Here is a 144,179-nt window from a genome sequence, read left to right as displayed (position 1 = left end):
TTTTAGAAAAAAATAAGTAAATAAATAAATCAATTTTAGATATGTGTTTAGTGATTAATTTCTTGATAACATTAATTGTTGGCGCAAATGCAATGTCATTTTTGACCGATGAATGGACAGAAAGTATGAAACAATTCTTTCAGCAAACACAACAAAAAATTGGTGAAAAATCTAATCAATTTTTGAATGGTTTGTTAATTTTTTATTTTTAATTATTTTATTTTGATAAAAAACATTTGAATTTTAATAATTCTAAAGAAAAAAAAACCAGCTAACTTTAATTAACAAAAATTATTTTTTTGACGTTAATTTTAATAATTGACGAATTTTTACAACGGATCATTTGTTATTTTAAGCTTTAAATTTTTTGATCATTTGCAATTACAATTTAACTTTATTTTGTAATTTAAATTATTATAAAATAACTTACCATCGGTAAAAATTTATAACTGATACGCTAATTGTTATTGTGACTTCCCAGTTGATAAGTTATTTGAATAATTCAAAGTTTTTTTTTCCCTAATCTTTAAAAAATTAATAAAACTATGTTACAGATATGCTCTGAGCTCTGAATTTAACAATTCTCAATATATAATTTTTTAAAATGAAAACGAAAGCAAACTTCAATTTTTGAAAAAAAAAAAAAATCAGAAAGAATTGATTATTGGAACTAAGAAAAGAAATTATATTCATAAAATTGAAGTTTCATATTTTTTCCGATATATGAAATATTAAAATGACACAAAAATTTGCTGAAATTAAGCAAATATAATCCAAATAATTTTCTTTTTCTTTATTTTAAAATGCATTGATTCATCATCATTTATCATTATTATTATTACTATTATTATTGTTATCATCAGTTTTACTACCAATATTATTATTATAATTACTATTGTCATTAATATTCTATCCGGATTGTACTTTAGTTTGTCATTAAAATAGCTTTTCTAAATTTGGAGAAAAATATGATTTTGATGAGGACAAAGTGTTACTAAATTTAAAAATCTCATTCGTTTACTTTAATTGAAAATGTGAATTCCAATATATTTTTATGTATAAGCTAAAACGACGAATTTTATTGCAGAAATTTTTGTTGAAAGAGCAATTTTCTTATACTTAAATTACTTAACAAATCATTTAGAAACATAATGAATTTTTTAGAATTCATTAATTCATTGTTAATTAGTAACATACGATAATTAGGTATTTAATTGATTGAATTGAACGGTTAAAAAAATAAAAGTTCAAATTTGTTTTTTTTTTTTTCAACGTCAAATTTAATTTCAATTTTACAATGTCAAAACTTTTTAGAAATTGGTAAAAAATTTGATAGCGCGCAGAATTTTGTTGAACAATCAAAGGATGTTTTTAGTATGGTAGCAAAAAATTTGAAAAGTAGTGGCGAAAAGTTGAAAGCTACGGTAATGAAAACAGCCGAAACAACATTACGTGGAGCTGGTGATGAAGTGATTTTGTCACTTTTGCATTCAAATTATTAACCATTCTTTTATTTTTTTTTTTTAAATAAAATGAAATAAATTAAATTTTTGAAAAATTAAGCTTTCAAATTTTAGTCATAATTTTTGACAATTATCATTTATAATAGATTTGCTTAAAAAAAGTTTCAAAAAAAAATTTTTTTTCAATTTTAATTAAATATTGTTAATTTATAAGTTTCATTGATGTGTTAAATGCAACAAAGACATATATATATTCATTTGTGATAATTGCAATGATAATGATTAAATTCATTTTACTGTATCAATTAAATAATTATATTATTTTAGCTGAATTAATTTTAGCATAGAAATGTTTTTTTTTTGGACACCTATAATTTGTAAAATATTTTTTAAAAAGAAAAAGAAAAATTCCACAAAAAAAATCTTTCAAATTTTAATTCAAATTTGATTTTTTTTTTTTTGGTTTTTATTTTTGATAATTTAGGTTGAAGGTTTTTTCTCTGAGGTACCAAATCGTGTTAGTGATGGTTTTGATGAAATTCTCATAAAACTTGGAGAAGTTTGCTCATGGATTTTTAGAAATATTATTGCACCAATATTATTCATTATTATTTTACTTGGTTTCATATATTTCTTTATCATATCAGGGTAAGAATTATTCCATCATTTCATATCATTTTCTTTTCTGATAATTTCAATTAATTGATAAGATATTGATTTCAAGAAAAAAGAAACGATTTATTATCTTATATGGGACAACTTTTAAAAATACCATAATGGCATCAATTAGTTTATCCTTAAATTTTTTTGTGACAAATTTTTTTGATATTTTTTATGACAAATTTTTGTAATATTGTAAATTTTGTGATAAATAGTTTTATTTATTTATTTATTTTTTTTTTTATAACGAATAGTATTCATAACAAATAGTATTTTATAAAAAGTAGTATGTATTTACTACATTCAGTCTAAATTCTTCGTTAATCAATTTTACATTGCTTAAATTTAAGTTTTAAAATAGAACATTTTAAGGTAATAATGCAATTTTATTTTTTCATTTTATTACTTAACTTATTAAAGTATAATATTGGTTAGAAAGGTTAGTGAGTTATGAATTTTGTAATATATTTATCTAATGTGAAATATAAAATTAATTTAGAATCAAAGATCATTCATTTAATTGACTGTAAACTCGAATAGTTGAAATATCATTCCAAGAATAAATAATTTTTTCAAGAGGCTAGCAAATATATCAAAAAAAATTTTTCGAAATTTTTTGAAGTAGAAATTGTTCAGTGTTCGTTCTTTTCCTCATAAATAAATAACATTTGCAAGCAAAATTGCTTTCTTTCATTTATCTCAGTTAATTATAATTTAAGAATTGAAAACAAAAATATAAAACAAAAAAAAAAAAAGTTATTTACTCTTTAATTAATCAAAATTTTTCACCAGAAAATTAATTTTTCACATTCTGATAAGTAATAATTCATTGCTAAACTATTTAATAAATTCTCTTCCATAAATTCTACCATAATATTATCATATAAAATTCATTAATTAACATACTGAAGATTTCAAAAAAAAGAAGAAAAAAAATTTTGCAATAAATAATTGTTAAAATATTCAAATAAAATCTAAACTTGATAACTATGATATAAATATATGATTATAATTATCATATACAAATAATTTTTATCATTAATAAAAATTATTTCTAAGAATTTCACTATTTCATGAATAAAATAATTAGCAGTTCAAATTTGCATAATTAATTATTCAATTATTCAGATTAGATATTAATTTCTATTTATTATTTAAGCTGTTGTGGTTGTTGCTGTAGCACATTACTGTCACATTTTGGTATTACATTAAGTAATACATTCAAACAATTAAAGAAGGATGAACATTTGCGCAGAAACGATCGAATTATTGTTCTAAGCAATTTGGAAAATTCCGCATTGTTACAACAAAATGAATCATTTAATGATAGGCAATTACTAAAAAATGTACGTATTTTGAGAATTTAATAAAAAATTTATTATCTAAATAATTCTTTTAAATATTTTAGAATCAATGCTAAATGTTTTGATGTAATTTTGATTTAATTTTATTTTATTGTATATATTTGTGCATAATTTATTCATTCCATTATTACAATCACATAAAATACTCATTTCTTTTCATTTTATTTATTCTTCTAATATTTTAGTTAATTACAAAAAAAAAAAAAGAAAACGAAAATCTTTTTTTTTTGTGTGTGAAAAAATTAAATAATAAATATTTTAAAGATTTCATTTCTAACTTATTGAATAATAATTTTTTTAAGTTCATAAATTTCAGAATTTAATAAGTGAATTTATTAATGAATTCTCGTATTAAATTATTTCTTGTCATTTCAGTTATACTTTAGATATATGCAAAGATTAAGAAAGAATTGTTCGGAAAGATCAAAAGCTTAATATTAGATACTAATAATAATAATATAATCTGTTTGTTTTTAATCCACTTAAATAGATACTTATAGTTTTTGTGGCGTAATTTATTCTAATAATTACTATTTTATCAATTGTGATGTTAATTTTTCAATATTAAACAAATCCAAATCTCAAATTTATTCCTTATTATTCGTAAATTAATAAATTGATAAAAAATATTGGTTACACACTGATTACGCTGATAAATAAGAAAATAAAAAAGTTGTTATATGCTGATAAAGAAGACAGAAAATAGTAATAATAATAACAATGATAACGATAATAATAATAGTGATAACAATAATAAATAATATCTTTTATACGATTACTAATGAATGGTAGTATTTAAACATTTAAATTTGCTTTTTTTTTTTTTCATTTCGTTAATGTACTTTTAGTGCATAATTCAATATCGAAATGTACAAACAGCATAGTATCTCTTATCAGATTTCGAGAAATTCAAAATTTACTAATTTTTTTTTAATGATAAAATAATAGAAAAAAAATTTATATATGATAGAGTATATACACCTACTTCCACAGCTATAAAAATGAGATAATTTTAAAAAATTTTTAAGATCCTACAGTATCAGGCAATAATTAATTAATTAATTAGCCTTTCTCAATATTTGCTTTATTTGCTAAAACAACTTCCCTCTCTTTAATCTCTTTATTGTTTATCTTATTCGATTTCCTCTTTTTTTTCTCTTTGATCTTAGCGCATATTTTCTTCCCTTTCATTTATAAATATTTCAAATTATCAATCACTTCGTTACTTGATGCTTGTTTCGATCAATTCCCGAACATTTTATCTTTTTAAATTTTTTGGTTTTAAATTTTTTTGGCTCTTCATTGAATACTGTCAAAATTTTAATGAATAATTTACAAACAAATGGAAAATGAATATATTTACATCAAATGAAACGTCAAAAGAGAAAAGAAAAAATTAATGATGATTAAGGTATTGTATGGAAATTTTATTTTTATCAATATGAGTACCATTTAATTGATCTTCAATTTCCGGTAAAACGCTAATGAAAACATTTTTTACCGATGTTACACCAATATTTGGATGTGATGGTGTAAGCAATATGATGGAAAATTCGACAGCAAGATCAGGACCACTGGAAAACAAACAAAAAAAAAAAATGAAAATGAAAATTGAAATATAAAATAAATAATTTTTTTTTAATTACTAAATAAAAGAATAACTTATTTTATGAAAAAAAAAATTTATTAAAAAATTTTTACCTATTATACAAATACCACACATAAACATTTTCCAGATATGGCCGTAAAGGCGTTTGCTTAAGTTGGTTGTATATCTGAAATAAAATTATTTGAAAATTTTATATCGCTATTATTTTATTTTTTGTATTCAATTATATCAGAAATCATATATGTGGGTGAAATTTTTACTAATGTTTAACTTAAATATAGCATTAGCAAAAAAATAAATTTCCAAATAACTTATGATAATTTGAGCTATTCAGAGGATTTAAACTGGAAAAGTAAAAAGTTTAATTTAAAAAAAAAAAATTCACTCCAAAAAAAAAAAAACGAAAATGATTAATTCTCGATTCGGATACATTTGTATTATTACTATAATATTATTGTTGATAATACTCATAATCATTTAAATAAAAGATTTCATAAAAGTAAAATTAAAACATAGTATTGGAATGGGAAATGCTAATCACTAATAAAATATTAGAATACATTTTTTGATAGTTTAAAATAATTTAATTTGCCCTAAGAGTATTATTCATATGATCATTGATAAGAAAATATTTGATAGTTATTATTTTGTAACAACTAAATAATAATGAAAAATTTGTACATTTTTAAAAAAAAAAAAAAATAAAACTATTTTAATTTTTATTTTTTGTAATAAAACATACCACATTCTGAATCATTTGTGATGTTTGTTGATATTCGAAACGATTATGATTTGCATAAATTTCATTAGCCTGATTTAAGAGAAATATTTGGCAGAGGAATGTTTGTTTTTGAAGATGATCTGTTGGAATTGGAAGTGTTGTGATGATTGGTGGCTTATATGGTGGTATTGGAGTGGGAAATAGTGGTGGAAATGGTTGAATGGTAAAATTTGGTGATAAGGTGGAAGTGATAAATGGATATGGTTGATGAGTTGTGGTTGATGATGGAAATTTGATAATAAGCACTGAAATGATGAAAAATTTTTTTCATTAAAAGTATTTTTTTTTTTTTAATTTAGATTTGGTCAAAGTTAATTAAATATTTAAGATTCTTATTTATTGTATTTTAATTATTAGGCATATTACGCTCACACAAATAATTTTCACGTTTAATTTGTTTGATTCTTAAAAGCCACCTGATTTAACACATAGCTATCAATTATGCTTTATATTTGTTAATTACATCTAACTAATGTCATTAAAATAAAAAAAAAAAAAAAAATTTGAATTGTATACAAAAATTGACGCAATTTCAAATTGACACTTAAATTTAGATTTAATTCATTTAAAATATCAATGCTAATCACTTACCATTCATTGCATATGCGATTATTATTGCAGTAATAAGTAAGAAAAGAAGTAAAGATACAGCAATAAGCATGCAAATTAGCCATCTTCTACCACTGCAATAATCAATTAATTAATTAATGAAAATGAATGAAAATTAAACAATCTATTTTGTAATATTTAAATTTAAAAAAATAAATAGATATACAAAGCTTACCTCATTTTTGTACAAAATATTATGATTAGTTACAGGGTTTAATATCAAAACTGGTCAATTGTATGTATAAATTGTGATACTATAAGAGATATTGAAGTGCCAACAAAAATAATTTCAAATAGAATTAAAATTTATTTTTATATTCACTTTTCGACTGACCCATCCAGTGATGCATATCATCACTTCTTCTAATCTCAATATTCATCTTTTTCCCTCCTCTTCAAATTCTGTATTCCTGAACTATTTTCATTATTGATCTATCTGATGCGGGAATTTTTATCAGGTTAATATCAATTTACATTTTTTTTTTTTTATCAAACTAATATCAATTTATACTTTTTTAATCAAATTAATATCAATTTACATTACATAAAAATAAAATCAATTTACATTGGAATGCTGTAAAAAGTAATAAAGTTTCACTTAAAATTACATTTATTACAATTATTATAAAATTAAACTCAAAAAAAAAAGAAAAAATTTTTCAGATGATTGATTCATACAAAAATTATGTAAATAAATTTAATTAACAAAATTAATTAATCATAATTAATCAGAGATAAAGTAAATTCATTATGTTATAATAATATTATAATAATAGCTTTAATGATAATCTGAAATGATAGAAAAAAATGTTGGAAAGGAAGGTTTAAAATAGGTTTAAAATGTGAGAAATGAATTACCTGCTTGTTACTTCAAATGTTATAGGATGTTCCGGTGAAGTATTTGATGTATTACTGCTTCTACTCCAATCAGATGACCATTTTGAACCATTTCGATATCCTGTTCCATATTTTGATTTTTGGTAATCATTTTTTGGATTAGTTGTTAAATTGGATTCTAAAAAAAAAAAAAAAAAAATTTAAAAACGAAAGGGATTTTCAACTATACTTTAAAATTTCACATTTTCTTCTATTGTATTAATATAACAAAAAGAAAAGTTGATAAGCAAAAATAACATTGTAAAATATAATTTACATTCAATAAAACTAAGATTAACACAAATTTGTTTTTTATAAAATCAATTTGCTTAAATCAATTCATTTGTTATTAATTCAAAAAATAAAAATTAAAAATAAATAAATAAATTGTTTATCTCTCTCTAATAAAATTTAATTATCATACTTTTACAAATGCAATATTAACAAAAATTTGAAAGAAAAACTAAAATATATGTCAGAAAAAAAGTGAAAAGAAATTTTCCATTTCTAAACTTTGAATAAAATATTTTTATTAAATGAACGATAAACCTTGTTCCAAATCAGACTCACGGCGACTTTGAAATTTTCCAGTTAATCCAAACATTACATAAAATGATTCAACTTTTTTTTTTTTTAAAGATTTCTGATTTGAGAAATGAAATCATTCATATAAGTTTGAAAGCCATCGATGAATATTTCCTTATTTGGATGACTTAATGAATTAATAGAAGATGGATAAATTCCAGAAGATTCCGGAAATAATGAAAAACTGAATAATCGCAGCTAGTTTAAAAGATTCCGGACATAATTGAATGACAGTTAGTATTATTTTGCTAGTAGTACCATTATTTTAGGAGAGTGCTATGGATGATAGCATGCAAATATTTCAATTCAATGACATTAATTCAGTTTACATTATAGCAGGTGTGACATTTTATGAATTAAATTTGTTTGTCACCTTGATTACTGATATTTCTCGAACATTTCAGCAATAGCTAAATAAATCTTTCACTAGCTGGATCTCTCTCTCTCTCTCTCTTTCTCTCCATTTTCCCTTTATTGATTCATTTTTATTTTCTACTACGAAGAAAATCAAAGTTGTAATGTAAAAATTGGCAGCAGTTACATGCAATGCATGCAATAACTTACTTACTAATGTTACATTTAAGTTTTAACTGATGAAGTTCCGAATTAGCTATCCATCCGTAATAGGCCAAGCTAATAAGCCAAGCCTTGTAGCTTTTGTCTTGGCTCAAATGACATTTGCGATTTGCATTGATTCGTGGCATTGTTAATTCGAAATTAATTGATAGTTGGTTCTGTTTCCTTTTTTTTCTTCACATCGTCATTTCTTCTAACTAAAAAAAATTTCACAAAATTTAATTAAACAAATATTTTTTGATTAATCTTCCAATTTTTTATCACATAGCATAACATACGTATAAGTAAATTTGTTTAAATTTTTTTCTTTTTTTTGTTTATTAAATTTTAAAATTTTATTTGTATAATTTGTGGTACTTTTCAAAAACATTTTTTTGACTAAATTTTAAACTATTCATTTTCTATAATACACAAATTAGTAATGGAATAAAATTCCTAAGAAAAAAAAAAAAAAATAAATAAACAGTTTAAGTAGCTGAACTTGCAGTTAGCGCATTTGCTACACTGGAATTTATAAAATAATTTAAAAATTAAATCTGCTTGAATTAAGCTAATTTTATCATTGAAATATACAACTACAGCAATCCCTCGTGTATACATGCAAAATATTATCAAATGTACCCTTTGCATATAATTTAAACTTAATTTCAGTAAAGATCAGGAATCATTTCTGAAGAGAAATTAAATTATCAATCAATTCCGATAACTCAGTAACTAATTTATGAATGAAACAAAATACACTAAATTATTTAATAAATCCATAAAATTTCATTTCATTTGACAAAATTATAGCTAATTGTTTCTGCTCCGTTTTGTGTGTGAATGAAAATATTGGAGGAGTAGAAATAATTTTATTTTTGTTTTTTTTTTTTTTTTTTCTTATCATCTAAACATAGCAAAAATGATAAATTGATAAAAAAAAAAATGAATTATTTCTTCAGCTAGATAAGCAATCATTATGTAATTGAATATTTCATTCATTTCAATAGAAATAAATTGTTGCAATTATTTTAAAACTAATCAAAGATTAGATTAAACAGCTATTACTTCTGTTTTTTGAAGATAAAAAATTATTGTAACTTATGAAATATTCCTCATAAATGTTTTCTTCGTTTAAATTTTAACAAAAATTTCTCAACTTTTTGCTGTTCATCAATTAATTAACACAATTAATGAAAGGTATCAATGTATTTGAAGTTTGAAAGTGATATAATAGTGAAAGATTAATTAACTAATTGTGTTAATTAAAATAGTAAGTGTTGTTCCGGCATGAATAAATGAAATATTAAAAGTTTAGCTTCCATTTGCATAATAAATTTCTGATATTAAATTTAACATTTCTTATTTTATTATATTGTTAAATACTGCTAAAATATATGAAGACAGATATTTTAAAATTTGACAAAATCCAAAAAAAAATCTATTTTGATATAATTAATAAGTTGCAAAGATTCGAAGCAGTTTGAATATAATTAATGCAAATTCACTTTCATTTGAAATGAATTATTTATTAATGAATTTACTATTGAAGTATTTTTTTTTTTTTTTTCAGAACAAAATAATATATTACTATGCTTTGATGTGAATTTCTAACTCATATTTTTTTCTTCATTTGAAAAGTGAATTACTAGTTAAATTAGATTTAATTTAGCTAATTAAGATTTTAGATTTAACTAAATGAAATTAATTCATTAATTACGTTTATCTTTTATGGGAAATGATTTACACTATCATTATTAGATCATATCAAATGATCAATGAATCCCTCTTGACCTATCTGATCACTTTGTCGGCATCATCATTAATTTGTTTCAATAACCACTTAAAGTGAGGAATTACCTATCTGAATAATATCAGATTCATGTCATTGCTTTCTCATAAATGCATGTTTCTATTTCAAGTATTTGTTTTTAAATTTATTCGAATATTTAATTTCAGATTTTAAATTTCAATAAAACTCGTACCTTAAGATTAATGCTAGGAAAGAGAGAGTTGTTGTGCATAGGTAGTATCCTTCTTTCTCTCCCCTCTTTTTCTTTCTCTCTCCCTCTCTCTCTTATTCCTTACTTCTTTATCAATTCATCAGCCTATAATCAAATCAACTTATATATAGGAGTAAGGGCATATAAGCCTAAACTAGCCAAAGTAATCAGGCCAGCTGCTTGACAACATAGGAAAAGCTATGACGAATAGATGTTGATGAGTTTGACTTTATCGGAGGGAAAAGAATAAGAGAGAGACAGAGAGAGAAGGAGGGAGAGAGAGGGAGAGGTGGAAAGAGGTGTGTAGATGATAGGGTAAGAGAGATACCGTATCCCGAAGTAAGAATAAATAGAGGCAAGTAAATCCAATAAAGCTATAATTCATGTTGTCAGCTGAGGTAGTTGCATGGCATGCAGCAAGCAGTTCGTCATTTTGATGACTGCAACCGGCGACAAAAGGAGATTGTAAGAAAGAAAAGGAGAAAGAAAGGGAGAAAGAAAGAGAGAAAAAAGAAGGAAGAAAAGAATGATAAATAGCTTGTAAAAGGCATAACAATCATTCACATAGGCTCTTTTTCCACCTTTCCCCGTATTCCAAACCAATCCTTTAACCAAGCCGTTCATCCGCCTATTTCTTAGTTGATAATAGCTTTTTAAGGCCATTTTTTCTTCTTTCTTCTCTCCCTCTTCTGTTTATTCCATACAAAGCCTAAAAAAGTATTTGCAGGAAGTGCAAAGTGGTGGTGCATATATGTGTCTAATGCATCAGCGGTGATCTCATTTTTCCAAGGCAGAAAACCAAGTTATCCACCGTTGTCTGTCACATCAATTCTACACTTGTCCCCAAATTTTATTTACTGTAATTATATAATATCATCAAATTATCATCACTTCTAATTCTCATTATCAAATTTATTTAACGTCACAACAGTTACGTCACCTATTTACAGTCATCCAAGCCAATCAATCACTCTACCAATCATCATCAACAACATCATTATCAAGCTAAGACAATATTAGCAACAAAAAAAGAAGCCGAAAAGCTAATAACAAACATTTTACAAATTAAATCTGTGGTCTCTTTACGAATCACTAACTAAGTAAAGTAAATAATTCACTAAGCTACTTGCCTCCTCCTTTTTTTTTCTTTTTTTTTTTTAAAAAAAACGGTATCCTTTTTGGTCGATGACTAGTGAAGGATTAAGTACCACAACTACTATTCTTAATGGTGCAAGCAGCACCGTTGCAGCTGTCACCGCAATCACACAGGTACCATTCACACCATTTCCCTTCATTTAAAATTAATCATTTAATAATCATTTATTAATCATTTTATTATTATATATAACATTTAATACATTTATATCTTAATGATTTTAATTTAATTCGCCAAATTAATTTATATGTTCAGTTTTTCTTTTTTTTTTTTTAATCTTATTTTCAATAAGCAAATCATCCTAATCAGATAGTATTATATGAGTGAACTTCATTATAACGCTTCTTTTAAAAAAAGAAGAAAAATTTAGAATCTATTGATAATGCAATGATAGGGACGAAAGAAAGGATGAAATGAAACCTTAATCACAAAAGTTTACTTTATTAAATTACAAATAACTTTGATAACATATCTTCATTCGTAATCTCATAAATAATCTTTTAATTATAAATAAAAAAATGATATTGTCTAATTGTAGTAATACCATACGCCTTCAAAATATGTATCAATAAATGTGTATAACTAAAAAGTATTTCATATCATAATATTAACTTATTGTATAAAAAATATTCTCCATATTTCAAAATGTTTCAGCCAAACTTAACCTTTAAAAATTAATGAATTTTAAACTAAACAACTTTAATAAGTTAAAAATTTTCAGCTTTTTTAATTGCTTATCTCAGAAATAGTAATTATTTAATAAAATATTTTCCTATCTATAAAATTGATTGATGTTTAAACAATGTTATATGACCAATTTTAAATTTTCTAATAAATGACACATATATAATAAATTGTAATCAAAATAGTTAACTATTTGTTTGCAATAAAAAAATGTCTATATTAAAATTCAAATTTCATAAATGAACATTTTAATTTTTCACAACAATCATTCTAATTTTATATGAGAAAGAATGATGATTAAGAAGGTGAAAAAAAAAAAGAAAACAAAAATAAAAGATAAAAGAAAAATGATATTATAATAGATAAATGATTCCATGTTAAGTTAAATCGTACGAGTTGCACTAAAATGCCGACAGATGTGATCAGTGAATGAATGAATGAATGAAATGTAATGAAATGAAATGAAATGAAATGAAATAAATTGGAATATTTGAAGCTATGTGAATAGCACTTACTAACAACTACCGCAAACAACAGGACGAATGCGCTAATTTATCATAATTTGTTTGAGCATTAATGCTTTAAGAGAAAGATGGGAACCTAATTGTTCATCTAGTAGTATTATCTTCTTTTTCCTACATATCTGTAATATCCTCTTCATTTTCAGTATTATGTCAAACTTTCTCTATATGTTTCGATTTTGTTTATTTCTAAAGTAATTATGGAAAATTTAATTTGGACGTACACCGTATGAGCCCTCCTCTATCTTTTTTACTTTATTATTTTTATTTATTTATTTATTTATTTCCTTCCTTTATCCCTTCACCTACCTGGCTATATTACTTGAATATAAATAGATTAGAATTGAAATTTATTTATTTTTTTATTGATTATCATTGTTATGTCATTATGATAATTTTATCTATAAGTTTGTAATATAAATGAAATAAGAATATAACTGATCATAGAAAATCAAATATTTTTTTTTAGTTTTGACATTTTTTTTTAGAAAAAAGCAATTTCTTTCTTAGTGGTAGTCGTGTTTAGTTTTTTTTTTTTTTTTTTAGTGAATTAAGCTTTATTGTCGAAAATTGATTTTTTTTCAATGTCATTTCAATCTTTGCAATTTGTAACTGTTAATAGATTAACTGATGAATGAGAGGAGAGGGAGAGACAGAGAGAGGAAGAGAGAGAGAGAGAGAGAGAGAGAGAAGATAATTGTTGATATATCATTCATCCTGAATCTACCAATTAGATGATTTTCTGTCTTATACGGAAAGCTTATTTCACTTAAATTAATTACTGATGAATATAAAACTTAATTTATTTAATTCAAATAGTTTCATTAATATGGTCGAACAGTATTTTTCAAGAAAAAAGTATTTTAAAAATTATTATTAATAATTTATAATCATATTTAAAAGATTTATAAATGATAATTATGTCGGTATGTAATCACATTTAGTTAGAAAGCTTAGTTCATTTTGAAATGATTATTGATCAATATAAATAGTATAATTTAATATGATCAAACAGTTTTTTTTTCAAAAAAAAAAAAAAATATTTAAGAAATAATTATTACTAATTTATAAAAGGTAATTATTTCGATCCGTAACACTTAGTTGTTAATTAATAATAAGAATTTTCTCTAAGTTATTTATTTCAGAATCTGTAAAAGCAATTTTGAAGTATGCTCTCAACAACTGCAACATACCTTGTTAGTTTGCAGTTTCAGGAGCAATTGAAGGGTAAAGATTTAGCGCATGCACTTACCGATTTCCCGTATTATCCACCGCTCGATGCATCTGTATCCAATAGTTTACGACCGATCGGTGATTCTTCTGGTAAAAAAAAACTACAAAACAAATAATTTTTTTTTAAAAAAACGATTTCTATTTTTTTTTTTATTTTTTTTCCCCTTCAGTTATTTCTTTGCTATCATTTTCTTTCTCGAGAGTTTTTTTTTTCTTTTTAATGATTTAATTTTTGAAAATTTTCAAAAATTTCAGTTTATTCAATGAGCTATTTTCAATTCACTATGTATTTATATTTGATTGAATGGTATTAAGTATGAATTGATAGAGTTAATCTTTTGTTGTTCATTGGGATGCTTTCCAGGGAGCTCAAAACATCTGCCCATTTAAAAATCACTAACCATTCATATTCGGTGTATTAATTCAATGCAAAATTGATTTTAAAAATTTCTATAGAAATTAAAAAAAAAATTTTTGCCAAATTTTAAAAAGTTGTTGTTGCTTTCTTTTCTCTTATACTTGATTAATTTTATAGATGGTGCATTTAAAAAAATTAAAGCAGAAAGCAGTAGTTGCAGTGCATCATCTGTTTTTGCAAGCGCTCTTTCAGCTGGTTCTCAAATACCTGCCAGGTAAATATTTTTTCCTTTCAATTCGTTGACCTTCAAATTTTAATATTTAAAAAAATTTTTTTAATATATTATAATATCTGATAAAAATAATAAGCAAAAAGATAATGGAAAGATTACGGTCATTTTAATCGAACATATTTGCAAAAAAAAAAAAAAAAAAAGTTTGATTTTAATAGAAGAAAACTAATTCTTTTTATGCAATATTTTTTTTTTTTTTTTTTATCTAATTTTTATACATTTTATTGATTTGATTTCTTTACTTTAGAATAAATAAAATAATTTTTTTCTTTGCTTAAAGCGTACGAAGACGACATCGTACGACATTCACGCAAGAACAGCTAGCAGAGCTTGATGCTGCATTTCAGAAATCACACTATCCTGATATTTATGTCCGTGAGGAACTTGCTAGGATTACAAAGTTAAATGAAGCACGAATTCAGGTAAAAATTTTTTTTTAACAATTTAAAATTATCAACCTATAATAATTCAATTACATTTCGAAAATAATATCAAAAAATCATAAAATATCATACAAAAGAATTTTTTCATATTTTTATTTAATATTATTTTAAAAACTAAAAAAATTGTTGAAAGTAATTTTGTTGCATTAAATGAAACTGTGCGAAAGATATTACTGTAAGTGGTTTGAATTTCCAATCTCATAGAAATTATTGGAAAGAAGCAGGGATAACAGAGAGAGAGAGAGAGAGAGAGAGAGAAGAGACAGGCAAAAATGCTATTTTGATTACTATCATTGATTCATATATCTAATTTTGGATCAAATTACAATTGAGTTATGATAGCACTGATTGTCTTATACGAATCATTGAATATAAAAAAGCTATCATTTTATTGCAATTTGATTATCAAATTTTAAAAATTTTTAATTAAAAAATCATCTGTAGATAAAAATATATAATTTTTTTTTTTTCAAATTGTGATATTATTATAATAATTATTAATAATTACTAATTTTATCGTTTAATCTATGGATAAGATTATATATAAATAAGTTAAAATTTTTCAAATTAACTATTTTTTTTTTTCTTCTTTTCTTCTCAAATCTCTTTTGCTAATTAACTCATAATCATTGCAGAAATGCAAAAAAAAAAGAGAGGAAAAAAAGAAAAGAAGGGTCATTAAAGGTCATCATCTAGCATTGCTATTGATGTAAAATTCTTTTATAAATACAACAACAAACTATTCAAAACATCTGTATACTTTATTTACTTTTTTGTTTACATTTTTTTTATTTTGTTGTTGTTGTTCTTTTGTTTATTTTCTATGATTTCATTTGAAAGAATGATAGAGAATAGAATGAAACAGATGTAAAAATGAAGAGAAAATGTTTGAAAAAAGAGAAAACAATTTTGGGTAAGAGATAATACAAAAGATGGATTTAACATTTTGTACCCACTTCAAACCCATAATTATCAGCTCTTCAGTAAGCTTATTTCATGCAATTAGCTGTAGCACTAAAGCTAACTTATACTCTCAGCAGGGTATTTTCTCCCTCTCTCTCTTCCTCTCCCTATTCTCTCTCTCTCTTCCATTTATCCTTATTTCACCTTTTCTCATAAGCCATGATGGCATCATATACCGATTATACCATCTGTACATCAAATTTATAAATAACAACAACTTTAACTACTGTTTCAATTCATTGGTTTCCTTTTTTACCGCATAAATTTATCTTAGAAATGAGGGAAAAAGCAAAAAATTTTTTGACAATTTTTTCTATTTTTTTTTTTTCCTTCTTAATTTATAATAAATTTAATATTTTTGAATAAATAATTTTTGGGAGAAATATTTATGACAGTAAAAAATTTTTTTGGTAATTTTTATCTTCTTTTCTCTCATAATTAATTAAAAAAAAAGTCAATATTTTTGAATAAATAATTTTTGGTGAAAGAAAAAAGAAATTATTCAAAAAATTTCAACAGTTTTTTTCCCACTCATTTAAGTGCTTTTCAATTATTTTACTACATTAAAATATTATAACAGTTAAAGTTTTTCTTTTTGTAGATTAAATTAATGAAATTTATTTTTTGATTTAAAGGAAAGAAACAAATAAATATACATTATAATAATAAAATAGTAACTGATTCATATTCATTTAAATTAAAATAATGATTAATTCATTTTCAATGACAGTGAAGTATGACTTTTTTCAGATATTGTTAGACTAAATTTATTCTCTTTTTTAAGGCACATTTGTTAGTTGTTATCAAAAAGATTATTTAATTAGTCGGTAATCTTTAAAATATTGAAATTAACTTTGAAAAGTACTCCAAGCAATTGTATAATTGACATATCTTACATATTTAAAAAATATTTGATACATTATGGAAACGAAGAAAAAAGTTTTTCAACCATTTTTCCATTTCCCTTTGGGACTATCTTTTATTCCCAGTCCTCTTGATCAAGTTATTGGCATTCAATAAATTAAATTATTTTCTTATTTCATTGCAGTTTTCTCCTTTCATTACGATTTCATTTTTTTTCATTGCTTTTTTATTCATTTCTAAATTTTTTATTTTCCAATAAACTACAAAAATTTAAATAAGCAAATACTTTAAATGGGGGAAAAGTAGCTTAGTTTAATATAAAAAAAAAATTAGAAAATTTTGAAAAGGAAAAAATTAATGTTATTGTATTCTTTATCAAAATAATATGTCTAAAAAACGATTTAAAAAATTTTTACTGTTAGCCTTTTCTTTTTGTCTATAAAAAAGCAATGTAATTGTGTAAAATTTATATCGAATTTATTTAACTAATTTTTTTTCCATTTCTGATACGATTAATACAATGTAAAAATTTTGAAATCATTCGATATTTTTATCTCAATTGCAATTTTCTATCATTATTTCATATATAATTATTTTTTTACATAATTATTTTACATTTAAAATTTCAGTTATTTTTAAAAGAAATATTTTTTTTTTTTTAAATTTATTAATGCTACAATTATTTGAATGAAAAATATCTAACAATTTTGATAAACACAATTATAATTTATTTTTGTTCAATAAAAAAGAAAAAAAAAATATGATAAAAGAATTTTTTTTCATTTGATAATTTTTTGATGCTATAATTATTAAATGAAAAATATGTAACACTTCTGATAAACATAAATTATAATTCATTTTTGTTTAATAATAATAATGAAAAGAAATATATGATAAAATATATTTTTTTGTGTTTGATAATTTTTTTAATGCTATATTGAATGGTCAATAATAATAATAATAGCAATAATAATAATAATAGAGGAAGGAAGAAAGAAATATATGACAATATTAGTGATTATAATTTAAAATAAGACCAAAGCTCGATATTGAAATTATTGCTTAAGCTTAGTTAGTTAGCTAGCTATTACCGTAATCTGTTTGAGGAAAAAGACGATGAACAAAGCTACACATCACATTTTGCTATGTATTCTCGTCATCGTCGTCATTCGTTGAATGCATATTAATTGTGACTTCGTTTTATTTTCTCTCCAATACAATTGAGCATTTTCCGTTTTCAAACAATTTTCTTTAGCTTTCTCTCTCTCTCTCTCTCTCTCTCTCTCTATGTTTTTATCTTTATCAAGAAAATTTCAATCAACCTAGTATGTAAGTAAGTAATATAAAGTAAAATAAATAAGAATGAATGATTTTAGGGAAAATGCTTTAGCTAGTAGATACTAGTAGAATAAGTAAGATTTTTAGATGATTGCTCTTGCTTATCTTTTACTTCACTTTCTTTCTCTCTCTCTCCCTCTCTCTCTCTCTCTCTCTCTCTGTGTGTCTGTGTGTCTATTTATAACTTTCTGTGTAACGAATGAATCGAAAATTAAATTAACTTCCACTTTCCTTTCTACCAGTGAAATTGTATGGCAATTCAAGAAAGTGTTATGCAGTAGTTTGATTAGAATTTTAAACTAGTATATACCATAAGGAAACAGTAAACGAAGCATTTATAACTATATTTTCCTAATTCGGATTTTGCTAATTCGGAAATAATCCGGAAAATTATCGTTGATTATTTTAGTATTATCATAATACAATTTATTAATTAGTTTTTTGCTTACCTCGATGAAATTAATTTTCTGACTGTTACTTATTGATTTTTTATTAATTGAGAAAAATTTTTTCGTTCAACTAAAATTATCAAACGATTAATTTTGATTTCATGATATCATATTGATAAAAAAAAAATCTATGTTCTACTTAATCGGATATATACCTTATCAGTATTTCACTTTTATTACCTTCTTTTGACGCAATCGGATAAGTTTTAATAAAACGAATTAAATTTAATACTATTTAATTTATATACCATAAACAATTAAATTTATTCCAATTAATCGTGATAAAATAATTCAAAAAAACAAAAAAAAAAAAAAAGCAAAAACAAAATTAAGAAATTTTATGAAAAGGAAAAAACTATATTATTATAAAAGAATTTGTTTAAAGATGAAAATAAAATTTAGAGGAAGTACTTCATATTATTATTATTATTATTAGGTATGGTTTCAAAATAGGCGTGCAAAGCATCGTAAACAAGAAAAGCAACTATCAAAAGCTTTGGTACCACAAACGGTATTTCCATCACAAAGTGCTACAGGTCAAATAATGCGAACACCAATGTATCCATCTACTGCCGCAATGTCTGCTAGAGCTGCTGCTGATCCTTTCTGGTAAATAAAATTTATAAAATTTAAAGTTGTATTTGGAAAAATATTTTAAATTCTGCAAAATGTTTGAAAATATTAACTTTGAAAATAAAAATTAATAAGCAATATTAATTTTAAAAGCATTTAATAGTTGAAATCATTTCATACATAGTTTAAGTTTGCATTTAAAAAAAAAAAATATTTTAAGTTTTGTAAATGTTTCAAAATATTATATTTGAAAATAAAAATTAACAAGTAATATTGATTTTGAAATCATTTCATATTATTTAACTTTTTACCAATTTAAAATTATTACTTACGATTTCTATCAATTAAAATGAAATCTATAAATTTCAAACTAAACAATCTTTTAATTGATTTATTTTTGAATTAATTCAAAAAAATTAATTTTTTAATTACTGATACGAATAATAACATTTTGTTGATAAATAATTTCAGGTATCAGCCATATCCTGTAGCTCATCCAATGACCTATCCAGCAGCTTCTGCTTATGGAGCTGTATCAAGTGCTCATACATTTGGCGCACCAATGACAACGTATTTTTCATTTCTTAATTTTTTTTTTTTTTTTTTTTAAATACTTTTTTTTTTGTTAACAAATTTTCCAATCAAAATTTGATTATTCTTTTCCAAAATTAACAATTTAGCAAATTTAGGACTGATCCAGCAGAGGATTTCTATCAAAAAAGTTTGGCACTACGGGTTAGCTGCCAACCACCAACGACAAATATTCAATATCAAAGTTAATTAATATTAATCAGGCATTAATTATTCATCAATTATTATTATTTCTATTGTATGACTAAATTTGAATAAAATGTTTGGTTCTGTTTTTTTCCTTTTTTTTTTTTTTTTTGAAAGTAAATAAATTTTTAGGCAAAAAATTTACAAATTTTAATTACTTTTATTTTTTTTTTAAAATTTTTCCTTCTGAAAAGAAAAAAAAATTTTTTCAATAGTTTACTTTGATGTACAATAACTGCTTCATTGTTAGCTAATAAATACTCTCTATTTTTTTTTTTGTGCTGATCTCATTTTTAGGTTATATTTTGTGAGTAAACAATTTTTCTTGCACATTTTGAAAAAGCAAAAAAAAAAAAAAGAATTAAAGAAAAGAAGAACATAAGTTATGTATTTATTTACATGTTTTTTCTTTTCTCTTTTTTTAGACCTTTTATATCAAATTGAAAGTTACTAAATTTCAACATTTATATGAATTTGAAAGATTAATTTTTTGCTAAAAAATATTTTGCCAAATTTATAAGAATATTTTGAAGTTCGAAAATAAAATTTCATTAAAACTGATTCTATTAAATTAAAAAAAAAAAACGAAAATTTCAATTAAAATTGGGTGAGATTGTATGGGTTGCAAATAATTATTTGTTATGAGTGACTTTCTCTAAAAACTTTAACATAATTGCTGATTTTTTAATTTAATGATGTAAATTTATATTTATTGAATAATAAAATTTGACGGTTTATTCTTATTAAAATTTATTCATTATTGTATTTTTCAAAATTTTCATTTTGACGATTTTTTTTTTGATGTAGCATTTTAGTTGAAATTTCATGTTTTAATATATTTTTTCACTTCTTTGTCTTGTTTTTGTTTTGCTCGAAATGGGTGTTATAAGAATAATTTATTTAATTTTTTTTTTCTTTTTTCAGTGTGTTTACAAATATTTAAATGCTATTTGGATGTAATTTGAAAAATTCATTTCGTTATTTTATCAAATAAATATAGAAAAAAAAAAAAAGAAAAACTAAATTTTGATGAATTTTTTTCTTGTATTATTTTATTCTAATTTTTTTATCCATCCAATCACAGTGTTATTATGCTCAAAATTTGATATATTTTTTCTAAACTCATATATTTTCTAAAATTTTATTAAAAATTGAATTTTTTCTTAGTGGTAAAAAAAAAATTCCCAAATTAGTGTAGCACAAAAGGAAAAGAAATTCGAAAAGTTGACGATTAATACAAAAAATTGAGAAAAAAAAAGCAAATTTCACTTTTTTTAAATAACAGAAAAAAGAAATAATTGAAATAGAGTTTATATTTATTGAATTCTAGAGTAATTCATTACTACTAACAAAGTAATTACTGATGAAAAAAATTGCTATAATTGCTTGAAAATTATTAATTGCTTAATTCAATAATTTCATATATTTTCAAAATTAAATTCTTTGAAGAGAAAAAAGAAAATGGTAAAATATTCGCTTTGAATTAATTGTTAATACAAAATGTGATTGCTTTTCTCTTAGTTTATGCAAAGATTTATTGGTTTATCAAATAATCACTAATCAGTGGACATTATAAAATAAAAATCAAAGTGATAAAATCATATGAAATAATTTAATAAAAATGTTAGCAATAATAGTGATAACATATTATTGTAATTGTTAACATTTCTCAGTTAATTAAAAAAAAATATTGTTTTCTTGGTTAAAAATTTGAATAAACATTTTATAAATTATTTTAATGTGATATAAATATATTTCATATATTAATATTTATTTATTCAGAATTCAATAATCGAAAAATCAATCTTTTTTTTTTCTCTTTTTTTCTCATTTATAAATGTTAAATATAAACTTTTGATTTTCTTTGCACAAAATTATTGAAATTAACAAAATTTTGGACTAATTATTGGTAAACTTTATAAAATTACAAATGATCAATTACAATTATATTTTGCATATTAATCAAATTTATTAATTAATTCATTTTTTAATTTTTTTTTTCTACATTCATCACATCTAATTAATATTGTTTATTAATAAAATTTGTACAAATACTTGACGATTTATTTCATTTTGCATTTCACTAATTGTTTATTTTATCTTAAAAATTCCAATTTGAAGAAAAAAAAGAAAAAAAAAAAACAAGAAACAAAATAGAAAACAAAAAAGAATAAAAAAACAAACAATAAATTATAGGTCGGAATAAATTTGAAATATTACTGATTAAAATAAATTATCGATATTTTAATGATTATTTAATCATTTTTTAATTTCACAACGTAATCCTCGATAGCCTGGCTTACAGATACATCGTGGTTCACCACGTGATGTCTTTATACATTCCGCATTATTATAGCATAAATTTAAACAAATATCTGAAATTAAAAAAAAAAATAAATAAACAAATTCTTTTTAGGAGCATATTAAAATATTTATTTTTGTAAATTTGGGTAAATGATAATATTGACATTATTATTTTAACGTATCTTAAAATAATTATAGCAATTCTTACGTCTGTACAGTATATTTTACTGAATTAAATGATGCCTTTTAGATTTCAGATTATTTGTAAAATTAAATAGATCAAAATTTATTGATCAACTGCCAATCAATAAGACAATTTACCAATAAAGTTTGAGTGACATTTTCAGCGGATATTGAATATTATTTGGTAAATGAAATTAATAGTTAAATTATTTTAATTAATTTGATCAATGAATAGTTTAATCTATTAACAAATATAATTATCTGATCTGACTGAGTCAAATAAAATGATATTAACCATTTAGCAATAAGTTTTACTATAAGTTGAATTATTTAATGCTAGACTAACCTGTACAGGTAAATCCATTTCCAACAAAACCTGGTTGACATCGACAGCTATATGCTGGCTTATTCTCGTTATCAGGTAAATCGATACATGCTGCTAACCAGTGACACCGATGCTCACCGCTTGCGCATTGATTGGTTGAAACACAAGTTTCAATTGATGTTGCACCTGAATAAATAAATATAGAAATCGATCAATAACTGAAGAAATAAATAAATAGATAAATAAGTGCAGGAAGAAATAAACAAATATGGAAAATCAATCAATAACTGAATAAATAAACAGGAAAATAGATAAATGAATATAGAAACCAATCAATAACTGAAGAAATAAATAAATAAACAAGCAAATTTGAAACTTAATTAATCTAGCCTTAGCTTGTTTTTTGATTGTATTTCAATCTCTTTCATTAGTAATGCATAAAAAAATAATTACCAAGAATCCTTGTTGTAGTACCGGATGGGCACTGTTTACAAGCATTAGAACCAATTTCATCCTGATAGTAACCATAGCTACAATTCAAGCATTGTTTGTAGTACCAATTTAAATAGTATCCTTGTTGACAGCTTGCTAGAATTATCAAATTAAGCAAATTTCAAAAATAATATTATATTATTTTATAATTATGATACATCAAATAATGAAAATGCACAAAAGTTTTGTAATAATCGTAATGAACTTTCTTATTAATAATTTCAATTATTAATTTGCTATCGTTTTATTAAACTAATATAATTGAAATTTTCTGTTATTAATCTTTTCAGTGTGACAATATACATTCTTTTTTAGTGCTAAATTAATTTTTCATTATGTTCGTTTAATGAATTATGAAAAAAAAAAAAAAAAAAAAAAAAGGAAATGAATGTATAATTAAGAACTAACGTAATATGCAAGATTTTTCGCTTACTGAACCAACCGATTCGGTGGTATATGTCGGATCACAGGGTCGGCATAACAGATCATTTGATTCTTTGAAGAAACCACGTTGACACGGTTTACAACCACCATCAGATGAATGTTCCTGTCCCGCTGGACAATTTTCTGAATTACAAGGAATAGCAGATCAGTTTATGATTGAAAATATAACAGATTTAATTGTTAATTATTGATTATAACTGGCAAAAAAAAACAAAAAGCATTTGTTTACTTTTTAATAAATACTTCGAAAATGAATGAATATTATACAATGATTTAAATAATTACTTATTAACATTATTATAGAAAAATTTTTACCAATACATTGATCAATTAAAGTTGAATTGATGCTTAATGTAACAGTATTTTGTGGACATGGTAAACAATATGTTGAGCCTGAATTTGGTTGATAAGCCAAATAACCGCATGGTTCACATTTATCAGTTATTTCGTTCAAGAAATAACCAGCAGAGCATTCTACTGCAATCTTTTGATCATTTTAAATGTAATCGATAAGATTTAAAAAATGAAAATAAATTTTGATATTTTGTTTTTTTTTTAAAAAGAATTAAGCAAACACAAACCAACACATGCGGTAACATTAAGTGATCCAATTGCTAATGTCGTATAGCCTTGGGGACATTTGTTGCAACGTGGTCGACCGGATCGATGCTGATAGTAGCCACGTGGACAGTGCTCGCATCGCTTTGATAAGAGACTATGATAATGACCAGGTTCGCAGAGTACTACAGATGAAAAATAATTAATAATCTGATAAATATTAAATAATTATGAAGGATGAACTGCAGATCTCCTTTAATATTATCTTATCAGTGCTTTATAACTAACAAAGCACTGATAAGAAGTTATATAAACAATAAGAGCGATATTTTACTTATATTAGAATATTATTTGCTTCGATTTTTATTTTTGTGAAAGTTCTTTTTTATATCAAAGATAGCACTGATAAGAATAGGACAGTTATCATTATCATAAATAATATGAGCGAAATTTTGAAAAAATGTTTGATATTTTATTTATTATGGCTATTGCAATATTACTTGCTTAAATTTTTATTTTATTTTGAATGTTCTGTTTTTATCAAAGATAGCACTGATAAGAACATGAAAATTATCATTATCGCAAACAATAAGTTTGATATTTTACTTATTATAGATATTGGAATATTATTTGTTTACATTTTTTATTTTATTTTGAGTCAAAAATTTGAATTTTTCTTGACCAATTTCTTCTAACTAATATTTTAACTATCAATTTTTTTTATCACTAAGTTAAAAATTTCAAAACTATTCCATAAGCCAATTCCATAACAGTTATCAGTTACTATCATCAGTACATTATCGATGATTGTTATAGTGATTTATCATCAGTAAGGCAATTGCTTGTATTATTATATCCCTGGTTATCATTATCACTATGTTAGTACAATTTTTATCATAGCAATTTATTACCACCATCTCATGCTTCATTTTTGTTAATTATAAATAATCGGTTAAAATATTTATAGCATTGTCATTTTTTTTATTGCTCTTTAGCAAAATGATTAATTTCTTATCACTACAGTATAATTTGATACTTTTCGTGCTGTTATCAGTAAGAGTTAATCAACTGCACTTTGTTTTCTTGAATGACAGATCAAATAACAAATGATATTATCATAAAGTTGAAAATCACTGTAATGTTGATTTTATTAAATGCTCTAAATCATTCATCAAGATATCCCAAATATATACTTCTGTGTGAACTAAAAACATATTATCATCGTTATCACCATTATCAAGTGATATCACAGCAGATACTTAATATGTAGCTTTCATATGCAAATGGTTGTTAAATATTTCTCTGATAATATTCAAAATTTATTTTTTCCATTTCAAGTGTTATTGCTAGTTGATAGATAAGTTAAAAGCAAACTTAGCAACATAATTTATTTTTTTAAATATTTTGTATATATTTTTTTATCAAATAAACAAATAGTTTTGCTATTTTTCACGATTATTTATGCGCAAATAAAATCTGTAATATTGGTTTAAACATTTTAATAAAATTGTTAGGATTAAAATTAGAAAAGATTTCTAATGAGGCAAAAAAAAAAAAAATACTTTCGATTGATTTGGGAAACGATTCGAACAATTTTCAAATTCGCAAATATTTGATATTTTATAATGAATTATAAAATTATTGTTAAAAAAATGTAATAAGTGATCTGTTTTGATTTTCTGTCATGCTTAATCGGTATAAATAAATGCTAATTTCATTAATTGATTATTGAAAAGCTAAACTAATTGTAAATTAATTAATCTCATCATTTAAAAATTTAAATTCACATTCATTCCAAATTGCATTTTCATATTAAGAAAAAATAAATCATTGTGATGCATGAATTATTCTTGAATATAAATTGGCAAATATTTTCATCGCATCATATCATATCACTTTGTTTTAATTTTAAATTAAATGATTGGCTAGCAATTCATCTAAATTATTATGCAATTTACACAAAAAGCAAAAAATTATGATAGCGTAAAAATGAATGATAGTGATTAAATTGATATCAAATTTTATAAATTCATTTTCAATTATGCATTTTAATTGATTTCAAATAAAATAAGCCAAAAAGAGGAAATAAATTTGTTGAATCTGATAAATTGCATAATGCTTTCCTGATTATTCGAATATATCTACCATATTGATCAACTGATTGATTAATTGATTGACTAATTAATTAAATCATCCATTCAAATTGATACATTTGTGATCAGCTATTTGTCTACCAAATTGTGCGAATGCAGACTGCTAATCACAATTAATTATTTGCATTTAATTAACTAATTAGGAAGGCAAATAAATGTGAGTGATGATAAAGTTTAGTTAAGTTAGTAAAAGTTGTGTTGTTGTTGTTGTTAAAAACAATAAATTATCAACCAGTATTGTTATTTCATGGCACTTCTTCGATAGCTTTTTATTATTTCATATGCAAAAAAAGATTATACAGTTAAAATGGAAAAAAAAAGGAAATAATTTTTATGAGTGATCAAAATTCTTATTTTTCTTTTTTTTTTTGTTAAATAATGATAAATTTCCTTTTCCTTTCCAAAAAAAAAAAAAAAAAAATGCAATTAAAATTATTTAAAATTAAATTGTTAAATTTGATTATCATGAAACAATAGCAATAGTTCATTTCAATGTAACATTTTCTTTCTTCTTTTTCCTTCTTTCCCTCTCTTTTTTTTTTTAAGTTTGAAAAAGAAATATTAGTGATCAGTGATAATCAGTGATCAAATAATATTATATATGAAAACATTTTTGCATTAGTAAATCCCATTATCAGTTGCATACAAATAATATTACAAAAATTATTGTTAATAAATTTATCAATTTGTTAAAAAAAATTTATCATCAATCATTTTTTTCTTCCTGCAAAAATTTTTATTTTTTACCATAAATTTTAAAAATAACAAAAAAAAGAACATTTTTTTTTTTGTCGGTATTTAATTTGTTACTTTTGTTTTTGCAGAAAAGAAAAAAAAAAAGTGATTAGATAAATAAATATTGTAAAGAAGTGAATGAGAAGTTGAGTTGATAATGAATCGATCAATAATGATCTGATGATAATAATTTGATCAATAATGATCTGATAATCATTTATGTCAAAAGAGGAGAAAAAAAATTTAATCCATTCTTCCTATTGCAATATTTTTCATACGATTATCATTTTTGCTATCAATAACAACGGTTGCTGATGTAATTGGTATAGCATTGGTAGTAGTAGTAGTAGTAGTGGTGGTGGTGGTGGTAAATTGTAATGCTGAAAATGATAATGAAAAAATTGATTTTGTAGTAAATGATAATTTTAATATTATCAGTTTTAATTGGATAATGATAATAATAATAAATAATAATAATTAGTTTTACTACCAATAGTATCAACAGTAAATGAAAGGTATTACTCAATCAATCAATCAATCTTACTGCATTTATCTTGATCGATTAATGTTGATCCACGATAGCAAAAGAATGCTTCATCAAATGTAAGTAATTGTGATGGCTTTCCAAGTATTTTTAATGCATTTGTATATTGAAAAATGCCACCACGTAAACCAATTTGTACAACAGCATAAACGGTTGATGTTGCATCAATTTTAACATTTCGAATTGGATCTCTAAAATTTTTAAAAAAGATTAATTTTTTTATTTTTCTTTTAAATTAAAGTAATGTCATCATATAGGTCATATTTGTACATAACATTATAAACTGCTGCTGATGTTATATTAAATTTGACATTTCAAATTGAACCTTTAAAAATTTTTTTTAAAAAAAAAGGAAATTAATTTCGTTTTAAAATTAAATTAATACCATCATGTAGAGCAAATTTCTATATAATAGCATAAACTATTGCTGTTGTTGCATTAATTTTAACATTTCCAATTTGTTCTTTAAAATTTTTGGAAAAGATTAATTTCGTTTCTTTACTAAATTTTTTCTTTCTTTTTTTTTTTTTTTTGTTTGATGAAATTTAAATTGTATAAGTATGCAATGAATAAATTTAATTTAAGTAATGCTTTCATTCGAACAAAATATTGCAAATTATTTTGTTTTGTATTAGCAAAAAATTTTTTATTACTGAAATTAATTAAGGTTGGATAATCATTTAAATAGAAAAAAAATTCCAATCGCAATCCAAAGAAAAAAAAGAAAAAAGATTCAAAATGAAATTCGGAAATGATTTAATTTATTTTCTCAAATTTGAAAATTGTTGTTAACCTTTCAGCAATGAATGTCGCATTGATTCGATAATATTTCGGCTGTACAATTTCTCCGGTCACTTGTACTTTACCGCAATCATTCATTTTCCTGAAATTAACAACTACTTTTTGACATTGATAATAAATGGATGAAATGACAAATTATTCATGTAATGCTTGATTAATTAGATTCATTCTTTTGAGGACAAAATGCTACCAATTAGTAATTAATATCAATCATATAAAGAAATTGGTTACCGTATGATATGCAAAAAGTTCACTTTTTGATTTGAAATTTTACATTTAAATTTTTTGTTTTGTAGTATATTTTTTTTTTAATGATTAATTAATTTGATTATTGTATGCATGTAATGTTGTCATCAAAAGAACAAAAGTAAGCGCTAAATAGCTGAAAAAAAAAAAGGTTTACATAAATATTTGTTACTTTTTCAAAAAAAAAAGGAGAGGAATAGTTTGTTAATATTAGATAAGTTTCTAATTAGTTCATAGAGTTATTAGTTGTAATTAGTTGAAAATTATAGAAATGATAATTACTTGCTTGATTTTTTTTTCTCAGATAAAGATTGATAATTTAACCTTAATTATTGCAAATCAAACATTGCACTAAATTAAAATGTCAGATAATTAACGATGTCATTGGGCTTTTTTTTTTTTCGAACAGAAGCGAAAAAAGAAAGAAAGAAAAAAATCTGAAGAAAAATAAATTTCGTCATTTGTTTTATTTTTAAAATTTGGGATATTTAGAGCTCAGCTGAAATATGTTGAATTTATTACACTGAACAGAGATTTTTTTTTTTTTTATATATAAGATTTTCATTTTATTTTTTTCTAACAAGGAGGACACAAGACATTGAGACGAATGCGAAAGTGCTTAAATTTTTGAAAACTCAAAAATCTAATTAAATTTAATTAAATTGATGCTATCGTATAAATGACATTAATTTATGTTGCAAAATAATGACGGTGACAGGCCATGTAAAAGATGTTGTGAAGTTTTTTTTTTTAATTAAATAAGACAATTTAAATCAATTTCAAACAAATTTTCAGCAATTTTAACATAAAAGTTTAACACCTATGCATTCATTTTAACATTTAATGTGAGACTGTGTGACGACACTGATATGGAAAAATATTTAAAAAAAAGGTGTTTACTCGACTTCCTATTTTTATGATTTTTTTTCAGTTTATGTTTCTTAAATATCATGAAATTTTGTAAACAATTAGATAACTATCTAATAGGTCATTAAATTAAAAAAAAAAAAAATAAATAATCTTCATATTTCTATTTTACACTTTAAAAAACAATTAAATTCATCATCCTTACTTTTGCATTTGCAAGCGTTTTGTTATTACATTGCCAAATGTTAATATATTTTGTGATTAACAAAATTTAACATGAATCGATATTTTAAATTAAGTAACTCATACTGGTTGTACTTTATAAATTAATATAAAAAGTTTATTTTTTAATAAAATAAATGAATTCATGAAGATATGAACGTATGCCAAAATATTTTCCACAGTTGGTTGAAAATTTAAATTTTGAAAAAAGGAATATCTGCATGAATGTTGAGAGGCCTCTAAATTAAAGTAAAATGAGTCATTAAGAAAGTCATTTCGTCATGATATTTAGGATAAAGGATCATTCAAAACAAAATAATAAATCCATTTAATGAGATTCTCTCGCTACAAATGCCAAAATGAAAAAGTGAAGAAAAAACAAAGAGAAAACAAAAAGACTTCATTCAACGAATTAAAAATATGGAAATTTTCTTTATAAAATCAAGTCCAAATTTCGGAAATATCTGAGTGCAAAAAGTTTCAATTTCATAAAATATATCAAGTATTTTTTATTAAAGAGAAATTATATTTCTTGGAGCTGATCATATTCACATATATGCTAAGTAATACGTTTATTTTGATCTTTTCAAAATGTGAATTAATTAATTAACTAGTTTATAACAATTACACAGTTCTGTTTCCATTAAATATAAATAGAATGACATATCTGGCATTCCTGAGGTTGTGTTCTTTTTTTCTCTCTCTAATAATTAATGGGATAATTCCTTTAGCATTATTAACCTTATCAGTACGAAACATTTTAAATATTGAATAAAAGTTTTGCTTTCAAAAATTTTAGCAAGTTGAAAAAGAGGATAACAAAATAAGATAATACAATTGGAAAAGCTTGTTGTACAGATTGTTTAAAAAAACCAAAAATTTAAAAAAGAGATTTTTTCTGATAACAGAGCTAAATTTAGCATCATTATTTAGAAAAGAAAGTGAAATTTGAAAATTAAGCATGCTAAATCATGTTCCATTTTATTTACCCGCACTTTTTTAAACTTTTTCGTTTCTTTTTCCAAAGCTAAAAGAAAATATTCCATTAAGATATATAAAATTTGAGATTGGTTGTGAAATATTCAATTTTCATTGCCAAATTTAAATGACGTACTTTTAAAAAGAGAATTCTCGTGAAAATCTTCCAATTTTTTAAATTTTATTTATTTTCTTTCCTTCCCTTTCCTTCTCTCGCTCTCTTAATTGTTTTGTGATAAAAGAAATTTTCTCAACTTTTCGTACATTCATCGTATTTCCCTTGAGTATCATTGTTTTGATCGTCATTAAGTGTTTTTGTGCTTTCTTTTTTTTTTCTTAGAAATTTTCAAAATCATTAGTTTAATTTCAAACAAATTTAAAAACCTACCCTCCAATTTGGGATTTAATCTACTTTCCTCCTTTCAATTCACTCCACTCTTACATCTCTCTGATAAATGATTAGTGATTAGTAATTTGCAATAATTTTTACTTTTATAAACTTATAATAGATAAAGAAAGAAAATTCGCACTTCGATATTGTTGATTGATAAAATATTTCTTCACAGCTACCAGTGGAAGATAGGAGGTAGCAACAGAATTATCATAGAAATACAAAAAAAGAAAACTACCATATACCATATAATTACTATTATATAATCATAAAATAATTTCTACGATTATGAATCTCAATTCATGACTATCAATGTAAAAAATTTTACGAATTATAACTTTGTTTACGTATAATCACTTAATACAGTAACCGCATAATCATACTGTAGTAACCGTATAATCACGTAATCACATTCATTTACAGTACAGTAATACAATTATAATCACGTGATATGAATATAACAGTACAATTATACTTACCTTAACCGTATAACCACACAATAAACTCATTTACGAAATAATCATAATCGCATAACTGTATAATTACAGTAATATTCTCTCAGGGTACTGCCATAGTAATACATCCGTACGATCATACAGTAGTTTTTGTCTTAACACAAAATAGAATAATTAAATTACTATCATACCATTTCAAAAGTTTTTCGTTTCAAATGAAAAAAAATGTTGAAAAAGCAAAGACAATAAATTTGTTTCTATAATATCGAATAATGACAGTGCCATTTGGTATGTGAAAACATTTTGATGCATATTTTTTTTTTGAAATCGACTTAGTATCAATACTAATTCTTTCTTTATTTTTCGTTTATTTTATTTTTTCTCTATTTCTCTCTTGCTCTACCTACCATTTTAATCTTTTATAAAATAAATTTAACAAAAAAAAGAGAAAATTTTTCGAGGAATTTCACGAAAATTTGATCATTATTTTAACAAAAATTTTGCATTGTTCATTCATTTTATTGTTGGTTCATTGTTACTACAATAATTGAGAATAGTTTAAAATTTCCTTCCCTCTTCCTTCTCTCCTTTTTCTTTCATACTATTTCTATCACAACAATAAAATTTTAACTAATTAATAAACTAAAAATTTTATTTTTACTCTTTGAATGTATAATTAATTAATGTATTTTCTTATTTATTTATAAAATTTTTCTCAAAGAAGTTTTTTTCTTCCTTTTTTTTTAAAAAAAAAAATGAATGGAAGAAAAACTAAACAAAAACTTCAATTTTTGAACATTTTGATCTATGGCAGTGTTAATAAACAATGTTAATGCATTAAATATTTTTGATAATGATACAGTTTAGAGATCAGATTGTGAAGGGAAGAAGCGAAAAATGGATGTCACTTTTGTGAAAACGATTTATTATCAAAAAAAGATGAAATTGTGAAGTAGGACTAAATAAATTAAGTAGTTCAAGTAAAAATTCAAGTACTTCAGTAGTATAATTATATTCTATCGAACTGATAATGGATAATATATCTTGGAAAGTAGCGTTAAATAATGGTTTTAATTGAGCTTTGGAGTCAAAATTAAATTTAAAATTGATTTCAAATTTTTATCTTTACTACCGTCAAAAGGATCTGCATTTGCATCATCCTATCCTATTGGACCTTGTAATGGATAGCATACTGAAAAAGTATTATTAAATATTTACAATACTAAGAGGGTAAAATTTTAATGTTTGTTATTAAAATTTGAAATATCGTATGCATAATTTAAAATTTTTTATCTTTGCTGTGAATGCAAGAATTTATTTATTATCTCAAAAATTTAGTAATCTCACTAATCGTTTGCAAAAAACGTATCATAAGGCAATAATATAGTTTGAAATGTATAAGAGAGAGAGAGAGAAAACTGGAAGGAGAATGAAGTTATTGCAGATAACAATTAGAAAAAAAAAAAAAACATTAATTTTAAATTTAGTCCTCTCTAAACTCTATTCGTAAACAATTTACTGAAATAAGCTGATGACATAACTTCCGGAAAATGATATGATCAGAATTTAAAGAGTAAATTTAATCACAACGATGAGTAACTAACCTAATCAGTTTAATGGAAAATGTTATGATAGCAAATGATGAAATATTTCTAACTCTTCCATATCACTTTCTCTATACTTCATTAATCCATTTATAGGATAAGCAGAAAAAACTAAGCTTATTTTAAAAATAGTTTAATCATTAGTAGACAATTTTAAAAATGCTAACTGTCAAATTGTATGATAAACATGCAAATTAAATGTATAAAATAACTAAGATGAAATAAAGGATGAATTGCTATGAAAATAGTTTCAAAAAAAAAAGTTCATTAAAACAATAACTTACTTTTCAGATTTTGAACCACCACAAATTAGCCAGTGCTTATTGATGAAGCGTAATGATGCAAGGACACTATTACGCATAATAGCATTCCATTTTGGTACCTTTTGAATACTTTCAAGTGATGCATTCGGATAATCCACCTGAAATCGTACCACTCGAACAGCTGGTACTGTTTCTTGAATTGCAGTACTTTCATGTATTGCAGTTAACAATACAAAGCAGCAAATAATATTAGCCAAAAAATATCGTCGTTTATAGGTGATGAATATATGATGATGATGATGATATATTATCATTGTTATTATTGTTGATGCACTTGTTTATCAAGTCTACTACTCTTGAATACTGTTATTATTACTTTCACAACAATAATAATAATAACAATAACAATAACAACTACAGCAACAACAACAACAACCAAAACAACAATAATAACAATAACAATAAATAGGAATTGTATTAGTAGTTTTAGTAGTATTATCACCTTTGATAATATATTATGTAACAATAACTCCACCCCATCTTCACATCCTTTTCAGAAATGAAAGATAAATTTTCGAAATTGAAAAAGATTAACAGCTGACAGAAGAGAGAATGACAATTAAAGAAAAATTTTTATTTTCCACATTTTCCTGTCTCACCAATTTTCCTGAATTCATTTCATTGATTCATTATTGTCTATTATTCTTTGTCATGGATATCGTTGACCTAAATATTACTTTTTATCTTCTTTTTCACCCTCTTATTATTTTTCCTAATTCTTATTTTCATTCCTATTCTTATCCTTTCTCTTATTTTTTATTTATTTTTTTTTTATTCTTATTTCTATTTTCATTCTTATCCTTTTTTTATCCTTATTATTTTTATTCTTACTTTCATTCTTATTCCTAGCTTTCTGCATATTTCTTTATTTTTAATCTTATTATTAATCTCATTCTTATTCTCATTAATCTCTTCCTACTCTGTTAAAACATAAAATTTAACAAATTCAAAACTGGAAAAGAACGGCGAAAAAAATCGTTGAATAATTTGAATTTTTATTGTATCTAAATAGATTGTTTTCTTAACAAATCTAATTATTTTTTCATTCCTTTTTTTTTTTTTTCTCTCTTTATTGTATTAAAATGATTTCTATTCAATGATTAATTAATCAATTTATCTTTTTGAAATTTGATCTAATCTTCTTTGTCTCTTTCTTTCTTCCTCTTCCTCAATCTTTTCCAAACATATTTATTTTATAATTATTCAGACATATTTATTTATATAATTATTCAAACGATTTAAAATAAATGAAAAAAAAAAACAAAAACAAAACAAAACTAATCGCTTATAATTCAGTCAAAAATTTAGTTAATATTTTATGTATTGTATTGTTCTAATTAATTCATTATTGAAATAATTCTTTTATTTATTTCTTTTCTATGAAATGAATAAATAATTTTAAAATATTCTCTGCCACAAACTAAAATGATAAAATGCAAAATATCTTGGAGAAGAGAAAAAAGAAAAGAAATGAAAGTAACAATAATAATTACATCAGCAATTAACGATCATTTTAAAAAACCGACTTACGAAGACTGGAATTTAACAAATTTAATAAAATAAATAATTCAATGGAATGCAGAAGAAAATAAAATAATCTCCAAATTTGAGATCATTTTTTAGAAATCAAAAAGAAAAAAAAAAATGTGTCGAATTTTTTGAATTATGTACAATTTTTAAACTATTTTCAGCATGATTTTTTTTTCTTGAGAAACTAATTTATTGATATTTTTAATCATTTTTTTTTCTCACAAAAATGTTGCTAAAATTGTTTAAATTAAAATGCAAAATTTTTGAATTATTTTGATATAGATATGATAAATGAATTCAGCAATATTGTTTATAATAATCAAATTTTTCTTTGAGAATTTAATCGTTCTTAACAAATTGTTCAATATATTGAATTAATCATAAAAGTTTTGATTTTTTTTTCTTCTCTCAAATAATTTGAAAAATTAATGCAACAAAATTTTTTGTACGAAGATATTTTGAAATTTTTATAAATTTAATTAAATATTTCATTTTCACACCCAAAAAAAAAAGTGGAAAAAACGAAAAGTGAATGTTCAATTTGTAAAAAAATAATTCTTTTTTCTAAAAAATTTAAAAATTTCTAAAAAATAATTTCTGACCTTTTTTTTTCTTTTCCCTCCTAAACAGCTTTAAAATTGTACCTTAAAAATAATTAATACTGTTATAAAGCAAATAACAATCATTTTTTTTTTTTCAACAAATGCTAATTTTATCACTAATTAAAATATGAAAAGTTATTTCTTTTAAAACTGTTAGAGTAATTGAATAAACATTAAAATTAAAGTTTAAGTTAAATTATAATATCATCATTAGAATTGTTAACTTATTAATTAATAATAATTGAAATAATATTATGGCTGCAATTAAGCTTAGCTATTGATTAAAGTTAAAATATTAAAAGCAATAAATGATCTCAATGATAAATAAATATTATAAAGTATTTATTGATAATTTGTTCAATTGAGATTAAAATTAAAGAATTTCGTAGTTTTGACGTTTCATCTTTTTTTTTTTTTTTTTGTTTTTTTTATCATAAAATTGTTAGAATTATTCAATTTACAATCTTTTATTTTTTTTTCTCTTTCTATAACTTGTTTTCTTCAAAATTAATATTCTATCTCTATCGTAACCGAAATATTTTATGAAATTTCTCAAATCTCAAGGGAAATTGAGAGGGAGAGAGAGAGGGAGAAAGAGGGAAAGAGAGAGGTAAGATAAGAAAAAAATAAGCTCTCAAATAATGACTTTATAGCAAACAGATGGATAACGTAAGTTGAAGTAAGTTTGAAATTAAATAAGTTACACAAGTTTTTTCTTTCCTTTTTTCTTCTTTTTTTCGATTCCTTTTTCTTTAGAGAATTTGAATTGACCTATGAGAAAGTTATAGTTTTGATAAATTGTAGACATAATTTATAATTTTAGGACTAAACGTTCCGTTTTAATTGTACAAAAATATAATTGTATATAACTAAAGTTTTTTTTAATATGATGTTTTTGATATGATAATTTGCAAAAAGTTTAGTTTAAATATTTATTTTAGAAAAAAAAAATCGGTTGAAAATATTTATTTAACTAATACAACTACAAATTTATTTTTCATTCTTTGTTGATTTTTTTTTAAATTCCTTATTTGTTTGTTTCTTTTTGAAATATTTTGCCAAATTTGCACATTGTCGAAAATTTGAAAACTTTAAGCATATTTTTTAAAGATATTAAAAATTTAAACGCAGTACTCGTTTTTTAGTATAAAATATATGCAAATTTAGGGATTACAAGAATGTTTGCATACTGCTTTTATATCATCTTAAAATTTCATTTAAAATAAATTCATAATTCTTTTTTTTTTTTTTTTTAATAAAAAATGATTTGAGCAGAATACTTTCAATTTCTTTTCAATATTTTAGCATTTTAAAATAACAAATATATCAAGAATTATCAAAAAAAAAAAGGATCAAAAATTAGTCACTAAATGGTGTGTAAATAATAAATCTATCTTTCATCAATTGCAAATACTAAAAATATTTCTAATAAATTGAAGAATTGAATAAACTGCGAAAAAATCTCAGATTTAATGTCACATCAAAAAATTGATGCATTAATTTGAATAAAATATTTAATTGGACGATATTTTGCTGTGTGACATTTTTAACAACAAATATATTTGATGTAACATAATTGCATGTTTAAAATGAATGTTAAAAATTTATTATCAGTGATGTGAAAATGTGTGATATTTAAAAGATTTTAATGATCTCAATTTTTCGCCTATCTATTAAATCTCTCACATTTTCAAACTCTTTTATTTCTTATTTCATTCGTTTTATTTTAGCCAAATGACCGTTATATATTGCACTTTTGTGATTTAAATTTTACTAAAATTTCAATAATTCAATTCTACAATCAGATAAGCTCATCGAATTGTCCATTTTCGCTATATTTGCCCCGAAATTTTAACATTGAGTGAAAAAATTTTTGACTGAAAATACATTTTAAAATAGTAATAAAAGGAAAATGAATAAAATATCAAAAAATGAAATAAATTTTTTCAGTTAATAAAAATTGTTAAATATTAAGCAATTATAATTATCTTTTCTTTTCTTTTTCCCAAAAAAAAAAAAAAAAAAAAAAGATTATATTGATTTTTTGATAACAAATTTTAAGTTTTTATAATTTTCACAAATGATTTCCTCAAATGTTTTTGCTCTTTTAAATTAAATGAAGCATTTAATTTTCTTGCGTTTTTTATTTTTTTATAAATGTAAAAAAAATAAAAATTCATATTAATTTTTCTTGCAATGATGAAAAGGAGAAGCGATAAATTAATTTTTACAAATGGATTGAATTTTTTTTATCAAATTGCTATTAATTGCTATAATTAAAATTACTCAGATAACTTTTTGAAAGAAATTGCGAGTAATATTTAAATTAAAATTATTGATATCCTGTTAGAGATATTTTTTAAAAGAAAGTTTGTAAGTGCTGCTATTTTTTTTTAAATTTCTAAATCATTTTAAATAGTTCATTTTCATTGGTTAAATATAAACTGGGTAATGACATAAAATATTTGAATATTTGAAATAGATTTTGGTTTCATAGCAAATAGTTGCACTAACAGATAACATACAATAATCATGCGTAATATTTGTAATTATCATATGAGAATTCATTAAAAACACTGAAATTCAATTTTAATTTAAATATTTTCAATAAGTTATTTTGTTTGTTTTCTATCTAAACATTTAGACAAAATTTTTTAGCAATTTTGTTAATTATTATTTTTAGCATAAGGTATTCAGTATTCAGTATTGAAAACAAAGCTTGCAAGCTTACTTGAAAAATTAATCTTATTTGATTTGCACAGTAATTTTTCCTCTTATCAGAATTAAATTCAAATGAAATTATCCATCCATTTTTTAAAGTAAATTAATAAAATGATTTTATTTTTCCTTATCATTAAGATTAAATTATTATTATTTATTTTTCCAGCATATTTTGGTACAATTTATTGTACAACGATAAACTTTGAATGATTGTTGCTGCTCGATTTACTAGCAAAGCTAAACAAAGCATTGCTGGTGATAAGGTAAACAAATTTTAATGTGAATTATTCACCAAAAAAAAAAAAAATATAATTATTATTATTTTTATTATTATAAAGAAAATGATATTTCAGTATTTCAAAATGAAACATTATTGAAATTATTTCTGAAATTATTAATGATTTTTTTAAAACATATTTGAATTTGCTTGACTAAAAAAATTTTTTTACTTAATTATTTATTATTTTTGATTGCTTAATATTTGATTATTTATAAAATTTAAAATTCTACAAAATTTTTGCAATTTTACTGCGAAAAAAACAACAAGAAAAAGATGTCATACTTAAAAAAATAAAATATCTGTTTGTATTTTTTGAAATTTTTAACTAATAACTTTTAATTACTATCAAAAAAAAAAAAACAAAGAATTCTTTTACGTCTGTAATTTACAGAAAAAAACCAACAAATCCCAACGAAACCGAAAAAAGAATTCGGCACCATCCCATCAAACATTTACATCCGTTACACCGATTAATAATAGGCTCCTGTCACAGTCATCATTGAATGAAGAAAACGGTCATCAAAATTCCGTTTCCGCATTTCAAGCAATCCATTACGGATCCATATCCAATCTTCGTTATATCGGTGTATGCATGCAATTATATTTGTCATTTTTCATTTCTTTTTATTAACAAATAAAATATATATATATATTTTTTAGGAAAATGAAATATTTTAGTTTTTTTCAACCAAACAAACCCTTTCATAAAAAAAAAAAAAAAAAAATATTTTCTAAAACTTAGTATATGTTTAATCATTTTAAATTTTCTCTATTACAATATTTTTTTTCAAAAGTTTCTTTTTTTTTTTTTTAAACTTTCTCTTACATATATATATTTGATAAATTTGATTGATATTCAAATAGATATTCAATTTTTGGTTATTCCAAATTTTTATTTTCTAATATTTCAGACAAATAAATGGGGTTTAATTTATCAACAAACACTTGCTTTAAAAGTGACATGGAATAGATTATGTAAAACACCACATTCAGCATGTCGTGGTATCAGTGCTATCATGGGAGAAGTTTTTAATCGTTTAAATGAGGCATTCATAAAATATTAATGCTTTTTTTTTTTTTTTATTATTATCTTTCTTTTCTTCTTTTTTTTTTTCAACAAAATTTGATGAAATTTTTTATTTAAAATTATTAAAATTTTTTATCGTTTTTTTTATTCATTAATATAGTACAATAAATATATTTAAAGTATTGTTTTTAATATATTTTTTTAAAAGTTTTTTTTAAATTTATAGAAAAATAAAATACTTCGCGATATCTTTTACAATGCAGCATTTGTTAATGGTATCACAGAAGGTCGTACAATTGCAACATTGCATGATCATTCACATTTTTTCACATCATTAATTAGTCAAATAATTCAATCATTGGATACAGATTCGGATGATATTCTCAAACATATTAAGAAAATTGGTTATATATACATATTTCTTTTTAATTTAATTTAATAAAATTTATAATTGAAAAAAAAAAAAGTACTAAAAATATTAGTTTTATTACAAATAATTATATAATTGAGAAAAATTGTATATAGTTTATTATATTGCATTACATTAAATTTAAACATTTAGGTTTGTGTCATTTTGATTTGACAAAATATGGTTTTCAACGGAAACTTTGGGATCATTTGGGTGAAGAATTAGTGGATGTTTTAGTTGTACAGGTTGTTTTTTTTTTTTTTTTTTTCAAGTTCTTTTATTTTTTATTAAATTTTAATTAAAGAATTAAATCTATTTTAAAAAAGAAAGAAAGAAAAAAATGTTGTTAGGTTTTAAATCTGATTGAAATCTTTTTTTTTTTTTTTTGATAAATCAAAAAAAAAAAAATAAAATTAACTTAAATTTATTGTTGATATAAAACATAGTGTAAAAGAAATATTATTATTTCTTTTATGTGCAATTTATCCACCATTACTAAATAGTACTTACATTTCTCGTAATTTAAAATGAATTATTATTTTTTATTTGCATTTCTTTTATGTCTTATTTATATAATTGATATGTTTTATTTATACATAATTTATTATATAATAAAATTCGTATTTTAATAATTTAACAAATTAAATTCAATTATTCTTGCATTTTTTTTTTTTTTACTTAAAAACGAAAACAATTGATTCATTTTTATCCTTTTTATTTATCATTCATTTGATAAGAATTAAAATTATAAAATCAGTTTTTGTGATAAATTTTTGTTTAAAATTTTAGAATTGCGTACGCAGTTTTCCTGGTTCATGTCGTGCATGGACAATATTAATTGCTAATCTTATCGATCATTTGTGTGCAGCTACAATAAGCTCATATTCTACAAGTAATACTATGAAATTACAGTATCGATCAAAGTTAACTTCAGCTACAATCTCAAATCAATATCAAATTTACAACAGATGTAACAAATTGAATTGAAATGATCATCTTACATTCATTATTATCAAATTGTAAATTCATTATAAATAAACTTTAAAAAAAAAAAAAAAAAACAAAAAAACAAAAAATGAGCAAGGAGAGAATAATTTCAAGTTATATAGCCAAACAAATAAGATAAATATATTAAAAATTTGTGAAATTCAATCAAATAAACTTTAATTATTTTATGAGTAATGAATGATAACATTTGACTGTAAACACTGATCATTTTATGAACAATGGATGACATTCGATTGTAGGTTGTGATCAATCTGAATGATCATATTTTAATCACTTTATAAGCAGTGATCGATCGATCGTAAACTTTGATCATTTTAAATGATCATATTTTGATCAGTTCATAAGCATTTGATAACACTTGACCGTAAACTTTAATCATTTTATAATTTAAAGATAAAGAAGTAAGTTATGATTGAATTTTAAAAATGTAAAGATTGTAATTTAATGATTCTCAGAATTTCGTATTCATTTCAAACTTTTTAATATGAAAAAAAACAGAACTCACATTGATAAGCAATCATAGAAGATGTAAATTTAGCCTAAATTTGGTAACTTTTTTTTTTTAAATTATCTATTTAAATCATAAATGAATTTTAATTCGTCCTTAATTTGATAAATTTTTTTTCTTCCTAATTTTAATTTTATTTCATTTAAATTCAATCTTTTAATACTTATATTAAATTGGAAATAGTTCAACTTTGATTATTATATTAGATGTAATTTCAATTTGCTTACTTCTTCGTGTAATGAAAAAAAAAAAAAAAAAAAAAAAAAACAACTAAAACTATTTTATTATTCTTAAATTGTTTAACAAAACAAAAATTATGTCAGTTAAATTGTTATAACGCTTGATATTTATTAGAAAATGCATTATTTGTTTTACTTTGTATAAATACTTATCATTACGATAAGGTAACGATTGCTTTTTTTTTCTTTTTTTGATGAAAAGTTATTATGACATATCAAAGGTCATTTGTATATATCAAAAGGTCATTTGTATATATATATATCAAAGGTCATTCTAAGATTGTACAAAAAAAAGAAAAGAAAAAAAAAAGATTGTGATAATATACAATATTGCAAAACAAAATGACTAGAAAAAAAAAGAGAAATAATTATTAAACAAATGATTATTTTTATCTGATAATTATCATTTTTTAATCATAATATAAATTATTGCTAAAAAAGATGCATCAAAAAGGAAAAAAGTTTCTTTTTTTTTTAAAAAAAAAAACACCTGCTATCATTTTCCAATAAATATGAGAAGATAATATGATAAATATATCATTATCATATTGTATGAGCAGGCAAAAGCGCATTTGAGCAATTGCACCAAAAGAAAAAAAAAAAAAAACGATTTATTAATTGCAAAATTTTTTGTAATTACCTAATAAAACTTGTTTGTTCTGAAGAAAAGCAAAAAAAAAGAGATTTATTTTTTTTTATTATAAATATCAAAATTTGAAATACATATTGAAATTAAAAATTATTTTTATAAATAGATTTTCAGCTTATATTTTAATTCGTTGAACGATAAACAATATGGAAAGATTATTTGATGTTAAGGAGACAAAACCTGTATAATCATTCCATATAAGAATATTAATATTAGATAAATCCGGAATTCCTGAAAAAATATTGTTTAATCATTAGGAAAATATACTATTACATTAAATTTTTCAATAATTAACGAATAATAATCAAACACAAGATCATTTAAATACCTTTAAAGAAAAAAAAAAAAAAAAAAAAAAAGAAAAGAAATTTTATACATATAACCGGAAAAGGCAAACACAGCTGATATTTGAACATTAATATAAAATTTCGAATATAAGAAATTGCATAACTATCGAATTAAATTTTCAAGACTGCATTGCTGTACGTGGTGGTGATGGTGTTAATCCAAGAAATTGATACCTTTTCCGTCTAAAATATATTATTATGTTTATTAATGAGTAAACAATTAGAAATAATAAATATAAAAAATGAATTTTTTAAAATTCTAATATTTTATTTAAGTGATAAATGAAGAATATCCTTTAGTTAACCTTTGAGATAAGGTATGTTTAGTAATAAATTATTTTTAAAATTTATCTAAATGATTAGCAATAATTTATTTGGGTCATTAAAGAGGACAATTAATGTAAAATATGCAACAATGTAAACTTTTTCAAGTAAACAATATAAATTTGCTAAATTGAATAAATAAAAATTATCTTAATCAAAAATTAAATAACACTAAGTTAAGTATATATCACTTAGCATCTTCCATTACTTTATTTGTGGCAAAAAAAAAAAAAAAAAAAAACAATTTGAAGTAACCTTAAGTTAAGTATATGCCATTTAGCATCTTCCATAACTTGATTTCTCCCATCTGATGATGATGTCACTTCGATACCATTATTAAAAAGATGTTTTTCACTAATACTTTTCTTAACTGATCTTGTTGCTCCATCAGTATTTCCGGTTTGTCCACCTATTTCAGGATCACGTATTGAATTTTTCCATATTGACTAAACAAGTCATTCATCAATAAAAGATGCTGCATGGTATTCACAGAAGTAAAACATTACTCATATCAAATGCCTTTTTTTTTTCTTTAAAAAATACAATTTAAAAATGATTATTAACCTCATTAACTGGAAATGTTTCCTGACATACAGATCGTCTTCGTAAACGTCGTTGTCTTCGTAATTCTTTTTCCTGATCAGTATTACTGTTACTATTATTTTTAGCACTTATCTGAAATAGTATAAATTCAAAGATAATGAATAATTTCATCAAGACTTCTTAATTTCTTATCATTTTATAATTTAAAAAAAAAAAAAAAGAATTTAGGAATAAACTGAAAGTAATGCTTAAATGAAATATGCTATAAAATTTTATTACTTATAATAAAATGCTAACCTTAGAATCATTTTTGATATTTGCAGCAGTTTCATTATTTTTATCATTATAATCAGTGCTGAATTGTGTGGAGGAATTTTGAAATTGTAATGAAATTGCATTATTATCCAATGAAAAACGTTTTGATGTATTATCATGGCGATTTGAAGTATTATTAGATGGCGGACATGTGCCAGTAGCGCCATTACCATTTGCAAATGAATTGAATGACTGCAAAATTAATTGCATAATGAAATTGGATGAAATGAATAAATATTTCAATTGATCGAATTATTTGAGAAAAAAGTGAATATATCATTTAATTATTATAAGATAAAATGATTGTAATGTTGATAAAAACAGAAATGTAACATTTTATTATCTTCATCCGTTTATTTCGGGATAATGCTAATTGTGGATCCGTATGAGTTGTACCATCCGTTGCTTCCGGATGAAACTAAATATAGATCCGTTAAGATGTATTATAGTTGCTTCCGGATGATACTAGTTGTGGATCCGTGTAAGATACATCATCCGCTATTTCTGAATGATACTAATTGTGGATCCGTATGAAAATGCATCAACTGTTGCTTCCGGATAATACTGATTGTGGATCTGTACGAGATGTATCATCCGTTATCATGATAAACTTACATTTACAAGATTTTTGAAATGCATCATTAACGAAGCAGATGCTGATTGAACAGTTGAAGTAGTCGGTGCCATTGCATGTAATAATGGTTGAAAAGTTGTTTTTGTTGGCGCAATTGTCTGAGGAGTGGTAAATAACGCCCGTGCAACAGGAGGTGTTACAGCTATTTTTGGTGATACTGAAGGTATTACCGACGGTAATGATGAAATTAAAGCTTGTTCTGGAGTTGATACTGTGGTAAATAAACGAACATTGTAGGGCGATAAATTGGAATTTGTGGTGACCAATGTTTGCTTATCATTTTTTGCATCAGTATTATGTACAGTTGTAGATCGAGCTATAATTGGAAAATAATGAAAATTTTAAATTTATATGTAGGAAAAGAAAAAAAAAAACACAACAATGCTATGTATGTTAAAAAATTTTAAACTAAAAGTTAAAGTAAATTGAAAGAGAAAAAAACATGTCGGTGACAATTTTTCTCTTCGTTTGTTTTTTCTTTGATTTTTAGTTTTAATGAATGAAAAATTAGCAAATATTAAGAAATAATTGCAGTATGTTACAATAAATTAAAAATAAGAGAAATCAAAACTAAGAGTAAAAGTAGGTTAAAGTAAATTAAAAGTGTGACATTTTGAAGGAATTTGAAAGAACATAATTTCAAATTTAATTTGTTAAATTTTAAAATCAAATTAAACTTCAAATTAATTCAAAAATAAACAAACAAAGTGCTGCTGATGGTGGTGGTGGTGTTTGTGGTGATACAGCTACTGAAGAATGCCTTCCGGTCAGCGGTAAGTGTTTACTACCGCCACTATTATCTGATTTTTCCACGCGCAAACAGTCAACATTTGTTGCTGCTTCATAATCGGCACAAGATTCATCGAATGAGCCTTTAAAAAAAAAAAAGAAAAAAGTAAACAAATGAAATAGAAATTTAAAATTTAATTTCTAAAAATCCTAAAAAGAACAAATTTAAATTTAAGCATTCTTTTTTTTTATTAACTATAAGAATAAAAACATATGTCACTGACATTTTTTCTCTTTTTTTTCGTTTTATTTTTGGTTTTAATGAATGGGAAATTAAGCACATTAAAGTAAATTAAAAGTAGGAGAAATAAATAAAATAAAAATAGAGAATTCCGGAATAATCAAAACAAGCATTCCATTTTTTTTTTTTTTTGATCTTATTTTACACTATTGTAAATGTATAACTAGAAAAAAATAAAAGAAAAACAAAACTATTTCATTTTGCTATTGATAGAATTTTCATTTTTATTTTATTAACTTCCAAATTTATACAAATCAGAAAAGAATTGAGAATTTCGAGAATGAAATATTTCTTATAAAACTGTACAAATGTCAAATATAATTGTTTATTATTTACAATAAATTGATAAATTTTTGTGCAACATTTATCAATTATATTGGTGATTGATGAAAAATTTAAAAAAATTTTCCAAATTGAAAGACTGGAATAAGCTAAAAACTAATAATATTTAATTTTTTCGCTATGATATTATCAACTAACGAATTTATTTCTATTAATTAATATGGAATCATGTTTTAATCAATTTAAATATCAAAAATGAAGTAAAATGAATTAATTAGTAATTAAATAGTAATTGCTGATAAACACTAATCAGTAATCAAATAGTAATTCCTAATAAACACATATATACATGTACCATGCCATCGACTAATAATTGTTGGTGCTTTTAGATGACTGCTAATACCGGTTTCTGAATCCGCTTGCGCAAATGTCTGTTCAACCACTGACGGTGCATCATTCATTTTTTTGCTATACCGTTTCCCGCTCGAAAGCTATAAAAATTTTAAATGCATTTTTTAACATTCACAAATTATTCCTCTAATTATTTAATAAAATGAAGAAAAAAGAAAAAAAAAAAAAAGCTGAAAGAATTTTCCAATTAAACTAATATGCTAAAATAGAAGAGCGTTAACAAAAAATAAAAAAAAGAGCAAAAAAATTTAATTAGAGAAATGATATTTTTAAGAAAGTAATATTTTTTAATGATTTACAAGACTTTATATATAATTTAGGATAGGTGACAATATGTGACATTGCATTAATGGAACAATTGATCAATTGATTGATATGATCCAATGATAATAGTAGACTAATATCAGTGAAAAAAAAAAAAAAAAAGAAAAAGAAAATTATTTTACTATCAGATTAAATATAAAAGACGAGACGATAAATGAAATTCCATTTGTACGACATTAAATTGCTACATGATAAGTTGACAAATATATTACAATTGATACAGGTCAAAGGTTAATGAATTGATTCTCTAGTCATATTTCATGAAATATTTTATTGAAAGAAAAACAAATTACACTAATCAGTTTGATTCAAATAAAATATCATAAGAATGTAGATTAACTCAACCATTATTATTTAGTAAATAACAAATAATAAAATAAAATTTAGCACTATTACACTATTAATCTTTACGCTTATAATTATAAAGTTTAAATACTACTATTTTAAAAATTTTTCAAAAATTACAATATTGCAATTACAAGAGAAAAATTAAAAAAGCAAAAAAAAAAAAAAAGAACTTTGACAAACACATAAAGAAAAAAAATAAACAAAGACAAAAAAAAAAAAAAAAAAAAAAGGAAAACTAATAACTATGACATTTTGATGTTAATTTATATCAAAAGCGATAAGAAAAAAAAAAACTATTAAATAAAATAAGAAAATTTTGCAATTTATTTTTAGCTTTTTTTTTTTTATTTTTTTACTTTTTTTTTTTTCATTCTAGCATTTGACGACAAAAAAAATAAAAAAATAAAATTTGAACAGAAAAGAAAAAAAAAAACGCACTCAAAAATTGATGAAAAAACCTTGCTGTGTCGAAGTGAATTGAATGATCGCTAGAATGAATGATTGAACAAATAATCTCGATGGAAAATATAGATATGGTAATGTTATCATAATTGAGATAAGATGAAAGAAATATTTATATATATATATGCATGTATGATAATATATGCTATTCCGGATTCCGGAATATTAATATTATTGATATAATTTATAGGATGTAACAATGATTTCAACTTCCTAATTTATTTAAAAGAAAAAAAAAAAGCTTGATTTTTTAAAGAGTACAAAAAAAAAAAAAAAATTAAAAATAATAATTACCGTTAATGAACGATTACTCTTTGTGCTTTTCTCAATGGTATTTGGTGGTACTGTTTTATGCCGTTTTTGATGTGTTCGATTTGTTTTTTCCTGATATCCGGTCACTTTTGAGGTATTTGAGGTATTCAGTGGTATATGAAATGTTACCTAAAAAATAAAAACTAAATTTTCATTTCTAATCAAAATTAGTAATTTTAAATAATTTCTACTAATTACATTTGTTTTTTTTTTTTTTCTGAAGATACTAAATTATTATTCAAAACATTTTTATTCACTAATTATCTATCAATCAATCAAAAAATCAATCTACCTGAAACTTTTTAAATTTATATTACTTTACATTACTTTCTTTGGTTTATATCATTACAATAATAATTACATGTTTATTTAATATTATTGTGATATTAATTACGTTACAATAATTCCTTAAAAACTAAATATTGAAAAAACAAAACAAAACAAGTAAACAAATTAAAAATAACCTCAACATCACCGATTTTCTTTTCATCATTATCAAGCGATGTTTCAATTCGCAGCTTACTAAATAAATCAGCGGTACCACTAGTTGATGCCGCAGCTGCTAATCTTGCATTTACCGCATCGATCACATCAAAATTTACAGCGCCATATTTAGGCCTAAAAAAATTATTTATAATTAAAAAATTAAACTTTATTAAAACTTTTTTTTACACAGTATTAAAAATAAAAATTTAAGCAGAAAAAAGAACAAAAATAAAGTGTAAAGAATGGAAAATTAGGTGGAAAAAAAAAAGATACAATGAAAATAAACAATTTGATAACATATTTTTCTATTAGATTTTTGATTTGCTTTTTTTGCTTTTTCTTTTCGTCTAATTTTTAAATTATTCAAAAAATGATGAAAAATTTATCTTCTGCTTATTTAAAAATTAAATGTTTTTTTTTCTTTTATCTTTTGATCATTTAAAAATTAAATTTAAAAATAAATTGAAAATTTGCTATACCTCATAAACTCTTGTCGTTTGTATTTAGGCTTATCATGCGTATCTTTTTCTGCAGTAGACGAATATTTGACATGATGACCAGTGTGATCATGGTCATCGTCCTCTTCACCCATTGTAATTGGTGCTTGAGTGTCCAATCCTCTAAAATTTCTATTTACTATAAATTTTTGAATAATATTTGAAATTTGCTTTAAAAATACTGAAATGAACTGAATAAATCATTAAATGATTTATGAAAATAGTTTAAAAAAAAAAAAAAAAAAAAAAAAAAAAAAACAAAAAATAATTAGTGTTAGTTTTAAGCAATAATTAGCTATTTTACTAATATTTTTCTCGTAAAATTTAATAATTGTTTTTTAACAATTGGAATTGTTCGTTGTTTTAATTCTATAAGAATGATTTTTCAAATAGTTGTAATTAATATGGGAAAGATTTCAAAGAGAGAAAAATGTTAAAGTTTAAATGAAATAGAAGATAAACAATAAAATTTCGACCTAATTAACTAAAATATATGAGTTAAAATTAATAAACTAGAATAAGTACTGTTTAGTTTTTAATCAAAAATTATATCATTATCAATACAGTAGATGTGATGTCTGATAAAGGAAGAAAATAAGGAGAGAAAAACAAAATATTAGACAAAAAAAAATTAAAAAATTAAAATGATGACTGATAATTATGCATTCCATAAATTTATTTAATAAATTTACGTAAAAATATTTCTTAGCATCTAATTTCCGTATGATAAATTCTAGATTAAAAAAACCGGAAACTATTTACTTATTCTTATCCTCGAGTAAACGATCTTTTAATGCAGTTGTATGCGAACGATTTCGTGCTGGGATTGTACCTGAAATTAAATTCAACCTTTTCAAAAATATTACTATTTTTTTTTTTTTTACACTTGAAACTTTAAAAAGGTAATTCTTCTGTTATAGCAAACTCTTTATTACAGCATTTTTAAAAAAAAAAAGAAAAAAATCGTTTTCTGTTTTTTCTTTTCTTAGTAAATGTTAGCTGTTTATTTTTATTAAAATGTGTTAATTAATTAGAAACGAAGGAAAAACCACCAAAATATTTTTTTTTTTTTTTGAAACAGAAGAATGAGTTGAAAGAATTTAAAAAAAAGTGTTACACAATTTTTTTTTTTCTTTCTTTTCAAACAATTAAAGTAAAAAAAAAAAAAAATACTGTTGCGAACTTCACAAAATTTTTGAATTATTTTATATATGAAAGTTTACAGAAAAAAAAAAAAAAACAAATAAATAAACAAACAAACCATTTAGGCGAACTTTTGGACCAAGATTTTCATAATTAATTTCCCAATCATATGGCTCATCGGTATTTATACCATGCCTGAATTATGCAATAATATTTATCAAGAAGGATTAAATTATTTTAATATTATTTATTAATTCCAAAATAACAAAAAAAAAAAAAAATTAAATTTTCTTTTTTTTTTTTTTTACCGTGTAATAATATTTCGTAGATTATTTTCCAATAAGCCATAACTTGGCTCATCTGGATAGCCAAGTGTTTTTAGATATGCTGCAAAATCATGTAATTCTCTTGGACAACCATCCAATAAAACATTTAAATTCATTTCCTCTTTCATTCGACCCACTTCATCTTTATCCTAAAAATATTTAATTTAGTTGCTAAATAATTTAAGTAAATAATACTAAACAAATATATATTTCATATTACTTTAGCATACCCATTTCATTTCAATTATTAAAAATTTTCAATATTGTCCCATTTTTTTTCCCTCATTCATTCTAATAAAATTGAAAAAAAAAAAAAAAAAAAATTAATGCTATTATTGATATTTTATTATTATTCATAAGAACTTTTAGATATTTCAGTAACAATTAAATATTTTAAACCTATCTCTCACAACCATTCAACATTTATAATTATAAATAAAATGATTTTATTCAATATAATTTTATAAATAATCTTTCGTTCGTTCATTTTCTTTCAATTCAAATAATTTTTGATTGAATAAAAAGGAAAGCAGGGAGAAAAAAAAAAAAAAGAAAATATGAAGCTTAAATAAGCTTATTATTATTATTATGTAAAAGGAACATCTGCTCTGAGAGGATTATTTGCGCAATTCATTTTTCATTTTCGCTCATTCAATTATTTTACTGCAATTTAAACAACATTTTTTTTTTCCTTCTTTTTTAGACTAATAATTATTATAAATGGGAAATTATTATTATTATTATTATTAGCTAATATTTTGTGAAAAATTTGTTCGTTTAGAATTAATGAAATGAGGAAGTAATAATTATTCAATTCTGAAACAACTGATATTATTATCAATATTACAAATTCTTGCTGCAATTTACTTTAAATTATTCATTTTATCTGTTCATTTGTTGTAATATGTATATATCATATCAATTTGATAATTATAGAAAAGAAAAAAATTTTACAATTAATAAATGTAATAAATTTTACTCACTGTTTCCTTTTACCATTTTTGTTATTTATTTCAATTAAATTTAAACAAATGAAATATAATTTTACCAAAGAAATGAAAAAAAAAAGAAAAGAAAAGAAAATTCAAAACAATTATGATAAGAGAAACATATCACTAAATTTCGTTTATTTTTTCAAATTTATTTTCTCATTAATGTATTCATGCAATTTTAAATCAATTAAATTTAAATTTTGTTAAAGGATAAAAAAGAAAAGCAAAAAAAAAAAAAAAAAAAAAAAAAACAAAATAAAATAAACAACTGAAATGTTTTGTTTGTTCCCTTGTTTCTTTTTTTTTTTTTTTTTTTTTTGTGATAAAATGATATAAAATTCATCTTTTCTTTCCTTTCTTACTTCCTTCTTTTTATTTATCTTTTCAACTAATGCTAATCAGCTAATAATAAAATAAATAAACAAACTTAAATTACTAAGAAAAAAAAAATAATTTTTTTTTTTTCATTTCTTTAACTTTTATTTATTTAATTTATTTTTCATCTCTTCTTTTTTTCTTCATTATCTTATCCATTTCAAATAGCTTTCATTCTTTCTTATCAACTATTTTCACTTCCATCTATTATTTAATTGTTTATAAGAAATGAATGACAACATTTTTCTTATTTCTTTCCTTTCATTCTGATCAGATGATCACATATCAGCTGACCTTGAAAAATTATTTAGATTAGCATGATATGAAATCAAAAATTACTTGCAATAAGAATATAAATTTATGATTGAAATAGATGCACAAACATTAAACTATGAAATTCTTTCATTTCTTTTTCGTATTTATTTTTTTCATGAAAAAATTTATTTAAAAATTTGAAGTGGAAAAAAATAAGTCTATTTTTCCTCTCTTTTTTTTATCCCTTTTTTTTAGTTTATAAATAAAAATTTAGTTAAAATATGATGAATGAATGAAAAATGAAAAAGTTATATAAAATATGATGAAAAAAAAAATGAATGAAAGTTTTGAAAAAAAAAAAGTGAAAAATTAATATATAAAGAATTATTTAAGAAATTATAGAACAGCTGCAACTTTTTTTTTTTTTTTTGTTTTTTAGCTAAACAATTTTTTCATTATAACTTTAATTTTTCCTTCTTTTCCTTTTTTTTTTTTTTTTTTTTTTTGTTTGGAAAGAGAAGAAATGATATTTTTACAATATTAATAACATTTAGTTTAGTGAAGAAGGAAAATGTACGAAAAGTAAGATAGAAAGTTTTATGGGAATTAATTAGCAAAATAACAAAATAAATATCATTTCTATCAACAAAAAAAAAAAAAAGAAAGACTTTAAAAAAAAGCAAAGAAATAGAATGAAATATTTAAGAAAATGAATTAAATTTTGGAAAAAAAAACTTCCAACTCAAATATTAATTTTAATTCCTTCTTTAATTTAAGAATGAAAAAAAAAAATTTTCTTTATAAATTTAAATTTGTAGTTTAGAAAAAAAAAAATTCATAGTTGAATGAAGAATTTATTCAATGATTTGTCTTTCCAGATGTATTACAACCCTTTTTCCACTCTAATCATTTATTTCATTCCTAATCTAAAAATCAAATAATCATTAACTAATTATTCATTTGTGGTTTATTATTTAGTAATAAAATTCAATCTAATATTACAAATGAAATTTGTAAAATTAATGGAAATGAAAAGCGTTTTCGAAATTGAAATATAATTTTTACCTTAATCTTCCTCCATGGCAATGAACCCTGCAAAAATTCAACTAACATATAAAACAATGACCATAGATCATCTTGTCGTCCCATTTCCTAAAAAAAAATTTGAAATTATTGAAAAACTTGCATTAAGATGAAAATTTTAGAAATTTAATTGTAAAAAAATTTCCTTCCTTTGTTCGTATAGCAGAATTTAAATAAAATTTCTCATTTGTTGAATAAAAATTTGATTACAATAATATTCAAAGCTAAAGCAAAATAATAATTTAATTTTTTTTTCATTCTTTATTTTCATTATTATCAACTAATCATATCATTTTTATTTTAAAATTATTCATTTCTCGACTTAACAATCAACTAATTTTCTAAAATATTTAGAGGGAAGAAAAATTAACTTTTACCCTATTTTTATGAGCCGAAACAGCAGCATATCGTACGGTACCTCGAAAACCAGCTGCACTTCTTGGACTTCGAATTTCACCTTTTGCATTAAGATATTGTCGTGCAAGACCAAAATCAAGCATAAAAACCATTTTACAGGTAGCATTTGTTCGACCCAATGCAAAATTTGACTAAATATTTGATTAATTAATATTAATTATCAATTATAATCATTAAATAAAGTCATATCTGATAAGAATAATAAAATATTTAAAATTGTAGAATATTCGATCATTTTTTTTGATACATATATTGTATTAATTTTACAGAAAAACACATAATAGTTTATCAATTATTAATTAATTATCAATTAATCAATTATCAATATCAATTCACTATCAAAAAAAAAAAAAGTCATATCTAATAATAACAAAAACATTTAATTTTTAAACTACTCGAACTCTTTTTTTTGATACAGGTATTATATTAATTTTATCAAAAAAAAAAAATCTATTGAAATAAAAAAAACATTTTCAAATATATTTGAAAGCCGAACAGGTTTGATATCACGATGTAAAAATCCAATTGAGTGTATTTCTCGGATAGCATTCAAAATTTGTAATCCAATTCGAATTGCTGTTGACAATGAAAATGATTGCTTGGGTGATTCACGACGTAAATCGGCTAAATTCTTCCCTTGTAAGCTCATTACCAAATAATTAAATTTGTCATTTCGTCCACACCCGTAAAATTTGCATGCATGTCGCTTTCCTATATAAATTAAATATGAAATTGAACTGAGAAAAAAAATTAAAATAGCATATATTTCAAACAAATTATAATTCTTTAATCATATATCAACATTAAATTATATAAAATTGAACTAAAGAAAAAAATTAAAGTAACATATATTTAAAACAAATTGTAATTATTTAATTTTTTCTCTTAACATTATATTATTTTCATTCTTAGATAAGTTTAATAGATTTTAAATAAATGAGATCCTATCTCTTCTTTTTTCTTTTTTTTTTAAACTTTTAAATTTTAAAATTATCTCATTTATTTAAAATAGTTTGAATGGTTTTCCAAAGAAAAAAAAAAAAAAGAGAAGGAAAGGAAATGAAAAGAAGAAAATTTTTGATTAATTAATAACCTTGAAGTCTTCTCAGTACGGCAACTTCCATTTTAAGTACTTGTTTGGTTGCTTTACTAGATTCAACTTTCACAGCTACTCGTTCACTACGATTTTGTAAATCAATTGCTTCATAAATTTCGCCAAAACCGCCACCGCCAATTTTCATTTTCTAGAAAATTATAATTTATATTTATAATTAGCATTAATTGTTCATTATTATATTTATTAATTGTTATGTATACAATAATAATTTTGTTTGTTTGTTTTTTTTTTTTTTTTTTTTACTTTTGATTTGTAAAATTATATGGCTAAAATTCAAGTGCTTAAAGATTTCTTTTTCGATCATTCTTTTATCTTTGTTTTAGTAATTTTTTTTTTCATTTTGTTTTTTAATTTTATTTTTGAACTAGATTCATTTTTTTTTTTTTTTAAAAAAAAAGAAAAGAGAAAAAAAGCTGCTAAATGGTTATTAAAAAAAAAAAAAACTTAGATGTTTTTTTATTGAAAAAATTAAAAAATGTTGTCAAAGTGGAAAAAAGTTTAAGCTAAAATACAACAACATAAGCTAATGTATTATTATAAAAAATTTTTGATAAAATAAATTAAATTTGAAATGATTTCATTTTGAAATAAAATAGAAAAAAAGAAAAGAAAAGAAAAATGAAAAAATTTACGATCTTCCATCGTTCTCGGATAATTTGACTTGCTTGAAGTATTTCGCCTTCGCTGGAACTCGTCATAACGGTTTGGCATTTGTCATTCAGTATGTATTTTGATTATTAGAACATTTAATAAATAGAACAGAAGGGAAATAAATTTCGAGGGAGAGAGAGGGAGAGAGAGGGAGGGAGAGAATGAGCGAATGATAACCCGTATCAAAAGAAAAAAGAAAATACTTGAGGCACCTGAAAAAAAAATTTTTTTATTTTTTAAATTTTAAGTGAAAATAAAAATTTCACCAAATAACGATATGTAACGAATGTTAAAAAAAAAAAAGTGATAAAATACAGTAATATTTAATTTATTTTGAATATAAATGACAAAAAAAAAAAAATGGAGATGTAAATTCAATTAATTTCTTTTTTTTTTTTAAATTCATAAAATGAATTATCATAAGTTCATGATAAATTCATATACATAAATCAGATGAATTGATTATATTCTTTGATTTCTTTGTAATCATAAAAAAAACCAAGATTTTATTTTCTAGACTTTTACCGTTCATTTTTTAAAATTAATTTTTTTTTTTTTTTTTTTTTTAAAAAGAAAAGTGTGAAAAATCACATATTTAAATAAATTGTTAAATATATTTTAGCCATTTAAATAAATAATTCAAATCAATTTTGACAAGGAAAAAACACGATTTTTTCTTTTTTGAGAAAAATATTCTTGTAAATAGAAATATAATGAAGTGAGAAATATTCTAGTAAAAATAAATTTTCTAATACTTGTTGATAGGTTTTTCTCATCATCACTTCCATTGTTATTGTCTTTTCTGTCGCATTTCTTTAACCCAATTCATGTCAATTTCTTACCAAATTTCAAAGACAAATGACATGCAATTTGTGGAATATAGCAAACAAATTAAATAATCCATTTGTGACTTTCAAAAAAAAAAAAACAGCGAGAGAGAGAGGGAAAAAGAGAGAAAAAAAAGAGAGAAAAAAAGTGATTTTTGATTTTTTTTATTTATTTTTCTTTTTTTGAAATAAAAATTTTAGAAAGAAATGGGTCACTTTATATTTATGTATATATATATATATATATACATGTGATAGAATTTCTTGAAATAATCGTAAAATGGATGATTAAATAAATTTGATTAATTAATTAATTTTTTTTTGTAAAATGTATTTTTTTTGTAAAAACGCATTTTTGTAAAATATGTAAATTATTTCAAAATTTTAGTACCACATCATTATCATATATAAAAAAAAAAAAAAAATACATTATAAGTTTTATAAACATAAGTACATAAAACCCAAATATGAATTATTTCCTAAGTATAAATAAAGCCAAAAAATGAGTTATATTTGAAACGGAAACAAATAAATTAAATTTAAGGAAAATAAAAAGAAACAAATAATAAAATAGATGAAATTTAATTAATGACGAAAAAATAAAAGAAGAAAAAGAAAAGAGACGAGATAATTTGATAATTAATGAATGATATAATAATGTACGAAGAAATATTTACACATAATATTATTTAGGACAGTAATTGTCAACAATAAATGAAACGATGCGCATTAGGAGCAAATCAAATTATACAAACATTTGAGCAAATTTGAATGACAAAAGCAAAAGTTTAAATAATAGACAAATTAGTATTTGCTAAGTATAATTACATGTAAAATACATAAATATATTTAATATAATTAAATATTTGGAAATGAATGAACGAAGAAAGGATGTGAGATAATGTAAATAATACTTTTAAAAAATTATATTATAAATAATTTTCAATCATATTATAATATTTTATTTCTTTAAAAATAAATTTAAAAGTTTCAAGAAAATAAATTCAAAAAAAAAATAAATAAATATAAAGACAGAAAAAAAAGAATGAGAAATGATGTAAATAGTTAAAATCTATTGGTATATTTTTACAAGTTTAAATGAAGCAGCTTGTGAAATTTGTTTTGAAAAGGAAAAAAAAAAAACAAAGTAAAAAATAAGAAAGAAAAGAAAAAAAAAAACAGTAAAGAAAGAAAATGAAACTGGATTAAATGTTATTGAAGAAAAAAAAAGAGAAAAAAATACATTCACAAAATAAATCTTTTCCGCTTTATTTTTATTTTTATTATTTTTTTTTTTTTTATTTCTATTTTATTTTATCATTCTTTAATTTTTGCTGCTTTGTTTTGTTCAATTTAATACAACATTTTTTTTTTTTAATTTCTATTTTAGGAGATAAATATCTTTTAATTTCATTCAAGAAATGCTTATCCTTTAATTTTTTAAGAGATAAATAGGATATCACAATTTCTCGTTTAATTTTTTCTATTATTATTTCATATAATTTTTATGACTTATTTAACTCATAAATGGAAATTTTTGTTTAATTTAATACAAAATGTTTTATAAATATTTGTCAAAACATATTCAATGAGTTATTTTTGAAGTAATATTTTAAGATTAAATATAACAAAATAAATGTTTGGATTTTATTTGTTGTAAAAATTACAATTTGGTTAAAAATTCATTAAAATTAGACAAACAAAAATTTTTTTTAAAAAAAAAGCAAAACAAAATGATTTTTATTTTCAACTTGTTATGATATTATCTTTAGCATAAGGATTTGACGAATGACAATGAAAGAAATAGTTTTTTTTTTTTTTTGCAAGACAAAAAGAAAAGAAAAAAAAAATTTTTAATCTTCTCTGTTTGGATTCCCAAAACTATCATTCATTTAAATTTTAGTCTCTTTTTTTCCTCAGTTTTTGTTTGTTTTTTTTTTTTTTTTTTTTTTAAAGAGAAGGAAAATCTTTTTTTTTTGTTATAATATAAAATGCGAGAAGTGACATGAAAAATATAGCTTATATATGTCACAAAATGGATTCTCTTTCATATAAAATTTTTAGAAAGAACATACTTTATATATTATTGCTAAAAATGATAAAAACCATTTTTAATTTTTTTTTCCCCAGAAAAAGAAAAAAATCAGTAAAGTCGAAAAAATTTGAATGAATAATTGTTTATTTTCAAATTTTTCCAAAATTTAATAAATCAATCAATCAGTAGTGCGAAATTTTCTCTTTTTTTCTTACATAATGTAAATAAAATATTATTTAATAAATCACTTATAAAATGCTACATACATATATACCAATCGAAGTGATAAAGTAAAAGTGATAAGATAAAATTCGATATGATTGTTTAAAACTTTTTTTTAGGTTAGGCTGAATAATGCTGATCATACATTTCTCATTTTCATTTTTCTCTCGGTAATTTTAAAAATTTAAAAAATTTATTTCTATTTACAAATTGTATACATTGCATTTAGCCATCCTTCGAATACCCATCACAAATTGCTCTATGTATTCAAATAAATGTTTTAAGTATTTGAGTACATGTTACTTCAGTATTCAAGTAGATGTTATATTTACCAACTAAATATTCCATAGAATAAAAGTAAATTTTGAAACGTAGTGACTGAATTAAAAATTTTCATTACTGACAATAACAATTATCATGACAAATAACAATTAACATATTTGAACAAAGTATTAAAATTTTTAAAATAGAATTGTTTGGGAATAATAGTCTTGGAATTAAAAAAAAAAACCTGAGAAAAGAAAAAAATCAATTTAGTTGAGGAAAGTGTCCTTTTTTTTTAAAAAAAAGAGTAAATTTGAATCAAAAAAAAGTAAATAAATAATAAAAAATACATAGAAATTAACTTTTACTCAAAAACAGAAGAAAACTTAAAATTAGTGAATGAAAAATATAACGATGTTTGTTTGTTTAGATAATGCAATTAACGAAAGTTAAAGAGTATGAGTAATCATTAAATAACTTACATATTAGTTCTTATTTATGCCATCAAATATTCTTCAAAATGTTTTAGTATAAATTCAATAATAGAATATTTGGAGAAAAAAAATCATATCGATAACAAAATTTAAAACAATAAAATAATACTGAATAAGGAGAAAAAATTTTTTCTTTTTTGAATTTTAAATTTGAAAAAATATTTTTATTAAAATTTTATCAAATCTTTTTTTTTTTACAAAATGAAAAAAAAAAATGGATCAAACTAGAAAGTAATGGAAAAAGGCTAAAATATGTAAAAATGTGTGGAGCTAAAAAGTTTAATAATAACAAGCAAAGTTTTTTGTTGGAAGATTTTGAAGTGAAATATGAGGGAGAGAGAGAGGGAGAGAGAGAGAAATAGGAGGTGCAAAAAAGATGAAAAGTATGCAAAAGTTTTTGTTAAAAGATTTTAAAGTAAAATATGAGAAAGAGATGAGGAGAGAAAGAGGGAGAGAGGAATAGGAAGTGCAAAAAAGATGAAAAGGATGCAAAGTTTTTGTTAAAAGGTTTTAAAGTGAAATATAAGAGATAAAGAGAGAGAGAAGTAGGAGGTGCAAAAAAGATGAAAAGGATGATGATGACGATGATAATGATGATGACGACAACGACAACTGAGAACCTTTCTTTACAAATCAAAACTCTTTTGAAAGCGATCGATGAGAATTTGAATGATAGATGGATAGATTGGACAAGACTTCTGTGATCATCAAAATCTTTACAGCAAGCCAAGCAAGCACTTCAATCTTCCTCCTTCCTGTCTCACATCAATGCCTGCCTATTTGCGCCCCGCTAAGAACAACACATACACAAATACACACAACACGCATACATACATACGCAGACATACACATACAAGTGAAAAATTGCAATTTTCATGTTTTCAATCAACGCTTTTTTTAAGTTAAAAAAAAGGTCTTTGTTTTATTAAATTTTGTAACATATATTCTGAATAATTTAATTATTAATGTAAAAATGGAAAAGGGAGAATTATGAATGAGTAATACTGAAAGTTTAAAATAAAGTTTTTTAAAAAATGTTAACTTCAATTTTTTACGAAAACTTTTTTTTTGTTCTTATAAAATTTAGGAAATTTTATTGTTTGGATAAATGAATATTGTTATCGCGTGTCATCACATTTTTCCTTTTTGTTTTCGTTTAGATTTAAATTTTATTTAAAATTCTTTACGAAAAAAGAAAGAAAGAAAAAAGGAAGGAAATCTTATATATTCAATCAATGTTACAAAGTATTTATGACAGATGAAAAAGTTATATACATTAGATTTGAAAAGTTTTTTTTTCAAAATAAATAATTACTTCTTTTTTAAAATTTTATACTTGACTTTAAGAAAGAAAAAAGAATAGAAAGCAAAGTGCAAATATAAAATTGTTTGCAAATAGTAATTATTATTTCATTATTAGCCAAAAAAAGAAAAAAACAAATGAAAATGAAGAAAGGGTCAAGAAAAAGTATTACTACTTAAATTTCTATAATTATTCAAAATTCAATCTAATCACTCGAAAACATTTTTATGATTTTGCACAAAATTTTTGTTACTTTATAAAAAATTGACATATTAAATTATCCATCCAAAAGAAAAACAAAAAGACAAAAATAAAAATTTCTTTTTTCTAAATTTTATTAATATTATAATTTTTAAATTCTATTAAAATTATTATTCTAGCACAAAATCACTGTTGTGTTTATTCTTTTTTATTTATTTAAAAACACTTTGCTTATATCATACATATTGCATTTTATAAAATGCATTTTTTTCTCATGCAAAATGATAATTTGAAATTGAATTAGCAACGAAATTCTGGATGAGTTTACCGCATTACATGCAATGCATAAAATGCAATCAAAAGCATTTAGTAAAAAGAAAAATGTAAAAAAAAAAAAAGAAAAAAAAGGAGAAAGAAAAAGAAAAAAGCACCAAAACTTTTATGGATAAATTGAATTGGATGAAATTTTTAGTAAAAAGCAATACTTTTTCTCTTTTTGCTCCTTTAGCTTATCTCTTCCTATAAGCATTTCAAATAAATAAGTTGAAATTGGCACTGAGTAAGCAAGCAATAGCGCTTACTTACTCAATCATTTGCAATCATATGTGCAAATAAATATAACAATGAAGTGTCAGTGATGTTTGAATGAAATAAATCGTCTAAAAACGTAATTTAATATCCGGAAAAGGAATAAATGAAATAACAAATGAAGGAAGGAAAAGAAAAGGAAATGATATTTAACTGATATACGATTAAAATAGAATGACTGAAATAATTTAAATAGTTGGTCATTAGCTATAATAAGCATTACAAATGGATTAAAAATTGACAAATTTGACAAGATGAGAGAAGAGATAAAGGTAGAAGGAAGCAAAGAAAGCAGGAGAGAAAGCTGTTTGGAGAGAGATAAGTGAATGAGAGAAGCTTTAATGATCGAATGTATCATCCATTACGAATTTTAAATGTTACAAAGGCTTAATCTTTTGTTACGCATAAATTTGCATAAATGCTTCAAAATTTATTGTCAATCAATGGATGAGAAATGAGAATGAAAAAAGTGTATTAATGAAATGGAAAGAGTTGAAGTGGAAAGGAGAGGAAAAAGAGGGAGAGAAAGACATACGTACACACACACAGAGAGAGAGAGAGAGAGAGGTGGAAAGAGAGTATTTTAAAATATATGACAAATTTGATATTGCAAAGCAAAATATACTTCATCCCTATTATTTATGAATATATTTGTATGAGTTATTTATTGGTTAAATATGAGTCTATAGAAGTTATTTTAAGTTAATTATCTTAGAAACAGTGATTTAGTATTGCTTTATTACTTGTTATTGTTATTATCTATTAATGATTATTTATTATCGTTATTAATTGTTATCATTTATTATTACCGACTGCTATTATTATTATTATTATTATTTATTATTATTATTATTTTTATCAAATTGAAATTTTAGCTTTAATTATAAATGGAAATAAATGACGTCTTTTTTGAGCAAATTAGCGTAACTGTTTATGAATTGAATTTTTAAATTTTCCCATAATTTAGCTTTTTTTTGTAATTCTTCAAAGTCTTTGAAGAATTATGGAAAGAAAGGATTTATAATAGATATTGCGAGAAATATTTTTTCCTTTTAAAAATTTAGTCCTAGTCAAAAGAGTTTTGAAAAATTATACATTTTTTTTTTTTCTTTTTTGATTATTTTACAGAATTAAATTAAATTATCCTCGCGAAAATAGCTATGATTGTTGTGATATTTTCTGAAGATTAAATGAAGTTTAATAATACATTTGTACAGTGAAAGATTATTTGATTTCAAAAAATTTTAATTTATAACTTTTAGTTATTAAACTAAAATATTTTAAATGATAAAATGAAGAAAGAACAAAAACAAGCGCATAAGTTTTTAATTCTTTTCCTTTCTATTATCTTCTTTTTCATTTTGTCTTTTTTTTATTTTGTTTTCTTCTTTTTCTAATATCATTGTTTGTTATTTCATTTTTTCTTTCTTTTCCGGAAATTCATAATTAATTGCTATTCCGGCCTATTTTTAGCCTAATTTAATTGCATTCAGCATTGCTTTTATTGCATTTTCCCGCATATGTGAAATTGTAATCTTGCATGGATGAAATAAGCCAAAACAAATTCATTTTATGAATTTTCCAAAAGAAAAAAAAAAAGAGTACTCTTAGCATAGCATATAAAACTTTCTTAACAATTTAGCAATGCTATTGAAATGTTGAAAATTGAAATAAATTGATAATAATGTAAAATTGTTACATTTAAATGAAATTTGCATTTACCGCATAAAAAGAAATTCATTGAGAAAGAGCCAATACGTAATACGTATTTACAAAAAAAAAAAAAGTATTTATTTCTCGTATTTTAGGCAAATTTTTTCATGGTGCTAAAATGATTTTCAAGATATGTGCAATAAAAATGCAATAAAAAAAAGCTTTTTCATTTTTTCCTTTATTTTCTTTTTTTTTTTATTTTTATTTAAGCATTTTTTTCATTTTTGGGTTCTATCAATAATAATTTTTTTTTTCTTTTTTGCTTTATTTTCCTTTTTTTTCTTTTTTTATTTAAGCATTTTTTTTTTTTCATTTTTTGAATATAATTTTTCTGTTTACTACAATCATGCTTCGTTTTTCTTTCCTTTTTTTTTTTAATGACTTTTACTTTATTTGTGTTTACAAAATAAGTAGAAAAAGGGATGAGTTTGAGAATGGTAAATGAAAGAAAACAATGTTAATCTAGAATTTTAAATTTCATTTCCAAAAGTTTGAGCTAGCAAATTAAAATACATTTTTAAATAATCGTACTTGTTTTCCTAATATTTACTTTACTATATATATTTGCGAATATTTACAATATAATACCAATTGTATTATATACTGTATTGTTTTCCTAATGAAAGCTTTTTTATTTGAAATTCCAAAAAGAAGAAAATAGTATTGTGTAGTAGCACTCTCATATATTTTCATAATTGCTGGATAAAAATTTGAGAAATTTTTCGTACAATTTTCAATTTTTAATTTAAATATAATGGATTTTATTAAAAAAAAAAAAAGGTGTAAATTGAAATTAAAATTTTCTTCATTTCATTTATGAATTTCTCTTTTCTTACTCAAACATATTTTTTTCTTTTCACATAGAGAACATTTGCTTGTAGAATGAATAAAATTAAAATTTGTACTAGTTGACATTGAAATTCAATCATTATCAGTAGACAGACACATACACCACACACACACACACACACACACATATACGCATGTCATGCCGAGACATATGTTTTAAAAGATGTGAAATTTTAAAAAATGAAAGAAAGAGGAGTGAAATGAGAAGAACTGTTTGAATCATTTCTTCTTATCTTTACCTTTTACTATCATTCATTTTCTTTTTTAATACAAACAAGAAAAACCACAAAGATTAAAATTGAACAATAAATGTGCGCAAATGGGAAATACAGAACAAAATTATTTTATTCTATTTATTTCTTATGCAAATGATCAAATTGTAAAGGAAGAACAAAAAAAAAAGAGAGGAAAAGGAAGGAAAGAAAAAAGAAAGTTGTATTTAAAATTAGAATTTGTTAATTAAAAGGAAAGAAAGAAATTCTGAAAATAGCTTCTCAAGTTTAATTTCAATCTTATTTTCACATTAAAAACGAAAAGAAGAAAGAAAGAAAAAAAAAAAAAAAAATTGTTCAAGTTAAAAATTGGATGGTATAATTTATGAGTGACAATAAAATAGAACAAATACAACCAGTTAAGACAGCTTAACTAACCATTAAAGCATTTCATTTTGCGCTCAATAAAAACAACAAAAATTTTTTTTGACTATAAAATTGAAAAGAAAATATTGTATCATCGAGCAAAACAAATAAATAAAAAAAAGTTGAAAAACGAAAAAAGAAAAGATGTGCAACTTCCTGGAAGCTATTGTTTTTTTTTTTCTTTTTTTTTGTTTACATCCTTTTTTATTTGCTTTTTTTTTTTTTTTTTTTGTTGTTTGCACATTAAGAAAAAGGACAAATTAACATATCTTTTATGCTTATATACATCAACAACTATTTGAAAAGGAACTAAAATAGTATCAAAATTTTGAGTATAAAAAAAATTTATAGAGTAAACAAACCAAAGAAAAAAAAAAATAATAAAATAAAAAAAGTGTAATATTTGAAAAGAAAATGGAAAAGATGAAAAATAGAATGAAAAGATTAATTTCAAATAATTTTTAAAATTTACCATCTAAGCATTATTAACATTTGTAAAGTTTAACAGAAAGAAAAAATTGCCTCATAGCTTTTTCAAAAATATTTTAAAAATTTCAAAATTGTGAGGTATGATTTTTTCCAAAAAAAAAAAATACAAAAGAAAAAGATTGGCAATCTTTAAGTCTTTTAAAATATTCCACTACGTTCTATAAAAATATATTTCTTTTGTTCTTCTCTTCTTTTCAAATCTTTCAACTTTTTGATGAATCAAATTTGGTACATTATAACAAGATAAAATTATTTAGAAATAAATTATTGCTATCATTTTCTCCTTTTTGAGCTTAATCTTTTGAAAGAACAATGATTTGAATTTTTTTTTCAAATCAATTTTTGTGGTTTAAAAAAGAAGACAGAAGAAGAAAAATGAAATGCTTAGAACATTTAGAAATGAATGAATGTTACCATTAAAGTGTGATAAATTAATTAATTGCAAAAGTTACTTTTTACTATCACCAATGCTTAATTTAATACTTTTCATAAAAATGAAAATTTATTTATTATGTTACAAATTACTCAGTATAACTTACTAAACTGTAAAATTATTTTAATGCAAATTACTAAGCTATTGATTACTTAATTTAAATTTAATAAACATAAAATTACTACGAGAACTAATATAGTTAGAAAAGATATATGAGAAGTAATAAAGCAGCAGTAATAGTACGAATTAATTTTATTTTAATTTTAGCATAAAATCATAGTATTTAGATTTTATTAACAAGTAAAATAAATAATGAGAAGTAATGTTTTTGCTTACAAATAGTATTTAATAAATAAATAAATAAATGGCAAAATAGTTTATCGATATTATTTTTATTTTTGATGGAAGAAAAAAACACATTTCCTCACATTTAATTATTTTTTAATTTCATAAATTTATTTCTTATGATAGTTGAATTCTTTTTAAACTTCTTATAATTAAATTCGTTTTTTTTTTCCCTTTTTTAAGTGATATAATATGTTTATGAGATTTTTAAATTATATAAACATGACGAATGCAATTGCTGCATGCGTATTGTCATGCTAATGTGTAAGTATTTCTTATTAATATAAATTTTATAATTAAATCTATCAAAGTTCAGAAATGAAATACATTGGATATTGCCATAGCAACATTTGATTAATAGTCATAAAATTTATTATATAAAGGAAAAATTCATAAATATGAAATGAAATTAGATGTTTATGATAAGGGAAAAAATACTTATATTAGTGATAACTAATAATGATATGATTGAATAAAAGCATAATATCAAGTTAGAAGCACAAATGATAAAACTTAACTGATCACTTTATTAACAATAATTATTATAATGCTACTATTATTATTATCAATGATTTATGATAGTATGATAATGATGATTAGTTTGAAATAATAATAGTATTACTGACAATGTGAACAATAATTAAAATTAAGTAGTCAGCTGACTAGTCTTTTTTTTTGTTCTGAAAATTGATTTTAGGTTGAGATTTAAAAAAATTACAAATGCAAGAAAACAGAAAATATTCTTTCAAGATTTTTTTTTTTTTTAATTTATTATCAGAGTTGGTTTTGATAATGCAAAAAATAAAAGTGAATTTGTACTATCGTGGAAAATTCAAAGTTAAAAAATTTACATCTTTTCATCTTAAATTAAATTTCGATTAGTTTTGCATCGAAATTACCTCAAAATGATTCCCTTTCAAACAAACGTAAAGTTAAAAAAAGATTCTATTCTTTATTCCTCTTTCTTTTTTTTTTTTTTTCAAATAAATAACAAAGAATTTTTTACTTACAATTTGCTCTGCTGTAGTAATTTTCATTGTCGGTTTAAAATTAAATTCTATTTTTTACAGATTGAAAATTTAAGTGATGAATATAGTTTTGAAAAAAAAAAAAGAAGGAAGAACTGAAAATAAACAATGATAGATCTACTGCTATTAAAAGAGATTTTTTTTTTAAATTAATTTGTTTATCATTTTAACTTTGTTATTACAGAAAAATTTTTGAACATAAAAATGTTTCAGATTATTTGGAAGAACTTTTAAAATTTCACAAATAATTCAATTAAGCAAAGTTTGTTTATTTTTTAAAATCTAATAAATGCACGAACTAAGTTTAATATTTTAATTCTATAATTGAAAAATTTTTAAAAATTTGGACTGATTTTCTGTTTTGTTTAATAAATTTTGTAGCAATAAAATTATCATAATAATATTGAATTTTGTGGTTGAATCATCCAAAACAGTTTAACCTATGTTGAATAAGTTTTTTTTTTCTTTTTTTTTTTAATTATTTGATTTAATACTTGAAAATTCCTATTTGTAACTAAGATTAAAATCAAAAGTTGTTTACCAAATCATAATTTTCAGAGTAGCAATCTAAATAAACAATTAAAGTAATAATTATTAGCATTTTTGCTTGCGATGCTATTGCTATCTAATTATTTTAGTTTTCAAGTAAAAATAAATTAAAATAAAATGACGTTACATTCTTGGATATTGAAGAAGAATTTTAAACAAAAACAATTAAATAGGAAAAATAGGGAAATAACAATTAAGCGATAGTAAAAGAATGAAAGAAATCAGTGAACAAAATCTAATTAATTTTTAAAAGCTAACAAATGTGCCAATTAAATTTATCATTAAAATTTATCAATTTGAGCTTTAAAATGATTTTTTGCTTTTTAAATGAGACTTATAAATATAACTCTCATTTAAAAAGCATTTTTATGGAATCAATTTTAGATAATAAATTTTTGAAAAATTGCTTTTTTCTTCAAATTTTTTGCTAAAAAAATTTTGAAGAAAAAGGAAAAAAAAAAAAAAAAAGTAGGAATAAATTTATTAATTGAAAATAATGAAAAAGGCATCAAATAATATTAAATTGTTTAAAAATAAAATTAAAGGAATGTTTAAAAGAAAATATTTTTAAAAAATAAAAATTAATAAGAATATAGAAAAAATCTGTAAATATAAAGAATAAGTTATGGTGATACAAGCCAAATGATGATGAGAAAATTACCATGGCTACCGGTTGGTAACATTACGCCGTTGTCAACCAAACGACACTGACCAATAGAGAGAGAGAGAGGAGAGAGAGGGGGAGAGAGGAGGAGAGAGAGAGAAGGAAAAGGAGAAAAGTTGTTTGCTAGTAAAAGCGATATTCGTATGATTTAATAAAAGAAAGCACTTGTTGGAAAATATTTGTTGACGATTCCTTTAAATTGATTGAAATTTGTCTTTTTAAAAGTAGAAATCAATCATTCTTAGGAATTAACAACAAAACAGTAATAAAAGTAATATTACTAATTGATAATAATAATCAATAATGAAAGTAATAATATTAATTGATGACAATAGCTAATAATAATAATAAAAAATGTAAACAATTAATAATATGAGAAAAATTATAGGTTTTTTAATTATTACTAAGATTTTTCATGTGTTATAGACTATCAATACCTATACATCAAAAATTTTATATATATATGTCAGTAAAGAATTATAAATATATATTAAAAAATTAAGATTTGCACTTTATAAGCAGTTGTCAACATTGTCAAATTGAATTAATTAATTAATTAAATTTAATTTTTTTGTATTGTTGAAATGAATTATCATGAATTGAATGATAACATTTAAGAATTGAATGATTTCTTATACATTTTTAAATCAGTTTGCATTTTTATCCAAGCTATTCAATAAAACATAGATCTAGCTATTGTATAAAGCAATGAGTTGAATTTTAATAGTAAGAAAAGCAACACTGATTATCAGTTTCATAACTGATAACCGTTTTATGCTCAATCAATTAATTATTTTAGTATCAGTTATCCATTTCAATCTGTGCTTCATGTCAAATTTGTCATTACTAAAATTTATTCAAATATTTGTTGCTAATATTATTATGGATATTATCACTATACAAGAATATTAATTACTTCCAAGTACTTTATCATTAAGTTATCAATCCCATTGTTATCATCAATTTTATTTTGATAATATACCTATTACATTTATATAGTCTAGTAATTACTTTCATTTACTTTTTGGAATCGAATTCTAAAAGTAAATGAGATATTTGTGAAATTTCTGATTGGAGAATTTATGTCTTTGCTATAAAAATTTTTTCACCTTTTATGTCTTTATTATCATTTATCACCTATAATTCTATATTTTTTCTATAATTCATTTATAATCCTAAAAAAATAAAATTGATCATGCTAATGAGAATCGTTGATCGATACTTATTATCAATTAATTATGATCAACCAATGATACTGATTATCAATCAAGACATGATCGAAGATCTATTATTATATTTTGTGACATAACCGGTTCGATCTCTTTAAATAATGATTATTTTTTAATTCCAAAATGTTCTTCAAACAAAATAATCTTTTTTGTCTTCTCTTTTCTTTTATTTTAATTCATTTTCTTTACATCATTATTCATTAGCGAATTTTCCATCTTATCAATAACTGATTACTTAATATTATTCTATGATATGAACCAATCATTGTTTTGAATATTTTAAATTTGATTTGACACTTTTTAATTAATATTTCGTTTAATTAATATTTCAAATCGTAGCAATTTTGCCATACTATCTGCTAATCAATTGATATTACTTTGAAAATATCAATTTTTCGTTTTTTTTTCTTTTTAAACCAATGATTCTATTACATCACAAATTTTTTCTCATTTAACTTTTTTATCATTTATCTTTAATAGTTTTATTTGATTATAACTTAACCAATTACTTTTGCAAATGCTAATTGTCGATTTTTTTAATTTCTCTCTTTTTTAAGTTTTCAAATAATTTCAAATTAACTATGTAAACATTTACTTCTACTTTTATATATGATATATAATATTTCAATAATTGTAAGCAATGTGATAGTGATTGCAATGAAGAAATGTGGTATGATAATTAGTTTGACATAAGTATTAAATATTCAATTTTTACTCTCTTTGAAATTCAATTGTAATTTGAAATCTGTCCATACAACAAAAACAAGTAGGTTTACAATCTTTCCACTTTTGACTAGTGATCAATCAATTATGTTTTTCTGATTGACCATATTATACTGCATTGGTGATTGTCACTTATCACTGTTAACATCGTTTATCAGCAAATAATTAACTTATAGTTAGTTCACGTAAGTGTACGTACGCTCGTGTGGGTCCCTTCATTGAGGAATGGGCAGCAGAAGCGTATATGTCTTATGGTTATTAAATGATTTCCTATCTTATAATCAAAAAAAAAATGCGTATTAAATAATCTTATGAATAATTATTTTGCTTACAATCATTTCAATATTTCCATCTTTTCATAAAATTATTTTCCTTTCTTTTTTTTTTTTTTGTTTCTTTCATTTTGTAGTTAAAATTTGATCCCATAAAAATTTCTTCTAAATAAATTACTGCTATTTTGCAATATTTTATCTTGAATTATTTTATGATAATTATAATGATTCAAATAATCGATTAATTATTTATCAAAATCAGTTATTTCTTAATTTTACAATGTTTATAAATTGCTTCTATTCTCTTGTAATGCTCACTTTTTTTTGTTTTGTTTTTTTCATTTTCATACATTATTATCAAAATTTTTATTAGCACATCATATTATTATTATCACTATCAATGTTATCAATGATAATATTAATCTTATTACTATCAACTTAGTATAATTAATGCTAATATCGTTAATGATAATAGTAATCATCATCACAAATTATATATCAGCAACTTATTTTATTTATTTCATTATTTATTTATTTATTTATTTTTTACTTAAGTTCAACTGTCTTCTTGTGATTTTTATTTGTTTGTCCATTTTTGCGATACCAACATAATGTTTGATTTATTGCTTGCGATTGCTCGTACGGTGGCACAAAATCAAGTAATAGACGTAACTTACGATTGGAAAATCCTATCGTCCAACCTGAAATATTTTTTTAATTTAATCACCACTACCACTAATACTATTACTAATACTCTTGCAAAATTAAAAGTATATTTTTTGATAAATTTTTGAAAAATAATTAAAATGCTAGAAAATTTTTTGACTATAAAAAGAGAAATGTAAACAGAAAGACAAAAAAAAAAGACCATTTAATCTTTAAATAATTCATTGAGTTTACCATCATTAAAATAAACTTACATACAGCTTAATAATATTTTAATATTTCAGAAAAAGAAAAAAGAAGTTATTTTATCAAATAATTCCTTTTCTATTATTTTCATTTTTTTTTTTTTTTTTTTTGAAATTATTCATTTCAAAAGTATAACAGTATTTTTCAACTTACAATTGATAAATTTGTTTGATGATAATGTCAAATGACCGAATGATTTTTTTGGCGCAAATTTATTTAGAATTTCATAAAATACTGCAATGAAATGAGCTTGCATATAGTTTAATGTGCTTATACGTTTTAAGCCTTTCGCTTCCAAAAATGGTACCATAAACTAAAACAGAAATTTTAATTTTTCATATCAAAAATGAATAAAAATGCTATTAATAATTTAAAAAAAAAAAGGTGGAATGATAAAATAAATTGATAGCTAAAAGCATAAAGTAAAATAACTGATAATATTAGTTTTGTGTGTGTTAACTTATGACATAAGATAATTGATAAACTTACAGATAACTGATCAACTTATATCGTAACATAACTGATAAGCTTATAGAGTAAGATAACTGATAAATCTACGACTAAGAAACTGATAAGCTTATGAAGCTAGATAACTGATAGCACTAATCTATTGTTAACTTACATCAACAAATCGTATGCATGGTGTACAATCCATACAGATTACTACTTCGCCGTTATATCTTTCCGGATTTTCTTTCAAGCACATCATTCCTCGTTTCATTATCTCAGCCATATTACCCGCATAAAGCTAAAAAAAAAAAAGTTCTTTTTTAATAATTAAAATAAAATATTCCAGAAATTATAATTATCATTTCAAAATAAAAAAAAAAAAAAACAACTCATTATTAATTCATTTCAATTCTCTCTTAAAAGAATCACGTTACGATTATTCTGAATGTATACTACGTGTAAATATAACTGTAGACGTATACGATTAAATGTATGAATAAATTTGAATATACAAATAAATTAATTTAGATGCATAAATAAAACACATATAAATATATAAATAATTGGTTTATACAAGTATTAACGTATATTTCGCATGTATACGCTGTAAACGTATGCGTTTAAATATGTAAATAAATTAGTTTAAATATATAAATAAATTATTTTAAGTGTATAAATAAATTAATTTGAACGTATAAATATATATAATACAAATATTGCATAAAATGATTAGATCTATGAGCAAAAATTGAAATAATAATAAATAAAAAGTAACAAATTGATGAAGTCCTCTACTGTCATCCTGTAAATATGGAATGCCACCGTATATCGAACATAATTTTAATGCTGAACCCAACAAATGTTTTTCTCCTTCACCATAGATAAACGTTGGACGTAAGATTAATGCATTTATTTGACCTTAAAAATTAATTCAATAAATTTAAATTTAACTTTATAATAGATAAACAATAGTGAAGGTTAAGCATAAATAAATATTGACAGGTTTAAAAAAAGAAATTATCTTATCATAATTAGTCATATAAGAGTATTAGGTGAAGAATTTATGCTAAATTTTCAAAATAGAAAATGATTAGTTCTTAAAATTAATTACCTGTATATATGTAACAAAATTAATTATTAATTAATTAATTGCAAATAAAACTTTTATTACATATTAGACATATCAACAGCAAAGAATAAGAAACTTTTTTTTTATCAACAGCAAAGAAATTTTTTTTTAATTGATAATTCTCAGAATTATAATAAAATTTAATTTATTCTATTACTATTCATTTTAAACAATTAAATTTCATTCATACCTTTAGCAGCAGCTTTTCGAACACACATTTCTGAGCGCATTTTTGACTGTCCATAAATTCCAAGCATAAAATTATTTGGAAAATTCAAATGCATCTGTTCCGATAAGCCATAATTGTCACCCACTGGCAGGCATGCATATGCATCACTTATATGAATCAAATGTGGAATTTTCTCTTCATGCATAACTTTTAATAGAATTTCCGTTGCTAAATTATTAATTTCATTCAATTTTATTAATTGAAAAATTTTTAATTATAAAATTTTATTCAATTTTCTCAGTTAAATATTTCTTTTTTTCTTCCTAAAAGTTTCATTTTTTTTTTTTTATAATCAAAACAAAAAAAGATTTTTTGGTATTACTTCAATTATATTAAACAAAAAATTAAATTTATTCACTTGAAAAAAAAAAAAGAAATAGAAAATTTCTTTTTGCAATTTTTTTATTTTGTATCAAATAGTTTTCAAAAAGAAAATTTAGAACTAAATGAATAAATAATAGTAATAATTATTATTATACCATTTGTATTATCATGCCAGTATTGATCAGTGTGATTTATACCGTCATGTAAATATTCCAGTGATTTACCAGCGCAATGAAAAACGGTTGTTACAGAGTTAAGCGCTAATTTAAGCTTTTTTTCATCACAAATATCAAATTGATAATGATTTAAAGGAATGCGTGATGGATAATCTATAATTAAAAAATGTAAAAAATTTAATTAATTTGAAGTAATCATACTCTTATTTCAATTTATACATTTCATACCATTTAATTATAGTTATATTTTCCAATATTTTACACATACAAATTCGTTTATTATATTTGATTTTTCTTGTTAAATTGTTATCATATTTGAATAAAATGACAAAATCTGTTGTTAAAAAAAAGTATTTTATTCATATTTGTTTAATAAATATGAATTTATTTAATTGATGACAGAAAAAAAAAAAAAAAAAAATTAAAAACAGAGTTTTTTTTCCTTGAAAAATAAAAGGAAATACAAAATTTTATTATCGTATTGCAAAAGAGAAAAAAAAAAAGCTTTTGTATGTTTCTCTTTTTTAATTGAAATATAATAGTAAGTACTTTAAATATTTGAAAAAAGAATAGGTGCTAATAATTTCTACACTATCAGAGAAATCAATCTTTCTCTTAAGTATGTTTGTGAGTTTTGTTTTTAATTTTTCATTAGTTATTCAATCATGGAAGAGAAAAAAAAATTTGAATGAAACAAAGAGAATTGAAAGACAAAGTAATGTACTTACAAGTTTTCAAAGTAGGAAAGCATAAAATTTTAGATTTTAAATTTTGATATGATGACGAAATGTGTGAAGTTTCTCTATTTTAGAACTAAGTGAAAAAAAAAAAAAGAAGAAAGAATTTTAGGAAAAATACCAAATGTAACTAAAATGTGTTATCTTTCATTTTTTTGTTTTTATTAAAAAGCTTTTTTATAACTGAAAAAAAAAAATGCAAAAAAAAAAAGAAGCAGCCAAAACAAAATAAAATTAAGAACAAAAGATTCACAAAATCTAGTTTTAAATGGATGCTTTATTTTAAAATAATATAAAATTAGATCTATCATAGCTTTTTTCCAATTTTTTTTTTTTTTTTTTAATTGAGTACTGACCGTCAAAATGGAATAAAACAGGTTATAGAAGGTATGCAATTCATTATAACTTTTTTAAAATATGAAAGCAATAGATTTACAGATTTTAAATTTTGATTAAAAATTTTTAATTAGTAAAGGAAATTGATAATTTATGTACAAGAAAAAAATGGAACTTTTGGAAATAAACAACAAATATGAGTTTCGTTTTTTTTTTTTTTTTTTCTGTATTTCTAATTAATTTACAACTTCATGAATAAATTTAATAAATTGCAACATTTTTTTCTTACTTATTGTTAGCAACAAAAATATTTGTTTTCATTTGTTTATTCTTTTTCTTTTCCTGAAAGATTTCTATTAAAAAATTTTATTAAAACTTATAATTTAAAATTCTAATATTATTTAGATATTGAATGACTATTATTCATTTCTTTTATTGCTTTGAAATTTCAACAATCAAGTATACCATTTAAGAGTCATATCAATTAGGTAATAAGTAAATTATTTAAATTTTAGAAATAAATGCCGAATTAATGAATCGATTAATTCTTAGACAGTTACATCGTTTTTTTTTTAGGAAAATTGAAAAAAAAAAAAAAAAAGAGAAAGCTATCAAACGATTATCTTTGTAATAAAATTAATATTTAAATGACATATGTCATGGAAGATAAATTTTCAGTTAATTTTTACAAAGATTCAGAAGAAAGAAAAAAAGAAGAAAAAAAAGTAACTTATAGTACCAAGAAATTTGCTGAATGAATTTCTATCAATAGTTCGAATCTCGACAACAGTACTTTCGAGATGATTGTCTCGCTGTAAACAGAAGATGAGATGCTGCGCAAGAAATCCACTACCACCTGTTATGGCAACAACTTCCTCAATCGTCGTCATCTTTTGCTCTTGTCACTATATTTGAATGAATTCTCACTGCTATTTAAATAGGTGAATTTATTACTAATACTACTGCTACTGCTGCTGCTACTACTTCTTACTGTCAAAGCAGTTTTGCCCTTTTCATCACTTCATTTTCCTTTTCTCTTTTCTTTTTCCTCTTCCTTCTTCCATCATCTTTTTCTATCATTTAATTCTTTCCTTTTCAACATATTACATTTACAATTGTCGCATTGTCATTTTGCTGATCAAATTGCTGATCAAATGAATCTATGCTACCCCTGACGTAAACACTTAATAACTTGAAATATAAAACATTGAATTCAAAATGTTGCATCACATTTATCAGTCACAAATTTTCAAAACTGTTCACTTGTAATTACTTACAACGTTACAAAAAACAAGTAATCCTTTCATTTTTATTTTAACTATTATATTCTTTATCATACATATCAGTAAGAATTTGAAAGATAGCAAATTAAATTTTGAAATATTTCCATTTACAATGATTTCTAAGAGTAAGGCAGTTATTAGATGATATTAGAAGATTTTTCGAATAGTTTAATCGAAAACAATAATCGATAATTTTCGATAAACATTTTTATTAGTGTAACATTCATCTTTACAATCATTTCATTCTTTGACTTAATTTTGCTGCTTTGTTCATCAAAACAAATCATAACAAATAAGTATTCTTATTCAAATCAAAGTTCACTTTTTAAACGAAAAAATGTCAAATTAATGCATTTGTTTAAATAGAAATTATTTAAATCAAAAAAAAAAAAAAAAAAAAAACGACAAATAAATTACAGAAAAAATAAAAACAAGTGAATGTAAAGACAAACATTGATATGTGTTGGAATTCAAAAATTTCTATTTGATTATACTTGTCTTGCTAATATCACCAGAAACGTATAGCTATCACTTCCGATATCAAATTTATCATATTTAATACTAATTAATATTACTTTTGCTCGTTTCTTCTTCCAAGAGTTACAAATAAAACTCTGGCAATAATAATAACTTAATGATAATTAAAAATTACTGATACTTTTAACTCTTTTCAATAAGTCAATTGCATAATCCTTAATACATCCTTGAAACCACCATTTTTTGATATCTGCAATTATTCGTGGCTTAGAAATATCACTATGAAGATATTTGCATAATTCACAGTAACTGCTTACATTAAATGTTTTCTGATAATATTTCGTCCATTTCAAATAACTGAAAAAGAAAAAGGCGACAGTTAGCGAAAAAAAGGTCAAAATACAAAACAGAAATACTTCAAATAATTCAATGATAATTTGATTAATCAATCCATAGAATAAATCAATAATGCATCATTCTATAAGATTATCAAATGTTTCATATCATTTGATCGCAAAAAAAAAAAAAATTATCTAAGATACTTCTTTTTGAAATATTCATATTTTAAAATTAAACACCTTTAAAGAATAATATATTAAAAAGAAAAAAATGATACCTCAAATAGGCTGTATTATTATTTAACAAATAGTTTAAATATTCTGCTAGTTCACGTGGTGATGTGAAATCATCTGCAGCAATAAATGAGCCAGGCGGTAAAATATCCTCATAAATTGATTTTTTCAACACCACTGGTATCAATAATCTTAGGAAACATTTGAATAATTTCTCAGTGATATAATCACGACATATACTATTCTCAAATGCCAAATAAAAACGATGTCGTGCTGCAATTTACAATCAAATAAAAAAGTTAAAGGTCAAAAAAAGAGAAAAAAAAAAATTGGCGTAAAAAGTTAAATTAAGAAACCAAAAACGATAAATGTACCAGCTTCTTTTATTTCACATTCTTCATCGCAACTTTGATTGTTGCAACGTCCATACTGCGTGATATTTATATACGTTCGAAGTTGTTCCACGTACAATTCACGTTTTGATTTAGTTTGACAATTTGAAACTAATTGTAAAATTGGTTGTACTTTGCCACTTGCTATCTTTAATACCTTTCAAAACAAACAAACAATAAAAAAAATGTTATTTTTTTTTGATGAATTTAAAGAATTTTTTGATAAATTTTAAATAAATATTTTTGTATCTTAATAATTTTCAGTTTTACATATGAAAATGTTTGTTTTGTAATTGATAAATAAAATCATTGGAATGGTTTAATGATCAAAAAAAGAAAACAAAAAGATATATCAGGAATTTAATGCCGGATTCCTATTTATCATTATTCCGTATTTGTAAGCTATTACAATTTCGATTAATATAAAAACAAACTTCATTCCAATCCCAAATTTGCTCCTTCGGTGTAAGATTGGTTATTTTTTTCATCATACCGTATGGTATGTAAATATCGCTGTCACGTCTATAACAGTAATAATTTAGAGTATTTCAAAAATTTGATAATTGAATCGAAATTAATTTGTAATTAATATATATGAAATAATGTTATGAAATTAACTAAAATATTAAATTAATATACACTTATTTTTATTTGAATGTTTTAAAAATTTTCAAATAAATTAAAAAAAAAAACATTTGTACTTTAACTCGAATTAAGCTAAAAAAAATCTATCTATCAGTTCGAATTTTAACTAAAGATTGAAGAGTTTAAATGAAGTTTTAAAATTATTATGATAAAACCTATAAGTCATCGTTATATTGAAGTAATCTTCTGCCACAAAATCCAAATTATTAAACGTATACAGAGGTGATTCATGCAATACAAATACAAATAATTGCTTCGAATTCCTTAGTTTTGGTAATGTTTCCAAATCACGAATATGAAATAATACGGCTACAGCTTCTGACAATTGTCTGAAATAATCATATCAAATTATCAACATATCAGTAATAAACGGATTAATATGAGTAAACAACATTTCAACGTAATACATCATAATTTGCTAATGATAGTATAGTTTAGGTAATATATTATAATTTACCAATGATCGTATCATTTGCAAAATTTTTTGTCTAATTAAAACGATCTACTTCCAATCAATCAATGTAAATGTATGTTTAAGAATTGTTTGTTCATTTTAAAATTCCTATGAACAACTTTCGTCATCATATCATCACATCACTCAACAATGCAAGTGCAAGTTTCTTTTCTAAAACATAAAATGTTAAAGAATTTATAGTCTTCTATTATACGAAAAAAAAAAAAAAAAAAGAAAAAAGAAAGAGAAAGGGAGAAAAGAATAAAAAAAAGAAATGTTACTGATTTGATCTTAAAGAATTGCGCAATTATTTTCACAACGGAATTATCAGTGCATACGATTAATATCAAAATTTCTAATTAGAATTGAATCACGGAACTAGATTTCTAATAATTTCTAGCAATTAATACACTGTGCGCAAAATATATAATATTACATAAGTAATGAAAAAATTACATAAATAATGAAAATAATTAGCAAAAAAAAAAATTACATAAATAATGAAAATAATATAACAAAATATATAATATTACAATAATATAACAAAATATATATTATATAATGTTACATAAGTAATGAAAAAAAAATTACATAAATAATATAAAAAAAAAAAATAATAATTTATTCGTTTGTAAAATAGCAATACCAAATATTATTATCACTTATTGATATTAATAAATAATAGTATGAAATATTCACTTACTCTTTATCATCAGTAATTATACATTGATAAGAGCAATCATTAGTATCATTTTTAATACGCTGAGCCCATGATTGGCTAAAAAATTTTGTCCACGTAAGTATTAATGGTGGTGTTGTCAACGATGTATGATCCTGAAATATTTTAGTGATCAGATGAAAATGTAAAATTGAGTTAAATTGATTTTAGTCTAGTCTAATTTATAAGAGATAGAAATATTTTCAAAAAGTGAAAATTATTCGTTATCTCATTATATTTCGTTTCTTTTTTTTTCTTTTTTTTTTTTTTTTTTAAGGAACTAAAATGAAGAAATATATCTAAAAGAGTGAATTAAAAAAAAAGGAAGGAAGAAGAAGGGACGATGCTTAAAGAAATAAACAATTTACCAATTTTATTGCATAAAAAACTCGTTCCAAAATTAACATTTCATTAAATATTCCCCATCGTAAACAGACATAAGTGATGAAAATGATAAATACAATAAAAAGAATAAGTGATAATTTTAACCATTGCAATTTTATCATTCTAAATTAAAAACTATAATGCTAGCTTTAAAGTCAATAGCGTTTAATTTGAACAAACATAGCAACGATGTCCAATTATCTTTTCACTTCACATTTCATTAATCATTTAACTCATCTAGCTAGTGATTAAATAATGCTATAAATTGCTTTGAATTTTTTAACAGTTCACTTAAATTTTATCTAGCATTCTTCTCAATTTTCTAACATTCCTTTTGCTGCTTTTATACTTCAATAAAATAATTATTTAAGGTTAAAAAAAAAAAAAAAGACTTTAAAAATTATAAATTAAAAAAATTATTGTAATGCAAACACTATGTAATGTTAAAAAAGGCAAACAATTAAACAGATTTTATGTAAAAATTTTATTTCATCAAAAATAAGTAATTTGCATATTCTATGCAAAAAAAAAAAAAAAAAAAGTGAGCATAAGGATATTTATATTCCATCCTGAACAAAATAATGCATAAGGGTATGTACATATACTTATTTGCTCCCTTTCGTCCCCTCTCCCTCTCTCTCTCTCTCTCTGTTTTGTAGCAATCATATTATAAGGTGGGCAATTTTAAGCTAAGTAATGTAAGCATTAAATGGTATGCTTAATCATCGAAATAATTTTAGAGGAAGAGCATGCTATATAAAAGGAAAAAAAAAAGTGCAATTTAAGCACAAATGAAAAATATGAAATGTAATTAAATAAATAATAAAAGAAAAAAAAAAATGAAAAATTAATAGAAATGATAATTTGAAATGAAATGAATAAATAAATATAAATTAAATAATTTTTTAGCAGTTTTTTGTGCTAATATATTGTGCATAATTGCATTGTTTATTGCTTATAAATGAAAAATTCACATTAATAAATGAAATGGTTTAGTGCTACAAAATAGCAGTTTAACCTTTAGTTGACCTTTTGTCTATGCATTAATGGTCGTTTGCAGTGAGTGGATTGCAGAGTGTAATTTTCTGCTACAATGCATTATCTAATAAACCGCCATATTCTAATAATGGCGCGTATAGATTCAATGCTTACTTAAATTTAATAAATTTAATTAAGATTAATTAAAGACAGTAGTGAAAAAAGAAAAATTCTACTCTAAAATAGATAAAATTTAAAAGAAAATAGTTAACAATTTTTAAAAATAGATTTACTGCTAATCATTTTATGAAACTTCTTCAAAGCTAATTCATCACTTTGTCCTATTTTGTTACTTTAAATAAAATCGTTGCTATTTTATTTTTCATCATTAACATATGATGATTACGTTCACGTGATAATAATTCAATTTAATTTGTTAAGAAAATGAAATTTATTAGGAAATGAAATATTGTTGAAGATTTTTCTGTAAAATATAATTGACTTAAAATATTTATTATAATTTTGAAGATTTTCTTCATAAAAATGATTTAAAATTTGAATTTTTCTCACTTCCGCTTACTCGGTTCATTGTTTATCGCATAGCTTACAATTACGTGTGTCTCACGTTTCCGTGATATGGTGTATTATAGCTGAACACAAGTTGTATTGTTAAAACAATTTTTTACATTATATTTTTACTTGTCACAGAATTTACTTTACTTTAGTGCATTCCTGATTTGGCACTAAAGTTCCCACTAGAATGTGAAATTGTCAAGTTAAAAAGATTGTCAAATATTATGGTTAGATTAAGTAATACTAAATTATTCGTATAGAAGAAACGTATAGGTTATGTAAATAAATCTGCGGAAAATTTTGCAATTCTTGAATGCCGCATGTGCGGATACCAATATATCCGATGAAATTACATATTCATTTACTAGTAGAAAGAATAATTTATGTTTTTTTTATAGAAACTAAAAAGTAACTATTGCGTTAAAAAACAGTATTATCGGTTATTTAATTTGATACTTGCATATTTGTATTAATATCACTGATTAAATTTCCGTGAAATATCATTTCTGAAAGATTGGATTACGCTATTATCAAGAATTTCTTCAGGAATTTTTCTTGGTAGAAATATATTCCATTTCTTAAATAGCGTTATTTTCTTTCATGAATAAAAGTATACTGTATATTGTTTATGTCGTAAGTACGTGTAGAGCCGTAAATGCTATGTGCAATAAAAGTTAGCAAAATCCGCTAAATACATGAGCATCTCGAAATGTATAATCATTTTCATATTTGTGATAAGTCTTCCGTCTAAAAAAGTTAATTAAGATTATCACTATAAGATTAAAAAAAATAATTATGGACTATAATTAAGATTATCACTATAAAGTTAAAATAAATTATCATTTTTTATAGATAAATGATAGTTGTGAAAATAAATTATATATTGGTAAGATATTAAGATGGGCAAATATTTCAAGCATATCCTTTTCTTTGATCTTTAGATAACGAAGAATTAAAATAAAAGATAGAAAAGATGGCGGTAATGAAAATTTGATAGAGTAACTAAAAGTGTTAACTATTAGAATTAATTAGATTAATTAATTGAATTCAGAATAAACATAATAGTTCATTGTTAATTCTATAATTAGCATTACAAAACCAACGATTACAATGCTAATCAATAGCCTATAATCTTTAGCTACCCTTTTATTTACTTTTAATTACCATTATTGTTACAAAAAAAAAAAAAAAAAAATGAGAAAGATTGATAAATTTGTTTTTGCATAATAATTTTTTTCTTAAATCAAAAAAATTATATAATTAAATCCTAAAATCTGTGCTATTTTCGTAATTTTCAATTCATCAATTCACGCAAATTATTTACAATACTTAACTTTTTACAACGATTTACCACGTGCATAATGAATGTCACACGTAAGTGTGAATGTGTCACAGAAAGAAAAAACACGCAACAATTCAAAAAAAAAAAAGTGCGCATAAAATCATCTAAAATGTATGCAAAATAATTTTGTAACTAAATATATAAACGATACCATTAAATTGAAAAAAAAAAAAAGAAAAAAAAAAGAAAAAGTTAAAAGAAAAAACGGCGAAAAACATTATTTTACATTCCATTCCATTCATTTTTTGTTCTAATAGAAATGCAAAAAATTTTGTGACAAATTTGCATAAACACATTGCACTTTTGACAAAAAATTAAAATTAATGACTCTTATTAAATAGCAAAATGATATAAAATTTTTTATTTTATGTAACTCTAATATTTGTCTAAATTAACTTATTTCATTAGTAACACATTGAATAGCTTTTGCATTCCTCTCCTTTCAAATACGATAACAATTTTATTGATTATTGATTTTGTAACATATACAAATACAGTTATAAGAAAATTCGATTATAGAATAGAAATATAATTTATTTGCTTGGAAACTTTCATTTTATTGGCGCTTTTGTTTTGTTTTGTTTTTTTTTTTCTTTTATGGCTTCTAATGTTTGAAATTTTGTTAAAGTAATTGTTTAAAGTGCAAATGGATCAATAATTCTTTTTTTTTTTTTTTTTTTAAATGAATCATAAAATTGTGCCCCATTTTATTTTGTAAGGAAAAAATGAAACATTTAAATGTAATACATATGAATAATAGAAGAATTATACAGCAAAATATAATTATCAATTTTAGTATAATGCAACTGATAAACATGGATAAGTAGCAAATCTGATTAAAAAGATTTAAATTTACTTTGTTAAAGCTTTTTTTTTTTTCAAAAAGAAAAATTCATTATGTAAATTTTGTGCAATACAGATTAGTGGATGATAATTTGTTGGTGATAGAGTTGAAGATATTTGTTAACTGTTAATTAAATTGATCAAATCAAATTCGAAATAGTTCCAGTATCACGTTATCACGTAAAATAATACTGAGAGTTTATGATGTATGTGATAAGTACAAATGTATCTTTTGATAATTTAAACTTTAAATAAAGCTTTATTATCAAGTATATGTGTTGTGTAAAATAGCATATAAACTGAAATTATATTGAAATAATATGCTAACATATTGAAATGGTGTACGGCTCACGGAATGTCACGTTATTAGTGATAACACGCAAGCAAGAATTTAAGCAATTCTGAACAATAAAAGAATATTTGTGTAGCTAAAATGTACAAATTAAACACCCATAGATTACTCAAAAAACTGAAATTTTATGGTTTAACAACAAAGTTAGTAAATATATAATCAACTATAATTAAAACAAAAAAAAAAAAAAAAAAAAAAGAATTAACTATGATTGAAGTGAATTTTACTTCACTTTTGTATTAATTTGTGATTAGCTTAATTATTTCCTAGTGCTTTTATGATAATAAATCAAATAATAAAAGTTAGTGGATTTGTGGAAATTTTCTAATAAAGCATTAACTTTCACATAAAACTCATCAATCTATCATATTTAAGTGATAATAATAAAATTACGTGAAATATTCAATTCAATCATTCATTCTTTTCATTACTAAAAAGTTCATTTTTAAATAATTTATTAACCAGAAGGCCATCAAATATTGTAGGAAAACGTATGAATGATTTATTTGTGTTTACGAATTTTGGATATGTTTCACCTCCGATATACTAATCAACAAGCAAATAATGCATTAATTCACGATGCTATTTGTTATGTGTGTCAGAATTTGACATTATGTATTTTATTTTAGATTATAATGTAAATTAGATCATAATGTATTCCGTATGTATTCCGTTGCGGCATTTTGCCGCAATACAGCAATTCAGCTATAATTTTCAAAATTTTCAATTCTGAAATTTCATCGGTAAAATTGCTTTATTAACACTAAATGGGATCATTTTGTTTTAAATGACAAAAACATTATCGGAGAAAAAAAAGAGCACATAATTGCTAATTTAAATCATTACCAACAGTTATCACTGATGAGAAATTCAATTTTCATGTAGTTTAAAATTTCTTAGAATTTTATGAAAATTTTAATTCTTTATAAAGTTCATTTGAACATTCTATGACTGATACAGTAATAGCCTCTTTTATCTCAAAAATTATTAATAGTTTAAAATAAATTAAATTTAATGAAGCAATTAATTAGCTGAATTCATTTGCTTGTTTCAGAATAATTCTTCGACAATATTATTATTGTTTAATAATATTATTACTATTAGCCATTTTCCAATAACAATAGTGATAAGAATAATGAATATATAGCAAACTGAAGCAATGCGACATTTTTAAAATCATTAATTTAATTCTTAACATTAACAATGAATAAATAAAATTTATTCAGAAGCGCAAAAGTGTTGATTATTTTAAATATAATGTATTTGATGTTTTGTTGATGAGATGGATATTTTTAAAATGCAACAACCACTTGACTGATATTAAGAAACAAAATGCTCAAGTCATCGATCTTTTTTCTTTTTTTTTTTTTTTTTAATCTTTCTTTTAGCCCTTTAAATGTTTCAATAAAGTGGGCGAAATTTGAATAAATTTGCGATATTTGATATTTTGTAAAAATTTTATATGCATGAAAGTAAAAGAAATATGTTAATTGTTAGCACAGGGAAATTTTAATACTTCTTTAATAGTTTAGCTGGAATTAATTTAGAATTGAGCACATTCAAAAATATTCAAAATTAAACAATGAAAGAGATAAGAATAAAAGAAAATGTTAGTTCAAATGTGAAAGAAGTAGGGAACAATATCGATATAATCAATAATTATTAGTGCTTTCCATTTCTATCTATTCAATCAATAATTAATTATTTCAAGAAAGAATTAAATATCACTGATTGAAAGTTCATATATAAGCAAACATAAGCAGACAGGCTTGAAAGATAAAAGTTACATTTTACACTGAAAAAAAAAAAACCAGAAATTGAAAAGCTTCTCTAAATATTTTTTTAGTGAAATTCCAATGAATATTCAAGAAATTTTTTCTCTAATAAATATTACAATTTTAGAAACGAATGCTTGTAAAATAAGCAATAATTTTTCTCGAATAAGTTTATCATTTAAAAAATTGTTCAATTTAACCAATGAGTAGATCAGATGAGATACTTTGACAAATTAGATCGCGTAATATCTTTCATACATATATCACTGCTAATATTAAATAAGATTTGCGTTCAATGATCGAGATTTATTTTTTATTCGAAAAAATAATTCTAAATATAAAATGCACAAATGCTTAATTTTAGATGTCAAAAAAGACTGTCATTTCTGAGCATATTACAAATAAATGATAAAAACTGATAAAACCACCTCAACCATTTAACATTTCAAGATCGAAAGGTTAGGTGAATGGTAAATTTAAGCAAGCGCTGAATAATAAAACTGGCGCTATTGTCAATATTGAATGATTAATGTGAAACATCAAACTGAGATATTAGTTCAAGTCACAATTCAATGAAAGAAAAATTTTTCATAGCTAATGAATTCTTTCTTCAAATGCTCTGGAATTCACTTTTCATACTTTCTATAAATAGGCAATTTAAAAAAATGTTTGTTAGGAAGCTAGCAGCTTGTTATAAAATCAGCTACATCATTTGATTCTGAATGCTAATATTCTAAAACCTCAAAAAAAAAAAAAAAAAAAATTTCAAAATAATACAAAAAGCAAAAAGTAAAAAAATCTAAATATAGTAAATAATTACTTGAAAGAAAGTTCCAAAAAAAAAAAAAGGGTATGATTAGATGTTAGACCTTCATCAATTGATTTATGCGCAAAAAAATCATACCAAATTTGAAATTTTCATAAATTGTTTTAAATTGAAGCGAACAACTGCGGATCAATACTTCAAAAAAGTTATAAAAATAATCATAATAATTTTTCTGTTTAATATTACCATATTGTCAGCTGGGTAAAATCATACATTATCAAGCTAATACAATAAACAATCAGCAATATTTATGAAAATTCTTACAATTTAGCCTCTAAAAATTAAAATTTTTCAAATAAGTAAGCCTTATAATTTTTGATGCATTTTGTAGCATAAATGTCATATAGAGAATCTATATAATAAAGCAATACTGCTTGTTCATATAAGAATAAAGTTGAGAAAAGTCCTGAAAACTTCATAATTATCTCTCGATTGATATGAATGAAAAGATCAAATAATAAAAAACTACTGGAAAAACATCGTTTAAGCGTAAAATGAACAAAGTGAGCGCAATTTGCTATTAAACATTTAGCTTTTTTTTTTTTTTTTTTTGCTTTCTTTGAGTGTAAAAATGAATTAAAAATGTAAAAAAAAAATAGAAAATTTGTAAAAAAAAATGTAAAAAATAGAAAATTTGAAAAAAAAATTTAAATTGTCATTTGTTTTTTAATATATTAAAACTTCTCAACATGAACAGGAGTGATCCATTATCACATACTGGAGCAAAATGACCACTATAAACAGATAAAAGAAATGAGGGAATGAACCAGTTAAATGACCTTGTGATATTTTCAGTTACCAAAGTTGCAGCGATCAATCCTTTTAACATATGATCAACAATTTGCATAACAAAACATTCCATTTATGCTTTATGCATTTAACAACAAATATTTGAATACTACCTCAACTATTAAAAATATTAATATTTCATAAAATTCTATTGTTAATAACTTGACTATTCTTTGTAATTCAAAACACAAATAATTGTATTTTTTAAAAAAGCACGAAATGATTTAAAAGGAATGTTTTAGAATCTTTGCCATCTCTTTATAAAATAAATAATCTCTTTTTTAAATTTTCTTTTTAAATGTTTTTAAAAAGAATGTTTTTTTTTTCCTCCAAAGTAAAATGCGCCTTTCCATTAATGACATTAATAATCAAAGCTGTTGAAAATGAATTCCATCCACATATTTCGTATTCTATTTAAATTGAGACAGAACGAAGAGGTCATCCAATGCAGATTATTCTTGGGATCAGTTAAAACATATCGTTGAAAAGTTCATCAGAACATGTCTCGTATTTAGAGGAGAGAATAGAGATTATTTATTTTATTAAGAGATGGCAAAGATTAATGTAATTCTCTATCTAATAAATAGTATATTGATTATAATGATAAGAAAGATATATAGTGGCATAGCTAATATCATACCGATAATGTATCCATTTTTAGCGTATCAATAGTATTATCCGAGATTTGCGTCTTCTCAATCATTGATTTCTGGAATGATTTGTTGTATTTCAAAATAAGGATGTAAATTGATCTCATTCAATCATTAATTTCAAGCTTTATTCAGTTTATATTGTATAAGTTTATCTACCAAGTGTATAAGATAAATTTCTTTATAAAAAAAGCTTTCTGAGTTATTTGGATTTCAATGTTTTGACATGAGTTCATCAGATAAGCTTTATCAATTTTAGATATCATCGTTTTGTAAACGATTATAGTTCAATCATAGCCGTATTCTGCAATATGATATTACGAAATAAAATGCAAATTACCATGAAATTTATTAGATGCAATATTTCTGGATGAAACAAAATAAGCAAACATCTAGGAGTGATAAAACTTAGAAGAACAATCTGTTGATGATATCCACGTGGCCTAGGTAGGTCGAAAAGTCGACATGCTAAACATTCGAAACAACTGCTATTACTTCACTTTCTTGTTTCAAATCGGAAATCTTCCAAGTGTACGAGATAAAAAATGCGGCGAGAAAGGAGGGAAAATTCAAATACCTAGACCATAAATAATTTCTGTATTAATCAAAGATAGAAAAGAATAAATGCCCAATAATACGGGTAGGTTATCTTCCCAGTTCGCGATGAATTTTCCTCCCCCACTGTGTTTTGTTATTATCAACACTTAATTTGACATGGACAAAGATTACTGCTGAAAATTGAACTACGATTCTTGAAAATAAAATTAACCTTGATGACGTGGCCTTAATACCTTCTAATTTCTTCGCCAGTGGTATCTTGAAAAACAATTTTTTGTCCACAGTCTTCACTAATTTCATAAGATCCTTGAAAAATAATTTTTTTGTCAAAACATTCTCTTTTTAAAATAAATAAAGAAACTAAAATTTTGACATTCACAAAATAATATTTTAGTAATATAAAATTTATCAAATAACAACGAATGGGTTTATTAGAAAGAACTAGCAACGGTATGAATTGCTTCATATTTGTTCCGCAAAATATTGAAGTTTTGCTAGAAAAACATATATAAACAAATAATCTATGAAAGATATAAAAGGAAGAAATTATAATTAACGGAAATAAATGGTTAAACAAAACGAAGTACAACTTGCATTTTTCCTCTTTTCCATCATTTTCAACATTTAGTGGCGTTCCACCAATTCACTAAACATTTCTGAGCGCATCTGTTTGCATCTAATTGTCGCACTTTCTATTCTATGGAAATATTGCATGCAGGAAGAATGATAATGTGCAAAATATAAATATTAATAAATTTTTCAACAGTCATAGTGAAACAAAAATCCATGATTTTAAATCTCGAATAAAACAACATCTTTAAGGTCTATCTCAAAGATAGCTGGGAATATGCAGTGCACCAAGGAATAAACAGTAATTTAGCTAAGCATGTAATATATTCTTATGTGCTACACTTTAAATTCAGCAAAAATCAAATTCAGCAAAAACTTGCTGTGAATTTTCTTCAATTCGTTACTCAGTCGTGTTTGAACAAATAAATAGTTTACCTCGACTGAGAATCTAATTAAAGTGCTGGTTAGAAATTCGTGTGTTCTTGTATTCAACAATTTAACAATATAATACTTCTGAAAAATAAAACAAATTAAAAAAGTTCTCAGTAAAAGAAAAAGTGGAATTTATCACTTATCACCAAACAGATAAAGTAATTAACAGAAAGAGAGCTGAGCAGATGAAATTTAAATAAAAAATTTCTTTGTAAATACTTACAGAATTCCAATCTGCGTAATCTCTTATTCTCCTGTATATTCGTCTTAAAAATAATTTGACACCGAATTAAACTTAAAATCGCTTCTTTGAGAAAAATTTCAAAATGATCATGAACATCTCGAGTTTTTTCAATTGACTGATCAGAATTCTCTATGCACCTAACCATGATTTTGAAATATTTGTTTTAATTTGCAATATTCGAGAAAAAGAGACGTAAAAGCAGTACGAAATTACTTACCATATTGCCTGATCAAACAACTGTAAACACTGAATAGAACGAAATAATCTCAGCCCGGTATCCAATAAAAAACTACTGCTTTGTATGATAATATTAGCAATACTTCATAAATTTATACCTTTAAATATTCAACCTTTTTTTTTTATCAAAATGAATTTTTATTTGTTACTGCTAACTATAACTAATATGAGCTGAAATAAACCAAACTTATGTAAATAATAAAGTAAGGTGCAAGAAATTAATATGATTCGATAGACAGTTTAATTAAAAAACTCTTCTTGAATGAAATAAAATTGAACAATTAAAAAACTCTTCTTGAATGAAATAAAACTGAGCAATGAATGAAGAAAATTTAGAAAAAAAATAAGTTTTTGAACAAACTGTTAGCATAATTTTTTGAAAATACACATTAGAAATAAACTGGAACTGCTTACTTTTCGAGTGTTCTCTTCATCTCATATAAGCATAAGTCACACGAAAATTTTATTGCGATTCCAAAAGCATATAATTATAGCTGAATTATCAAGCTGACACAAATGAAAAAACTTTCTAGAACCAATTTGACCAGTTGCTCCAGAATGTTGGCTAGTAGCAGCCTAAAATAAGCACTGGAAGTTAGAAAATCTAAAAGTTACAAACCTTTGAAAAAGACGAAAAGTATGCGGTAAGTTTGAAGCAACAGAAATGCGTGCAAAAAACAATGTTAGCATAAAATGAATACGAGAAAAAGGAGATGTGAATAATAAAAAAAATTACCTAATACAAAAGCAAGTGAGATTAGTAAAAAAAGCATGCAGTTAATGAAATTAACCGAAAAATGCGTGCAAAAATAATGCTAATAAAAAAAGGGAGTGACAGTAAGTTAGAAAAAGAAAAGCATGAAAAAAATACAAAAAAATGTGCTTGTCAACAACAAATGGTGTGATTAAGTTAGGGAAAGCATGCAGCTAATAGATTAAGAAATGCATGCAAGAAGAATATTAATAAAAAACGGATGAAAACGACAAAAAAAAAAACATGCACTTAAAAACAAAAAAATTTGCACCACAATAATAAATATTGTTAGAAAAGTTATGAAAGCATGCAGTTAATGGAATTAAGAAATGCATGCAAAACCAATGTTAATAAAAACAAGTGAGAACAACAAAAAAAGCATGCGTAAATACAAAAAAAAGTGTGCTCATCAACAACAAATAATATGATTAAGTTACGAAAAGCATGCAGTTAATAGAAATAGCCAAACACTCATGCAAAAACAATGTTAATAAAAAATGAGTGAGAACGACAAAAAAAAGCATGCACTTAAAAACAAAAAAGTTTGCACTACAATAATAAATATTGTTAGAAAAGTTATGGAAGCATGCAGTTACAGAATTAAGAAATGCATGCAAAAACAATATTAATAAAAATGAATGAGAACAATGAAAAAAGCATGCATAAATACAAAAAAAATCTGCTCATCAACAGCAAATGCTGTGATAAGGTTACGAAAAGCATGCAGTTAACAGAATTAGGAAATTCATGCAAAAACAAAATTAATAAAAACGAGTGAGAACAACGAAAAAACATGCACAAATACAAAAAAGAAAATGTACTCATCAATCAACAAAAAATGGTAAAGTTACAAAAAGCATGCAGTTAACAGAAATAACCAAACTCATGCAAAAACAATGTTAATAAAAAACCAGTGAAAAATAAAAGCATGCAATAAATACAAAAGAAAAAAGTGTACATGAGAAAAAGTTACAAAGAACATGCAGTTAATAAAATTAACAAAAAATGCATGCAAAAACAATGTTAATAAAAAAAAAAAAAAAAAAAAACGATGAGAACAACGAAAAAATAAAAGCATGCAATAAATACAAAAGAGAAAAGTGTATATCTTAATAATAAATGGTGTAAGTTCACAAAAAACATGCATGTAAATAAAACTAACGCAAGAAACGCATGCAAAAACAATGTTAATAAAAAAGCAGCGAATAGTACCAAGTAACAAAAAACATGCAATAAATACAGAAGAAAAATGTGTACGCCTTAATATTAAATGGTGTAAGTAAGTTCACAAGACACATGCATGTTAGTAAAACTAACCAAGAAACGCATGCAAAAACAATGTTAATAAAAAAACAGTAAATAGTATAAACTAACAAAAAGCATGCAGTTAATAAAATTAACCAAAAAATGCATGCAAAACAGTGTTAATAAAAAACAAGTGAAAAATAAAAGCATGCAATAAATACAGAAGAAAAATGTGTACGCCTTAATATTAAATGGTGTAAGTAAGTTCACAAGACACATGCATGTTAGTAAAACTAACCAAGAAACGCATGCAAAAACAATGTTAATAAAAAAACAGTAAATAGTATAAACTAACAAAAAGCATGCAGTTAATAAAATTAACCAAAAAATGCATGCAAAACAGTGTTAATAAAAAACAAGTGAAAAATAAAAGCATGCAATAAATACAGAAGAAAAATGTGTACGCCTTAATATTAAATGGTGTAAGTAAGTTCACAAGACACATGCATGTTAGTAAAACTAACCAAGAAACGCATGCAAAAACAATGTTAATAAAAAAACAGCAAATAGTACCAAGTAACAAAAGCATGCAGTTAATAAAATTAACCAAAAAATGCATGCAAAACAATGTTAATAAAAAACGAGTGAAAAATAAAAGCATGCAATAAATACAAAAGAAGAAAGTGTACATGAGAAAAAGTTACAAAGAACATGTAGTTAATAAAATTAACAAAAAATGCATGCAAAAACAATGTTAATATAAAACGGGTGAAAAATAAAAGCATGCAATAAATACAAAAGAGAAAAGTGTACATCTTAATAATAAATGGTGTAAGTTCACAAAAAACATGCATGTTAATAAAACTAGCCAAGAAATGCATGCAAAAACAATGTTAATTAAAAAACAGCAAAATATATAAAGTAACAAAAAGCATGCTGTTAATAGAATAAACTCAACACGCATGCAAGAACGATGTTAATAGAAATGAATGAAGCCAACAAAAAAAGCATGCATTTAAATACAAAAAAAATGTGCGCCATAATAACAAATGTGTGAGTAAAGATACAAAATGCATGCAGTTGATAGAATTGATCGAAAAATGCATGCAAAAATAATGTTAATAAAAAAAAAAAAAAACGAGTGAGAACAACGAAAAAATAAAGCATGCAATAAATACAAACGAAAAAATGGTGTAAATAGGTTCACAAAACACATGCTTGTTAATAAAACTAGCCAAGAAAAAAAAAAAAACGAGTGAGAACAACAAAAAAATAAAGCATGCAATAAATACAAACGAAAAAATAATGCTGATAAAAAAACATCAAATAATATAAAGTTACAAAGAGCATGCAGTTAATAAAATTAACGAAAAAATGCATGCAAAAATACAGTTAATAAAAAACGAGTGAAAACAACGAAAAAATAAAGGCATGCAATAAATACAAAAGAAAAAGTATACATGAGAAAAAGTTACAAAAAGCATGCAGTTAGTAAGATACAAAAAATGTACGTGTTAATAGCAAAAATAAAAAAAAAAAAAAATAAAAAAACACGCAATTAGTAGAAATAACCGAAAACACATGCAAAACCAATATAAACAAAAAAAAGATAAAAGTGAAAGATTTTTGAAACAAAAAAAAAGTGATACAAATTAGTGGTAATACAACGAAAATAAATTAGTATTAGTGGAATAGACAAAAGTTAGCAAGCAGTAAAATGCTAAAGGCATAAAAAAATGAAAATAGCAACAAATGAAATGAATGAAAAAAAGCATGCAATTAATAAAATCCAAAAAAAATTACCAAAAAAAAAAAAAAAAAAAAATCCAAAAAAAGATTCCAAAAAATAATCCGAATAAAACAGAATTAATTTCAAAAAAGATTTTTGATTTTAACTCAATTCAGAAAAAAAATTGAAACGCAAAAATTAAAAAAAAAAAAACAAAAATTAAATATTTTTGAAATCTTTTTAAAGCCCAAAGCTCTACCAATTCAAAAAATATCCTTAAAAATGAATAGAGATCAAAAATTTGAAATTTATTCCAGATTTCAGAAGGCCCGTCATCTGAATTTCAAAACAAAAATTTTTTCTTTATGCTTAGTTAATGTTATGCTGACGAAGGAAGGTATAATTCTATACCTCCCTTCGACCATCCCTACACTCCCTCCCACCTCATACACACAAAGATAATTACAAATTGATATCAACTTATGACTTAGCGCAAAAAGTTTTAAATTACATCTCATTGAATCTATCCTCTTTTGACAACTTATCTTATTTAAATTAAAATGCTACTTAAATACAGACAGAAACATTCAAAAATTGCTCAATTCCATTAAAAATATATTCATATGAAGAAATTTGTGCTTTTTTTAAATAGCCAAAAAATCATCTTAAAATGTAAAGAACTTATTACAAGTAAGAAAGTGCAAAAATTAAATATACAATAAGTTGGCAATAAAATTAAATAAAAAATTTAACACCATTAGTAACACTAAAATAACAATGAAAATTTTCATTAAACAGAAATAATGGATAAAGTAACAATAGTTGTAAAAAAAAAACAATAAATGTGATAAGTTTAGAAAATCAAAAAAAAAAAAAAAAAAAAACAGTTATTAAACAGTTATAAGTAATATCAAAAAATAAGAACATTAAATTACATTATTTAGATGAAAATAAATAAAATACACAATTTTCAACAAAAATTAGCTGCCCAAAGGCTAAAAAACAAAAAAAGAAAAAAAAAAAAAGAAAAAACAACTGATTTCAAAGTAATTTGATTTATGCTTGTGATGGCAAAAAAATGCCCTTTACAAGCTTTTGATTACTCTATCACTAGGACGGTAAATGACATACAAAAACGTAAAGCAGCTACAAACTCCTCAGCCTTTTCCATATTTTGAAATCAGTTGTTTTTACATTAAATTAAACATCAAATTTTTTTTTATTTTTTTTTTTATTTTTTTAAATCTTTTTTTTTAGGTTTTTTCGATTTTTTTTGTTTTTTTTTTTTTATTTTTTAGTTAATTTTTTATTTTTTTGCTTTTTTTTTATTTTTAGTTTTTTTTTTTTTATTTTTTAGTTTTTTTTTTTTTTGTTTTTTTGTTTTTTTTATTTGTTAGTTTTTCATTTTTTTTTTATTTTTTGGATGTTACTAACCAGCTTGGACGTCTTTCATTGGAAGAGGATGGAGATTCGCAGCAGGCAGCGACAGGTGGCCGCATATGGAAGACCAGGCAATAATATTAGCCTGAAAAAAACCACTGATTAAAAAAATTACGAGACCCACTTTACGAATATTTTATTTTCTATGGCCGTTCATTTTTTTTTTAACTTTTAAATTTCACTTCTTCAATGCTAATTAATTTCTTACCTGGGATGAAGAGGTGATGCGCATCCTCTTCTCTTCCTACCAGGTCAAGTCTGCGCCGCTTCACCTGTCGTTTGCTTATTACGGCCGCGCATGCCCTCGGGCACCAATCGAGGGCATGAAGCTCCATTGCTGCCGTTCTCTGGGCGGCCGTAAATTCAGGTGGCAGCAAGAGGTAATGCCCACAACGGGCACAAAAGCCTGGAATATGTATGATTAATCAGTCTACTGGCTTTTAAATGAATCAAATGTAGCGATATCTTTAAAAACTAATTGGAAATTCATTTCGCAATACTTACCATCTTGCTTGTGTGTTCTCGACGCGTGAATGCGCCACCCTTTCAACGTTTCAAACTGCCTGCAGCAGAGGCCACACACTGAAAATAGAAATAGTAAGAAAATATTGTTGCACAAACTGTTCTTCGAGTATCGATATAGAATTTTGTAATCGTTTTAGTGCATTATAAGGGATGAAATTTTCGATGATATCATATGATTTTATCAATACAAAGTCAAAATATGATTGTATTTCTTCTACAAATTGCGGCATATAATCATTTCTTAAGTTATTAAAATTATAACTTACCGATGTTCTTGCTTCCTTCTCCTTGTGCCACCGTGTATGGCTCTGCTTGCGGCACTATCAACTCTCTTCGGAGTTGCTCCGGAAGATTTTTTAAATCAGCTGGTTCGAATTTCTCCGGAGGTGCCGCAGCCATTGCTTCTTGCATGGCAGGAACCGGGATTCTGATTGTCCTCGTTCGCCTGAAACAGTTTTATATTTATTGCAAATTATTGGGTAGGTAAGGTTAATATCTAGTTAGCAAATTAGTACAATAGCTGCTAAAACTTAAACTTACAGGACGAGTTCGCGTACTGCTTCTACCGGTTCCTCGATCTCCATTGGTACCCCCGGTACCTCAGGCTCTTCTTCTTCTTCGTCTTCCGGCAGAGGGGTCCACTCTGCTTCTGATGGCCAGTTCTCGGCCTCATCACCATTTTCATTTTCAGGCAGAGGAGCCCACTCTGCCTCTTCTTCGTTAAATTCCGGCTCCTGAGGTACCGGATCCTCTTCCATTGCTGGCTGGGCACTCTGCCCTACCAGTTCCTCCAACCTCCACCCCGCCTCCGCCATCCTTTCTATGAGCGACTGTTCAAACTGAAAAAGCTATTTTTTACAGTCACTTTTTAAATTTAAGGCAGTGCAAAGTTCAGCAACTCTTTCTTCATACTGTATCAATTTATAAAAAAAAAATAATAATGTAAAAAATAAAAGCAAAAAAGAGGAAGACAAAGTGAAAATTACCTGAACAGTCCTGCTCACGAACCTTTGCAAAATCCGGTACATCTCCGGTTCCCTTTTAAGGTATTCGAAAAGCACTTCGATTTCTTGGTCCTCCATGGGAGCCGCAATTCTATAAAATTAGCAAACTTATCAAATTTTCACTAAGCACAAAGACCAGTGACGTAACTATTATTTACTTATGGTAAAAGAACACAGGGTGAAAAAACACTGATTTACATATTTTAATTTACCTACGCATAATACTATTTATGCTAATCATTAACTACCTCATACTTTCCCTGATAATTCTGACACAACAAAAGTACAGGAAAATAGTCACGTAATAGTATTTCTCTGCAATCTTTCGCGCTCGAGAGTTTTTCATAATAATAGACAGGAAAATAGTGACGAAAATGAACATTCATAATAATAGTATTTCTTTTTTACCTACACATAATTTTAATTTACCTACACATAATTCTATTTATGCTAATCATTAAATACCCCATACTTTCCCTGATAATTCTGACGCAACAAAAAGACAAGAAAATAGTGACGAAAATGAACATTCATAATAATAGTATTTCTCTGCAATCTTTCGCGCTCGAGAGTCTTCATTCTTTCGCACTCATGAAGATTTTTTTTTTTCATCCAATATATGGAGACTGTTCCATCCTTTTTTTCTTCGAGTATTTTTTTTGTCTCTACTACATCTCAATCTAACATCCTCGTACTAATATCATATCCTCGTACATCCATACCATTCTTCTACATAAACATTTTTTTTTTTTCTTCTCTCAATTATTTCTATTAATTAATACAGATTTTTGTTCATTTTCTTAGGAATGAATAGTCAAATAAAGGCTACGTACAAATTACCACTTCTGATTTTTGCACAATTTAATAAGATTTTTTTCAGCAATTCTTTCTTTTATGTTCTATTTCGTACCGTCGTCTAAATTTTTATGTCATTATGGCATCCATCAGGTACTGTATTGACCAAAAACAGTACAGTTATGGGATATGTTTACAAAAAGCCTTTTTGATTTACAAGCTAAACGTTGAAAAAAAAAGACTTTTTTGAACTATCCACGATGACTTAATTCGCCCATAAATTTTTGATTATCCATTTTCATTTTTATTCCAAGCATCAATTTCATCTTTCTTATTTCTTCTATTATTGGGAATTTACTTCCTAGTTTATTTTTTAAATGCTTAACCTCCTGGTCTCGACATTTCCTAGAATTTCAGAGCTAAGTAATTTATCAAGATAGCATTACCTACATATATCGTGCAATCTTTTCAGTTGCAAGACAAACTCTGAATGGAAAATCCCTTTTGCAAGAGTACTTTCTTAACACTTTCGATATATCCATTGTTTTACTCGTTGTTTCATATAATTGTGTATTTTTTTTTTACTATGCATTTTGAATTAAAAATTAACGATTTCATAACCTTTATCATAACCACTTCTTATTTTCTCAATTTTTACCTTTAAAAATTTAATTTGATTGAATTTTTTTTCTTTTTGTTCCCATATTTCTTTCATTATCTTTCTAATAGCTTATTTATGTAGCTGCACAAGCACGCTTTTTCACTTTATTTTATCAACAATTATGATCAACATTATTATGAACAAAAATTTAAAATATTAAAAAAAAAAATAAAAACGACTTGAGAGAAAGGATTGCAAAGAAATAACAAATGGCTAAAACAATTGCAAGTGAGAAAATTACCAGCAAAATGAAAACTTCAAGCAGAAAAAAAAAACTTGAATGGTATATTTCTTTATGCGATGGATAATTAAATAGTTTTAACAAAATGGAAAATCAAGAAATAAATTACAGTGAAGATTAAGTAATGCAACCACTCAGGCATTCTTATCCTCCACCCTAATGAATTCTACGCTGAATAATTGCGAAGATAAGGAATATGGCTGTAAGGAATACTAAACAAAACTGTTATGTTCCTGCTTTACACGGATATCTAGCTTTTCAATTGTTACTATCCAATTAGAGATAAGTAACTCCAAGACTTAAGAAATGAATTTTTTATAGTAAAGATGTCAAAATTTTTAAACCAGATTCTAAATTCTTACGTATTAAGTTATAGTCGTAGGCAGAAACACTTTCTGAAAAATCGATTCAGACTAGCAGGCGGAGATTTCTGTGAGCAACTTATTTTTCCAAAACAGGTACGGCAAGTAAACTGAAATGTAAAAAACATTAAGCACACAAATACGCATCGGAAACCATAAGAATGTTGGAATAGAAGAACGCATTCAAAGCAGGTTTTAATTAATGCAAAGTTGTGGATTTAAAAAAGATAGGAATGGAAGGATATCCAACAGCAAATTAATCCAGCAAAATTTTGACCTCAATGGCATACTCTCAAGACTTTCACCATTAATTTCGAAAGATGACGAAAGATCTCAAAATTTCCAGGCAACAATACTACCAATACTACCAACATAATAAGTACACAATCAATTATAACTGGTGAAGTTACTGCAAGAAAAAAAAAAAACGGCAAGAAACAATAGAACCGCCAGAACATATAAGACAATAAGTACAATGAGCACTCCACTCCTCCTTACAAACATCAGAAATGTTCTTCCGGCGCAAAGATGCCGAGGAGTCTCTTTCTTTTTTTAATCCTACTACAGTAATACTTCATCTCCTTTTGCACGTAAACAAGTCGAAAACTTGTCTTCTTCCCCACCAAACTGTCTTGCACTGCTTTTGTGGCAGTCTCACTACACCACCAACCCTGTTGAGATCACAAAAAGGAGACATCGATATATTTATTACCCGAAAATTTTCCAAGATTTTTTATCTTTTTAACACAATTCATATTGATCTTTTGTAAGGGATTTGGTTAAGTGTTATGTAAACTAATCTGAAGCACAAGGTGAATTTTCGGGCTTTTGATAAAGGTTGCAAATAACTTACCAAAAAAAAAAAAAAAAAGAAACGCTCAATGATCTAGGTAAGATTATAAAGGCATGAAGCCATAGTGCAAAAATCAAAAAACATCATGAATTACGAATGTTTCATACGAAACTAGTCAGTGATGAGCATACAGTGGGTATTTTTTTTTTTTTTTTGGAACTACATTTAAAAGAGATTACTCTGCCACACTAAGCTTATATTATGACTAATACCATGGGGGGAAAGGCTGGTAATTAAATACTTAATAAATGCTGATCATAAGTATCGGTAATAATTTAATAATAATAGTAAATAATAAGAGAATATTATTAATAGTAGTGTTAATATTAGAAATGTTAGTTTTCGATCATTCATTTAGTTAGTTTAAAAATAAAAAAAGGAACGTTGTTGCAAACATCAATCTTCGCATTACGAATTACTCAATCAAAAAATTAGAAGGATGAGTGTTTAAAATTATAAACGACCGATTGTTACAATTGGAAAATAATACGTAATCTCCAGACACAGTAAAAAATTTATAAATTAAAAGGAAAAAAAAAATACATAAGAAGTAAAAAAAAATAAACCAATGACAAATTTTTAGTTTCCAACGAAGTGCTTTTTTATCATTTGATTTTATTTAACTAATTTATGCATACATGGAAATACATACAAATGCTACGCATAAGTACGTGTAGAAGTAGAAGTATACACATATACTTGTATGTAACACAACAAACTTCGCTTTTTCATTAAATATGACGGCAAAGATTTAAATGAAACAATTTTCGTGAATAGATTTGAATTTAAGTTCCTGAATTTTATCGATAAAACGTGGGAATGAAAATCGATATGTTTTCGAAAAAAAAAGATATAATTGAATGAATGATATGAGACGTTCATTCATATATGTTGAAATTTTGATTTTGATGACATTTTTCTCATTTTATTTTAACATAAAGTATGATATCAAATCTCAAGAAAGAACATTTAAATAACTGATAACTAAAAACTCAATTACCACTAAACTTATACTTTATCTAACTTATATTTCGTTCACTCAACACACTGCTTGAATGTGATGTGTTGAAAGTGCTGTCATCATTAGATGCGTTCAGCATGGTTACCAAATAATTGTGTAGGCTATCCACTTTGCGGAAATCTTCTTTGTAGAGTTTCTCAGCATCCAAGTACTATAATGAAATAAAATCAGCAATATTCTCCAATTAGCACACAAAATCATAGTTTTAAAATTTATCTAATACGCACATTATTTTCAGAAAACTGCACTCGAAAAAAATAAAATAAAACGATTAATGCAAATTAAAATTGGAAAATCAAGAAAAATTATTTGGAATGCTAAAACTGTTGAAAAACTTGTAAATTTAGAAATTAGACTAAAAAGAGAATAAAGTTGAAATATTTAGTTGTAATGAACTTTATTAAGAGCTTCGTTAAGACGCGTAGCCAAATTTCTAGTATCTGCATTCGTTGTTCGAGTCAATGCTGCAATTTCATTCTTTACTTTCGCGATTTCTCGTTGTACTTCTACATTCTCTTTATCAAAATCTTGCATTCGCCGACGAATATCCTTCACTTGTCTAGAAATGCCATATATAAAACCAAAGAAATATAAAAAATTAAAATTTAAAGGAAATTCATTTTTATGTCAGACAAAATGGTACTCGTTTAAACAAGACTTTTGTTAAATTAAAATAAGACTTTCCCTAGGAGAATGGGAAATTCTATATACACGCATTTTTATCAGTGAACGTTTCATGATATTAGATCCCATTTCTTTTTCTTAATAATCAAACTGAAACAAAGAACTTATAAAAAAGTATAATCCGAACATATAATAATCCTTTAATTCTGCCACATAAAGAATACGACATATGAGCATTCTAACAACGACTCACAGACGTGGAAAAATTCCCATTTAATCACTTGCTAATTGCGCTATCACTAATTGAGTAAATTTTCAGGAATTTACAAGTGTGGAATAAACAGGATTTTTAGGAATAAATACTGAAGAAAAAAAAGAATTGAAAAAAAGGACCAAAAGCAGAGGAAGTAATAAGAAAAAATAATAATTACAAGCAAATTAAGTGTATGAATTGTCTCACACAAAGCAAGAATATAAAAAAAAGAAAAATTATTAGAAAAATATATTAAATCAAAGAGGTGAAATTATAGATCTTAAATAAATTAAATAATATGAACAAATTATGCTTATCAAGAAAACTACAACATTGAAAAGATCTAGTTCCTCAAATACATTTTAATGCATATGTAAAATTTTAACCAAGCTTCTATAAAAAAAAATCAAGGATACAAATGAAGACAAAGAAAAGTTACCCATGGATATTAAAGTAAAAAAAAAAAAAAAAAAACCGAGAGGAGAGACAAAAAATGAAAACTAACTCATTTAATGTCGCCAAATGTTCTTTAATGTCTTTTAGCGATTTCTCGTGAAGTGATTCTTCCTTTTCGAATTCTTTTTCCATCGCAAGCAATTTATTTCTCTCTTTTGTCAATTTCTCTTCTATATTCATATAAGCTTCTTTCGCTTCATTTCGTTGCTCCTCTGCAGCGGCTAATGTTTCTTCAATTATTGCACCATCCTTCTGCAAATCCAGAAAAATAAATACCTCATTTTGAATCAGAATCAGTCTTCCAAACAAAAATCATTTTAAGCAAAACATTACACCAGACATTAAGTTAATTAAGAAATAGAAAATGAGAAAAGAATAAACTAAAAGACCCCTAAATATCGCTATAGTTAGCTTCAGTGCAGTGTAAAATGTAACTTTTGGAATTTATCACGAAAATTTTAACTAATTGAAAAAACATTATTGTATACGAAGCCTAATTTTTTTATGGAGAATACTTGCTATCACAACACAAAGTATTTGAACAAAAAATAAAACTGCATACCTGACGCTCACGCAACTTATTTAGAATTTCCATAAAATGCTCTATAGATCGGCCGATCATGATTCTTTCCTTTTGTTTTTCCTTATATTCCCATTTCTTACGACTGTAGAAACAAAAATAATAATGCAGAAATCATAAAATAATGCATAACTATAACATATTAACAATATTTTCTTGCAAAGTGTCTCATGATGGTAATTAGTGCCAGAAGCACACACGAAACAGGTAACACTATCACGAAATGTGTCACTTGGTTGAATTGCAAAGCTCAATTAAAATTGCACCAGATATTACATAAAAAACAAAAAATGAGAAAAGAAAATGCTAAAAAAACTTTAAACCGTTAGTTATAAGTCTATTTTATAAAATTCAAAATTTTGAAAAGAGTATCCACTAACCAAGGTAAAACTTGTGGTTTCATTCTGGTCAAGCCTTAAATCTTTCAAAGAATTTCAAAAATAGAAAGAAAGTACTTTACAGTACTGTTCATGACTTTCTTTCCTAAACAAAAAATGTATATACACCAGCCTTTCTGAAGAAATTTCCTTTTGAATATTTTCCAAATACTTTGTTAAATCAGTTAATTCAGCGTTCAAACGATCAGGCGAATTGACAATATCACGATCAACAACATCATTTTGAAATGTTAGGCGTTTAATTTCATTTTGTGCTTCCATCTGCAAAATTTATCAACATATAAAAAAAAAAAAATAAGAGAAAATTAAAAGAAATCGACGTTGAAAATATAAAAATCACTTATCCAAATCAATTCTCATCCACCGAAGATTAAAAAATGCACCAGTTTGTTCTCTTTTTCAATATTAGCTTCACAAATTGCTTTCATCTCCATCTGGATTGTTTCGGTTTGAACATATGTTTCTTTTATATTACGTTCTAGGATCTCCATTTTCTCACGGAACTGAAAAGAATTTATTGACTAAATTTCCAGTTTTGCCAATAAATAAAACAACTTTGCAGAACATTTGATTTGTTGCTGTTACTTTTGCAAGGCATTACAATAGGTAATAATGTGCCCTCATATGAGGAGACAAATAAGTGAAAAAGAAAAAAGAACTACTTTTTGTTCATTTGATAATCCATTTACCTCACTTTCCAAATGTTTTCGAGTCGTTGCATCATTACGCAGGTGTTGTATTTCATTATTAAGATCAATAACACTAAGTTTTTTGGATTCCAGATCACTTTTACGACTATCGACAGAGTTAAATATGTCATGCGCTTTCTGGAATTCGAAAAGATATTCAATAACACCATCTCTGAAGAAGCAACTTTTAAATTAGAATAACTTCGTTGGCAAACCATTTGTACTTTTAAATTAAACAAAAAAAAAAAAAGCCTAACCAACAAAAACATATTAACACACGTTAAACATAGAAATCTTCCACATCACAAATTATTTAGTAAAAACAAATCGTACCCTGCTACTCCAACAAGTGGAACCGTAAATGCGTATCTCACATTCATTAGCATAAATTCACACATAAAACAACAGTTTTACAAGGAATAAGAAATAAGGATAAATCGTGAAAAATATTCCAGCTAAAAAATTAAAAAAAACCTATCTGAATGATAACATTTATGGTAACACTTCGTTCTAGCTACATTTTCATTTCACTATAATACCACTGAAATAATAGGTGATTTAATACTAACCGTAATAGCATTTGCAGTGAATTCAATGAAATTGATTAGGGTAGAAAGGAGAATTCGTGTCGGCCCTGGTTCTGGTGCGACTAAATCGAGATAACTGAACTGAATCTGATTTGATGAAATATCTTCCACAATAGCAGATCTGGGATGTCTTTGATTACTTAATCAACTAAAGAAGTTTTTGAAATCTACAAAAAAAAAAATAAAAAAAAATAAAATTTTTTAAGTGTATGATTCCTAGGCCTAAAAATCTAGTTAAAAACTAAAGGAAGTTTGATTACAATTATAATTAGAACAGTTTATTTTACACGCGGCCATTCATCTGAAGAAACCTCGGTCATAACCAGCGAAACAGTTCTGCTGATAATTTAGATTTAAACTTGGTTCGATGCAATAGATTTCAGGAATCCCATCCTCATAATCACATAGTGATATAGGAAAATAGGATTTAAAGAATTAGTGATTTCACATAACGGAAAGCGTTGTAAGAAAAACGAAAATGTTCTGAATGACTTACAAGGCTTGGAAGATAACTAATTTCGGATATGCCTGAGTGAATAAGTCCATATCCATGGCGTTGCTAAATGCAAACGGTGGTGTCGTATAAACAGCATCCGGAATATCCATGATGTACTGGGTGATATACTGATATACAACACACATCAATTCAGACTGAAACAGTGTAATCATTTACCATAAATTCTGTTACTATGGCTGCAACCTGATGTGGTGAGTTTTGTGATTTTAGACTTTCTTCTAACTACTATTTGTTTAAATCAAACCTCATTTGCGGGAGAGAATGAAATAAATTTCGGACCTGAACTATCAAATGAGTAAAATGGAAATATTCAATTTAATTAGTTGTCTTAAAGAATTACTTTATATATTGTAAGCTGTTATCTTCATATTCAAAATAATAACAGCTTATAACATATTTTAAAACTATTTCAGAGAAGTAGAAAATATCCATAAACGTTCGAATAATGATCTATGTAGAAATAAAAATAAAAAGAAAAATAGATAAGAAGCGTTAATTTCATTACCTCGAAATCTTATTTCCTATCTAAAATTCCTCAAAATCTTGCTTATCTGAAATTCAAACAAAGAAAGTCCAAAATTACAATAGAACGAAATGGCGAAATGTGAAGATCTATAAAATAGTTATATTCCTTCCCCAATACTTAAATTTACTTCTCGCCATCCCTTTTGCTTTTCTTTAGCTATTGAAATAGCAAGCAACTTAGATCATTGACTGAATCATAAGTAGCTTAAAACTCCATCAAAGGAATTCAATTTTTCAAATTCAACCTAACAACCTCATGCAGTATTTTTTGATTGGCATTGCACTGTAAAAATCAATAAGTTTCAACCTATCTATTGGAAAAAGTCAGAATAAAGTAGACGATCCTCCTGAATTTGAAAGCGAAATAAACTGATTTGAATAATTCAGGAAATACAACGCAACCTTAGCATAAATCCTTCATACTTGATGTTTCTCATACTAATTGAACTGATAATGCTTACCGTTGGTTTTTGGATATCACTAGGGATAAGTTGAAGTGAAGGGAACATTCGGTTTAACGTTTCAGTTATCGCATTTACATCAAGAGCTCTTGGCGTCATTAATTCGAAAGGACTAGCTAATGATGACATACGGCGCTGAGCCATAATGCCCTGAAAAATTGGATCTCATTTCAAAACTAGAGCAAATGATAGTTATTAATGACTATCATCTTAACGTTCTTCTCTAATTATCTATATTGTCATATGACCATTTAAACAAAGACGAACAATAAAAGAATAAACCAGCAATATAGGAAATATCATCGTAATCAGGAAAAAAAAAAAGTATTATTTATTGCACGCAATAAAGAACAAAGTACTGCTTCTTAAAAAAATACTTAAAAAAAAAATTTCTGGAAAACTACAAAAACAGACATAACCAGAAATCATTCTTTAATAACTGAGAGAGCAAAGTGCGAAGATAATTTAAAAAAAAAACTGTGGTACTAAACTTCGAAACGATAAAAGAACGCATTTACATGAATGTTTTATTGACCATATGTATTACAAAGTATCAGTAATGCAGACAAAAAAGTTGTCTTTCCAAGTTTCTTGTAAAAAAAAAAAAAAAGAAAAAACAATAATACAAAGTTGTAAAAATGAAAATCCTTACATATTCAAAACTTAACATCAAAGTAATGATCAAATTAAAAGATTTCAAACATTATCTTAGAAGAGAGTAAAAATTAAATTAAAGCAGTTCAACAAACAGAAATTTTTAGTTCCAGATGATAACAGTTCAGGGAAAGGATTTGGATACCATGTAACAAAAATATGCAACATACGAATAAAAATTCTTACACATCCAAAACTAACATTTAAAAAAATATCAGCAGTATAATAAAACTGAATAAAACTTTTTTTCAACGAAAAGAAAATTTTTCCAAATTACCAGCAAACTCTAACAATTTCAACTTATTGGTACAGTTAAGAAGTTATGGATTTGAAATAGAGTTAAAAGGAAAAGATCTCAGATTAAAAATGAACCACTATCAAAAAAAAAAATTGACAAAAACGGATGTCCAAGAAAGTTTGTTCAAAAAGTGGATAACGTCAGAAACTATATATCTGTGCAAAAGATTTAAAAAGAGCATATAAAGCATAATTAAATCACTTTACGATTTGAGTATCCATACTATCAGTTCTTACTTCATCCGATTTCTCACCACTAATTTCATCTTCATACATGGGCTCCATTACTTTGTCAATATAAGCTGCTTCTAAAGGTGTGACAATTACATCACCCCAAAATGTCATATCGGTTACCAGCCCTAGAAATTTCAGAAATCAATAAACTGAATTAAATAATTTCAAATGTTGAGAAATCACTTTCCAAAGATTAACTTACATACTTTAAATCGATGAACAAAGGGAAATAAAACGCTATCATGGAAATACTAACCGCTTTTTGATGTCTCTAATCCTAATACATGTTTATAACCACCATGACAAATAATTCGCAAAAGTGTTTGTGATGAGCTACACAACTGATCCTGAAAAACAAATGATGCAGTGTTAATGTGAAAAAAAAAAAAAAAAAACTCAAGCATGAGGATGAAAAAATAATGATATAATATTATAGCATAAAAAAATTTTTGAAAAAATTCCTTGAACTGCTGGGTAGTCTTCATTTTGGTTTTAGCAATATAAAAAGAATAATCAAAATCTAAAGCAATAGGAGCAACAGCAAATCTAACCATCTGCTCATAAGTTAGCGATTGATGAATACGCCGAGCCTGCTCACAAGGATCACTTAGCGCCGGTGAAGTGGGAAGTAATAATCCGGCAGCAAGAAGTTGAAAAAATCGTCGAAATGCTTGATTCGCAGAAAGTGGTTGTTGTGATGCTGTATTCACCACCGCATAATGTGACTAAATCAAATTAGTGAAACGACAAATATCGAGAAATCTAAAATGTTTAGCTTCAACTATCCCTTTCCCGTCTTTAAACTGCTTTCTCTTCCTCATATCTTTTTGTTCATTTTCAGTGCTAGTTTTCTTTACGAACAAATGAAACTGAAATCAGACATCAATTCCCCACAGCCATTTAAGAAAAATCCAGAAAAGTTAACACACAATTAATTCTATATTCCAAACGCTCAAGTCTTTCAACTGGTCGAAACGATTACGAATATCTTTCATGATCCGAATCAAAATCTGCAACACAGATCCTCTGATTACATAAAAAATTTATTTTAAAAAAGCCGAAACAAACGAAAATCATTTAAAACGCCTAATATTTTACATAGTTAGAAAAAGTTTAATCATAATACTACCGTCATTAAATCATCCTGCTAACCTTAATAGTTGGATTTGATGCATTCTCTTCAAACCATCGCGCATGTCTCAGGGCAGCCATATGTGAGATCATTATGCTTTCTTTCACTAGGAAAAAAATGTAATTTTTTAAATATAACAGTTAAAAAATTACAGATATAACAAAAAATTATACATACAAATCCCAACATTTCATAATACTGATATAATTTTATAAGATTTCAATAACTAAAAAGATCTGAAGCATGAAAACTGTACAGTGAAGATCAGGTTCGAGAAGTTTTGCATTGGATGGAACTGTAGTTATCAATAAACGCACAATTGCATTTGGACCAGCTAATTCACAACCGAAATCTCGAGAAATACAGCCATACACTAAAGTTAGAAAATTTGCTGAAGCATCCTAAAATTGTATTTTCTAGCAGGAAGTGTGAAAAGTCAAATTGAATACACAGAATCATAAAACTAAAGCCAGTTGCAGAATTTAAGAACAGTACAGATGATCTACAACGAGCAGTAAACGCATAATTTCCATATATTCAGCATGTAAATAATTGTAAAAATTAAAACAATAGACGAGAGAATCTAAAAAAAAAAAAAAAGAAGCATGACAAGAGGAAACAAACCCTCCTTGTCATTTGCTTTTAGCTCTTCAACAATCTTTTGGCCCAGTGCTGATACTGCTTCCACTAAAACAACGATTAGCAATATTTACAATAAATAATGAACTGAAATGATAAGTACCATGTTCAATGTCAATGTTGATGTTCGGTCATTCAGTATAAAGCTGCACTTGGAAGCACTGCATGCGCATTAGCCTGATGAGCATTGAAAAGAATTTCAGAAAACTGGCTTAAGTATACCTGTCGGAAGAGAACGCAACACAACAACAATATCAGCAACATTATGACCAGCAAGCATGGTACCTTTCCGAAATGACCCTACTTCACGAAATTCTTCAACAGTCTGAAAACGATAAAAGTAGACATTTAATATCCTTATAATCCATGCGTTCTTGCATACAATTATTACAACTTACAAGTATAATCTTCCATGCCACTGTTACAACTCGTAAGTACAGTCACTTAAAACGTACTCAAAATATTACATATTTTTATTAAAAGCATCCAGTTACTTGCAGAGCAAATATAGCAGCACAGCTTACCACAGAGGGTAGAAGATCGGGAGCAGCACTGATCTTCTCAATTGCAGCTTTGATTTTTGATATCAATCCAAGAACTGCGGTTTGTTCAACTGGTGTTGGTGTAATTTCCTGATGCCGCTTAGTTATTGCCTTAATTAAATAAAAAAAATTCTGAAAATGTTTAGAAAAATGACACCCACGTGTTATATTAATAAAATTTTATATTAATAGAAATTAATAAAAAAAAAAACTTATAACTACTGAATACACAGCAAAGAGAAAAAGCAATGTAGAATACTTGTGCCAAATCGGTATCATCCATTTCTTTGATTCTTGGAAAACTAGCTTCACAAAGTGCCAAATCGAACGACATTGGTCGACATGCAAATACCGGTCCTGAAGGTGTAGCACCAGGCGGAGGTCCATATAAGGGTGGAAAAAGTGGTGTTGGACCACGGCGACCCCAACCTCGAAAGCGCATTTTCACGTTGATCTAAAATATAACATTCTCATTGCAAAATACTAGGTTATTACTAGTGAAAATTAACAAATTAAGCGTAGTTAGGTCGATAATTAATTTATAGAGCAGTAATAGTCAAAAGCAGTTCCAATAACTTAAAGGTGAACAAGAATTCAGAACTGACAAAGCTACTGATCAAAAAATACACTTAATTTTAAAAGACTCAAATTAAATCTGATTAATAATTATCTTCTATAAAGAGTTATATCACTATAGCTTTTTAGAATATATCACGCTTTCAGACTTTATTTACTTGATACAGGGCTCCTTAGCAACATTTGGACTTTGCACTACCTTATAACCACTCTCTCCCGTCAACCTTCCCTATCACATTTTATCATTCCACTACCGTTATAATGGAGAAATCTCATAGGATTTCACAAAAGAATTGTCGCCAGAAAAATTATCCGCAACTTTTGCTAATCACTGTTTATATTTATTTCATCCTCAATCTTCCGGCTGTTACTGACATATTTTTTCTATCTTCCTTCACCTTTTACTTTTTTTTGTAGATTTACTTTTGCAAACAAGCTCAATCTATGGGTATTCACTTTGAAAAATACAAAAAATTTTTAAAAATTTTTTAAACTCTGGCCAGCCATGATAAAAAAATCGCTTTCAGTGCAGCTCCACTTTCAACCAATTAATTTTTCGAATAGTTTCCCATCTTATTCTCAATCATAGACCCCAAAAACTCAGTACTGATCCGGCAAAAACTGCCCGAAGCTCAAATGATCCCCATTTAAACCTCATCATCTGAAACCGGAAGACACATGCCATCTTTTCCTCAGCATCCGACCGGTCGCACTTTGAAACTTTTGAAGTCTCAATGAGTGTTGACATTCAACACTGTTTGTTAATTCATTGCGCAGATTGTTTCAACAAGTTTTCCTCCAACAAATTTCATGGTTGGATTTCTAAATTTTTGAGCATAGTTTATTACTTTGAAATCAATCCATTCAAACTTAATTTCATTACTAATTTAATTTTAAAAATTTAAGTTTTGTTTTAAATTTAATTTTATTGTTAAATCTATTTTCATGCATTTCATCCTATTATCATCTTTGCATATATTTTTTCATGTTAAAGATGTGATATTACGCTGTGTTTGTTCACAAATATCTTTTGTAATAAAGACATGTAATATAAATGTTGATTGATATTGAAAAAAATTAAATTAAAATTGAAAAAAAAAAAATTTTTCAAATTGTTATGGAACAAAATATTAAATATATAAGAGTATATGAATATTTTACGTAATGCACATAAGAATATTTTAAAATTTTGTTCCTCAAAATCTATTTCATTCTTTAATCTAACATACTAAATTTTGTCTGATACGATTTATAAACTATTCCATTCAAATTTCTTCTTTCTTTTTCCTTAAATCTCTTTTTTTTACCTTTTTTTTTTCTAATCGGAAATTTCGTGGAACTTTTTACCACAAAATTTTGAAAGATTTTTGTTGACGAAAAAAAATGGAAAAGTGTTGAGGTGCTGAAAAAAGGTACAGCGAAAGCAATTCCATTAAATCACCATAACAAGGACAAATTTTGATGTGAGAAAATTTGGTTTTCTGAACAAAGTATTAAACAAATTTGAATCGTTATAAAAATTGAAATTGCATCTGATTCAAGCGTCTTTTTCAATACTCGAGAAGCTTGCTGAATAGAATAGTGAGAAATTCAAGGCAAGATTTACAGGAAAACAGGAAAGATACAAAACTTCGAAATAAGTAAAATGAAGTTAGTCAGTAAGTAAAATGAAAATTTTTTAAAAATTTCCTTAATGGTATTTAAAAAAAAATATGCTCAAAAATTTGCAAATAATTTTAAAAATTATTAATTATAATGAATAGAATTAATTCTTAAAATCTCATTTCATAATATCATTTTTTCTTCATTATGGAAACAAATATTCAGACTAAAGGTAATTGCGTTTTTTTTTTAATTTTTTTGTATCATTGAATTTTGTTACTTTGTAATGAAATATGTATATTCAAAATATCTGTAATTATACGGCAATATTTTAATGCTTATCTTCCTTTATCAATAAATTATTACTTTCTGTTTTGCTATACAGTTATTTCGAACTAAAAAAAAAATGCTTTTGAACAAAAAGCCAAAAATAATTCTAATGTTTTTTTTTTTTAAGTTTTTTTTCATCATATGCTATTGATAATGCTAAGGAAGTATTTGATTTAAGATTTACTAAAAAAGAACAAAATCTCTTCAAGAAATCTTATGGAAACTAGGATTTTAAGATTAGAATTTTAGTAATAGGTCATCAGAAATGGTCAATAATTAATCGAAACTTTGATTTTCACACAGCTACACCAAAAATAAAGTTCAATGTTAGTCATATTGAGATTCTTCGATTTATCGATAATTGATAATCGGAAAAACCAAAGAAGTACCATTAGATTTTCTATTGGATTTTTAATTGAACGGAAAAAAAAGCATTCGAATATTGTCAAAGTTACTTAACTGTTGTCGCCATTATTTGATAATTTGCTGTTACTGCGATTATAGACGAAACATATTTGAGTAAAAATGTTGAGTAAGTGATAGTAGAAGAAATCAAATGAAAATCTTCAGGCTAAATTGGTGATCAGAAACATTGCAAAAAGTTAGCTCCTAATGATTATCTGGCCAAATGTCCCAGTCAATAAATACTTTGAAAGCTGAGTCACTTGGCCTGGTAGAGTTTTGGCCTCATCCACCATATCCATCTGTCCTATTCTCAATTAATTGGACAAATTGTTGCAAGGAAAATGTTTTTATAATTAGCTAACTGCAGTAAAGATTTTGTTGTATTTTCTTTGTTGCAGTTATGAACAAACTTTTTTTATTTTACTTCTTCCTTTGATGTATTTAAGTTTAATTATAATACCTTTAAAGTTTAATTCATTTAGTCACGTAGTGTCATAAGTATGAATTACTTTCTAAAAGTTAAGGATGACTCCATTTCAAGTTATTTGACCAATCAAACCTTTGAAAATAAGTTAGGGGACATAATTTTCAGTATAGAGCCAATTTCGCTATGATAATTTATTGAACTTTTTTAGCCAAAATTTTTAGTCAATCAAATATATTTAATGGAATTAGGCAATGATTTAGTTTCAAAACATTCAATCACTATTTTGTTTGCTCAATTCATCACTATCAAATAGCAATAATGCCAAGGGACAAAATTATGACTCATAAAAGATTTCAATTTATTTTTAACTGATAATTTTGTTGAATGAAAATATTCCAGTTAAAATAAAATATTACTTCAGCAACAAATTTTAGAAAAACAATGAACAGTAATTAATTCTAATAATCCTAGTTTGCATTTCTTTATAAAATTTTTCTCACTACTTCAGATTGAAAAAAAATTATTTCTTTTACATTTTTATGAATTAATTTTATTTTAAATAAAAAAAGTTCTCAAAGATCCTTTTGAAGTACTTTTCATTGGACACTACCTATTTTATATTTATTATTATGCTCAATTTTGGGAAAAAAACTGCAGAACCACCGATTTCTGATAGAAACTTAAAAAAATCTTTTTCTTTTTATCATTTTGAAATAAAGATTCAATACTGTTATCTATCATTTTATACCCCAAAATTATTTATATCAATCATTCCCTTTTCAGAAATATCGCATATAAAAAGAATCTTTAAAGTGTTTGAGAATATTTGGTTGCATTAAGTTTTAAATGGATGTCGAGCTTCAAGCAAAAATAGTAGACCGTGTTAATTTTAATTTTAAATTCAAAAAATGAGAGAAAAATGATTACCATCCTGTTATTTCTGATCATCTCACTGTGCAGACTAAAATAAACTAGAAAATACACAAAAAACAAAAATGGAAATAAGAGAGAGAAAGAGAAGAAGGGAGAGAGAGAAAGTGAAAGAGTGAATTATTTAATAGCAATACCAAAAAATTTTTAAGCTTAAACAAAAAAAAAAAAAAAAATATTTGCACCTATAATTCATTGGCACAATTTACGGAAAATTTCTCCATATATTACTAATAAGACAGTTTGAAGGCAAATTGGTGCATCGATTTAAGCTTGAAATGCGGCTTTTTCGATTCTTTTTGATTTTTTGAAGGGATTTCGAATAATAAATTTCTCCAAGGCAAAACTTCCTAAAATACTTAATGGCTTTTCATTTTTTCTTACTTTTTTCAATTTAAATTTAGATTCAATCATTCTTTTTTTTTTTTTTTTTTTTTTTTTTTTTTTGTAGATTTAATAGTAGTATTTAATCTAGTATTTCCTTCCTTTTTCTATGATTTGCATAATTTTAATCAAATGTCTATCAAACGATAAAAGATAAATGTAGCATTGTAAATTCAGTATTTAAAGATTTTAAATTTATCTTCGGTGTTTGCTACAGATGTCCAATCGTATCTTGATAACAAAAAGAATAAAAGAAAAAAAAAAACAATGTCAAATATGACTATTCAAGCATATGCATGCTATATTTCTCAAAAAAAAAAAAAAAAAAAACGCTACGATATTAAAAATTATTTTTTAATGTATTAACTGGCTTAAGTTAGCTTAAGTTTGGTCCCATAAAATATAACAGCGGAATTGATTAGCTTATAAAATATGACAACAGAATTGATTTAAATATTATACAGGTAAAATACATAATTAAAACGAAAAATGTTGATTTTCGTATTATCAACTGGATAATTACCTCATTTTCATAAGTGAACACCTGTGTGATAATATTCTTTAAGTATATCGCCAATTTGATTTTATCTCTTTCTTTCTTTTTTATCAAATATTGCTCACTTTTATTGTTTATAATAGTACTACAACAAAATTTAATGACAATGATTAAAACCATTTATGATACTATTATTAACAACAATTCGAATACTCCATACTATCGTTGCAATATGTTAAAAATTTTAAATTTAATGCTTATTTCTTCCCGCAAACATAATGATTTTGCAATTGTTTAGTTGTGCATTCCTGGCAATTTGATAATTCATTTTCAATTAATATATATTATGATTAAATTTCAAAATTATAGTATGAAAGATGATATTTTGATATGAATTTTATTCATTAAATATCCTTTTGTTGTTAAAATTTCTAATTAATAAAATGAACTGTGGTAAATCTGAAATATTTTAATAAACTGAAAATGAAAGTTATTCTGATTTTGCAGAAATGTATAAGAAAGTGACACTATGTTTGATCATTTGCAAATATTTTACTTTGTTTCATCGCATTTATTAGTTCAATTACTGCAGATGTTTAATTTTACTTAAGTATTATTCCTTCTCTTGGTAATTATTTATTACTCTTGCATTATTCAACTAGAATTCGTAGATTTATTTCTGCTCATTACTTCTTTTTGTTATTCTGTCTTTTTTTTTTTAGTAATTTAAATTCAGATACTTAAAATTAATTCACACGAGTAGATCTATAAAAATAAAACTATGAAAATATGATAGTTTTTTTTTGATAAAACAAGTATAGAGTATTTAATGAATTTGATTTCATGATATGTCAACTTATATGACAGTTTCAACAACTTATACAACAAATAATTCTTTTTTTTTCCTTTTCAGTTAATGAAATGGAAATTCATCTAAATTGAAAAATAAATCTTTAACCAATAAGAATGACCGGAAAGAGATGATTTCTATTCCGGTCCGTCTAGTACTAAATTAGAAATATTTGCACTGAACTATTTTAGAATTATCTTTTATAATTATTCATTTCTTAATTATCGCTTATCTAAGATATTTATGATTCCATGAAAATCAGCTCAAAACAAAGGAAATTCTGTTAACACTTGAAATATTTGAAAAAACAAAAGGAAACTTTGCTTATTTTTTTAAATTTCATTTTGTCAAATTGAGCTTAATATCGTGTTTCACTGATGAGTAACAGTGAAGAGAGAAAGAAAGAGAAATAGGGAGAGGGAGAGAGGGAGAGAGAAAAGAGATATTGTTAATTTCATTGGTTGGTTGCAAAATGTAGGAGGATGATGGCTTTATCACTGGTTACGTCCCGCCTTTCACTTATGAAGTGCCGCCCTTTTAGCTTTAAATTTTCGCTCTTTTTCTTCTTTCCCTCTCTCTCCCTCTTTCTCTCTCTCTCTCTCTTTTTATCCCTCTGTCTCATTTCCTTCCTCTTTTATCTTTAAAAATATTTTAAATTTCATGATTTGTTAGAATTGGTCATAACTTTTGCAAATATTCTTCCAATTTTTTTTCATTGTCTCAAACTCTATTATTATTACTATCATTAGTATTACTATTATTATTATTATTACTATTAATATTATTATCGTTATTATTATTAATATCATTACCATTGTCATTATTATTATTACTTTATTATACTCTTACTTATTACTATTATTATTATCATTGATTCCACATTATAGCTATTAAAATCACTATCATTAGTGGTGCAGAGAGCATCAATACCAACATTTTACAGTATCCATTCAAAACAGAAATAATATTTTGTTAGAATTAAAGCTATATTGAGTAAATATATTAAGTTATCAATTATTTTCATTATGAAACTCAAATTTGTAAAATAACTTTAGACATTGTTTTCTATAGCATCAATTTTAGAGCTATCCATTCATGGTTAGCTTCAAGTAGTTAGCATATTCTAGCAATATCTTAGGTTTATTTCATTAAAAAAGATTTCCTATGCAATAATTTTGCCAGTTATTGTGGCATTATCGTAATCATATCAGTATGAGATGTACAAGTGAAGTTCTACGAGAAAATTTTCTGATTGCTTACTGATATTTTTTGTTTTGTTTTTTTTTTATTTTAGTAGTTACATAAATAATTCTTGCATTTAGTTTAAAGAAAAACAAAAACAATAATAATAACTTAGATTATATTTCTCTTTCTTTCTCCTTTTTCAAAAGATATTGATCAATCAACAAATTGAAATTTCTTTTGCAATGATATGTGGGTGAGATGAAGTTTTGACTAAATTGTCAAAAGGTGTGCATTGTACTTTCACGCTAGTTTATCTGAGAAATATATAAAATGTTTACCATTTAAGTTTATCATTATTGATCTTTAAACTTTGCTATTTTAACTTCTTTTTTTTTTTTTTGCTAATCATTTATAAAAGTTTAATTATAGATGCCAAAAGAGCAGTATATGTGCCAATTGTGTGCCAATCATGGTATGTTTAATCAGCCAAAAAAAGGTCACAAGCAAAAATGTCCCTATCGTCATTGTCCGTAAGTTTTTGAGTCTTTCAAAAACTAAACAAATTACTTCAAGTTATCCGACATAATTGATATGCTTTGTTATTTATCACTTCTATTTTCATTCCATCTTTATTTCTCATAATGTTAAAAGAAGGTCAAAAATATTCGTTGATTGAAATTTTTTACATAATAATTATTGATTAATATAATATTAGCAATTTTATGATAATTTTGATAATTTTCATACTAAGATAGCATCAATAATTTCGAGATTGTAACTCATTTAAATGATTCAAACAATTATATTTTATTCAATTATCATTTAATGAATAAAATAAAAAGCAAAATGAAATTATTTAAAATGTTATGCAAAGAATAATTCAAATTTTTCAAAAAAAAAAAGCGGAAACTTAATAACTTTTATCTGGAATGCCACAATAAATTTAGTTATTCTGCTACTCCTTTTTTTTTTTGCTTTTTTTTTTTTTTTTGTTTTCTCATAAAACAATTAATCTCTGAAAGTTTTTTTTTTTCCTTTCATAGCAGACGAAAAAGAAAGAATAACAGAAATTTTTTCTTTGTCTCTATGGAAAAAGAGTTAAAGGATTGATTTTTGTGATTAAATATTTCCGAATTAAACATTAATCAATTAATTAGTATATTTTAATGTCAATGAAATGATTTTTTTCCTTTTTTTTTGCAACAATAACACTAGCAATTTAGCATTTTCTTCATTTAATAAATTAAAATTAAGTGCAGTACAGGTGAAATATTTCATTACAATTTTTCCATTTAAATCATTTTACATAAACAATTTTAGGCTTTCTTTGTATTGATCACAGATATGATTATGTGATCAATCAATAGTGATAAGAGCAAGGATACAAGCATCTCATTTTCTTTTTTTTTTTTTTTTACGACATCAAATGACCCCTAATTCAAATATGATATGAATTATTTTTTTTTTTTTTGCATAGCAAAATTAGTTCAGCATTTTATTTTGATATTTTAATAAAAAATATCAGAAGTTTTTCTTTTTTTTTTTATTTTTGTTTTATCAAGTTTTCATTTAATTAATTTCAAATTAAAATTTTTTAATTATTTTAGTGCATTGAGAAACATTTCCATTTATTTGTAATACTAACAGCAACAATGTTAGAGAAAAAGGAAACATTAACACTTCATGTTTTCAACAACTTAAAATCAAATGAAAGATTAATTAGAGAAGATGGCTGACTGTTTCATAGATTAAAATTTGTGCTTTGTTTTTTTTTTTTTTTTTTTATATTTTTTTTGATTTTTAAAAGTTTTTAACATTTAGAAAATTGTTTTTGCATGTAATAATTATGTCATCATTAATTGAGCAGTTTTTTTTTTTTTTTTTTTAAATAAAAATCAATTGAGATAAATAATTATCACTGATTAGATCATTTTCACTTACAAATAATTCATTTTTACGATGATTTCAGATATGTAATTTGATTATAAAGTATGACGTCAACGTATTATAGATTATATGGCATAATTAAGCTTATTACATTGTGAGAAGTTGTTTTGTTGCAAATTATGCATAAATAAGTCTTTAAAAATAAAAAGAAATATTTACAATTTTGTTGCAGCGATTGCTTTTGCTTGTTAGAATGCTATTAAACAATTAAACTAAATAATTTCTAAAATTGAATAAATAACCGAAAATCACTTTAACGCATAATTTAATTGATAGCTGTAAACCTAGGAATGTCTTGTTTATTAAATTAGATCATTGTGTCTAATATTTGATAAGTGTTAAGTTCGATCAAAAATTTGAATTATCTGAAATTTTCGATTGTAATTGTTAATACTGATATCTTTTTTATTTTTTATATTTAATTACTGATAAAAGATAGAACTGAGTAAAATTTTTATTGTTTTTTTTTTTTTGTTTTATTTCATATAATTAACTAAAATTTTTATTTTATATAATTAAATTGATGAAAAAAAAAAAAAAAGCTGAACTAGACTAATGAGATCTAAATAAAGCTGGGCAAAAAAAAAAAAAGACTAAACCCAATTAATCATAATTTTTAAAAATTTCTAAATCAATTTAAATGGACAAAAAGAAAAGAAAGGTATATAATATCAGCAAAAGATAGAGTTAAAAATGAAAGCTATAAATTATCAGACTTTTCACGAGAAGTGTGCGTGAAATGTATTCTTCTTCCCACTAATATCATCAATATTCTCTCTCTCTTCTAATCATTTTTCTCTTTTTCCCATATCGCTCATAGCTTCATGATTTTAATGAAAAATTTTCAAAGTGAAAAGTTATGATCAGCAATAATTCATAAATCATTTTGTAGTTCAAAAATAATGACAATATTCTAGCACTTTTTTTTTTTTTTTTCTTTTACACTATCAAGAAGGATGTGATGAGAAGAGAAATCTTTTATTTAAAAAATTTTATTTTTTAAATGGATATTTAATTTAGCACTTTGTCAATTTCAATTTTCTTCATTTCTGATTGATATGTAATGCTGGTAAAAGTTTGAATGACAATAACTAAATATTTCTTTATTTTTGTTTGTGGTGCATTGCTCTCGCTGTATTATTAACAAAAGGACAATAATATTTTTAGAGTTAAAAATTTATCATTGTTTTTCAATTTGTCATTTTCTATGAAGAACATAAGAGAAGAATGAAAATCACTGAGAGATTACTATTGCTTCAGTTGATTAATTGCGCTATTTTTGTTGCACTATTCAGAGTTCATTTTCAATTAAACTATCAATCATCATTCTCTTATGCAATTAATTTTAATCATAATTCATCTGACCTTCCAAATTTTCAAATTTGCATATTCAGATAATATTTCAGTCTTCTTTCTCAATATATATGTCCTGAATTATCCTATCTTATTCAAAAAATTAAAAATAGAACTAAAATTAAGTTATAAACATTTTCATTGTTTTTCTTTTTTGAATGCTTTATTATGTAGAAATCTTTCCTTCACTTCATCGAATAGTAATAATATTATTTAATTTAAATAATTATAATTTATTCCTTACCACAAAAATGAAATGTTATTAGCTTATCCCACTTAATTCATTTGTCGTTTTTCGTTAGCTTTCCTCTATTGTAGTATAATTATTGAGATGTGATCAAGATTGAAAAATGATTGCAAAATTTAATCAATTTGTTAGCTAATAATTTGTATGCTATTTTATATTTTTAAATTTTTATAATTTATATTTTTATATTTTCTATTTTTTGTCATATATCCTTAATTAGGAAGAAAAATAAAGCCATAGTTGTTTATTCGTTCTTTGTTTCTCTCTCTCTCTCTCTCTCTCCTTTCTTTTTTTTTTCTTTGAAAGAAAGATTTGATTGGCTTATTTATGAATGAAAGTGCAAATAAAATTAAGCTTAATCAAACAAAAAAAAAAAGTTTTGGAAACAAAAGCAATGATTGGTCAAATAAAATTGCTTGTATATTTCAAAAACTAATTTATACAAATTAAAATAGAAAAGGATAGATTTGATATTTACTCTTCAAAACTAACATCTAAACAAGGAAAGGAAATCTCGGGTATATTCCCTTCTCTTCTTTTCATCCTTTTCTACCTCCTTAGCATAATTCACTCAAACCACTTTTCTTCTTTTTTTTTTTTAATGACACTCACGAGAATTATTTGATTTTTACATTAAAATAGCATGTACTATCCGTTTAGCTTTTTTTTTTCATTTTTACCTCTCAATTCTCCACTTTCACCTCTATTCCCTCTTTTTGCTATTTCTCTTAGTTTACAGACTGATTGACGACGACGAGAATAGAATTTCTCTATTATTATCGTCGTCCGACCAATGATGATTAATCAAATGTTATGGCAAATTTTCAATGGTTTTTTCCTTTTTTTTTTTTTTTTTTGTTTTTTCAAATTCTGGAGACTAATTAAATAAAACTTCCTCTTCCATTTAGTAAATTTTTGAAGCAAATTTTGAAAAAAAAGTAAGAAAAATAAAAAAAAAAAAAAAACGAATTTCTGAATAAATTTAATCTTATAATTATGTGATTACACTGTAAAGCAAAATTCTAGTTTAAGCTTTCACATTGTGAACAATTATCATTTACCTAAAATAACTTTTTGTTTCATCAATCCGTGCTTATCTTACTAATTTCCGAGATAATCATGCTAGTATCAAATAATGTTATCTTGAAATTTTGATAAATGATAACTTTATCAAATTAATAATGGCGTATTTTTTGTACGAATTAAATGTCAAATTTCAATGAATAAATTTGATTAATTTTTTATTAGTAATATTTTTTTGCAGATGCAATTTATGTGCTTTAAATACAAAACGACGTGCATTGGATCAAATTGAACGTCAGTTAAAGAATGGATCAACAAATTTGCAAATTTCTGCAGAATTAATGAACGATAAGATAGATCTATGCGATGCACATTCAACGATCTTAAAAAGTAAAAATATGGATGCTACAAATTCTAAGGATGATGATTACGGTAAGTAATTGTTGCTATTTGTTATCATATTATTAATAATATTTATTATCATATCACCATTATCATTCATTTGCAATAGTAATATTTGAGCATAAGAATTTGACCATTATTGATTCATCAATAATGGTCAAATTTATCCATTTAAATGCTTCTATTTTATTTGTCCAATTATTTCATTCATTTATTTGGCTCTTTTTTACTAGAACATTTATGATAATTTAATTATGTATATAAGTAAGATTAATAATGCTTAAGTGTTTCTTGAAGAAATAATTTTAGTTTTTCTTTTTTTTTTTTTTTAAATTCTCAAATATTATTATTATATTAAAATGTTTGTTCGTCACTTTTTAATGAAAAAGGATAAATGGAAAATTAATGCTATATTAATTATCTAATCCAAATAGCCTTTTATTATCTATATATTAATAATATTTATATAATTGTTTATAGTTCATTTTTTTTTTTGTGATTGTTAAAATTTTTTTAATTTATTTTAACATTTTATGAAGTCTTTTTTTTTTTATGAGCAGTTAGAAAAAAGAAAACGAATGATAGAAATAGAAAGGATAAGAAAAGTAAAAGAATGAATATTTCAAAAATTAAAAAAAAAAGAAAAACAACAAAAAATTCACCTAAAATTTTAGAGTAGAATGATTTATAAATTGAAAATGTTTCAAAATGATGCAATAATAAACGATGATGTTCATAGCTTCAATCTATTATAATTTGTCAAAAATTGAAAATGTAAAGAGAAAGTTCTTACACACTTCTTTCATTCTTCTCTCATCTTCAAACAGTTACTTTTCTACTTCTATTTTTTTTTTTTATCCTAGAAAAGATTCCAAACCAATTTGTCGGCATTTTTCTTTTGCAAATATTTTTTTTATATATTTTTTTTTTAACCACAAAAATTTGCTTCTTTCTAGCACTCGTATATATCTTTTCTTTTTGTTTGTTCCTAATTTTTCATTTGTTCTCCTTTTTTTTTTTTTTCTTCCTCCCTCTCTTTTCTCATACTAAAATAATTGTTTTATTGTTTATGAAGCTATATTTTGCAAGCTATCTAATAAGCATTTTTCAATTTATTTTCATCTTTTTTTTTTTTTTTTTTCAAAAATTTGAAAATTTACTGTTTAGACTTTATAGTATTACTGAAACGATGTGTGTGGCATTTACGGAAAAGTTTTTTTAATTTTATTTTTTCTCATATCAAATGTAATTGTTTTGCACACCAATTTTATTGAAGGAAAAAAAAAATGAAAAGAAAAAGTGATTTTTATGTAATTTTCATGTCAAAATGATTATTTCGAATAGCAAAAATGAAAAAAAAAAAAAACGAATTTTTTTCATCGTAAAATTTTAACAAAAAAAAAAATTTTTTTTTTAATTGTTTGAAAAATTTAAACCATATGTTTTTATATGATCATTGTAAATGAGAAAACAAACAACTTTTTCTTCCTCAATTTTTTTTTTCCTTAACCTTTTAATGACTTTAACTTATGATGAGCTTTTTTAAAAAAAAAAAAAAAAAAAAACAATTTCATCAAAATTAAATCTGAAACAATTGGTTTGTGTATTATGTCAAAATTTTAAATAGAAAAAAAAGCTTGAAAATTTTTGGAAAATTCTAAAAAATCAGTTTAATTTTTTTTTTCAAGCTTTAAATTTATCATTGAACGTATTTCCAAGGTTTATGTCACAGATTGCAAATTCCTACCAAAAAATTTGTTTGATCTTATGTGACTGAAGAAAAGTTTCAAATAGAATTTAAATTTTACAAACCACGGGAAATTTTTTTTTTAAATGATTTTTATACTTGCAAATAATTTAGCAAAAATTGATCTAATTGATCAATTTTAACTCAATTAGTAAGACTTCAAATGTTTTATTGATTTTTAGAAGAACTATTTTAGAAATAAAATTTTTAAGCTAATTTCTGGACAATTACTATTTAGTTGCTACTTGTCGCAGAATATTTTATTTAATTTTTATTTATTTATTTATCATTCTATCAATTCATCATTACATCATAGCTATAGAACAGTGAGTCATAGATGAATAGCGGACAACGGCTAACATTTTAAATGTTCCAATCTTTTTTGAAATAATTTTTGCAAACGAAATATTTTTTCTTTTCTGGCTGGAAAACAATTTTTCAAAAAAAAAAGATTGAAAAAATAAATAGATAGAAAAAATAGATAAGGAAAGTAGATAGAAAAAATTGACAGAAAAAAAATATGGAAACAGTTATTTTCTTTTTTAATCTAAAACTTAAAACAATAAAGTAAGTAATTAAAGTAATTAAATTGATTTAATTCATATTTTGCTTCATCTTATATTGTTTTTTTTTTAATCTTACTTTACTTATGTAGTTTGAGAATGGCTTAACTAAGTATAACAAATTGACTAGAATATAGCTAATCTCATCAAAGAATAACTTATTTCCTATCATATATGACTAAATAAGTTAAAATTAAATTTGCACCAACTAACAAAATTTTTTAAATAATATTTTGTATAAATAACTTTTTGATATACTATTATAAACTTGAAATTCTACTTCAATATTTCATTTTAACTCATTTCTTACATTTTTGCAAATCTTTTCATCATTTATAAGGCAAATATTTTCCCTATTTTATCTTTAGTATCATCAAAAAGAGAGAAAAAAAAAAAGGGAAATTTACAAATTTCTCATAAACGTAGCAAAAAGTTTTTCTAATATTGCATATTTAAAAAAGAAAATAAAAGTTTAAAAAACAAAAACAATATTAGTTATTATAGTAGCGCAAATAGTATTTTCAAAAAAAAGACAAAAAAACAAATTTTATTATTGATTGTTATGAATTTTTCAAATTTAAGTATCACCTTACTATTTATTTATGAAATTAAAATAATGCAGAAAAAAAAGAAAGTGGTAAAAATATTTCACAAACAACTATAAATATACATATATATGCACAGGTGTAATATATATACAGGTGTTTAGAAAAGAAGATATTGCTGTTAGCTTTTTTTTTAATAGAAAATTTATTGAAATTTTTAACAATTGACAAATTGGTTTCTTTTTTTTTTTTTTAAAAAAAAAGTGCAATCTATTGAAGAAAAAAATTTAAAAAAAAAGAATAATCATATGCTACAAACTTTAGAAGGTCTTTTTTTTTCCATTTTTTTCTAAATACATATTTTGTTATAAATAATCTACAAAAAATTGTTTCCAAATTGTTTTTATTTTTGTTAACAAATTAAAATTATTTCTTTGAAATTGAAAAAAAAAATCTATGTGCAATACATTTGACATATTGCTTATAATAATAGTTAAAATCTTGATTGTCGATCTTCTTTAACAATTTTTAAACTTAGTTAATTAAAATGTAATTGTGGTTTTGATTTATTTGAAGCTTTTAAATTGCTTTCCATAATGTTCTGATGATGCTTAACAGCTGCTATTTTCATCAAAACTTCAAAATTTAATAATTTATCCTAAATGATTTTAAATTCTTTTTTTAACAATGAACTTTGGTTTTTATGAAAATTTTTTCTTTGAAATTGAAAATGACTTTACTCAAAATTCATATCAGTTTTCTCTCATTTCTCTTTTGTAACGTTTAAAATCATTAGTGTATCTTTCAAGATTCTAACAAATTAAGCACTGAATTTTAGTTGGAAAATTCAAAATAGAAATCAAAAATGCTAATTTTTCAAATATTTATCATTTATTTGAAATTGTTATCATTTTGTTTGCTAATTGTTTAACGACATTTCTTGTGATTGAGAAAAGTAATGTCACATTTAAGTAATTCTTAAAATTATAACAAAAATAACAAAAAAGTTCAAAAAAAAAAAAACGAAAAAAAAACGAAAAAAAGAGAACGAAAACGAAATTGTACAAATATATTAATCAATGAAACATTCATAATTTTGAAATTCAATAATTCTGAAATGGTCCAATATTTTAGTTACAGCATTGACAGCTTTAAGAAAAGCCGCTTCATCACATCAATCAGTTACTCCCTTGCGCTCATTGCCGATCAAAAACAAGTAAGTAAGTTATGATTTTTTAATTGCTTACTAAATAGAATTCAAAATGTGAAATAAATGAAAAGAAGAAAAAAAAAAGAGAAGATGGATTTTTCCTAATAATTTCTAAATATTAATTATTTGTTTTTTATTAAAAAAAAAAAAGGAAATTAATGAAAAGAGCGCATTTATACATGTTTATAAATTAATTCATTTTATGCTAAATTAATAAAAATTAATTTGAAAAATGAATGTAAATTTAAAAATCAAAAAAAGAAAATTAATAATTATAGGAGCAAAAATTTTTTTTTTTTTTTATTTTTAGTTCAACTAGCGGCGCATTTTGTGTTGCATTACCAGCAACAATAACAAAAAAAGCTCTGAAAAGGACAGCTAAACGTATGGATGAAGCAGGAAGGAAAGCAAGAATTCTTGAAAATGCAATCAGTAATATTGCACAACGAAGTAGATTCCGGTCAATATTTCATTCCGTGGAACAGTTAGCCCAATCCGGTTGATAACATTTAATTTTGCTTTGTTAAGAAAGTGAAAAATTTAAACGATTCGATTTTTTTTTTTCTTTTTTAATCTTTAAATCGAATGATTCAATTCTTTCAAATATTGTAATTAGTAATAGAGAATAATTAAAAAATATTGTAATTAATAATTAAAAAAAAAGAAATGTAATTAATAATATTATGTATGTATGTATGCGTGTATATGTATGTTTATGCATGTGTGTGTATGTTTGTATGTATGTGTAATAGATTTGAGCATCAAAAAATAGGATCAAAAAATAAAAAATCAATCAATAATGCTAATCATTCAATAATATTTGTATTTCATAAATAAATAAATACCCTTATCGTTGTGTAAAGATGAATTTTTTTTTTTTTTTTTTTTCATTTTCAAAATCTTTGGATACAAATGAAATTAGAAATTGAACGGATAAAAGGTTAGTTGAAACTTTTTCAAATAAAAGAAAATTACTTAATTTAAAGTTTCATGTTGTTTATTTTATTTCTTTTTGCTAAATACAATCGATTAGTAAAGTTACTTTACTGAAATATTTCACTTGTTTATAAAATTTTATGAAGGTAAAGTAAGTAAGAGTTCAGTTGTGTTAAAAAAGCATAAAATTTATTATGAAAATTTTCGAATCTCAATTAAACTTTAACTGATTAAAAATAATAAAATGAATAACTTGGATAAATAAATATAACAAGAAAAAGCTATCAAAGTAGTAGATAAGTGCAATTTGATCGGTTACATTTTGCGCCTAATTGGTACGAAAATAGATGAAAAATAAAAAGCAAAAAAGATTCATAATTACCAAAAAGTTGATGCTATTTCGATTGGCTAGTTTAAGATACCACAAATTATTTTGCTTTTGTCACATATAATGTCACATGTCAATGTTTTAGTAAATGAAAAATTTTTCTGATGAATCGAAAAAAGAAAGAAAAGAAATAAATATAAATATGCAAATAAATCAATGAATAAATTAAATATTATAAAATTAATTCTTGAAATATTTTCTAATAATTAGCAAAAAATTAATTAGGACTAACTTCAGATTTAAATGTTCTATCTTTACATGCATATATACGATGATATCTTCAAAAAAAAAAAAAAAAAGAAATGAATCAGTTGAAATGCGCAGATGTTATGTGATCGAAGCGCTGATGGACAACCAATTGATCGTTCGACAAGTACAACACCAGCAATTACTAATGATTTATGCTCATAATTATCGTTTTTTTTTTTTTTTTTTTCAATCATTTCACTAACATAATAAAATTCAATTTCTCTTTCCTTCCATTCTCTCTCTCTCTCTTTCTCTCTCCCTCTATTTTTTCATTTAACCTTTCTTGTTTTTTTTTTTTTTGAAGACGGAAATGCAAAGGAATAATTTTAATGTTTTAGAATATTAAGTTAAAGATTAATTGTTATGTTTATTTCATTTAAACTTATTAAATGAAATAAAAAATGCTTATACATCAACAAATTTTTTTTTTCAAATTTTTTTGAATGTTTTTTTTTTTATTTAACAAAATACTTTTATTATTATTGCAATTCATTTTACAGTATGTTTGATAATATTTTACATCAATCTGAAACTCTTTCTTACTACAATTGCAACAACATTCAGTGTGTATTTGTAAGTTAAAATTTTTTAAATTATAATTTCCATATTATTATTATTTTTTTATCCAATACAGAAGCCATAGAAAATTTAATTATTCTTTTGCAACATAATAATATTTACTTTCAATAAAAAATCTAAAATCAAAATAAAAATAACATAGCTAAGTTTTTACAATTGAATGTAACAGCAAAAAGATGAAAAATATGCAAATTATTCGAATTTAAAATTTTCTTTATTTCATATAAAAGTTAAAATTAATCAAAAAAAAAAAAAAAAAAAAAAATTAAGGAAAATAGGAAATGAGATAGTAATTTGTTTACACTTGCAGAAGTGGCAATTTTATACAAATTAAAGATTATAACATAATTTAATGCAAATGAATGAACTTCAGTCTAACTTGCTTCTTTCGAGCGCAATTGTGACAATTGCAATTTTGCATTGAAGACTTGATCTTATTTAGAAAAGTAGTTTTGTAGCTTCAACATGTGAACACTTTTGAGAAATTCAACAACTATAATTTTGAGACTAAAATTTTTAAAATTTCTATTTTTTTAAAAATGTCTTTGAAAATTCTTTTCAAAATTTTTGTAATTTTGATTTTACTCCTTTACACGAATTGATATATTTGAAGAAAAGAAAGATTTCTCATTCATTTCAGAAAAGACTATTTATTGCTTCAAATTTCTTAATTTAGCATTTCAGAAAAAAAATTTTTTTTTTTTTTTTTTTTGAATAGATTCGAAGGAAACTGTTATAGCATCATAATTCAAAATTTGGGTTAAATTATCCAATCGATTAAAATTATTGCAAAAAAATTATCTCTAAATTAGACTTATAGCATTTTTTTAAGTTCTCGCACTAATCGATCATTAAGAATGCCAAAAAATGAAAAAATAATTTTAACTTTAAAATATTAGTCGAATAATTTTCTTGTAATTTTAATTTTAAAACAATGAAAGCAAAATTCAAATAAATAAACTTTCAATTTAATAAAATCAATTAATCACATATGGAATATGCAAAGTAAGTTTAGAATTTGCAAATTACAACTTACAATTTAGAAATGCAAAGGAAGTTGTAGAAGAAAGAATTCAAATGAAAAAAAAAGAAAAAAAACGAAAATTTTTGCCAGCAAAATCCGATTCATCAAATATATTCCAATGTTAATACACACAATAAGCATTTTCTTATTTAATTTAAGCAAATATGCAAAAAAAAAAAAAATTTTTTTTTTGCTCCAAAATTTTATATTCATTTGCTTCAAAATTGTTTACATTTTTTTCAACTATTTTTTTTTTCCATTTATGATTTCCTCAAATATTTAATTTCAATAAAGTTCAATTATAGTTTCCTATTTAATTCTCTCATTAGCATAATCTTTTTGATATTTCTCATTAATCATTTTTTTCACTTAGCTTTGATTAATTTAATTATAATTGAAAAAAAAATCAATCAATCAATCAATCAAATTGTGGTTTATTATGATCGTTGATAATAATTTTAATTTTGATTTTGATTTTGCTGCAGCATTTTTATATGTCTTTAATCTGTTATTAATTTCTATTAAATTATCCTTTTATGTGATTCTATTCAAGAGAAACTCTTGTTGACCCTTTTTCAATTCAATCTTTTTCAATTTAACTTTTTACAATTATTGCTATAAATAATTGCTTCATTTGAATGGGCAGAATAAATTTGCTAAACTAAATTTTCACATTAAATTTTGCTAAAAGTTTAAATGCAAATAATGAAATTTTTTAAAAATTTCAGCTATTAAATCACCTGTTTGCTACCCAAAAGTACTTTTGTTTTTTTATAAAATGTTTTTTATCAAATTTGTTAAAGCTTAAAATAAAACTTTAAAGATAAATATGAATGAGTTTTTTTTTTATAAAAAATGATAAACTTTTAAAAGTAAGGTATGATATGAGTTATAGTTTGATTAATAGAAATTAACTTTTCATTTTTTTTTTTTTTTTTGATCGAAAATTGAATAAAACTAAAGATTTGACCTTTGCAATTTGACCTCTGCAAGAGATAAATGTTCATATTTTACAAATTGATGTGCACATTTCATTTACAAATTTTAAGGCAAAAATTTTTCACTTTTTCATATTTTATGTCATTTCAGAGAATTTTTTCTTTTTTCATTTTGCTTTCGGCTCATGAAAAAATGAATTATATTTAAACAGAAAGAGAGAGAGAGAGAGAGAGAAAGAGAGAGAAAAAAGAGTTGTTTATTGGTTTGCAGATATTTTTCTTTTTGAAGTACAAATTTATTTGAATTTTATTTTCAAAAAAAAAAAAAAAGAAAGAAATTCTATACTGCAGCATATATCATATTGATCTATTATTAATAAAAATTCAGTTTATCAGCTAATTATGACAGCATTGCCTCAATAAATTTTACTTTTGCTTTAAATTTTTAAATAAATTAGCTAAAGCTATCGATTTATGGAATTAAAATTTAAATTTGTTGACAAGCTCTTCATCAAGTATAGCTTTTATTATTGAATTAATTAATCTTGCTGATGTGCTAGTCAATAATCTTCTTTCAATTTACTAATTATCAGACCAGATTATTCAACAAAAAAAATTAACAATTCAGGTCAACATTCTGAAAAATTATCAGCTTGTCTAAATGGAAATATATTCTGGACTTTTAGGCATAATTCGCGTTCTTATTTACTCCTTTAGCTTATTTAAAGCATTTTTAATTATTTACTTTCACTTAAAATACTTTCATATTTTTATTAGTACAATAAAGACATTAAACATTGTTCAAATTTTATGATTTTTTTCGTAAAAGAAACATTTAATTCAGTACATTTCTCTCTCCCTCTCTCTCTCTCAATAATTCTTATATTTTATAATGTCAATTTCTAGGTGTTTGCTCGATTTTCAAATAGAAATTTTAAATTTAACCGTACATAAACGCAATGGATGAGTAAAAAAGAAATGAAAATTATCTAAGGATTGAAAAAGCGAAAAAATATGAGCGAATGTAAGCTGAAGCGCAAATGTCGCATTAACCTCACTAATCTTCTCTGTATTTTGCTTATTTTATCAGCGCAATTTAATTTCAAACAACCTACCGCCAGCACCCTTTTTTTTTTCTCACTTTTCAAAATGAAGCTAACAACATAAATAATTAGCAAAAAGCAAGTAGAAAAGCTGAAAATAGAAAAGATTTAAATTAATAATTTAAGATTTAAGAACGATTAACATTGAGGAACATAAATTCCAATGGTAAAAATTGGAATACTAAATTTATGCCAATCTAAAACAGAAATACTTTTTACCCAGTAAGTTTAATTTTTATCAGTAAATTTATCAATAACTTTAATTTTAAAATAAAAAAAAAAAAAAAAACAACAAAGAAGATCGATTTTAATATTATCTGTGAACATTTTAAATTTATTTTAGCATAATGTCTGATTGTATTAAGCTCTGCATAATTAGCACAATAAGTTCAATGAATATTTCAAAAATATATCCTTTTACTGTCTTAAAAATATTAATAAATTTAATGAGAGAGAGAGAGAGAGAGTGAAAGAGAGGGAAAGAAAGAGAGGAAAGAGAGGAACTGCAAATAAATAATTATATCTTTAAACAAGGAAATATTATATTCTCTTTTCTTTTCACTTTGAATAAGTAGCATTTTTGCCTTTAACAAATATTCCACTAATAAGGTTTGATTAAAGGTTTGTATGTTAAAATATATTTAAACATATCTTATTAGTGACGACAAAAAAAAAAGAAAGAAAAAATTAAATATATTTTTAATTAAGCAGAATGGAATTAGATAAGATTTGCTATGATATTTTAATATAAGCATAGTGTAAAAGACTTATTTTCTAAATTCAAAATTTTTATTTTTTTTTTAATATAATTTAAATTTTGTTAACAAAAAAAAAAAGAAAAGAAAGGAAATTCACATGTTATTTTGTTCAAGTATATGCCAAATAATTGTGATAAGGTTAAAGTAGTATAAATTAAGTTAAATAATTTAATCAATCTGTTTATTTTTATTTAGATATAGATATTTTTTTTGCTGTTTAGATAAATTATTTAAGATTATCGCTTTGTTTTTGTTTTTATGCTATTGTTTAAAAAAACTTTTTTCTTTTTTTTTTGAATTTTGAATTACATCTGGCGTAACATTTAAAATCATTGTACTAATAATCTTTATACAAATATTTGAAATTTCATTCATTTTTTTTTTTTTTTTCGTTAATAAAACAAAATGACATGTGACTTTATTTTCTTTCTTTTTTCTTTTGTTAACAAAAATTAAATTATATCAAAAATTAAAAATTAGTGCAAAAAATTTCATTTTAGAAATATTTATCATAGATATCAAAGCAAAAACAAAATTAAATTTATTGCTAATTTTATTTTATCCTATGTTATTCTTATAGTATCAGAAATTTTCTTCACGAATACAAATTTTTATATTTCATTTCAAAAAATTTTATAGTAATCAAAAATTTTTTTTCTTACTAGCATAAGCTAATAATCGTAAATTTGCTTGCTATTAAAAAGTTATTCGTCGGAGTGATAGGCATAATATTCAAATTTTTAATTTATTAAAATTTCTAAATTTTATATTAAATGAAACAAAATAGTTGTTAAAATATAAAATTACACAACATGTGAAATTTTTATGAAAATAATTAAAGTAAAATTATCAACAAGAAAATTAATTAATTCATTTGTTGGAAATTTTTTTGGCATTATTAGCAAATTTAAAAATGGAAAAAATAAGAAAAAAAAAATACTGCTGATTGATTTTTAGAAATTTTTGATAAATTTTGAATCTAATATGAGTTACATGAACTGATAGATTATAACTGTGAAATTATTTTTCATAAATTTACTCAATCATCGTTATTCAATTTAATTAATTCAAAAAACATTTCAATTTCCCAAATTTTTTTTTTCACTTTTTTTTTAATGAATCTGTAAATGATTTGTTTGCTAATAACGACTAAAGAATTAATGATGATTTTAAGAAACTTTTTTTTTTTTTCAATTTTAATTAATGCTCTCAGGAAGAGAAGCGGTAATATTATGATGTCACCAATATTGTCATCTGCTGTTATTGTTCTTATTCTTAGCTAATTTCCTTTTTTTTTTTTTTTTTTTTTGTTTATTAATTTTTATGGAAATTCAAATAACTGACAAAAGCAAAAACATTGTTACCTAAATGTGTCCTTCTATTCCTAAATATTAAAACGGTTAGTATTTTTGTACTTCAATAACTTTAATTTCCTCATAGTATAATTAAATTTTTTAAATTAATTCAATGAAAATAAACAAACATAAAAAAGTGAGAAGGAAGAATGGAAGAAATCTGCAAATTTCTTCAATTTCTCTATTCAAAATATTTTCTGATGGAATAATAAAAGCTTTTTTTTTTGAATCAATATTATGTTTTTTTTTTTCTTTTAATTATTTTTTCTTTTTTTTGTTCTTTTCTACAATAATGTAAAAATTCAATAAAAAAAAAATTAATTGAACGTAAATGAAAGTTTCATATGAATTCGTTTAAAACTTTTAACTTTACTTATTATATATATTATGTTTGAATCAATTTTTCATTCCAATTTTATTATTCGAACCTTTTTTTTTTTTTTCGCAAAAAAAAATTCAAACATATTACTTTGTAATACTGTAAAATTTCATTTAAAAAAAAAAAAAAAAAAAGTGTCATTACGAAAGGATAAAATTACTAAGCGATGTAAATGTAATTATTGCAATTTTACATTCAAATAAAATAAACGCAAAATTGTTAATTGGCTAACTGAGTTGGTTTTGTTTTTTGTCTTAAAATTATTTTCATTTATTCTCGCATATTCTTTCTCATTTTGTTAATTATACGTTATACGTGCGATAATATTCTAAAAATTTCCATCACGTCATATTCGGCTTATCAAGTATAGCAGGTAACACGCTACTTACGTCACTCTAAACAATTATTTTACTTTCATACCATTTTGATGTTTTGCTCTTATCACTGGACTAATTTGCCATTTTACCGGAATGTCGTCAAGCAAATAATATGAAATGCTACACGTTACTTACGTCATTGACAAGTCGTTTTTGTTCTGCTTCAGTAAAAACGAACGACAAATATTTCTATTACAAAACGAAGCTTACTTAATGATTCTTTCGTTAGCTTTTTTTTTTTTACAGTTTTCGTTAAATTACTACAACTGCTGCAGTTAATTTCGATTATATTCCGGAATTAAATTCAATTTTCATGTCTTGAAGTGACCTTTTAAAGTACTGAAAAATTTCCTTAGCTTTTGACATTGTAAACGAACGGTACGGCTCAATCGTAATTTCCTCTAAAGAAAGATAAATATAACTATTTCCTGTAAATTACATCAATTATTGACGATCGGAAAGCTACTTCCTCAATAATTGGAAATGAAAAAATGATTTGTCAAATAACAATTTTAATATTTTTCTCTCGTAAAATTTGTAAAAATGTCATGAAACTTATATTTCAAATATTTCAACATTATTTTAGTTGGATGTCTCATTAACTCATTTTATTGGACATTAATGTTAGAAAGTTAAAAGATCAGAAAATATCAACAAAAAGAAATTGTTCAACTTATCGCAAATATTTATTCCTAAAAAGATAAATTAAAAAAAAAATGTGAAAAAAGCAGCAAACCTTATGAATAACTGAATGATTCATTTTGACATTTAAATAGCTCATCAAGCAATTTTCAATTCTTTTAGCTATTTGTAAATGATTTTCTCATCATTTCATATTTTCTCTGCTCATTATTTATTGAATTCGCATTCTATTTAATTACTAACAGAGAAATTAAATATACAATTGAAAATATTACACTTATAAATAGTCCATTTGTCGATATTTTAATTTAAATTTTTGCTAATTTTTTTTTGTGAATAATATTTTTTGAATTCAAATTTTTGTCAATCATTTTTAAATGTTTTGAGATTTTGAAAATTTTTGAATTCCTTCCTTCATTGCAGTATTGAAAATGTTGCTTAATTGAATCAAAGTTATTTGCTATTTTAATAAAAATTATTGAAGAAAAAAAAAAGTGTATAAGTTTTTTAGATAAAATGAAGCAATGATAAACATTTTTCATTCATAAGTTTATCTTCAAAATAACAAAGGTAATTTAAAACAAAAACAAAAAGAAAAAAATTGCTTGAATTTTTTGTAATTTGACAATTAATTTTAATGCACATGATAAAAAAAAATACACTATCACTGATAAGTTAAAATTAATTTATTAAATTGCTTATCATTTTACTTTTTAAGCTTAGGTTTATTGATATTCAAATAGAAATTTTTTATTCAAATTGAAATTTTTAATTATAAATTTTTAGACTAATATTAAAAAAAAGTAAACAATTTAAATTTCAAAAAAAAAATTAACGCGAAATAATTAGATCAATTTTTGTAAGTTGAATGAATTTGCATTACATATATGATTATTTCTTTGCTCATATTGTTTATTTATTTATTTTTCTTTTTTCAGTTTATATTTTTGAGCATTTGATGGTAAAGCCTTTAGGGCATAGCTTAAATTCAGTTTATATGCTTGAAATCATCGTTTAACACTTTTTTTTTTCTTCTTTCCGCTAAAAATGTTATTGAAAATTAAATTTCTTTGTATTTTCACTGATAATTATTGATGGATAATTCAGTTGTTTACAAGAAATGTTAGAACGACACACAGACACATTGATGGGTTGAAGAAAAAACAAAACAAAAAAAGGAAGTGTTAACTTTCAAAGGAAATAATATTGAAGAAAATAGTAGGAAGAGAAGAAGGGTTACTAAAATTTTATGAGAAGCATTTTCTTTTAGCTAATTAGAGATATATGCATAAGTAAACATTAATACGTAACACGTAACACGTAATGCTTTGTAAGACGTAGGTATATACGTATTTACACAAAATATGAGTATAATGCTTTTTTTTTTTATATATAATTTTTATACTGAAACTAAAATATTCATAAAAAAATTTTTGAAAAAAAAGAAATCATTAATGTTCATTGATTTACATTCACTTTGAAATTATTATCAATTTTGATAATTTTGGATGAGAAAAAATTTAATTAATTTATCATAGATTAAAAAAAAAAAATGAAATATTTCAATTTGCATTAAAATTACATATTTTTTTTTTTAAAAAAGATCAATTTTCATGCATATATTTTAATTCATTTATGCAAGTAAGCATAAACTGAACAAAATCATCTGGAACTCATTATTTTCTTGCATATTTTTTTTTATTAAAATCAAAAATTTGAACTATTACAAACACCTGTTTCACTCTTCTCTAACTTTTCCTTTTTTTTCTTTTTTTTAATAATAGCAAGTATATTTTATTTCAATTTTCATTATACCTTAATAGTTAGTAATGGAAAAATTGAATTTAGTAAAATATTTCATAGCAAAATTTGGAGACAAAGTTGACTTTCCCAACAAAGTTTTTAAATAAATTTATAAAATTATTAAAAAAAAAAAAAATAAAAGTAAAGAAAAAAAAAAACATTAAATAAAATAATAATAATATTATTAAAATTACATATTTTTGCATTAGAAAATTTTTTTTTTTTTCATTTTAGTGCAATTATGATTCATTTATTCTAAACTTTTCGTTTCTCATAAAATTATAATAAAACATTGAAATGAAAGAAAAATGAATACACATTGTAATTTTTAATGTTTTCAGCCATTTTTTAATCATTCGATATTATAATAGCTGTTATTTATTTTAACGAAAAGAAATTCGTGGCACTTTTAAAAAATTTTTTTACTTTGAAAAACTTTTTAAACTATGCGAGATTTTTACTATAAACAATTATTGTAACTCTCTCTCTCTTTTTTTTTTTTTTTTTTTTTAATGTTTACTTATTTATAACTTAGGGATTATTATTTGAACAAAAATGAAATTATAATTACATTCTGTTAATTTTATTCTGAAAAATAATATTTTTGCTATCATTTTTATCAATTATAATTATAAAGTTTAGATTTTATCTGAGATAATTTATTTATTCTAAGTTTATTATTTTGTCATAAATCACTTATAGTTATTACTAAATTATTTGCACCAATTTTTTTTAAAATAATTGAAAATTAAAAAAACTTAATTTAATTATTGCTATTATTGTCGCTACTACCTATCATAAATAATAGCTTTGTTTTTTTTTTTTTTTTTTTTAAATTTTAGCATTAACAATTAAATTAAAACATTATTGGTGTGATTTTGCTAAAATATGAACTTTTGCTTATTTCATTTTAAATTAGAATGAGCTATTAATAGTTAATGAAAATATACAGAAATATCTTTCTTTCTCATTTATTATTTAAATTAATCCTAAAGATTGATTTTTTCGTCCTTTTTTGACAAAATGGAAATTTCATTTTATTTTAACTTAGATAAATTGGACAAGAAATGATAACTATTATTAAACATATGAAGTTTATTTCTATTGAAACTTCATCGCCATCATTTTTTATCACTTTATTGCTATTAATTTTTAACAATCATTTAAAAATTTTTCAATTTTAAATTTTTCGAAATAAAAATTTGAAAGAAAAATATAGCATAAAAAATTTATTATGAACCATATAATATAAATTGGAATGGTATCGTTTTCTTCAAAATCAAATACTTTTTGAAATTTTCTTCATCAAATTTTTCATTATTACTATTATTTATATTCGAGTAGTATTACTCTTTTTTTTTTCTTTTTTTTTTAAGAAATACATCTACTAATTGGTAAAATTCTCGACTCAAATGTTTTGATTGATTTTAAAAATTGCTTAATTAACAAAGATTGATTTTTTTTTTGTTTTAAAGTTTCAAAGTGCTTAAACATTCGTGTTTTTAGGACAATAAAAAAAAAAAAAATTAAATTTTGCTTAGATGCTTAAATTGTAGATACTTTGAGAGTTAAATTACTATCAGTTTATCAATCAACCAATCATACTAATCGTTATCGATTGCTTCAAAATATTGATTTTTCGTGCGAAAAATTTTGATTAATTTTTATGATTTATAGTTTCACATAGAAAAAATCATGATAAATTTGCCTTTTTTCTTTATTCATTCATAAAAATAGTAAATTTTTTTCTTTTTTACATTTTTATTCTAATTTTGCTAGATTATTGAAGTTTTATTTTAATTTAAAAATGAGCTATTTAAAATTGTTGCATAGGTTTTTTTTTTTTTTTTTTTTTAATTTTATTACAGTCATTTTTTAAATTTCAAAACAATTTGCTATAAACAGTATTCATTAAAGAATAACGCTTCTTTTTGAGAGAGAGAGAGAGAGAGAGAGAGAGAGAGATAAATTTGAAAAGGAAAATTAAAATTTATTTGAATTTAAAAATAAGTTACTTAGAATTGTTATTCATTATTCCTATTATTTAATAAATATATATTTGCATTTCGGAATATTACTTCTAATTAATGTGAAATTTTCAGCTTGTCTCAACTTATGCTCTATTACATTTGCCATTTCTGTTTTATTTTAAAAAATTTATTTTCTGAAATCATCGAATTCAAATTGGAATTCTTAGATTCATAAATTTGCAAATCTATTAAATCTCATTTATAATTTTTTAATAAATTTTTCTCAATTTCTTTTCATAATTTAGCTAGGAATATTGGAATGTTTGATACCTATGTTTTCCACTTTAACTTAATATTTTATATTATTTCTTTTAGCTGAATTAATTTTTTTTTTTTTTTTTTTGAGTTATTAATAATTTGCTAATATTATAACAATTATTTCAAATAACCAATAATTTAATTTTAATCAACCAAATTGAGGAATAAATTAATAATTAATTAATACATTAATAACAACTAAGAAATTTTGTTTTTTTGTTTTTTAATAGTTTTATCAATTTTGAATTAAAATGCTTTTTGAATATGCTTTTTAATTATAAAAATTAAATGCTTGAAGTGTTAACGATGTTAAATTCTTTTCGAATTGCTTTTATTCACTGATTCATTATGAAAGGCATTGATAGTTCCTTCGTATAATTGTATATTTCTGTGGTTCCATTACACTTGTAACTGATAATAAAGTTAAACTGATAATAATATCTGATTTAATCAACTGAGACAAACCATTATCTACAATAAAATTAAATTTTACTTCATACTGATAATTATTTTATCATAAATTATCATCACCAAACTCACTGATTTAGTAACTTTTCAAAAATCAATTAATATTTAAAACTTTCAGAATGATTGCAGTTAAAAATTATACTTTTACAGATATATATTCAACTATTATTCTTACTTCTATTTACTTCTGCAATTGTCAACAAATTTTTTTGTATGTGACATTTTGTGGTACTATTAAAGCATACTAAAAATAAAGTCACTAGTAATTTCTTTATAAGGAAGAAAAATTAATTTTTTATAAAGATGAAACGAATCAAAAGATAAAAACAGAATAAATAATTTTGTCACTGAGATCATATATTTTAATTATACGTTAAATACACTTTAATTAGTATTAATTAAGTTAAAATTATACTTTAAGTAATATTAAAATAAAATATCTCATTTCTCAGTTAATGAATTTGAATTCCTTTTAAATCGAAACGCTTAATTGTTTATCCATGTTGTAAACTCAGTAGAAATAATTACTTATATTAAAATCATCAAGCAAGATAAGCTATTTTGTTTTGGCTTGCCAAAATTTAAATTTGAAAATTAAACAGAGGTGAAAATAATACTATCTATCTCATTTTTTTAATAAATTTATCTTTTTTTTTTTTTTATTCATAAACTTCTCTTTCATTTATGATTAATGAATTTTTACTACAAATACTTAAATCAATAATTTATTGATGTAAACAACAACAAATAGACAAAAACTTTTTTTTTTTACTTAGTTATTTACTTAGCTCATCAAAAGTAATCACAAATTTTTGGCTAAATTATTGCAAAAAAATGGAACAAAATTTTTTACATTTAAAAAATTTTCAGATTAAAATAGTCTTTCGAACTAATTCAAACTTTTAACATAATTTTAGCTTATTCTTCCTTTTTTTTTTCTCAAATTATTTACTCATAGAAAAAAAAAAAAGAAATTGGAAAGAAATAAATTCGATCATTTTAGTTCCCACAAGTTATCAAATAAATACGAATCTTTAATTTTCATTCAGTGATAAATTATAAATATTGTGAGAGAAGAAAAAAAAAAAAAAAAAAAAAAATTTTTTTTTGAAAAAAAAATTATTTTTTTTATTCTTTAAACTTTTCATTTTTTTTTTATTTTTTTGAGTAAACAAAATTTATGTTTCATTGATAGAAAATGGTAGAATTTATTTCTTTTAGAATTTTTAGAATTGATAAGGAAATGCGGCTAGTATTACAGCTGTTGTGAAAGTATGAAATAGTTAGTTGAGTAAATAAAAGTTTTGATAAAAAATTTAAATTTGAAAATACTTAAATTCAATTTTTTGATATGCATAAGATAAATTAATATTGATTAATTGGAAAATACAATGTGCAAAAATTTTTTCAGCAAGCATATTACTTAATAAAAGATAAATATATTTTTTTTAGAAAGTAAAATTACAAGAATATGAAATAAATTTGTTGTCACAGTATCATTTTAATTTCAAATAAGTAAACAAATTCTTGAATGCATAATTTTCTAGTGTATTTCAGATTTTATGTTATTAATTTAATTTGGAAATTCTGTTAAGTGAAAATAAGTATTATTACTGATAGGTTGAATAATTTTGAAACCTAAAAAATTTGATAAGATTTTTCGAAGGAAATGTTATCAAACCTGATAGATATAATTTAATTACAAATAATTTTGATTGCTAACTTGAATTAGTGACTTTTTTTCAAAGATAAAAAAAAATAGTTAAAAATTTGAACATCATTTAGCTAATAGATCATTTATCAGTTATTACATTTCTTTCTAAATCATTCATTAATGTATAAAAGATTTGCCAGAGTTTAAATTTTAAGACTTAATTAAACAATCAATTAATTTATAATACTTAATTTTACTTACTTTATAGTTGTTGTATTAAACTCTCGACTAATTAAAGTTAACTAATCAAGTTAGCTCTCTACTAATCATGAGATAACTGATCAAATTAACTATCAAAACTGTTTGTTTAAATTAATATAAAATAATACTAATTTAAAAACGAATAGTCCATTTTGTTTAGTGAAATTTTTAGAAATCTGAAAATAAACGCATATTTCGTGTTATTTGTAATTGATATCAATAATAATCAAAATTAACTCTATCCTGTATCATTAGTTTTTTTTTTTCAACAATTTTTAACAATTTTCTTTTTTATCTTTTAATTTTTAGGTACAATCTCAGGACTTATTCATTTAGTGATTTAAATTAATTCTTCTAAATTAAATTTACTAAAAGCAAAATGAATGTTACGGAAGTGTTAGATAATAATAGTACAACAAATTTGGAGAATACAGGCACCGATTTATATCTTTTCATTTTACCAATAATTGTTATTTTTGGTTTGTGCGGTAATGTCATCTCATTGGTTACCATCTTTCATTCACGGTTACGAGAAGTAAGTTTATTAAATTTATTTAAATTTTCTTTTTTTTTTCTTTTTTGTTTATTTTCTTCTATTTACTAATATGCTCAAACGAAAATTTCAAAGAAAGAAAGGATAATAAAACTAATTTTTGATCGAAATTAACAGTTTTGATGTTTTAAAAAAATGATCAACAAAAATGTTTATTTTTGCATTTTCTTTTCTCTATTCTTTATTATATATATATATTATAAAAATTTGATTATAACAAATAAAATTAATATTCATTAATATCAGTAAAAATAACAGTAAAAATTATAGCGCAATTATAATTTCAAAAAATTCAATTTTAAATTTGTTATAAACGAATAAAACGTTTTGTTTGAAATAGTACATATTTTGATTGTTACCACAAAAATATTTACCAAAATATTTCATTTTAATAAAAAATAATTTCATTTTTTATTAATTTCATTTTACTACAATTTATTAGTTATTTGACTAAAATCATTTATTAATAATTTTATCATTTTAATATCTAATTTCTAAGGCAAACAATTTGCAGATCTCAGCTAATCTCTATTTAATAGTTTTGACAACATCAGATAGCGTTTTTCTACTTGGTTTATTACTAATTCTATTCAAACTTGATTTTATCACTTATCACTTTTGTGTTATCATTGAATATATCTTATCAACATCATCATATATCAGTAGCTGGTCCGTTGCTGCACTTACAATTGAACGTTATTTGGCTATTGCATATCCTTTGAAACATGCCCGGGTTACTCTTTACCTTTTTGCAAATATTTTTAAAGTAAAGTAAATCATAGAAATTATCTTAAATTATTTCCTATTAATTTTTCACTAAATAAATTTAAAAATTTTTTAATTTAAATTTATTTTCTGACAAAATATGCACAAAGGATAAATAAGTAAAATTGTGCATTTCATTCTTTTTTTTTTTATTTATTAATATTAATTCTGTAAATAATTGAATATATTTCAATTGATTGTATTGATTTTAATAAAAAACTATAAAATAGTAAAACCACAAAAATGTAGTAAAAAAAAAAGTAAAAATTATGAACAAAATAGCAAAATTTTACAGTATGGACATTTGGATCGATGGAAAATGATTTTATTTTGGATTCCAGTACCATTCGCTTTCAATTTAATTCAGTTCATATCACTGATACCGTATAATGATAAAAGTGATCCACAATATCCGAATATACGGAAATGTATTCCATATGATGGTAGTTTTCAGGTTATTTTGCTTTGCACAATTCTACGCTAAAAAAATTTCAAATTAAAATTGAAGCTTAAAAGTTTATTTCCTTAGAAAGATTTAATATTTGGTTTGTACTGCGCAAAATTAGTTAACCACTGGTTGGTTAGTTAAGTTTTTTTTTTTTTTTTTTTTTAATTCTAATAATAAAAAATACAAAAGGATCATTTAAATATTATCATTTATTATTCACTAATTAAAATTTAAAATATTATTTTTTAATTGATTATGTGAAAAAAAAAAAATGGAATTGTTTTTTTTTTTTTTTTTCGTTTAATTTCAAAAGAATAATTGTTGAAGATTGTTATCGAAGCTACTGATGTAATATTATGTTATGTAATGCCATGTTTTTGTGTAGTTTTATTGAATTTACTAGTTGCTGGAAAAGTAAAACGTGGTTTCACGTGTGATTCTAATCGATCACGTTTTAATAGCAGTTCAATTCGACGTCGTCAAAGCTCAGCTATGTTTGTTATCATCATATTTTTTCTTTTTTCATTCTTTTTTTTCAGGATGATTTATGAGAAAATAGCAACTAATTTGCAACAAATATAAATTTAAATTTGTAATTTCAAAAAAAAAAAAAATTATTTACAGGATATTATTAGTAGTACCAATAGTATATATATCATTAAATACACCATTTTATTTACTACGAATAATGGATACAATAGCATTATACGTCTTTCAAAGTAATGAATTTTCAATTATTGGTGGCTTAGATGGTACACTTACCATATTCTTATATAATACCGCTCATTACTTATATTATATTAATTTTGCTTGCGATGTGATCGTTTATGCATTTTCAAGGTTTGTACAATTTTTTTTCTTTTTTTTTCCTTTTTTGATAATACATATTTTCATACAAATAATTAATTCAAAAAAAATTTTTTTTTTTTTTTTGTATGCAAATTTAATTTCAGTTTGTATGCTAACTTTAACAAGAACTTTTTTTGCATGCAAACTTAATTTCAGTCTCTTTTTTTGTATACAAACTTAATTTCAGTCTTTTTTTTGTATACAAACTTAATTTCAGCCTCTTTTTTGTGTGCAAAAAGAACTTTTTTGTGTGTTAATTTCAGGCTTTTTTTTTGTATGCTAACTTTAAAAAAAAACTTTTTTATATGCAAACTTAATTTCGGTCTTTTTTGTATGCAAACTTTAAAAAAAATTTGTTGTATACAAACTTAATTTCAGTCTTTTTTTGTATACAAACTTAATTTCAGTCTTTTTTTTGTATACAAACTTAATTTCAGTCTCTTTTTTTGTATGCAAACTTAATTTTTTTTTGTATACAAACTTAATTTAATTTCAGTCTTTTTTGTACGTAAACTTAATTTCAGTCTTTTTTTTGTATGTAAACTTAATTTCAGTCCCAATTTTCGTAAAACAGCAATGATTGCATGGCGCCAAATAGTATTTTCACATGGTGGAAAAATTCAAAAAGCAGCAACACCTAACGAACGATACGGCAATGTTAGCTGTCGTTTGTCAAAGTTAACTAATGAAAATATTTCCATCATGCAACTGCAATAATGCATACATATGTATAGTTACAAAATTTTTTTTTTTTCTTTTTACGAAAAATTTTATAAAATTAATTTGAATTTGTATTGTTACAATTTTTTTTCAACAAAGAATTTTATAAATTTAATTTAAATTTGATTTGAATTTGCATAGTTATAATTTTTTTATGAAGAATTTCATAAATTTTATTTGAATTTGCATAACTACAATATAAATTTTTTTTTTTTTTGCAAGAATTTTTATAAATTTGATTTGAATTTCCACATAAAATTCTTCGTAAAAAGAGTTATAAAATTGTTTTTTTTTTTTTAAGAAAGAATTTTATAAATTTGATTTGAATTTGATTAGTTATAATTTTGTTTAATTAAAATGCATTTTGATTTAAATTTGCATAATTGCAATGCAATTTTTATTACAAAAAATTTTATAAAATTCATTTGAATTTGCATAGTTACAATTTTTTTTGCAAAAAGTTTTACAAATTTGATTCGAAATAATAAATTTTTGCATTATTAACAAACATTGTAATTTGT

The 144,179-nt window shown here is 23.6% G+C and overlaps 13 protein-coding genes and 1 further gene across 16 annotated transcripts; 5 read left to right on the top strand and 9 right to left on the bottom strand.

The window, feature by feature from the left end:
- Positions 1 to 41: 41 nt before the first annotated feature.
- Bm119 (Uncharacterized protein) lies at positions 42 to 2,115 on the top strand (the record flags this gene model as incomplete). Its single annotated transcript, XM_043081352.1, has 3 exons — positions 42 to 189; positions 1,315 to 1,469; positions 1,948 to 2,115. The coding sequence occupies 3 exons, from the start codon at positions 42 to 44 to the stop codon at positions 2,113 to 2,115; spliced, it is 471 nt and encodes a 156-aa protein (XP_042937286.1).
- Positions 2,116 to 4,883: 2,768 nt separating this feature from the next.
- On the bottom strand, positions 4,884 to 7,966 carry Bm13019 (Uncharacterized protein; the record flags this gene model as incomplete). The annotated part of the gene is made up of 6 exons (XM_043081351.1): positions 4,884 to 5,061; positions 5,189 to 5,262; positions 5,839 to 6,122; positions 6,469 to 6,560; positions 7,345 to 7,501; positions 7,912 to 7,966. The coding sequence occupies 6 exons, from the start codon at positions 7,964 to 7,966 to the stop codon at positions 4,884 to 4,886; spliced, it is 840 nt and encodes a 279-aa protein (XP_042937285.1).
- Positions 7,967 to 11,690: 3,724 nt separating this feature from the next.
- Positions 11,691 to 20,159, top strand: Bma-unc-42 (Uncharacterized protein; the record flags this gene model as incomplete). Its single annotated transcript, XM_043081350.1, has 7 exons — positions 11,691 to 11,774; positions 14,075 to 14,189; positions 14,635 to 14,731; positions 15,030 to 15,171; positions 19,243 to 19,415; positions 19,851 to 19,949; positions 20,069 to 20,159. 7 exons carry the CDS (start codon positions 11,691 to 11,693, stop codon positions 20,157 to 20,159), a joined length of 801 nt encoding a protein of 266 aa, XP_042937284.1.
- Positions 20,160 to 22,415: 2,256 nt separating this feature from the next.
- Positions 22,416 to 34,035, bottom strand: Bm4552 (GCC2 and GCC3 family protein; the record flags this gene model as incomplete). Its single annotated transcript, XM_043081349.1, has 9 exons — positions 22,416 to 22,531; positions 22,990 to 23,154; positions 23,422 to 23,556; positions 23,869 to 24,027; positions 24,220 to 24,381; positions 24,486 to 24,647; positions 27,895 to 28,085; positions 28,688 to 28,777; positions 33,743 to 34,035. The coding sequence occupies 9 exons, from the start codon at positions 34,033 to 34,035 to the stop codon at positions 22,416 to 22,418; spliced, it is 1,473 nt and encodes a 490-aa protein (XP_042937283.1).
- Positions 34,036 to 38,840: 4,805 nt separating this feature from the next.
- On the top strand, positions 38,841 to 41,337 carry Bma-glb-22 (Uncharacterized protein; the record flags this gene model as incomplete). Its single annotated transcript, XM_043081348.1, has 6 exons — positions 38,841 to 38,897; positions 39,306 to 39,500; positions 39,826 to 39,960; positions 40,168 to 40,345; positions 40,504 to 40,595; positions 41,140 to 41,337. The coding sequence occupies 6 exons, from the start codon at positions 38,841 to 38,843 to the stop codon at positions 41,335 to 41,337; spliced, it is 855 nt and encodes a 284-aa protein (XP_042937282.1).
- Positions 41,338 to 43,220: 1,883 nt separating this feature from the next.
- On the bottom strand, positions 43,221 to 55,475 carry Bma-ttbk-7 (Uncharacterized protein; the record flags this gene model as incomplete). 2 transcript variants are annotated; one of them, XM_043081346.1, is made up of 19 exons in its annotated part: positions 43,221 to 43,284; positions 43,681 to 43,871; positions 43,990 to 44,100; positions 44,266 to 44,475; positions 44,899 to 45,233; positions 45,622 to 45,789; positions 46,585 to 46,720; positions 47,771 to 47,800; positions 48,069 to 48,215; positions 48,551 to 48,704; positions 49,052 to 49,192; positions 49,832 to 49,901; positions 50,331 to 50,407; positions 50,521 to 50,687; positions 53,226 to 53,312; positions 53,621 to 53,791; positions 54,157 to 54,371; positions 54,754 to 54,904; positions 55,410 to 55,475. In XM_043081346.1, 19 exons carry the CDS (start codon positions 55,473 to 55,475, stop codon positions 43,221 to 43,223), a joined length of 2,691 nt encoding a protein of 896 aa, XP_042937280.1. The 2 variants fall into 2 exon arrangements, with proteins under 2 accessions (XP_042937280.1, XP_042937281.1); XM_043081347.1 differs by lacking the exon at positions 47,771 to 47,800.
- A 15,365-nt stretch (positions 55,476 to 70,840) lies between these two features.
- Positions 70,841 to 75,477, bottom strand: Bm45 (Uncharacterized protein; the record flags this gene model as incomplete). Of its 2 annotated transcripts, XM_043081344.1 has the most annotated exons (7): positions 70,841 to 70,995; positions 71,360 to 71,519; positions 71,829 to 71,954; positions 72,432 to 72,574; positions 72,976 to 73,182; positions 73,494 to 73,667; positions 75,327 to 75,477. In XM_043081344.1, 7 exons carry the CDS (start codon positions 75,475 to 75,477, stop codon positions 70,841 to 70,843), a joined length of 1,116 nt encoding a protein of 371 aa, XP_042937278.1. The 2 variants fall into 2 exon arrangements, with proteins under 2 accessions (XP_042937278.1, XP_042937279.1); XM_043081345.1 differs by lacking the exons at positions 72,432 to 72,574; positions 72,976 to 73,182; positions 73,494 to 73,667; positions 75,327 to 75,477 and having other exon boundaries at positions 71,829 to 71,939.
- Positions 75,478 to 76,511: 1,034 nt separating this feature from the next.
- Positions 76,512 to 79,535, bottom strand: Bm7837 (Uncharacterized protein; the record flags this gene model as incomplete). Its single annotated transcript, XM_043081343.1, has 7 exons — positions 76,512 to 76,704; positions 76,964 to 77,192; positions 77,294 to 77,468; positions 77,746 to 77,833; positions 78,112 to 78,285; positions 79,114 to 79,244; positions 79,497 to 79,535. 7 exons carry the CDS (start codon positions 79,533 to 79,535, stop codon positions 76,512 to 76,514), a joined length of 1,029 nt encoding a protein of 342 aa, XP_042937277.1.
- A 15,303-nt stretch (positions 79,536 to 94,838) lies between these two features.
- Bm17720 (Uncharacterized protein) lies at positions 94,839 to 96,764 on the bottom strand (the record flags this gene model as incomplete). Its single annotated transcript, XM_043081342.1, has 7 exons — positions 94,839 to 94,934; positions 95,098 to 95,255; positions 95,354 to 95,431; positions 95,641 to 95,819; positions 95,915 to 96,213; positions 96,361 to 96,469; positions 96,634 to 96,764. The coding sequence occupies 7 exons, from the start codon at positions 96,762 to 96,764 to the stop codon at positions 94,839 to 94,841; spliced, it is 1,050 nt and encodes a 349-aa protein (XP_042937276.1).
- A 3,545-nt stretch (positions 96,765 to 100,309) lies between these two features.
- Positions 100,310 to 105,545, bottom strand: Bma-him-10 (DZF family protein; the record flags this gene model as incomplete). The annotated part of the gene is made up of 10 exons (XM_043081341.1): positions 100,310 to 100,462; positions 100,708 to 100,870; positions 101,694 to 101,896; positions 102,207 to 102,309; positions 102,735 to 102,883; positions 103,006 to 103,125; positions 103,312 to 103,449; positions 103,881 to 104,019; positions 104,395 to 104,549; positions 105,402 to 105,545. The coding sequence occupies 10 exons, from the start codon at positions 105,543 to 105,545 to the stop codon at positions 100,310 to 100,312; spliced, it is 1,467 nt and encodes a 488-aa protein (XP_042937275.1).
- Positions 105,546 to 106,550: 1,005 nt separating this feature from the next.
- On the bottom strand, positions 106,551 to 109,341 carry Bm16928 (DZF family protein; the record flags this gene model as incomplete). The annotated part of the gene is made up of 10 exons (XM_001894478.2): positions 106,551 to 106,711; positions 106,843 to 106,933; positions 107,138 to 107,311; positions 107,516 to 107,596; positions 107,739 to 107,824; positions 107,975 to 108,091; positions 108,343 to 108,405; positions 108,580 to 108,682; positions 108,882 to 109,010; positions 109,159 to 109,341. 10 exons carry the CDS (start codon positions 109,339 to 109,341, stop codon positions 106,551 to 106,553), a joined length of 1,188 nt encoding a protein of 395 aa, XP_001894513.2.
- A 5,940-nt stretch (positions 109,342 to 115,281) lies between these two features.
- On the bottom strand, positions 115,282 to 115,516 carry Bm15616. The gene has a single exon (XR_006227998.1). The product of XR_006227998.1 is annotated as a pre-microRNA Bm15616 (primary transcript).
- Positions 115,517 to 116,513: 997 nt separating this feature from the next.
- On the top strand, positions 116,514 to 125,624 carry Bma-mab-23 (Uncharacterized protein; the record flags this gene model as incomplete). The annotated part of the gene is made up of 4 exons (XM_043081340.1): positions 116,514 to 116,614; positions 120,896 to 121,086; positions 125,046 to 125,127; positions 125,432 to 125,624. The coding sequence occupies 4 exons, from the start codon at positions 116,514 to 116,516 to the stop codon at positions 125,622 to 125,624; spliced, it is 567 nt and encodes a 188-aa protein (XP_042937274.1).
- Positions 125,625 to 140,702: 15,078 nt separating this feature from the next.
- On the top strand, positions 140,703 to 143,655 carry Bm4633 (Uncharacterized protein; the record flags this gene model as incomplete). The annotated part of the gene is made up of 6 exons (XM_043081339.1): positions 140,703 to 140,858; positions 141,391 to 141,609; positions 141,937 to 142,095; positions 142,417 to 142,583; positions 142,714 to 142,929; positions 143,493 to 143,655. 6 exons carry the CDS (start codon positions 140,703 to 140,705, stop codon positions 143,653 to 143,655), a joined length of 1,080 nt encoding a protein of 359 aa, XP_042937273.1.
- Positions 143,656 to 144,179: the final 524 nt, after the last annotated feature.

The sequence above is a fragment of the Brugia malayi genome (genome assembly GCF_000002995.4).
Source record: "Brugia malayi strain FR3 genome assembly, contig: Bm_v4_Chr4_scaffold_001, whole genome shotgun sequence".
NCBI lineage: Eukaryota > Metazoa > Nematoda > Chromadorea > Rhabditida > Onchocercidae > Brugia > Brugia malayi.
This window is presented reverse-complemented; position numbering and strand designations above follow the sequence as displayed.